At 38.8% G+C, this 144,179-nt stretch overlaps 1 protein-coding gene across 2 annotated transcripts; it reads left to right on the top strand.

The window, feature by feature from the left end:
• The first annotated feature begins 58,960 nt into the window (after window positions 1-58,960).
• On the top strand, window positions 58,961-131,673 carry LOC149226994 (nucleoporin protein Ndc1-Nup protein). Of its 2 annotated transcripts, XM_089377663.1 has the most exons (5): window positions 58,961-59,809; window positions 60,850-61,068; window positions 61,279-61,665; window positions 99,086-99,269; window positions 130,820-130,995. In XM_089377663.1, the coding sequence occupies exons 1-5, from the start codon at window positions 59,249-59,251 to the stop codon at window positions 130,873-130,875; spliced, it is 1,407 nt and encodes a 468-aa protein (XP_089233789.1). In that variant the 5' UTR covers window positions 58,961-59,248; the 3' UTR covers window positions 130,876-130,995. The 2 variants fall into 2 exon arrangements, with proteins under 2 accessions (XP_089233789.1, XP_089233788.1); XM_089377662.1 differs by lacking the exon at window positions 99,086-99,269 and having other exon boundaries at window positions 58,970-59,809; window positions 130,820-131,673.
• The last annotated feature ends 12,506 nt before the right edge of the window (window positions 131,674-144,179 follow it).

Raw genomic sequence — 144,179 nt, 5'->3', positions numbered from 1 at the left:
TGCTTTCAGCTCTTTTCTGACCGTTTAAAGATGAAAAGATTGCCGAGTCCCCCTCTCGACTCGTTAAAGAAATGAGAGGCGGTCGTTTTTAAGCTCTTTTTCCGACCGTTAAACCAAAAAGATCGCCGGGTGTTTGTCGTTTCGCACTCGATATTGGCTCTAAAACGACGTGTCTTCGACCACTTTTTTACTTTTCCGGTCGGCGACACTATTTATGAAAAGTACTCCTCGGTTGTAATGACCGGGCGGTTCTTTCGAGCACAGTTTTATACTTTTTCGGGCTCGAGAGACACAACTGTACGAAAAAGGACCCCCCTGGAGTCTCCTTTTCCGCATTCTTTTCAGACTCTCGAAACAAGAAAAGAAGCCGAGTTTTTCCTTTGTCAGGCTCGTTAAACACTCAATGACATCGGATATGGTCAACATGACACACACCAAGCATATGTTACCCCCGTCAAGCTTGTCGTCCAAAAATAATCGGGGTACCTGCCTGCAAAAGTGGGGAAAATGGAACTTTGATTACAGTCGTCTCGGCAGTACGTCGCTCTTGAACATGGCACTCCGCTGTTTCGTGTCTGGGTGGGGTCATCTCATCTCGTTTTCACTAGCCTCCATGGGTTTGGGACATCCTATTTGACCTCTCATCTGTTCATTGCCGTCATCATCCTACCCGCTGCTCATTTGATGTCAAGTACTGCCAAATCCGTTACAGTGCCGTTATGTGTTCAAGAGAAGTTGTCCTCTGCCACAAAGCAACCTCGTTCGCTATCTCATCACAAATTATTATACCTCTGTCTCGTGTCGCTGATGTGGGAATCATTATGGCCCACCTTCGATCAAGGCCACTTCTCGTCGACTTCAACTCATTATCCGAGAAAGTGACTTAGAGACTCCTTCCAGGTGCCTTGGAGCCTGCATGCCTCAATGGCAGGTTCCTCGTGTTCGACGCAAGGTTTACATCATTGACCTACGATCGAATGATTCCGTGGGTGTTCGACACCAACTCATTGATTCACACGCCACGGATTGTACCTATAGTACCTTGAGGGCCATTGTCATTATTGGTGGTACCTCTCGCGTCTGTTAACGGTTCTCATCATTGACCGGTAATCAGGCGATGTTCATACATGTTCGACTCCAACCCCTGTATTCACATGTGTGGACCTGTACTCTGTTCGGGTCGAGATGGAGCGCAAGACCCTGGATCCTTGCTCACTGTGGTCCAGGCTGCGATTTTGTGGATAATCATTACATGACTCATCGATGGATGGCTGCGCCCATACCTGAGTCTTCATGGATGGCTGCGACCATACCTTGTCTTTATTATGGTCTCTTTAGCTGGGTGGCTGCGTCCATACCATAGACCAGTCTTGCATGTCTTTTGGATGGCTGCGCCCATACCTAGACTGCGTGTACATGATTGTCAGAGATTTTTCGGTACTTCCTGGTGGTGTTCCAGTTCGGCGTGTGTTGTAAAGCATTTCACCCCTCCCACTCTCTCGGTCTTCATGCTTTAGGGGGCATCTGTTACACAGTAATTTATCACTGCCTTCCTGTCAGTCACCCTGCTGTGTCCAAGAAGTCACAATCACTAAATGTTTGCTCCCTGAACTGGCTAAAAACCCATTTTTCCAAAGTTTTGTGCATCAGCGCGTCTGTTCCTAAAATAACCGCGATGACCAGCGCCCCACAGTCTATTTCGTGCGCTGCCATCGCGGAAGAACATCACTTTTCCGCGATGACGCACAGCGCGGCTTTCACGTGTCCTTCCGCGCTGACATGGCTTGTTCAGTTGTTGTCATGTGCTGACAGCGCGGCAGTCTCCATATAATCCGCGCTGATCCAGTTTGGGCGAATTTGTTCAAACAACCAGCCTTCCAGATCTCTCCAGGCTTGGTTGTTAGCTTTGTGAACGTCGACTCCCTTCTATGGCATGTCTGTTCGACCCTTTGCAACTACTCCCCTTGAAGATAAGCTCATCCTTCCACCTTTTTAGGAGACTCCTTCTCCTATATAAACTTCCACCATTACCATGAGCAGTGGTTAGAAAATAGCTAGACTTAGCTTGGATTATACAAGAGCTTGTAGTGCTCAGATTGCTGCTATAGGTGTGGTGTGTTAGGAGTGGAAGTGATTGATTGCTTTGGGAAGTTTGTTTGTGACATTTGTGTGAGAGAGAGAGACTAGTTTGTCTTGGGAGAACCATCCTCAAAGGTGAATGCTTGAGATACATGCTGACTGATCCCTCCTGAGAAGTTTATCGACGTCAGAACATTTGGTTGTACTCTTCTCTATTCTGATTAATAATAGATGACTGCTATTATTGTTCCATTCTCGTTTGTTTATGCAATGGATAAATGTGAATTATGTCTTTTCTGACTGGCATATAGTTACTTTTACTAGATTTCACGCTTGCGTTTGCTTTCCCTTCGTGTGTGCAGGTGTCCGTTCGCGGGGATCGCGGAAGACTATGACCAGCTGAAGCGAAGGAGCAAGGGAAACATCCCCTCGTCAAACGACAGCGCAGAAATCCAAGTAGGTGCTCTTTACTTCTTGTCTAATCGTAACTAGGAACATGCGTGGCAGCATTGTGTGATTGTTGCTAGACCCCTGTTGGGCTAGTAGGGATCGCCTCTATCCGTAGAGGGGATTTACCTTCTCAACAATTTGGCGACTCCGCTGGGGATCAGCCTTTTTGTCTTTTGAGTCCACTTTTGTGTTTGGCTTTGATTGATCTCTTTGTGGGTTTTTGGGATTGTCTTTTGTGGCTTATGAACTTTCTGGGTGTTTCTGGAAAGCGTCTTTATTATTAAAAAGCTCCTGCCTTTGGTTTGGGAAGTTTTTGTTTTGGCTTTCCTTGTTTTTTACTCCCAGCGCGTTTTATTTCGGAACAGTCGCGCTGACATCGCGGCCCTGTTCTTTTGGTTTTCTCTTCATCGCGCCTGTACGTCTAACAGTCGCGCTGACCTCGTTTTCAAGGGCAGCGCGCTTTATTCGTGTTCTTCCGCGCTGACATCGCGCCCCCTCTTCTTTGCGATTTCGGTCATCGCGTCTGTGTGTCTTATATCCGCGCTGACCTCGTTTGTCCTAGGGCAGCGCGCTTTTTCCCTGACTTTCCGCGCTGACGTCGCAAAGTTGCTGAAGGCCTCCCCCTGTCAGCGCAAAGTTGCTGAAGGCTACCCGCGCTGAGCCTGAAAAACTTTTTTTTGTCCAAATCGACCTCCTGAACCTCTTGCTGTGACTTTCCCTTCTTCTCCCCGCTTGTCTGATGACTTGTTTTTCACTCTCTGAGCTTTGAACTGTTTGATTACGGAGCTCAACTCCATAGGGTTTCGTTTTGCTTGGTTTTAAGTTTGCAAACAACTTCCCTTCTAGCTGCTTGGTTCACGTTTTCATCCTTACTTTTGCGATTACTGGATTATGTTTGGGTCTCTAATTGACTGGTTGCGACTCTGGTCCGTCGGATGTTTGCTTTTCTCTATTTGATTTCACGCTCTGAACCCTAGGACATCTAGCGGCCGTGTGTGTGTCAAGCCTCCCGCAAGGATCCCTGTTTGCTTGATTGACCAGCTCGTTCTAGACTCGCTTTTCGCATTTTTTCAGTGATTGTTAGAGTGTATTGGTTTGTGCTTCCAAGTGATCTTTTCCGCTTCCTCCTTGCTTGCAATCCTTGCTTGTTTTGCAGAGCTTAGATCACATAGCTCGTGCATTGCCTTGTTTCCCTTTGATTTCGAGACTTTGGTTGAGTGTTTTGGGAACTTCGTGTGCTCTCATTAAGTAGTTTACTTGGTGTTCAAGTTCCTCCAAATTCCTTTAGGTGTGTTATGTCACTAAAAGAAAATGAATTAGTAGCTTATTTTAAAATTCGAGAAGGAAAAGAACATTTCATTGATTTCCATTTTCAAAAGAAAAGTTTCCTTTCCTCGCTTTAGTTGCATTTAGCTACTTGTTTGTTTGTTTTCGTTTTGTTTAAAAAATTCTTTGCCCTCTCATAGCTAGAATTCATCGAATGAAACGAAATTCTTTTGCATATAGATTGCATCTAAGTAATTGTGAGCGAACATACGATAGAGCTTGAAATCGAAACTTAATCTCAAGATCAACTATAAAATGAACCGAATGAATCTAAAAACGCATTGGAACTAAACGCAAATATCTAGAGGTCTAGGTTAGAGACGTGTTCCGGCGTCTTTAAACATAGTCACTGTTGTTTCACATTAGGTTGGGTGATTCCTCCTTCTGTGACTCGATAGTGGTCTAACACGGACTGCGCTCCCACGTACCGTCGAGTATATAGGGAGACCCCACTAGGCTTTTATCCTTTATCCATAGGAAGCCGAGTCTGCCGCCTTACGATTCGCAATGCAGTGAACACAGCATTCACGAAGATTGACCACCCGTACCCTAAAAAGTATTCTGTGGTTTTGCGAAGAGTTTGGCACACCCTCTACCTAGAGTTCCAGAGCAGTCGCTTTTGATCCTTTTCGGACTCCCTAAACGAAAAGGTGCCTGTGAGCGTCTTGTCACTTCGTGCTCATTAAACATTCGAAGGAGACTGGAGTCATCTTTGTCCTTTTCTCGACTCCTGAAATATGAAAAGGTCAAGTTTGGTCCTTGCGTCTTAAAAATTAATTTGGCCACGATAACATTACCCAGTTAGATCTTGTGTGCGTTAGCTTGAGTAGGTTTCGTTTTCGTCTGCTATGGCAACTTTTCCAGGATTCACCAACCTAGGGTCCCCCTCTGATGGGAACCCAGGACAATTCCCTCCTCTTGGGAATGTTGGTGCCCCGTATATGGCGACGTTGTCCCTACCAGGGTTAACTGTCGGGTTGCCTGTGTGGTTGTTTTCAACCTCTTTGGTCCCTACCGTATCGGCTGTTAGTCCGTCAGTCCCTCCACCTGAACGACATCATGTTGATCCAAAGGTGGATCTCTCCCCTTCGACGCCTACTTCTACGTCGTCCTCTTCCACTTCGCCTGGTGAAAGTCTCGATTCGCATAACCAGGTGGCTAAGAAGAAGAAGAGGAAGTCCAAGAAGAAGAAGTCTCCTAAGGGAGAGTCTACACACACAGTCCCCCTCTCAAGTCCAGCTATCCACTCCAGTACACCTGAAGTCGGGTCACCTTCTGCCCCTCCGCGGAAGGTCAAGTTTCCTTGTCGATTATGCAAGGAGGACCATCTCCTTCGTGATTGTCCTGGCATTCCCAGGGTATTAGAGGTTTGGTCTCACGATCCGGCCCGCCCTTCATCGTCCACTGATGATCATGGCGATGCTACCTCATCAGTTGGGAATGGTAAGGAGAAAGGGAAGTTTCGAATCCCCTGTCGACTTTGTGAAGGCAAACATCCCCTTCACCTTTGTCCACTCATGGATAAAGCCTCTGTTGTGTTGGAAAGTCTTGCTGCTCCTCCGAATCCATTCCCCGCTGGTTATCAGCGTCTTTCTACAGCTGTAGATCGCGCCCCTGTTCACAAAGAGATCGCTTCAGATTCTCCTATTGTCCAGGCCCCTCTTCCCGAACCTGGCTGTTCCCAGCCTGTTCCAGACCCGCCGTTGGTCGGAAAGGGTGTTGACTCGAGTTCACCTCCTCTCAAGCACTCTGTTTCGGAAGAGCAAAATTCTCATGTTCTTCTCGTCTCCTCAGATTCTCCTGAGCTTGATAAAGGTTCTCCTGAAACCTCTCCGGAGAATTTAGATTCGGTTCTTTCCGAGCAGGGGGGCAACCATATGGTTCCCCCACCAAGTAGTTCGGTCATCTCCTTTGATTGGAGTCGTTTGACTACCCCTCCCCTTCCATCCCACGTGCCTTTCTGGGTCACCGCCTATGCTTGCAATAAGGCGCTGCCTGGCACTGTGTTAGACGAAGGAGCATCGGTTAGTCTTATGCCCGTTACTACTTGGCGAGCTTTGGGTTCCCCATCGCTTGTACCTGTCGCACCGCATCTCACCGCGTTTGACGGAGGAACGAGTCAGCCATTAGGGATCCTTCCAAAGTTTCCTATTACTTTGGGGGGCAAGACTGTCTATATAGACATCTCAGTTACCCAAGGTTCTTTAGACTTCAGTCTTCTCCTTGGTCGTGATTATGTGTATGCCATGGGAGCCCTTGTTTCTTCACTTTTCCGTGTGGTTTGTTTTCCACACGATGGAAGAATCGTGACGTTCGATCAATTATCGTTCGTTCGTCCACAAGCCCCTCCGGCGCACTCGTCCTTCCCTCCTGGTTTTCATCCACAAGTTGCATCTGCCTCGCCGCAAATCAACTACGTGGCCACCCACCCCGTGCCCGTACCCAGTGATGACACCATCGTGCATAGTGTCTGGGGGCATTAGGTCCTGATTTCCAAGATGTCGGCCTTCCCTCCGGAGCCACTTTCTTGGGGGCCTCCACTTCCCGTTCATTATGATGAAGTCTAGTTGGAGCATAGTTCCTTTCCGGTGTCAAGCTCCTTAAAAAATGAAACTAGGTGTCGGAGCATAGTTCCTGATCTTGTGTCAAGCTCGTTAAAAAATGAAATAAGGGTTATGGAGCATAGTTCCTTTCCGGTGTCAAGCTCCTTAAAAAATGAAACTAGGTGTCGGAGCATAGTTCCTGATCTTGTGTCAAGCTCGTTAAAAAATGAAATAAGGGTTATGGAGCACGGTTCTTTGTCTTGTGTCAAGCTCCCTAAAAAATGAAACAAGACGTTCCGAGGATAGTTTTGATCTGGTGGCGACCTCGTTAAAAAACGAAACAAGGTGACGGAGCATAGTTCCTGATCTTGTGTCAAGCTCGTTAAAATATGAAACAAGGGTTATGAGGATAGTTCTTTTACTGTGTCAACCTCATTAAAAAATGAAACACCTCCCTTTTCAGATCGAGTCTTTGATTAAAATCTCGTAAAATCCCAGTCGAGTCTTTCCAAGATCTCGAAAGTGAACCTTCATTCCATCCACTTTGTCGAATGCAATGAAGCTTGGGGGGCATGTACCTCAATTTGCGTCATTATGCTGGGGGCATGCAAACTTATAACAAGCATAGTTTTTCGTTTCAAGCTTGTGTAAACATGAAACCGAATCCAAGCAAAGTTCTCCATGGTTCAAGCTTGTGTAAAAATGAACCCATACCCGATTTACATCTCGTGATTGCCATTTTTATTCGCTGAATTCTGCTAGATGAGCCTTGGTTGTTTCATTCCATTGCTACCATCTCTTTGGCCGATCATATGCTCTCACTTGGTTGTTTATCCTTTCCTGAGGAACCGCAGCGATGAGTGGTTTTGATTAGCCAGCCTCTTGACCATTACATGTTTTGAGCAGTTCCACCATTACCGGAACCAGTTGCTACCCTTTATACCACTCGTTCCTCTAGGACGAGTCGCCTTTAAGCTCTTTTCTGACTCGTAAAATATGAAAAGATTGCCGAGTATTTTTCCCTTTTTGACTCGTTAAAGAGAATAAAAATGGAGGTCTGCTTTCAGCTCTTTTCTGACCGTTTAAAGATGAAAAGATTGCCGAGTCCCCCTCTCGACTCGTTAAAGAAATGAGAGGCGGTCGTTTTTGAGCTCTTTTTCCGACCGTTAAACCAAAAAGATCGCCGGGTGTTTGTCGTTTCGCACTCGATATTGGCTCTAAAACGACGTGTCTTCGACCACTTTTTTTTACTTTTTCCGGTCGGCGACACTATTCATGAAAAGTACTCCTCGGTCGTAATGACCGGGCGGTTCTTTCGAGCACAGTTTTATACTTTTTCGGGCTCGAGAGACACAACTGTACGAAAAAGGACCCCCCTGGAGTCTCCTTTTCCGCATTCTTTTCAGACTCTCGAAACAAGAAAAGAAGCCGAGTTTTCCCTTTGTCAGGCTCGTTAAACACTCAATGACATCGGATATGGTCAACATGACACACACCAAGCATATGTTACCCCCGTCAAGCTTGTCGTCCAAAAATAATCGGGGTACCTGCCTGCAAAGGTGGGGAAAATGGAACTTTGATTACAGTCGTCTCGGCAGTACGTCGCTCTTGAACATGGCACTCCGCTGTTTCGTGTCTGGGTGGGGTCATCTCATCTCGTTTTCACTAGCCTCCATGGGTTTGGGACATCCTATTTGACCTCTCATCTGTTCATTGCCGTCATCATCCTACCCGCTGCTCATTTGATGTCAAGTACTGCCAAATCCGTTACAGTGCCGTTATGTGTTCAAGAGAAGTTGTCCTCTGCCACAAAGCAACCTCGTTCGCTATCTCATCACAAATTATTATACCTCTGTCTCGTGTCGCTGATGTGGGAATCATTATGGCCCACCTTCGATCAAGGCCACTTCTCGTCGACTTCAACTCATTATCCGAGAAAGTGACTTAGAGACTCCTTCCAGGTGCCTTGGAGCCTGCATGCCTCAATGGCAGGTTCCTCGTGTTCGACGCAAGGTTTACATCATTGACCTACGATCGAATGATTCCGTGGGTGTTCGACACCAACTCATTGATTCACACGCCACGGATTGTACCTATAGTACCTTGAGGGCCATTGTCATTATTGGTGGTACCTCTCGCGTCTGTTAACGGTTCTCATCATTGACCGGTAATCAGGCGATGTTCATACATGTTCGACTCCAACCCCTGTATTCACATGTGTGGACCTGTACTCTGTTCGGGTCGAGATGGAGCGCAAGACCCTGGATCCTTGCTCACTGTGGTCCAGGCTGCGATTTTGTGGATAATCATTACATGACTCATCGATGGATGGCTGCGCCCATACCTGAGTCTTCATGGATGGCTGCGACCATACCTTGTCTTTATTATGGTCTCTTTAGCTGGGTGGCTGCGTCCATACCATAGACCAGTCTTGCATGTCTTTTGGATGGCTGCGCCCATACCTAGACTGCGTGTACATGATTGTCAGAGATTTTTCGGTACTTCCTGGTGGTGTTCCAGTTCGGCGTGTGTTGTAAAGCATTTCACCCCTCCCACTCTCTCGGTCTTCATGCTTTAGGGGGCATCTGTTACACAGTAATTTATCACTGCCTTCCTGTCAGTCACCCTGCTGTGTCCAAGAAGTCACAATCACTAAATGTTTGCTCCCTGAACTGGCTAAAAACCCATTTTTCCAAAGTTTTGTGCATCAGCGCGTCTGTTCCTAAAATAACCGCGATGACCAGCGCCCCACAGTCTATTTCGTGCGCTGCCATCGCGGAAGAACATCACTTTTCCGCGATGACGCACAGCGCGGCTTTCACGTGTCCTTCCGCGCTGACATGGCTTGTTCAGTTGTTGTCATGTGCTGACAGCGCGGCAGTCTCCATATAATCCGCGCTGATCCAGTTTGGGCGAATTTGTTCAAACAACCAGCCTTCCAGATCTCTCCAGGCTTGGTTGTTAGCTTTGTGAATGTCGACTCCCTTCTATGGCATGTCTGTTCGACCCTTTGCAACTACTCCCCTTGAAGATAAGCTCATCCTTCCACCTTTTTAGGAGACTCCTTCTCCTATATAAACTTCCACCATTACCATGAGCAGTGGTTAGAAAATAGCTAGACTTAGCTTGGATTATACAAGAGCTTGTAGTGCTCAGATTGCTGCTATAGGTGTGGTGTGTTAGGAGTGGAAGTGATTGATTGCTTTGGGAAGTTTGTTTGTGACATTTGTGTGAGAGAGAGAGACTAGTTTGTCTTGGGAGAACCATCCTCAAAGGTGAATGCTTGAGATACATGCTGACTGATCCCTCCTGAGAAGTTTATCGACGTCAGAACATTTGGTTGTACTCTTCTCTATTCTGATTAATAATAGATGACTGCTATTATTGTTCCATTCTCGTTTGTTTATGCAATGGATAAATGTGAATTATGTCTTTTCTGACTGGCATATAGTTACTTTTACTAGATTTCACGCTTGCGTTTGCTTTCCCTTCGTGTGTGCAGGTGTCCGTTCGCGGGGATCGCGGAAGACTATGACCAGCTGAAGCGAAGGAGCAAGGGAAACATCCCTCGTCAAACGACAGCGCAGAAATCCAAGTAGGTGCTCTTTACTTCTTGTCTAATCGTAACTAGGAACATGCGTGGCAGCATTGTGTGATTGTTGCTAGACCCCTGTTGGGCTAGTAGGGATCGCCTCTATCCGTAGAGGGGATTTACCTTCTCAACAATTTGGCGACTCCGCTGGGGATCAGCCTTTTTGTCTTTTGAGTCCACTTTTGTGTTTGGCTTTGATTGATCTCTTTGTGGGTTTTTGGGATTGTCTTTTGTGGCTTATGAACTTTCTGGGTGTTTCTGGAAAGCGTCTTTATTATTAAAAAGCTCCTGCCTTTGGTTTGGGAAGTTTTTGTTTTGGCTTTCCTTGTTTTTTACTCCCAGCGCGTTTTATTTCGGAACAGTCGCGCTGACATCGCGGCCCTGTTCTTTTGGTTTTCTCTTCATCGCGCCTGTACGTCTAACAGTCGCGCTGACCTCGTTTTCAAGGGCAGCGCGCTTTATTCGTGTTCTTCCGCGCTGACATCGCGCCCCCTCTTCTTTGCGATTTCGGTCATCGCGTCTGTGTGTCTTATATCCGCGCTGACCTCGTTTGTCCTAGGGCAGCGCGCTTTTTCCCTGACTTTCCGCGCTGACGTCGCAAAGTTGCTGAAGGCCTCCCCCTGTCAGCGCAAAGTTGCTGAAGGCTACCCGCGCTGAGCCTGAAAAACTTTTTTTTGTCCAAATCGACCTCCTGAACCTCTTGCTGTGACTTTCCCTTCTTCTCCCCGCTTGTCTGATGACTTGTTTTTCACTCTCTGAGCTTTGAACTGTTTGATTACGGAGCTCAACTCCATAGGGTTTCGTTTTGCTTGGTTTTAAGTTTGCAAACAACTTCCCTTCTAGCTGCTTGGTTCACGTTTTCATCCTTACTTTTGCGATTACTGGATTATGTTTGGGTCTCTAATTGACTGGTTGCGACTCTGGTCCGTCGGATGTTTGCTTTTCTCTATTTGATTTCACGCTCTGAACCCTAGGACATCTAGCGGCCGTGTGTGTGTCAAGCCTCCCGCAAGGATCCCTGTTTGCTTGATTGACCAGCTCGTTCTAGACTCGCTTTTCGCATTTTTTCAGTGATTGTTAGAGTGTATTGGTTTGTGCTTCCAAGTGATCTTTTCCGCTTCCTCCTTGCTTGCAATCCTTGCTTGTTTTGCAGAGCTTAGATCACATAGCTCGTGCATTGCCTTGTTTCCCTTTGATTTCGAGACTTTGGTTGAGTGTTTTGGGAACTTCGTGTGCTCTCATTAAGTAGTTTACTTGGTGTTCAAGTTCCTCCAAATTCCTTTAGGTGTGTTATGTCACTAAAAGAAAATGAATTAGTAGCTTATTTTAAAATTCGAGAAGGAAAAGAACATTTCATTGATTTCCATTTTCAAAAGAAAAGTTTCCTTTCCTCGCTTTAGTTGCATTTAGCTACTTGTTTGTTTGTTTTCGTTTTGTTTAAAAAATTCTTTGCCCTCTCATAGCTAGAATTCATCGAATGAAACGAAATTCTTTTGCATATAGATTGCATCTAAGTAATTGTGAGCGAACATACGATAGAGCTTGAAATCGAAACTTAATCTCAAGATCAACTATAAAATGAACCGAATGAATCTAAAAACGCATTGGAACTAAACGCAAATATCTAGAGGTCTAGGTTAGAGACGTGTTCCGGCGTCTTTAAACATAGTCACTGTTGTTTCACATTAGGTTGGGTGATTCCTCCTTCTGTGACTCGATAGTGGTCTAACACGGACTGCGCTCCCACGTACCGTCGCGTATATAGGGAGACCCCACTAGGCTTTTATCCTTTATCCATAGGAAGCCGAGTCTGCCGCCTTACAATTCGCAATGCAGTGAACACAGCATTCACGAAGATTGACCACCCGTACCCTAAAAAGTATTCTGTGGTTTTGCGAAGAGTTTGGCACACCCTCTACCTAGAGTTCCAGAGCAGTCGCTTTTGATCCTTTTCGGACTCCCTAAACGAAAAGGTGCCTGTGAGCGTCTTGTCACTTCGTGCTCATTAAACATTCGAAGGAGACTGGAGTCATCTTTGTCCTTTTCTCGACTCCTGAAATATGAAAAGGTCAAGTTTGGTCCTTGCGTCTTAAAAATTAATTTGGCCACGATAACATTACCCAGTTAGATCTTGTGAAGCGTTAGCTTGAGTAGGTTTCGTTTTCGTCTGCTATGGCAACTTTTCCAGGATTCACCAACCTAGGGTCCCCCTCTGATGGGAACCCAGGACAATTCCCTCCTCTTGGGAATGTTGGTGCCCCGTATATGGCGACGTTGTCCCTACCAGGGTTAACTGTCGGGTTGCCTGTGTGGTTGTTTTCAACCTCTTTGGTCCCTACCGTATCGGCTGTTAGTCCGTCAGTCCCTCCACCTGAACGACATCATGTTGATCCAAAGGTGGATCTCTCCCCTTCGACGCCTACTTCTACGTCGTCCTCTTCCACTTCGCCTGGTGAAAGTCTCGATTCGCATAACCAGGTGGCTAAGAAGAAGAAGAGGAAGTCCAAGAAGAAGAAGTCTCCTAAGGGAGAGTCTACACACACAGTCCCCCTCTCAAGTCCAGCTATCCACTCCAGTACACCTGAAGTCGGGTCACCTTCTGCCCCTCCGCGGAAGGTCAAGTTTCCTTGTCGATTATGCAAGGAGGACCATCTCCTTCGTGATTGTCCTGGCATTCCCAGGGTATTAGAGGTTTGGTCTCACGATCCGGCCCGCCCTTCATCGTCCACTGATGATCATGGCGATGCTACCTCATCAGTTGGGAATGGTAAGGAGAAAGGGAAGTTTCGAATCCCCTGTCGACTTTGTGAAGGCAAACATCCCCTTCACCTTTGTCCACTCATGGATAAAGCCTCTGTTGTGTTGGAAAGTCTTGCTGCTCCTCCGAATCCATTCCCCGCTGGTTATCAGCGTCTTTCTACAGCTGTAGATCGCGCCCCTGTTCACAAAGAGATCGCTTCAGATTCTCCTATTGTCCAGGCCCCTCTTCCCGAACCTGGCTGTTCCCAGCCTGTTCCAGACCCGCCGTTGGTCGGAAAGGGTGTTGACTCGAGTTCACCTCCTCTCAAGCACTTTGTTTCGGAAGAGCAAAATTCTCATGTTCTTCTCGTCTCCTCAGATTCTCCTGAGCTTGATAAAGGTTCTCCTGAAACCTCTCCGGAGAATTTAGATTCGGTTCTTTCCGAGCAGGGGGGCAACCATATGGTTCCCCCACCAAGTAGTTCGGTCATCTCCTTTGATTGGAGTCGTTTGACTACCCCTCCCCTTCCATCCCACGTGCCTTTCTGGGTCACCGCCTATGCTTGCAATAAGGCGCTGCCTGCCACTGTGTTAGACGAAGGAGCATCGGTTAGTCTTATGCCCGTTACTACTTGGCGAGCTTTGGGTTCCCCATCGCTTGTACCTGTCGCACCGCATCTCACCGCGTTTGACGGAGGAACGAGTCAGCCATTAGGGATCCTTCCAAAGTTTCCTATTACTTTGGGGGGCAAGACTGTCTATATAGACATCTCAGTTACCCAAGGTTCTTTAGACTTCAGTCTTCTCCTTGGTCGTGATTATGTGTATGCCATGGGAGCCCTTGTTTCTTCACTTTTCCGTGTGGTTTGTTTTCCACACGATGGAAGAATCGTGACGTTCGATCAATTATCGTTCGTTCGTCCACAAGCCCCTCCGGCGCACTCGTCCTTCCCTCCTGGTTTTCATCCACAAGTTGCATCTGCCTCGCCGCAAATCAACTACGTGGCCACCCACCCCGTGCCCGTACCTAGTGATGACACCATCGTGCATAGTGTCTTGGGGGCATTAGGTCCTGATTTCCAAGATGTCGGCCTTCCCTCCGGAGCCACTTTCTTGGGGGCCTCCACTTCCCGTTCATTATGATGAAGTCTAGTTGGAGCATAGTTCCTTTCCGGTGTCAAGCTCCTTAAAAAATGAAACTAGGTGTCGGAGCATAGTTCCTGATCTTGTGTCAAGCTCGTTAAAAAATGAAATAAGGGTTATGGAGCATAGTTCCTTTCCGGTGTCAAGCTCCTTAAAAAATGAAACTAGGTGTCGGAGCATAGTTCCTGATCTTGTGTCAAGCTCGTTAAAAAATGAAATAAGGGTTATGGAGCACGGTTCTTTGTCTTGTGTCAAGCTCCCTAAAAAATGAAACAAGACGTTCCGAGGATAGTTTTGATCTGGTGGCGACCTCGTTAAAAAAAGAAACAAGGTGACGGAGCATAGTTCCTGATCTTGTGTCAAGCTCGTTAAAATATGAAACAAGGGTTATGAGGATAGTTCTTTTACTGTGTCAACCTCATTAAAAAATGAAACACCTCCCTTTTCAGATCGAGTCTTTGATTAAAATCTCGTAAAATCCCAGTCGAGTCTTTCCAAGATCTCGAAAGTGAACCTTCATTCCATCCACTTTGTCGAATGTAATGAAGCTTGGGGGGCATGTACCTCAATTTGCGTCATTATGCTGGGGGCATGCAAATTTATAACAAGCATAGTTTTTCGTTTCAAGCTTGTGTAAACATGAAACCGAATCCAAGCACAGTTCTCCATGGTTCAAGCTTGTGTAAAAATGAACCCATACCCGATTTACATCTCGTGATTGCCATTTTTATTCGCTGAATTCTGCTAGATGAGCCTTGGTTGTTTCATTCCATTGCTACCATCTCTTTGGCCGATCATATGCTCTCACTTGGTTGTTTATCCTTTCCTGAGGAACCGCAGCGATGAGTGGTTTTGATTAGCCAGCCTCTTGACCATTACATGTTTTGAGCAGTTCCACCATTACCGGAACCAGTCGCTACCCTTTATACCACTCGTTCCTCTAGGACGAGTCGCCTTTAAGCTCTTTTCTGACTCGTAAAATATGAAAAGATTGCCGAGTATTTTTCCCTTTTTGACTCGTTAAAGAGAATAAAAATGGAGGTCTGCTTTCAGCTCTTTTCTGACCGTTTAAAGATGAAAAGATTGCCGAGTCCCCCTCTCGACTCGTTAAAGAAATGAGAGGCGGTCGTTTTTGAGCTCTTTTTCCGACCGTTAAACCAAAAAGATCGCCGGGTGTTTGTCGTTTCGCACTCGATATTGGCTCTAAAACGACGTGTCTTCGACCACTTTTTTTTACTTTTTCCGGTCGGCGACACTATTCATGAAAAGTACTCCTCGGTCGTAATGACCGGGCGGTTCTTTCGAGCACAGTTTTATACTTTTTCGGGCTCGAGAGACACAACTGTACGAAAAAGGACCCCCCTGGAGTCTCCTTTTCCGCATTCTTTTCAGACTCTCGAAACAAGAAAAGAAGCCGAGTTTTTCCTTTGTCAGGCTCGTTAAACACTCAATGACATCGGATATTGTCAACATGACACACACCAAGCATATGTTACCCCCGTCAAGCTTGTCGTCCAAAAATAATCGGGGTACCTGCCTGCAAAAGTGGGGAAAATGGAACTTTGATTACAGTCGTCTCGGCAGTACGTCGCTCTTGAACATGGCACTCCGCTGTTTCGTGTCTGGGTGGGGTCATCTCATCTCGTTTTCACTAGCCTCCATGGGTTTGGGACATCCTATTTGACCTCTCATCTGTTCATTGCCGTCATCATCCTACCCGCTGCTCATTTGATGTCAAGTACTGCCAAATCCGTTACAGTGCCGTTATGTGTTCAAGAGAAGTTGTCCTCTGCCACAAAGCAACCTCGTTCGCTATCTCATCACAAATTATTATACCTCTGTCTCGTGTCGCTGATGTGGGAATCATTATGGCCCACCTTCGATCAAGGCCACTTCTCGTCGACTTCAACTCATTATCCGAGAAAGTGACTTAGAGACTCCTTCCAGGTGCCTTGGAGCCTGCATGCCTCAATGGCAGGTTCCTCGTGTTCGACGCAAGGTTTACATCATTGACCTACGATCGAATGATTCCGTGGGTGTTCGACACCAACTCATTGATTCACACGCCACGGATTGTACCTATAGTACCTTGAGGGCCATTGTCATTATTGGTGGTACCTCTCGCGTCTGTTAACGGTTCTCATCATTGACCGGTAATCAGGCGATGTTCATACATGTTCGACTCCAACCCCTGTATTCACATGTGTGGACCTGTACTCTGTTCGGGTCGAGATGGAGCGCAAGACCCTGGATCCTTGCTCACTGTGGTCCAGGCTGCGATTTTGTGGATAATCATTACATGACTCATCGATGGATGGCTGCGCCCATACCTGAGTCTTCATGGATGGCTGCGACCATACCTTGTCTTTATTATGGTCTCTTTAGCTGGGTGGCTGCGTCCATACCATAGACCAGTCTTGCATGTCTTTTGGATGGCTGCGCCCATACCTAGACTGCGTGTACATGATTGTCAGAGATTTTTCGGTACTTCCTGGTGGTGTTCCAGTTCGGCGTGTGTTGTAAAGCATTTCACCCCTCCCACTCTCTCGGTCTTCATGCTTTAGGGGGCATCTGTTACACAGTAATTTATCACTGCCTTCCTGTCAGTCACCCTGCTGTGTCCAAGAAGTCACAATCACTAAATGTTTGCTCCCTGAACTGGCTAAAAACCCATTTTTCCAAAGTTTTGTGCATCAGCGCGTCTGTTCCTAAAATAACCGCGATGACCAGCGCCCCACAGTCTATTTCGTGCGCTGCCATCGCGGAAGAACATCACTTTTCCGCGATGACGCACAGCGCGGCTTTCACGTGTCCTTCCGCGCTGACATGGCTTGTTCAGTTGTTGTCATGTGCTGACAGCGCGGCAGTCTCCATATAATCCGCGCTGATCCAGTTTGGGCGAATTTGTTCAAACAACCAGCCTTCCAGATCTCTCCAGGCTTGGTTGTTAGCTTTGTGAACGTCGACTCCCTTCTATGGCATGTCTGTTCGACCCTTTGCAACTACTCCCCTTGAAGATAAGCTCATCCTTCCACCTTTTTAGGAGACTCCTTCTCCTATATAAACTTCCACCATTACCATGAGCAGGTGGTTAGAAAATAGCTAGACTTAGCTTGGATTATACAAGAGCTTGTAGTGCTCAGATTGCTGCTATAGGTGTGGTGTGTTAGGAGTGGAAGTGATTGATTGCTTTGGGAAGTTTGTTTGTGACATTTGTGTGAGAGAGAGAGACTAGTTTGTCTTGGGAGAACCATCCTCAAAGGTGAATGCTTGAGATACATGCTGACTGATCCCTCCTGAGAAGTTTATCGACGTCAGAACATTTGGTTGTACTCTTCTCTATTCTGATTAATAATAGATGACTGCTATTATTGTTCCATTCTCGTTTGTTTATGCAATGGATAAATGTGAATTATGTCTTTTCTGACTGGCATATAGTTACTTTTACTAGATTTCACGCTTGCGTTTGCTTTCCCTTCGTGTGTGCAGGTGTCCGTTCGCGGGGATCGCGGAAGACTATGACCAGCTGAAGCGAAGGAGCAAGGGAAACATCCCCTCGTCAAACGACAGCGCAGAAATCCAAGTAGGTGCTCTTTACTTCTTGTCTAATCGTAACTAGGAACATGCGTGGCAGCATTGCGTGATTGTTGCTAGACCCCTGTTGGGCTAGTAGGGATCGCCTCTATCCGTAGAGGGGATTTACTTCTCAACAATTTGGCGACTCCGCTGGGGATCAGCCTTTTTGTCTTTTGAGTCCACTTTTTGTGTTGGCTTTGATTGCTCTCTTTTTGGTTTTTGGATTGTCTTTTGTGCTTATGAACTTTCTGGGTGTTTCTGGAAAGCGTCTTTATTATTAAAAAGCTCCTGCCTTTGGTTTGGGAAGTTTTTGTTTTGGCTTTCCTTGTTTTTTACTCCCAGCGCGTTTTATTTCTACAGTCGCGCTGACATCGCTGCTCTGTTCTTTGGTTTTCTCTTCATCGCGCCTGTACGTCTAACAGTCCGCTGACCTGGTTTTCAAGGGCAGCGCGCTTTATTCGTGTTCTTCCGCGCTGACATCGCGCCCCCTCTTCTTTGCGATCTTCGGTCATCGCGTCTGTGTGTCTTATATCCGCGCTGACCTCGTTTGCCTAGGGCAGCGCGCTTTTTCCCTGACTTTCCGCGCTGACGTCGCAAAGTTGCTGAAGGCCTCCCTGTCAGCGCAAAGTTGCTGCAAAGGCTACCGCGCTGAGCCTGAAAAACTTTTTTTTGTCCAAATCGACCTCCTGAACCTCTTGCTGTGACTTTCCCTTCTTCTCCCCCTTGTCTGATGACTTGTTTTTCACTCTCTGAGGCTTTGAACTGTCGAACACGAGGAACCTGATTACGGGCTCAAGGCATAGGTCTTTCTTTTGCTTGGTTTCGACGAGAAGTTTGCAAACAACTTCCCCTTCTAGCTGTTGGTTCAGGTTGTACTTTCATCCTTACTTTTGCGATTACTGGATTGGCAGTATTTGTTTGGGTCTCTGAGCAATTGACAGGTTGCGACTCTGGTCCGTGCGGATGTTTGCTGTTGGGCTTTCTCTATTGATTTCACGCTCTGAACCCTAGGACATCTAATAGACATGCCGTGTGTGTGTCAAGCCTACCATAACCAAGGACCTCCCTGTTTGCTTGATTGACTGCAACACACATCAAGCTCCCCACGTTTGGAATTTATGTCAACCCTTGCTGAAGAAATCATTTTCGCATTTTTTCAGTGATTGTTAGAGTGTTATATACTCCTCTACATGCAAGGTTTGTGCTTCCAAGTGTGATGTTTTGAACGCTTCCTCCTTGCTTGCAATCCTTGCTTGTCACTCCTTGCAGAGCTTAGATCACATAGCTCGTGCATTGCATAGCAGCGATAGCAAATCATTTCCCATAATTGAATCGAGACTTTGGTTGAGTGTTTTGGGAACTTCCACAATGTGTGCTCTCATTAAGTAGTCATTTACTTGATGATAGGTCACAACAGTAAGACCAACCATACTCAATCGAATGTATTAATCTCCATGGATGAATATGTACTGATTTAAATAGTTGCCAATGCCTCCTTGCCACATGCAAGAGGCTAGTCTACATGGACCAATGACTATGATTCAATGATATGGAACAAAGTACAGGGCTTCATAGGCCTATTACATGGCTTTAAAAATGATAGTACATGATTGTACAAATACATCAATAAACCCATATATGGCCGAACTATGACTCACATGACTCTCTCTCAATGCATGCATGAATCTAGATGGCCTCTCCATGACAAGTATGAGAGTATACATGAATAATACATGAAGTACATTGGTGCAACAACACTACTAACAATGCATACAAAACTGAACTAAATCTCATGGCTTATCATACAATATATGCCAACATGACTCTCAATATTATGCATGTCTAATGCAATGTCACAATGTGAGTACATAGAGCATATGATCAACCACATGTCTTCTTTATGGCATCAAGATAATGTCAATACAAATCACATAAAAGACATGTATCAGCCTCTCCAAACCATCAACCACAAATCATGATCTCAATAATAGTAATCATCAACACATAATAATACATAATGGCCCAAACAATAGTATGCATCAACAGCATCATGGACTAACAATATATATTAACATCATGAATAAAAAAAAATATCAGTCAGCTCAATATATTATCCCTTTGTAGTTATGCATGGTAACAACAATAACCATCATATGAAGCATGAACCTCTATAGGATACTCAATAACTACTAGCAACAAATAGACATATAATGATGTAATTACAACAACAACATCATATCAGCAATAAACATCATCTATCATCATAGAAATCATCAACATCACCATATGTAGCAACAACAACAATATGAAAAACATCCATCATAAATATAAACATCATGCACCAACGTCGTATTAATCTCCATGGGACCAACACATGCATAAAATCATCAACACACAATGCATAATACATGCCAACTACATGTCAACTCATACGAGTAGCAAATAATCCATGCATAATCAAAATATAAACATCTGCAATGAATGAGAACATAACATGAGATGCATAACCAACTCCTCCAAGGAACCATAATTCCATCAAAACATTGGAAGCATAAAAAGTGCCCCCCTGAAAATGTGCCATCTCTCCTCGTGATCACATCTTAACAAGACAACATCAATAGCAAAAATCCATCATCAAGAAATCATAATAAAAAAGATAAGCATCAAAATCACCACAAACTAACTGCATGCAAAAACAAGATGTGCCAAATACTCCCCCTAAGCCTATGAAGTCCTCACATCCATTTGCAGTCTAAAAGATCTATCATGCAAGAGTGGAATGCAATATGTGTTGATCTCTTCTACTCAGAATCTAATGATGAAGAGTACTCTCTTGATCTCTTCTTACTTTTCACTCTTCCCTTCAACACACACACGTTTTGAGGGGTTTTGACTCCTCTAGCTATCACCCTCTTTGATCCTTTCTTTCAAATGAAACAACCCTTGGAGTTGAAGAACACTTCCTCTCCTCCATCAACCATTTGGCTCACACTTAAAATATTGTGCTTTAAACCCTCTACGAGCCACACATTTTCTACATTGGTCCTCTTCTCACTAAGATTGGCTTTACTGCTTCTCAACACTCTTACTGGATCACTCCCTTCAAAAACAACATGACCATTATTGATTCTCTTCAGGAAGTGAAATTTTATCCTATATCCTGACATATGATGTGAGCGTTAATTATCAATATATCATTTATCATCCTCATCATGAGAACAAAGATAAATATCGTTGGGTGTGGAGCCTAATTATCTTCTGTATTCAAAGGTATCATTGCATTGAACCCCAATTCGTAATGGCCCGTAAAATATACACTGCAGGGGGGAGTCCAGGGGGGGTGGTTATGACCTTTGGGAGCCTCCCCTGGCGGGGGGATCAGGGGCAGCGCCCCCGAAGCTAAAAATAGATGTAAAATTGCCTTGTAAAATTGTTGTAGTTTTGTAGTCAATCTGGGCCATTCATTAGGCAGAGATCTGACGGTAGATGTTATGTTTAATTTAGGTTTTTTTTGCCCTAGAAGGTACCCCCTCACTATATATAAGGGAATTGTATTGCGTCTATGTGTATATGTATTCTGAGTGAGAAAGAGAGAGGAGATTGTGTGAGAGCAAAGAGGGAATTACAACGGATTTGTTGTAGGTTGTATCTCTTCAGTTTACTAGATAATATAAAAGGAAGGACTGGTTGTTTCTCTGTGGACGTAACCCAAATTGGGTGAACCACGTATATCTGTGTCTCTCTTGTTTTATGTGTTTGTATTTCTGCAATATATGATTATGTGTTTCGTTGCTCTGTAATATATAATTTTCTAACAAATACCACATTTTCCTAATTGTTCTTCCTTTTTCTTCCACAAAGCTCTAGCTTGGTTCCTTTGTTGCGCATGCTTCTTTAGGTGTTTCTTTTGTACTAAAGGTCTCATGGATCTAGAAATCCTTGGCCATGTGTCCAAAGTTGTGACATATATAACATTCTACATGACTAAGATAAGACGCCAAAGGATCTCATCTTTTGTTGTTCATGCCAGATCTCTATTTTCTCACACAAGATCCGCAATCAACAACTTTATGGCCAAGAAGGTTACAAGCATAACATAAACCATTAAATGAACTTGTATACCTCAAAGAGGATCCTATTATTTGTTTTCCAAATTGCTGCATAGATGTGTCCAGTTTGCTCCTACAAAAAACTACCACATGGCCAAGCTGGTGACAATTGAAACACTCAATCTTGCTCATCAACAAAGAAAATGAATTTTTATTTCTCCTTTGAATTATGTTACTATCAACTTTAGGATTGAATGATTTTCTTGGCATAGAGACTCCTTTCGAATCTCTTCTCTATTGCTGATGAATTTGTTGCCTCTTATCTTCAACATTTTCATGGATGCTCACAAATTTCGTTGTAGGCTTCTTTGAATCCATTATGATAACCTTTCCTAAATTCAAATATGCATCTCCTCTTTGAAAATTAGAGTTCGATTTGTTCACTGCAATGTTTCTCTTAATTATTTTAAGATGCTTACCTTTTTCTTCTATTTGATTCCTCAATTTCTCTACTACATTTTTGAGTGCTTCAACATAATATTTCTTTTCTTTTTGTTTGTTACACATTACTTCTTCATTTCTTTTTGAATCCTCCAAGTGGGTTCTCAAGGTAGTGAGCTACTCCTTGATATTTTTCTCCTCCTCAACATAAATATGCAGTAATTCTTATGATCTCTACATGCAATTGTTAGTTTATCTACTTGAGCAGATAATTATTTGATCACAACCATTGTTGATCCATATTCATCCTTAATGAAAACAATATCCTTCTCATCATTACTATCAAACTGAAAAGAATCATCAGAATTATAATTCAAAATTTCCTTCAAAATATTACTTCGTGAGATATCAGATTTGCCTAAAATTTAAGAATTTGTAGCTTCTATTGCAATGGATTGATTTTCTTCCTTCTTCAAATTCTTTGCATTTTGAGACATCCTCCTCTTGCTTTTGTTCATGATCCATGATATATTCTCCAAATGGTCAATCTTTGCTGAAGAGCACCAACTCTGATACCAATTTTTGCAAACTATATCACTATTAAGATGGGGGGGGGGGGGGGGGTGAATCAGTAGTGTGAGAGCTTGACAAGCCTTTGTAGGACCTTTGGAATTCACTAGAACCTCTGCAACACTTCACCAAATCACTGTAACATCATCAATATCATCACAAGTCAAACTAGGTTGACTATGATGCCAACCAATAACCATAATAAACATTTGATCCATCAAACTACTCCTCAACATCTCTGCCATTAGTATGCAACTCCAAAACACATCAGACATCCTCCAAAACATGTACGACCATCTCAAGCCTCTACTGACACATTTAGATCCTCTCTAAGCCCAATGTATAATATCATCAACATGAGAGACCTAACCAAGAGACGAAGACCTAATAGTAAGGCTCCTCAACTCTACTCCTGTATGTTGGGTTGTGTTATATTCTTTCCACGACTAGCCCACGTAGTTAACCAAGGAGTTAAAGGGGGGGGGGGGGGGCGGAGCCTCCCTTCATTGCGTCGATTGTGTAGCGGGGAGGGGTCACAAGGGGTTTGAGGCGTACCCATAAGCCCACTTTATGGGGTCCGGGGCAGTGCCCCGGAAAATTTTGATTTTGGACCCTATGTTAGGATGGGCGGACCCACCTATGGTTTTGTGCATGATTTTCGCACATGTTTTTGGACGCGATGGGTTTCGGGCCATGGTATTGGACGTGATGGTTTTCCGTCCATGGTATTGGATGCTTCAGCATGTATAAATATGTATTATAACATTGAAAGGAAAAAAATGAAAAATCAAGCTGGTAGTCCCGGTTTTGGGATCCAGGGGAAAATGTCTGTGTATATGTGTTTTATGTGTTATGCTCTCGCATTGTTTATTTCTGTGTTTTAGAATTGGTATGCAGGTAATTTCTGTACGGGGTTAAAACCTACATTTGGTATCAGAGCAGTTTTGGCTTCAAGGGGACGCCTTTGTTGCTGAGGGGTTTCGCTCAGGCCTGTGGTAGACCCTGTTCAGTGGGAGATCTGCGAGATCGATTCTGGTGGTGAAAGAAGATGGCAGGCAGTGGAAAGATAGAGATCAAGAAATTTAATGGTTAGAGTTTTGAGTTGTGGAAACTCAAGATGGAGGATTTGTTGGTGGATAAAGATCAGTGGATCGCGGTAGATCCAGGTACTAGACCAACAGGAATGTCCGATGAAGAATGGAAGAAGTTGGATCGGAAGGCAAAGAGCATAATACGATTATGTGTCTCAGATTCAGTATTCTTGAATGTATCAGGGGAAGCTATGACGAAGGCTTTATGGGACAAGTTAGGGACTTTGTACCAATCTAAGTCTCTGGCGAATAAACTGTTCATGCGGAAAAAGCTATATAACCTGAGGATGAAAGATGGAGACTCGGTGACAGAGCATCTGAATGCATTTAATACTATGGTAAGTAAGTTAGCATCTGTTGATATTAAAATTTCAGATGAAAATAAGTGCATCAGTTTGTTGTGTTCTCTACCAGATTCCTGGGATAGTTTGGTTATTGCAATAGGTAGTAATGCAACTGCCTTGCAGTTTGATGAAATAGTCTCATCCTTGTTGATAGAGGAGATGAGACGGAAAAATATGGAGAGCCAGAATGGTGATGCCTTGTCTGTACGAGGACGGTCCTAGAACAGAAACAAAAATACGTCATCAAGTGGGACATCTAAATCTAAAGGGAGATCTAAATCTCGAGGAAAGCCTACAAAGGTGGTGTGCTGGAAATGCAGAAAGGAAGGGCACTACAAAAGGGACTGTAAATCTAAAGCTCCTGATAAAGGAAAGGGATCTGATGATGCTCCTTCTGCAAAGGAAAAAACCACCTCAGATGAAGGTGGGGATGTGCATTTAGCTTCTTCAAGTACACATGTAGATTATGAGGCATGGTTGATTGACTCAGGTGCACCCTTTCACTTCACTCCCCATAAAGAGTGGTTATACGAGTATGAGAAATACAATGGTGGTGATGTCTTCTTAGGGGATGATAGGAAAGCTAGAATCATCGGTCGCGGAAAAATAAACTTGAAGTTGCAAGGTGGAAGGGTTAGAACACCTCCGTGTGTTCTGCATATTCCTGCATTGGCCAAAAATATGTTGTAAGCAAGCTGGATGATGTAGGTGTAAAAATAGTGTTCGAGAAGGATACCTGCAAAATGGTTCGGGGAGCACTAGTATTGATGCGGAGAGTTCGAATTGGAACTCTGTACAAGCTGCAAGGTAGCACTGTTATTGATGGGTGCAACAGTTATGTGGTTCCTGAAAGTGGAGCATAAAATCTAGTGGTCTCTGGAGAAAAGATCATGTTGTGGCATCAAAGGCTTGGACATATTGGAGAGAAGGGCCTTCAAATACTTCATGGTAAAGGTATGAGTAATAGCTCTCTGGATTTTGATTTCTGTGAAAGTTGTGTATATGGGAAGCAGAATCGGGTGAGTTTCCCCTCTGGTAGTAAGAGGGTGAAACAGATATTAGAACTTGTGCACAGTGATGTGTTTGGACCTGTGAAGGTTCCATCACTGGGTAAGTCTATGTACTATGTACCATTTATAGATGACTTCTCAAGGAATACATGGATATATTTCCTTAAGAAGGAATCTGAAGCCTTTGACAGGTTTAAAGAATTTAAGGCTCTCGTGGAAAATCAGACAGAGAAGAAGATAAAGGTGCTGAGGACAGATAATGGTGGAGAGTTTTGCAGCAAGGAATTTGAAGAATTATGTAAGAGGTGTGGTATAGCACGACAGAAGACTACTCCATATACACCTCAGCAAAATGGAGTTGCAAAAAGAATGAATAAGACGTTGATGGAAAAGGCAAGAAGCATGCTCAGTGCTGTCGGGTTAGAACATGAATTCTGGGTAGAGGCGGTGGATACTGCATGTTACCTGGTCAACAGGTCACCTTCATCAGCGTTGGAGGATAAGACTTCACAAGAGGTATGGACTGGTAAGAAACCCTCTCTTTGACATCTGAGGGTATTTGGATGTGATGCATATGTACATGTTCTAAAGGAGAAACGAACCAAGTTGGATAGTAAATCTGAAAAGTGCATCTTTATTGGGTATAAGGATGGTTTAAAGGGTTATAAGCTTTGGAACCCAATCACACGGAAGGTTGTGTATAGCTGAGATGTGGTGTTCAGAGAGGTAAAAAGATGTTATTAAACATGAAGTCCAACCAAAGGAATCTGAGAAGATAGAGTTTGAGCTTAAGGAGGAAGAATCAGACTCTACAGCAGAGGAGGAATCAGAAGATGAAGAGCCACAAACTCTGGGTGTGAGAAGATCAGTTCGAGAAAGAAGGCAGCCAAAAAGGTATAGTCTATCTGCTTTCTATTCAAATTTTGCTTTATCTATTATTGACGATGATCCCAGAATTGTGAAGGAAGCAATAGATTCAGAGGATGGCAAACTTTGGAAAGAGGCCATGGTTGATGAAATGACATCTTTGCACAAAAATGAGGCTTGGGATCTGGTGGAGTTACCGGCTGGAAGGAAACTCATTGGCAACAAATGGGCGTTCAAGAAGAAGACAAATGCAGAAGGAAAGGTGCAGAAATACAAAGCTCGGTTGGTAGCAAAAGGTTATTCCCAGGCGCCAGGAATTGATTTTGGTGATATTTTTTCTCCTATTGCCAAGGTAACTTCTATTAGATTATAGAGCTGAGGCTTCTGTGATCCATAACAAGTTTGCGAAAAAAAATTCGGCAAAAATCACATGAGAAACCATTTGTCGACGCGTTTCGAACCAACCAGTATGGTTCATCGTCAGGACAAGTTGAAGAAACAGATCCAGCTTAGCAAGTTAAATAGACAGAGCGGAGCCTCCAACGGCTAAAAAGACCAACAGCTACTTTTGACTAGGTACCGGGAATAACACCCTTTTTAATAATTTAAGGGAAAAAAATTACCCTAGGGGACCAATCCCTTAAAATAAAAATAATAATAATTTTATGATAATAGTTAGTTAAAAATATTAATGAATAATTAAAATATTATGTAAAAATTAATTCATGATAATAGTTAGTTAAAAATAAATAATTAAAATTATATTTAAGGGAAAAAATTACCCTAGGGGGACCAATATCTTAAAATAAATTAAATAAAAATAATTTTATGCCAAAAGTTAGTAAAAAATTATTAATAAATAATTTTATGATAATAGTTAGTTAAAAATATTAATAAATAATTGAAATGTTATGTTAAATTAGTAATTAAAATAATTCATGATAATAGTTAGTTAAAAATAAATAATCAAAAAATTATATTTAAGGGAAGAAAAAAAAAAAAAAATATATATATATATATATATATATATATATTAATAATTTTTAACTAAATATTATCATTATATTATTTTTATTTATTTTAAGGGATTGGTCCCCCTAGGGTAATTTTTTTTTTTAAATAAATAATTAAAAATAGTAAGTTAAATTAGATTAGAGGAATTAAAAACGGGACTATTTTTATATGAATGAATATAAAAGAAAGAGAAGTTATGAATGAAAAATTAATATAAGTCAATTTAAAAAAAAAAAAAAAAATATTAAAAATAAAATAAAATAAAAATAAATAAATAAATAGGAATAAATAAATAAAAAACCAAAATCAAAATCAAATAAACTAAACTAAAATAATAATAATAAATAAATAAATCAAAATCAAATAAACTAAAAAAAAAAATACGACTAGGACGAGAGTGCTGGGACCCAACACCGACTGATTTTCTAGCCATCATCTCTATTGAAATTACTCGGCCTCTTTTCAATCTCAAGCGCCTCCCTAAATTTCCGATGATGGAAGTGCAAAACCTTAGCAATAACACTAGCTTCCTCAATACACACATGATGATTGGTTTTCTCAGCATGCTCATCTAAAGCGAAAGACTTAGTTCGCCTATGCTTAAGGTTTTTTTTTTTTTTTTTTTTCCTTAAATATAATTTTTTAATTATTTATTTTTAACTAACTATTATCATAAATTATTTTAATTACTAATTTAACATAACATTTCAATTATTTATTAATATTTTTAACTAACTATTATCATAAAATTATTTATTAATAATTTTTTACTAACTTTTAGCATAAAATTATTTTTATTTAATTTATTTTAAGGGATTGGTCCACCTAGGGTAATTTTTTCCCTCAAATATAATTTTTAATTATTTATTTTTAACTAACTATTATCATGAATTAATTTTTACATAATATTTTAATTATTTATTAATATTTTTAACTAACTATTATCATAAAATTATTATTATTTTTATTTTAAGGGATTGGTCCCCTAGGGTAATTTTTTTCCCGTAAATTATTAGAAAGGGTTTTATTCCCGGTACCTAGTCAAAAGTAGTTGTTGGTCTTTTTAGCCATTGGAGGCTCCGCTCTGTCTATTTAACTTGCTAAGCTGGATCTGTTTCTTCAACTTGTCCTGACGATGAACCACACTGGTTGGTTCGAAACGCGTCGACAAATGGTTTCTCATGTGATTTTCGCCGGAAAATTCTATTAGATTACTTTTATCTGTTGTTGTTGCTTTTGATTTTAAGGTAGAACATATGGAAGTGAAGACAACATTTCTTCACGAGGATCTGGAAAAGGAAATATACATGAAGCAACCTGAAGGCTTTGCGGTGAAGGGTAAGAAAGAACTAGTATGCAAGTTAAAGAAGTCTCTGTATGGGTTAAAACGGTCACCAAGGATGTGGTATCAGAAATTTGATACATTTATACAGGGACTTGGCTCCACCAGAAGCAAAGCAGATCACTATGTGTATTTTAAATTAATTGGTGACCGTGTTATTTATCTGGTCTTGTATGTGAATGATATGTTGCTGGTAAGAAATGACAAAGAAAATATCCAGGATTTGAAAACCCAATTGTCCTCCAAATTCGACATGAAAGATCTTGGTTTTGCAAACTATATTTTGGGCATGGAAATTAAAAGAGATCGGGTAAAGAGGAAGCTTTGGTTAAACCAGAGGAAGTATGTCGAGACAATACTGCAGAGGGTTAATATGCGGGATAGTAAACCGGTGAAGGTTCCTATTTCTGTACGTGTGAGGTTATCTACTGAACAGTGTCCCAAGACACAAGAAGAGGAAGAGGACATGTCCCGTGTTCCATATGCAAGTGCAATTGGTAGCCTGATGTATGCAATGGTCTATACTAGACCAGACATTGCACATGTAATGGGAGTATTGAGCAGGTTTATGTCAAAACCAAGGAAGGAGCATTGGACAGCAGTGAAGCGGGTTTTCAGGTATTTGCGTGGCACTAGTGATTATGGTTTGTGCTACCAAGGAAGATCAGGATTGGACAAAATGTTGGATATTCGTGGCTTTGTTGATGCAAACTTGGCTAGAGATCTCGATCAGAGAAGATCTACAAGTGGGTATGTGTTTAACCTATTTGGAGGTGCAGTCAGTTGGATGAGTAAGAAACAATTTGCAGTGGCACTATCAACTACAGAGGCAAAATACATGGCAGCCACTCATGCAAGCAAGGAAGCATTTTGGTTGTAGAGATTGTGTTCAAGTATGGGGTTAGTACAGGGAGCTATAAGGATAGACTGTGACAGCCAAAGTGCAATTTTCTTGGCAAAGAAACCCGCATATCATTCAAAGACAAAGCACATTGATGTTCAGTATCACTTTGTGAGGGATATGATAGAAGACAAAAAGGTGTCGCTGGTAAATGTGGACACTTTGAAGAATACTGCAGATGCATTGACAAAATATGTGAGCTCTAAGAAGTTCTCTAGGTGTAGAGAGACAATGGGTGTTTCAGGGCTAGAAAAATGACTAAGCTCTCTTGTGGCCCCCTATGGAAAGAAAACAACAAGTGGGAGAATGTTGGGTTGTGTTATATTCTTTCCATGACTAGCCCACGTAGTTAACCGGGGAGTTAGAGGGGGGGGGGGGGCAGAGCCCCCATCATTGTGCCAATAGTGTAGCGGGGGGGTCACAGGAGGTTTGAGGCGTACCCAAAAATTTTGGTTTTGGACCCTATGTTAGGATGTGCGGACCCACCTATGGTTTTGTGCATGATTTTCGCACATGTTTTTGGACGCGATGGTTTTCGGTCCATGGTATTGGATGCTTCAGCATGTACAAATATGTATTATAACATTGAAAGGAAAAAAATGAAAAATCAAGCTGGTAGTCTCGGTTTTGGGATCCAGGGGAAATCTCTGTGTATATGTGTTTTATGTGTTATGTTCTCGCATTGTTTATTTTTTGTGTTTTAGAATTCGTATGCAGGTAATTTCTATACGGGGTTAAAACCTACATTGTAACAACCAAAATATCTTAATGCAGTTGTTGAAAATAGCAACAAGAAATGAAAAAAATAGAATCCAGTATATTCCAATTTCAATTTGTCCTTGAATTAAAATTGTGAATTAAAATTCGAATTTAGTCTCACTAGCTGCTTGGAATTAATTAATTCATTCATTAAGGATTAATTAGTTGGAGAAATTCAAGTTAGAAGTCTTTATGCAATCATGCAAGAGTTATCCCTTAAATTAAGGAGATTGTCCCTTAATTGAGGAGATAAGATTGAGTTATATTTGAGTTGTAATTAGTTAGCTCAATTTATTGAGTTAAGTCCAGTTAAATTAGTTCCAAACTGTTTGAGGAACTAATTGTGAGTTATCAGTTAGTTGATGCATGCATGCACTCAACCAGTGTACTCCAAACAACTGAAGATTCCCTCATCAGAAATTCATGCATGTCTATTCTGAGAAAGACCCAGTTGAGCTAAATGTCAAGGAAAAGTTACTATCAGTTGCATCTGTTTTCCTATAAAGGAAACTCATTCATGCAGTCAAGGAAAGGTTCCTTGAGGATTGCGCAGTTTTATAGGGTGTGAGATCAGTGTGAGAGATGAGTGTTACACTTGGTAACAGGAGGATCACCTAGGAGAAACTACACAAGGAAATAGAAGGCTTGGAGGGCAGAGGAGAAGGTTTGTGAGAAGCTTTGTTTCCTTGTGAGCATCCAAGAGGATTGTACTGAGAGCTGGCTAGTTGTGAGAGCTAAGGCTTTGTATAATTCTGATGTTTTTCCACCTTTTATGATAATACAGATAGTGGGGTTTTTAGCTAAGGCTTTCCCCGAAGTATTTTCATGTGTATTGTGCGATTGATTCTTCTTCTTCTGGTTACATGTGTTCAGCTCGATCTTTAAGCTTCCGCAAAGCAAACTTTGATAGCAGAAGTAGGTTATAGTATTTTTCTTTAGTTATATTGCATTATCAGGTTAATCTACAGTCACATTTTTCTACATGGTCTTAGAGCGAGATTTGTATAGAATTTGCAGAATTTCTACATGGTATCAAAGTTGAGTTTATAGGAGCAGTGAAAAGTATATGGAGAAGAGAATTCGAAGTTTGAAGTTCGGGGTTGCAGGTGCAAATTGAATTCATCTCATACTTCAAGGTTGGTTAATGGTGTTCTATAGCTTGAGACTCGAGTATGCCTCGGAATGCAGCTCGAATTACATAGCATGGAAAGATCACATGGAGGCTATATTAGAAGACAACGGCTTGAAGGATTTCATTGATCTAGCAATCCAAAAGCCAACTTCAACTAATGCACAAGAGTTGGCTGAATGGAAGAAGTGTGTGGCGAGGGCGAGACGGATCATCCTTGAGGGAGTTTGAGACCATATTGTCTCGAGTATCCATGGGAAGGATACTCCATATTCGATGTGAAAGACATTGAAGGACCTCTACCAGAACAATAGTGATCAAAGGAAATTGGCGCTGAAGGATAAGCTTTGAAGAATCAAGATGGAGAACTGTGATACTATTTCCACATATCTGAACAAGCTCACCACTTGCAAAGATGAGCTTAGCAGTGTGGGAATAACTACTATTGATGATGATAGGGTGAACCTCACTCTCCTTGGCCTTCCAAAGAGTTGGAATAGCTACCAGGACTCTATGAATGGAAGGGAGAAATTGCTGAATTGGGAACGACCGTGGTCGGATCTCATGGAGGAGGAGATCAGGAGGAGCACACGAGATGGTTCTTCATCCAAGGATGATGATGAAGAAAATCTGGCCTTATCAAGTAAGGCAAGGAAAGGGAAGGGGAAGGCATCCCATTCCGAATTACATTCTTCTCATGGAGGGAAGAAGGTTGACAAGTCTAAAGTGAGATGCTTTAGTTGTCCTGAGATGGGACATTATGCGACTAATTTCCCATCGAAGAAGTACAAAAAGGGATCCTCGGAAGGATCAGAAGGTGAGGCATTAGCCTCTTAGTTCGAAATGGAATTTACCCTTATCGCATGCATGGTGTCATCGATGATGGGTTGTGGTTGGTATCTTGACAGTGGAGCCTCATTCCACATGATCAGCGATAAAAGTTTATTCAGTGCCTTGGAGGAGAAAGACCTCAAGATGCACATAGAGATGGGTGACGATGAAAGGTTTAGTGTTTCCTGAGTGGGCACTGTTGCTTTTCAGAGGGAGCATGGAGCTTCTATCACCTTGACAGATGTGAAGTATGTTCCTGGATTGAAGAAGAACTTGGTATCAGTCGCAATGTTGAAGGATAAAGGCTACAATGTTGTTTTTAGTAAGGGAAATGTTTTCCTTAGATACATCACCACGAGATAGGTGAAGCAGATCGGTTCACGAGTCAAGAACCTATATGCTCTTAAGGTTCAAGATGCATGCAAAGCCTTGAGTAGCAAGGCAAATGTTAGAGACTTGGTGGTTAAGAGGGAGAGTAAATTACCTCTCAACATGCAGTCCCAGAATAAGTCTTAGAAAATTGTGGAGGAGCCACAATTCGAGTCAGCAGAGGGATCACATGCAGCCATACCTCAAGGTGTGAGGTGCGGCGATGTGAAGTGATAGTCCCAAGAAGGCTGAAATTGGGCAAGGTCCATTGAGAGGTTTTATCTCATGGATCGCACCTTGCTACGGGAGCCCAAAGTACATAGTAGCAGGAGGAATTAGTGGGATTGATGCAATCAGAGATCAAAGTGACTAAGGCTAGAGCAATCAGATACTGAAGAGAGCAGAGAAGAATTAACAACAGTGCAGAAAGGTTGAGTCAGTAGAAGCGCAAAGTTTTCAGTTGACAAAGGCAATAACAGTCAGAGACTTTGATGACAGATGCATCATATTGATTCAAGTTGGATGTTTTTTTTGTTTCTGGAGTCGCTGGAGCAACAACACTAGAGAGAAGTGTTGCATGCAGAACATTCCAAAGGTTCAGGATCAGGATCGAGTTGAATTCCTTTTTTGTTGAGAGGGAGGGTTGAAAATAGCAACAAGAAATGATAAAAATAGAATCCAATATATTCCAATTTTAATTTGTCCTTGAATTAAAATTGTGAATTAAAATTCGAATTTAGTCTCACCAACTACTTGGAATTAATTAATTAATTCATTATGGATTAATTAGTTGGAGAAATTCAAGTTAGAAGTCTTTCTGCAGTCATGCAAGAGTTATCCCTTAAATTAAGGAGATAAGATTGAGTTATATTTGAGTTGTAATTAGTTAGCTCAGTTTTCTGAGTTAAGTCCAGTTAAATTAGTTCCAAACTATTTGAGGAACTAATTGTGAGTTATTAGTCAGTTGATGCATGCATGCACTCAACTAGTGTACTCCATTAACTGAAGATTCCCTCATCAGAAACTCATGCATGTCTATTCTGAGAAAGACCCAGTTGAGTTAAATGTCAAGGACAGATTACTATCAGTTGCATGTGTTTTCCTATAAAGGAAACTCATCCATGCAGTCAAGGGAAGGTTCCTTGAGGATTGTGCAGTTTTACAGGGTGTGAGATCAGTGTGAGAGATGAGTGTTACACTTGGTAACAAGAGGATCACGTAGAAGAAACTGCACAAGGAAATAGGAGGCTTGGAGGGGAGAGGAGAAGGTTTGTGAGAAGCCTTGTTTGCCTGTGAGCATCTAGGAGGATTGTACTGAGAGCTGGCTAGCTGTGAGAGCTAAGGCTTTGTATAATTCTGATGTATTTCCACCTTGTATGATAATACATATAGTGGGGTTTTTAGCTAAGGCTTTCCCCGAAGTATTTTCATGTGTGTTGTGCAATTGATTCTTCTTCTTCTGGTTATATGTGTTCAGCTCGATTTTTAAGCTTCTGTAAGGCAAACTTTGATAGTAGAAGTAGGTTATAGTATTTTGCTTTAGTTATATTGCATTATCGGGTTAATCTACGGTCACATTTTTCTACATGGTCTTAGAGCGAGATTTGTAGAGAATTTGTAGAATTTCTACATGGTATCGGAGGTGAGTTTATCAGAGCAGTGAACAGTATACAGAGAAGAGAATTCGAAGTTTGAAGTTCGGGGTTGCAAGTGCAAATCGAATTCATCTCATACTTCAAGGTTGGTCAATGGTGTTCTATGGCTTGAGACTCAAGTATGCCTTGGAAGGCAGCTCGAATTACATAGCATTGAAAGATCGCATGGAGGCTGTATTGGAAGACAACGGCTTGAAGGATTTCCTTGATCAAGAAATCCAAAAGCCAGCTTCAACTAATGCAAAAGAGTTGGCTGAATGGAAGAAGAGTGTGGCGAGGACGAGATGGATCATCCTTAAGGGAGTTTGAGACCATATTGTCTCGATGATGATGATGATAATGGTGGTGGTTAACGTCCACTGAGACCAAATTGGTTTATCGGACCTATAATTTTCTTAGTTTCTAATTGTCTGGCTCCTCATCTTTCTTGGCGAGATTTGTGTTGTAGCTTTCTTTTTTTTCTCTACAATCTTCCAACTTTCTTTATCTTGCATCTCCTTCATCTCTTCTAGTTCTTGGGACATTGGTGTCTTAGCTTCGCTATCTATTGTGTTCGTCCTTATGAAGATAGTCGGAGAAGAAGTTTGGTCTAGGAGATCTGCTTTGTTGTTAAATGAAGATTTATTTTGTGTGGTATTCGAATCCTCATAACTGTTGATGCTTGAGGGGTTGTTGAGTTCACTCTTTTGTTGTTGGGCGAGGCCTTCCCCCTACTTGTCTTGACAATTGTTTCTTTCTTGCCCGATTTCTTGTGATTTAGAGTTTTCTCGAGAGTATTCTTCTTTGATGACAGTGTAGTGTTCTTTTTGTGCTCCTTCCCACCATGTAGATCTGTGGTGATTTTTTCTAAAAGAATTTTTCTGGGAGGCTTTTGGGCAATTTTTGGCTAGGTGGCCTGTCTCAAAGTAGGATCGACATCTGAAGAGGACACTTTCATAATCAAGTTTCTAGTTCCACACATAGTCTTTACTTGTTAGGTGTATTTCAGTTGGGAATCTGGCACTCAAGTCCATTTCCACACAGATGCATGCATAGGTGGTTCTGGCATATTCCTTTGTTTCTGGGCACCTGCAGTAAAATTTCCCAATTTCATTTCCAATGGCTTTTCGTGAAGAAAACTTTCAGAGATGCAAGGGTAGGTTTGGCAATCTCACCCAAACTGGTGCTGAGGTTATGACTGTTGTTGAGGGAGCGAATGATGAGTTCCATGGCCTCATGAATAGGCCTGATTTTTCCCAAAACCAAGGGCTGGAATCTAGAATACATTGTCTTCTTTCAGGGTTTTCAAAATCTACTATAAAGAAACCCATAGCACAGGGGTAGATATTAATTGCATCAGGCATTAGAGGCTTCTATACCTCCGAGATCCAACAATGGAGAGTTGTCATCCGCGGCCAAAAACCATTGAATCGGCAGATTAGGGCACTTTCAGAGAACTTTAAAGCCTCATCGAGTGAGGCCTGGACCACCTGGACAGAGGGAGCTAGGGCTTCACTGACGATATGGGCAGGAGCTTGCCCCGCAGAGGTGGACAGAACTGAGACAGCATCTATTTTCATGAAGCTGGGAGCCATCTGGAGAATGCTCTCCTGTTGAGTATAAAATATTGCTGAAGAGAAGGCCCCAGAAGATTGTCAAAGAGAAGTGAAAAGCCGCAGATCTATAAAGAAGAGTCGCAGATCTATAAACCACATAAGGCCCAATCAATGAGAAGAGAAGTGAAGAGCCGCAGATCTATATCACGACTTGGTTACAAAGAGAAGTGAAGAGTCACAGATCTACGACAGCCACAAGATCTACTATTCATATGACAGCCAGCAGGCTTGTCCTGAGTTTCTTCTCAATCACGCGCAGTTGATCGCAACCACTAATTTTCGTTTTGTCGTATTCTAGCAATGGCTGCCAGAAAAAGACCCCATCGATGAAGAGCCACATATCTGGATTTCTTCAAGAGGAAAACAACAGAGTTCTCGTGCAGAGATGGAAGACCGGACTCAACGACAGAGTTCTCATGCAGAAACAGAGGGAGGGTTGAAAATAGCAATAAGAAATGATAAAAATAGAATCTAGTATATTCCAATTTTAATTTTTCCTTGAATTAAAATTGTGAATTAAAATTCGAATTCAGTCTCACCAGTTGCTTGGAAATAATTAATTAATTCATTATGGATTAATTAGTTGGAGAAATTCAAGTTAGAAGTCTTTCTGCAGTCATGCAAAAGTTATCCCTTAAATTAAGGAGATTATCCCTTAATTAAGGAGATAAGATTGAGTTATATTTGAGTTGTAATTAGTTAGCTCAATTTACTGAGTTAAGTCCAGTTAAATTAGTTCCAAACTGTTTGAGGAACTAATTGTGAGTTATCAGTCAGTTGATGCATGCATGCACTCAACTAGTGTACTCCAGATAACTAAAGATTCCCTCATCAGAAACTCATGCATGTCTATTCTGAGAAAGACCCAGTTGAGCTAAATGTCAAGGACAAGTTACTATCAGTTGCATGTGTTTTCCTATAAAGGAAACTCATCCATGCAGTCAAGGGAAGGTTCCTTGAGGATTCTGCAGTTTTACAAGGTGTGATATCGGTGTGAGAGATCAATGTTACACTTGGTAACAAGAGGATCACCCAAGAGAAACTACGCAAGGAAATAAGAGGATTGGAGGGTAGAGGAGAAGGTTTGTGAGAAGCATTGTTTGCATGTGAGCATCTAGGAGGATTGTACTGAGAGCTGGCTAGCTGTGAGAGCTAAGGCTTTATATAATTCTAATGTATTTCCACCTTGTATGATAATACAAATAGTGGGGTTTTTAGTTGAGGCTTTCTGCGAAGTATTTTCATGTGTATTGTGTGATTGATTCTTCTTCTTCTGGTTATATGTGTTCAACTCGACCTTTAAGCTTTCGCAAAGCAAACTTTGATAGAGAAGTAGGTTATAGTATTTTGCTTTGGTTATATTGCATTATCGGGTTAATCTATAGTCACATTTTTCTACATGGTCTTAGAGCAAGATTTGTAGAGAATTTGTAGAATTTCTACATGGTATCGGAGTTGATTTTATCGGAGTAGTGAACAGTATACGAAGAAGAGAATTAGAAGTCTAAAGTTCAAGGTTACAGCTGAAAATCGATTTCATCTCATACTTCAAGGTTGGTCAATGGTGTTTTATGGCTTAAGACTTGAGTATGCCTTGTAAGGTAGCTTGAATTACATAGCATGGAATGATCACATGGAGGCTGTATTGGAAGACAACGACTTGAAGGATTTCATTGATCAAGAAATCCAAAAGCCAGCTTCAACTAATGCACAAGAGTTGGCTGAATGGAAGAAGTGTGTGGCAAGAGCGAGATGGATCATCCTTGAGGGAGTTCGAGACCATATTGTCTCGAGTATCCATGGGAAGGATACTCCATATTCAATGTGGAAGACATTGAAGGACCTCTACCAGAACAATAGCGATCAGAGGAAATTGGCGCTCAAGGATAAGCTTCGAAGAATCAAGATGGAGAACTGCGATACTATTTCCACATATCTGAACAAGCTCACCACTTGCAGAGATGAGCTTAGCAGTGTGGGAATAACTATTGTTGATGATGATATGGTGAGCCTCACTCTCCTTGGCCTTCCAAAGAGCTGGAATAGCTACCAGGACTCTTTGAATGGAAGGGAGAAACTGCCGGATTGGGAACGACTGTGGTCATATTCCATGGAGGAGGAGATCAGGAGGAGCACATGCGATGGTTCTTCATCCAAGGATGATGATGAAGAAAATATGGCCTTAGCAAGTAAGGCAAAGAGAGGGAAGGGGAAGGCGTCCCATTCCGAATCAAATTCTTCTCATGGAGGGAAAAAGGTTGACAAGTCTAAAGTGAGATGCTTTAATTGTCCTGAGATGGGACATTATGCGACTAATTGCCCAATGAAGAAGTACAAGAAGGGATCCTTGGAAGGATAGGAAGGTGAGGCATTAGCCTCTTAGTTCGAAATGGACTTTACCCTTATCGCATGCATGGTGTCATCGATGATGGGTTGTGATTGGTATCTTGACAGTGGAGCCTCATTCCACATGACCGAAGATAAAAATTTATTCAGTGCCTTGGAGGAGAAAGACCTCAAGATGCGCATAGAGATGGGTGGCGACGAAAGGTTTAGTGTTTCAAGAGTGGGCACTGTTGCTTTTCAGAGGGAGCATGGAGCTTCTATCACCTTGACAGATGTGAAGTATATTCCTGGATTGAAGAATAACTTGGTATCGGTCACGATGTTGGAGGACAAAGGCTACAATGTTGTTTTTAGTAAAGGAAAGGTTTTCCTTAGACACATCACCATGAGACAGGTGAAGCAGATCGGTTCACGAGTCAAGAAACTGTATGCTCTTGAGATTTAAGATGCATGCAAAGCCTTGAGGAGCAAGGCAAATGTTAGAGACTTGGTGGTTGAGAGGGAGAGTAAATTACCTCTCAACATGCAGTCCTAGAAGAAGTCTCAGACAATTGTGGAGGAGCCACAATTAGAGTTAGCAAAGGGATCACATGCAGCCATACCTCTAGGTGTGAGGTGGGGCAATGTGAAGTGATAGTCCCAAGAAGGCTGAAATTGGGCAGGGTCCATTGAGAGGTTTTATCTCATGGATCGTACCTTGCTACGGGAGCCCAAAGTACATAGTAGCGGGAGGAATCAGTGGGATTGATGCAGTCAGAGATCAAAGTGACAGAGGCTAGAGCAGTCAGATACTGAAGAGAGCAGAGAAGGATTAACAATAGTGTAGAAAGGCTGAGTCGGCAGAAGCGCAAAATTTTTAGTTGACAGAGGCAATAGCAGTCAGAGACTTTGATGACAGATGCATCATATTGATTCAGGTTGGATGTTTTTTTTTTTTTGTTTCTGGAGTTGTTGGAGCAACAACACTAGAGAGAAGTGTTGCATGCAGAACATTCCAAAGGTTCAGGATCGGGATCGATTTGAATCCCTTTCTTGTTGAGAGGGAGGGTTGAAAATAGCAACAAGAAATGATAAAAATAGAATCCAGTATATTCCAATTTTAATTTGTCCTTGAATTAAAATTGTGAATTTAGTCTCACCAGTTGCTTGGAATTAAATAATTAATTCATTGTGGATTAATTAGTTGGAGAAATTCAAGTTAGAAGCCTTTTTGCAGTCATGCAAGAGTTATCCCTTAAATTAAGGAGATTATCCCTTAATTAAGGAGATAAGATTGAGTTATATTTGAGTTGTAATTAGTTAGCTTAATTTACTGAGTTAAGTCTAGTTAAATTAGTTCCAAACTGTTTGAGGAACTAATTGTGAGTTATCAGTCAGTGGATGCATGCATGCACTCATTGACTAGTGTATTCCAGATAACTGAAGATTCCCTCATCAGAAACTCATGCATGTTTATTATGAGAAAGACCCAATTGAGCTAAATGCCATGGACAAGTTACTATCAATTGCATGCATTTTCCTATAAAGGAAACTCATCCATGCAGTCAAGGGAAGGTTCCTTCAGGATTGCGCAGTTTTACAAGGTGTGAGATCAGTGTTACACTTGGTAACAAGAGGATCACCCAGGAGAAACTGCGCAAGGAAATAAGAGGCTTGGAGGGCAGAGGAGAAGGTTTGTGAGAAGCCTTGTTTGCCTGTGAGCATCCAGGAGGATTATCATGAGAGGTGGCTAGTTGTGAGAGCTAAGGCTTTGTATAATTCTAATGTATTTCCACCTTATATGATAATACAGAAAGTGGGGTTTTTAGTTGAGGCTTTCCCTAAAGTATTTTCATGTGTATTGTGCGATTGATTCTTCTTCTTCTGGTTATATGTGTTCAGCTCGATCTTTAAGCTTCCACACAACAAACTTTGATAGTAGAAGTAGGTTATAGTATTTTGCTTTGGTTATATTGCATTATCGGGTTAATCTACAATCAGATTTTTCTACATGGTCTTAGAGCGAGATTTGTAGAGAATTTGCAGAATTTCTACAACAATAACATGATCAAGAAGACCATCATCATGGGAAGGCCTTCAAGCTAATGCAACAAACCATCATCCAATCCAATAAAAACATGATCATGAGGATCATGACATCCTCTGATCACACTCTATATGCAACACTTGCTCCATCCTCAAGCTCCATGCCAAAACTAATGCACCTCAACCATAAGCAAACCATCTGCAGCCACATATATGCGTGCATAACTAACTCACCTGCAACCCAAGCAACCATGTTGACATCAATTCCAGCCAACAACACATCTGTAACACTGCAACACACATCAATGCCAACATGGTCAACTACTGCCTCAACGTCTGTTGAACTTTGAAGTGGAGAAGGAGGTGGCTGGCTTGCTCTGTCAGGAGAAACATAAGGCACATCCTCTAGCTCTGACATCTAATCATCAGGAAAATGAGGAGGAGGTGTACTATCAAAAGGATCACTAACACCCTGACCATGATCTGATGGGGTAGTACTACTAGAAGCATCATTATCACCACCCTCATCATCATGATATGACATGGTAGCACTACGTGAAGTCTCATCTGACATATCTGTCGTTGCATGCCCTCCATCCCTCATCACTGCCAATAGACTACTATATTTGACGATATGCCGCATAACAAACATCATCTAATGTGGACAATCCCTATAGAGATCCACGAACCTAGGATTTGTGTTGATGTCTCGATCCATCGCAATGTTGACTCCCTGCTCAAGCAAAACTATGCACAATCTATCGTAGTAGTCCATCTGAAATATCAAACCATCCCTATGGGCTCGAATGCCCATTCCCCCTTGAGGATGTGCCTCACCCTCTTCAGCCTCGCCCATCTCCTATGTGCTCCCTCCGGTGGGGTCAAGTAGGCATGTCCCATTGGAATGTGTCGATGTTTACAAAATATATAGTACACAACAATAATTAGACAATTTCGTTAAACAATTTAATAAAACAAATTAAAGAACGTGTTAGAATAAATTTTATTCCAATTAATTAAAACAAGAAAATAAAACTAGACTAATTTAAAGAAAACATTAATATTACCTCTATCGTTTGTAAGCTCATCCGATGTGAAGAGGATGTTGGGATACTGTATCCAATCAATACCCGTGTACAGAAAGGGAAACGAGATAAATGCATAGTCATCCTCACTGGCTAGTAGCGTCAGTGCCTGGCTGGAAATCCTAGTCGGATACTCCGGCAGGCCCCTCTTGGGCATCATCTTCCCCCACATGCGCATTTGGATCTCAGTCGCCAACATAGGAGGGTGACGATCAAATGTAGGCCTCATCTATGGAAACTGTTAATGCCTAAATCTACCTCAGGCTGAGAAAGGTAGGATCTAGGATAACATCAAACCACGCTTAACTTGGTAGCTAGCCCTACCAGGTCAGGAGAGGGCTCTCTCCTTGTCAATCTCAGCAAAATATGATCAACGAGGCTTGAGATGACATATGTAAAGACTAATTTTAGGCTAGGTATGTGTTCAGAATATTTTGATTGAATTTGATGATGTTTTGCTGGCTCAAATGGAAAGACAGATTTGGGTTTGGGGAATGAGGCTCAGTTTTGCAGAGATCTCTATGGGGCAAGATAGGCAAATGATTTGGTACTTCAAATTGAGTGAGATGGAGAGATTTTAGACAGGTGAGGAGTTGAAGAGGGCAAGAAAACCTCAGGGATCCTCTTCAAACAACTGAAAACATAAATAATTAAGCAAACCTTAGGTAGAGCACTGCAATTTCAATGGATTCTACCTTTATCCTTGTTTGTTTAGTTAAGATGAAAGCAAGAGAGATAATGGCATACATAAAACACATGTAAACTTACAATTACAGAAGGAAACACAATACCAAAGCAAGATGCCACATGAATCCCATAAAGTGCTGCAAACCCTGGTCTATTCCTTAGCCAAACTGCTGAAATGAGTATATAATGAAGCTCCAAGCTTTCTCAAAAGTCCAACCATGCTAATGACTGGAAAATCACAAGATATAGGCAAACAACAACTCATCCTAGCCTCTAGGGGTCGAGCTCATGATATTAGGAGTTGCTCCAACAAATTCTAAACTGAGAACTAAAAAGTAGGCAGTCGAACAACTTGCCTCTAAAAACTAGGGCGCTGATTCATTTAGTTGCAAACTACCTTTTCATGGATGAATCTACCTCTATGAGTGAAAACTTAACATAATTACATCAATATCCATCAAACTACATTAAATTACATCATTAGTTTGACATTTAGAAGGAGAAAAGTCAAACTGTCAAGAAACTAGGCGAAAAACAAAGTATTTTTTGTCAAACTGAGCAAAATTTCCCCAATGCGCCGCACTGATTTCCCTATGCGTAGCGCCCTTTTGCAGATGCTTTTGGAGGCCTTCCTGATGTCCAAATTTTCTCCAAGTGTGCTTTTTGGAAATTTCTGCCTATCTACTTTCTAGAACAAGTGGAATTTTTGAATTTGGCCTCCATTTTCCCCTCCAAAACTGAGTTCTCCCAACACAGCTTCCTGTGTGTCAAAAAAGGGGCAAAGAGGTCATTTTTGGGGTGTTTTTGACCTTTCTGGGGGCTCAACACCTGTCAAAATTTCTTGGCCATTTGTGAGCATGAATATTTTTTCATGACAAATCCAAAATGTTGAGTTTTCATCAAAATGAGGTCTCCATCAAAAGCGAGCGCTAGGTGGCGCGACACATTGGGAAGAAAAACCTGTTTTTTGTGCCAAGTATTCCAAAATTGCAAAAAGTGTCCCAAATTTTTTGAAATTTGGGTTGAGTGTTCTCCATTAAGTGCTATGTTGGGCCAAGGAAGTGTCAGCGAAGCTCTGAAGTCTATCTTGCTCTTTTCGCTTCCTTGATGCCTTCTTCAACTTGGCCTTCAAGTTCCTAATTCTTGCCTTGCACACTTTTTTTTTCGCCAAGTAATGGTGGGCCATGTGGCTCAACATAGTTTTCTCCCTGTTAGCCTTCTCTAGCAACTTTTACAAGTGGATATTTTCTCTCTCAAGCCAAGACTCACGATCAACATTGATTTCTTGTTCAAGTGGGGTGAGCTTCACTTTCCTCCTTTTGGCAACTTGCCAGTTTTCTCGTATGTTTTGTAGCTCCATAATGGTTTGTTGATCCTCTAGTTGTTTGTTTCTTTGCTCCAGATATTTGATTATCCACTTGGCTCTTTCTAGGTTGAGGGACAAATCATTAATGTCCACTTGTTGCTCCTGAATGATCTCCTTGAGCTTTGAGCTTTGTGGGCCCAAATCGGTGTCATCATCCTGAATGAGAATGAAATCTGTATCCTGCTCTCCTGAAGGCCCCTCATCATGTAATGGCCGCTTGCCCTTGTTATGAACCTTCTCTGTGATGGAGGAAGCGAGAACCCTTCCACCCCGAGTGGAGATAATACTCGCTTTGCTACTACAAACAACCGTCTAGTGCCCTTTCGGTAGGTGACAAACACTGGCACACTAGCGGTCTATGTCTCATGAATCTCCTGCTGATGTGAAGGTCCACCTATCTCATGCAAAGCTGCTGGAGGTACTTGAGGACCTGTGAAGACCTCATGCGAAATGAAATCCTCCCATGAGATGTTCTGCAAACCAAGCTGATGCATGACCATAATTTTAATTAGTGCAAAATGATATATGCTGTTATACTGTTGCTGAGGAGTCTTCCTTTGCACTAAGGTGGTCATCTTCTCAATGTTCCGACAAATAAAGTAGGGGAGATTCATCATTAGATATCGTTTTTTTTTTGGGATTCAACTGCGTTAAGTAAGTCATTAACGTATGACCATTTCCATGAGAGGTAGGGTGAGATTCATCATTCTCACCCTGGTAAAGTGCATCAACAATCTGATGTGATAAGCATATAAGCAAGAAAACCAACCCTCACAGCTGAAATACTTAATTATGAGTTTCATCAAGGGAGCATATGAGTCTTTCAGATACCAGAAGGGAAAAACTCTGCTGAGATGTCTCTGATAACCAGCCTTGATGTAAGGCTCATAATGTTCTTTGTCAATCTGCTACCTTTTATTCCACTGCTCACCGACATTTGGAATGCCAGTTGCTAGAGAAATAGACTCCACTGTCAAGGTGAATGTCACACCTGCTAGAGTGACTTGGCCATTATGTAGATGGAGCACAAACAACCTGGCCAACTCATGATGGTACTAGACTCTCTCTACTATCTCATAGAACTGATAACAAGATTGGTGTTGAAAGCATGTGACAGCATGACGGCAGGCCTGCAACTTGGCAAGTGAAGTAGGCTCCTCTCGTATATTTTTACCACCCTTGTGAGGTCTCCTTGGTGCATGCATTTTTGTAGGAGAATCACTGTGTGTCTCCTCATCTCGGTCATAGGAAGGATCAGATTCCATGTTTGCCAAATGTTTGAGTTCTCTTAGATGAGTATGAAGAGATTTAAGGTGTCTTAAATTTCGCTGCCAAATGTATGAAAATGTATAAGGGACTGTGGAGGGAGAGGGTATGAGGGGTTTTGGGAATGTTTGTTAACAGGATTTGGGGAATAGGGGGTTTAGGGAATAGTATTTAGGCTCTTTGGGACAGCAATTAGGGTTTGGGATAATGAGAATTAGGAATATAGGGTTAATGAGAATTAGGGATATGGGGTTAGGGAATGGGTTTATAAAACTGGAAAATAAATCCAGGAGGGAGTGATGAAGTGGACTTGACAACAAAAACTCAAACTGCAAACCCTAAGCAATTGTTTTTGAGGAAAAATTGCAAGGAGGTAGGGTTTGAAAAATTTCTCACTAAATCACCATAAACATCTAGAGACACACATTCATTGGCATTGGAAGAACGTTTGACTTACTTGGAGAGGTGGAAATCAAGCAAATTTAGCAATTGGATGAATTTTGTGGGTGAAATTAGGCTTGCAGCTCTATGCGTCATGCCACAAACCCAACGTGCTACGCTTTCTCTATGCCCCGCGCCAGTGTATTTTCTGCACTGTGGAGGGTGGCCCAATGCGCTGCGCCAGTGTATTTTCTGCACTGTGGAGGGCGACCCAATGCGCCACGCCAACTCTATGCACTGCGCCCACGAAACTTGAACTGTTTGCTGCGATTTTCCCTCCACGACCTTGCTCTAAGTTCCTCTTTCTCTTTTAGATGCAAATGAGTTCTATAAACATAAGAAATGGTTTATATACAAAAGATTTTGATTTTTCACTCATAGAATCCACTTTTGTAATGTTTACAATTGACATTTGCTTTTCAAACTCTGTTTTTAGGAAGTTTTGCTTTATTTTTGCCTTTGATGAACTGAATGTTTTGATTTTTGTTTGCCTTGCAAGTGATGGAAATGCTAAAGCTTGGCAAGGTGACCAGGGTTGCACTGAAGCTATTACATAGGAAAAACTGAAATTATATCAAATTTTATACATGAAAACATAGAATACTTTGTTTTTCCTCAAAACAGGGTTTTAAGGAAAAATAAGTCTCTGAGCATGTGATTATGGAATTTATTGGTACTAAAACTTTATTCGACCTCCTCATGTCCCTGCTGACCGTTATTGAATATTTTGAAGACCTTTTTGACGAAACCCTAGACCTAATGGGACTGAAAACCCTAAAAATGACTTTTGCAGATTTAAAAACAAAAAATGATTGCAGATGATCTAAATGAATGGAAATGGGTCAGCAGGTAAAGGGCATGAGGGAAAATGTACAACAAGCCACTACCGTCAGATGATCCATGATCCTAATGGAATGCAGCTGACTTAGCGAGACACCTAACATGCAATGCAACAAGAGAATTTGATCACTGACGGAGGGATGAAGATACCGACACTAACAGAAACCTCTCAAACAATAAATAAAGAATCTCATAAGTGAAAGGGAAGTTCATCCTCCCATGTATCATCACACGACATCTATTTAAATCCATACAAAACTACCTTCAAAAAATGGCAGACCATCTAATACATAATGTCGCTTGAATAATAGAATCGACATAATACAAAAGAGGGCAACTAATGCACTGCCCAACACTAGTAAAGTGTGCAATGGTGGTGACTAATGATGAGAGGCATCTAACCTCCTGTGCAACAAAAGAAGAAATACATAACTGTCCACCACACACATGAAAATTTGTTGGTCGGACTACATGAGGCCTAACATATCTCTAAGAGTAGGCAAGTTGACTCTCTACTACAACCCCATGGGGGACATAAGGGAACTGGGGAAAATACTCCCCTCTACTTTATAGGTCAATAATAAAGTATATGTCATCCTTAAAGGGCCTATACTACACCTAGAGACCAACATGGAAACCCCGCTCCCAAACACTCCGCTGACAAAGCAAATGTCCCAATAATATAGAATGTGCCTTAAGGGATGTAACCTCCCCATAGTACTTGAGGAGGCCTACATTCCTCAAGAGCATTCAAGTTGTTGCGCTAATAGGGCGAGGGTATAAATCCCTCTCCCTCTCTTGGGCCTCCCATGTTTGGACCATATTATATTGGTCTGCCATTTGCTCCTACTCCTGTTGTTGCTCCCTCTGATGACATCTCTGCTACATGATTGACATATAAATTACATCAGCCCCATACATAAAACACAAATTGTTTTTATTAAATGAAAAATGTATTTATAAATGGAAACATAAATTTCAATTAAAAAGAAAAAAATCATCCCCGAAGAGGCCTTTTCAAATAAACCGGGGATAGGCTAATTCAATTGATGAAATGAATTTTTACAGATACAATGCATACACATGTATGACACACCGTTGTTGGTTCACATATTTAATTTTCATCACAATGCATCTCAAACTTTGCATTGGTGCACACGTATAACCATTTCGCACTGCTTCAAAACATTCAAGTTATCGAATGCACTAAGCTATATTTATTAATATTATTTTTGTAGTGTGTTTGGTAAATATAAATGCATCGGGCGTAACCTAAAGATGTACACACCGACATACAATTTATAGTTTTTCAGCTTGTTTTCATTTACAAAAGACACCGTAAAAATAACGGTTCATTAGGTTCACATACCGAACAACGGTGCACCTTGTAAATTTACTGGGTGCACCGCTATCTGTGTGAGCCAAAGTCGTTGAGCGCACCATGCAATTTTTTTTTCAAAAACAATGGATTTTTTGAGCTAATTTGCAATTCTAATCTGCTAAAAAATAAATTAGAGAGAAACATAGAAATTACGTGGACATTTGCTTGTCGGGGAGGCATTGTTGACACGTAATTGATAAAAACAAATTTCACCACCGTTTGAGAAAATTGGGAAGCTACGCAATGAGCACGGTACAAAAGGATGGTGAGCAAGAGAAGCACCGACATTAGGGTACTTGCATGAGGAAAGAGTGGCATCGCTGCTTCAGAGCGCTATAGCACTATAGATGGTAAAAATTAAATTTATAGTTGGGAGATTTTTTTTTATTTAACCCTCCTCTGGTGCATTATTATAACCGCATCAATGAGTCAGATATCCAAGAGCACTTTTTTTTTTAAACCTATAGCGGTGCTTTGTTGTACTATAGAACCACATTTTTTAAAAATTAAAAACCGCCTAGCGGTGCTCTTTAGAAGATGCACCGGGACATTTTAATACATTAACAACACCGGTGCTTCGTTGGAATATAACACCGCATTTTTTTAATTTAAAAATTATAGTGGTGCTCTTTTTAGGTTTGCACCAGAGCATTTTACTACAAGAAGTGCACCAGTGTTGTGCGTGTATATAGCACAGACAATTTTAAAATTTAACATTTTTTTGCTACTATCGTTTATTCAAGCACCGATGTGTTTTGTTATTTAGTGCACCGTGTTTTTATTTATTTTATAAAATAAATTTGTCACGGTGCACCATGTTCTATTCGACGCCAATGCTTATATCGATGGTAACACACTGTGCATTTGTATATTGTAGATGCACCGTCAAAAAAACATCTACCCGCCCACCTCCGCTAGTGCCCTCCGCTACAAATGGATTTTGGGCTATTTTTACAAGAGCTTCCACAAAAACCTCCACTAGAAGGTATTTTCCCTGTAGTGTGAAGAAAGTAGTTCCCTTCTTGTGAGATGATCAGGGTTAAATATCATTTGATGCCTTGAAAAAGGCTCTTACTTCATCCCCACAACTAAGTCCTTCTAACTATTCACGCGACTTCTTATTATATGTTGCAGCCTGACCATCCTCCATTGGCATGGTTCTCGTTCAGGAAGATGACGATCATAGTGAGCATGTGATCTATTACCTCTCAAAAGGTCTAACTGGACTTGCAAATAGGTTTTTTCATGTGGAGAAACTTTCATTGGCAGTCATTTTTGCTATCGACCACTTCTGACATTATATACTTTTGAATCAAACTATTGTCATTGCCTTGGAGAACACTATGAGACATATTTTGTCTCGTCAGATTATTGGAGGTAAGTATTCCAAGTGGATAGTTATCCTCCAACAATTTGATTTGGCCTTCACCACCGCTATATCAAATAAATCTTTAGTTTTCACTAAACTATTGTTGTACCTTCCCAAAGTCGACACGGATGAGGTAGCCCATGATCTTTGGCCAGATGAATCAATCTATCTCTTTGACTCTTGTAACCCATGATACAAAGATATCCCTTTGTATCTTCGAACCATACGATTCCACCCAGATCTATCGAAAGACGATTGTCATCGCATCTGCCACCAAGCCAAGCACTACTTAGTGCTAAACAATACCTTGTATTGTCATGAAATTGACTAATTTCTTCGACATTGTCTCACACATGACAAACAGGAACATGTTCTTAATGACTGCCATGTTAAGGCATGTGGTGTTCACCTTTCGGGCATGGCTACTGCCAAAAATATCTTGCGTGTGGGATACCAATGGTCGACTTTATTTATATATTGCATTACTACAGTCCAACAATGTCACCCTTGTCAAATTTATACAGAGAAAATGTGTGCGCCCCCTGCACCTTATAGTTGTTGTAAGTCCTTTTTCAAAATGGGGAATATACTTCATCACTTTTAATCCCACTTCAACTAATGGTCACGGTTATAATGTTGTCGTTGTCGACTACTTCACGAAATGGGTTGAAGCCACTCCTACTTATAAGGCTAATGGCGAGACTGTCGTTTTATTCCTATTTAGTTAGGTAATATGTCGCTTTGATGTGCCCCGCACAATTATTACATACCATGGATCACATTTCCAGAATCACATGATGGTTGACTTAACGTCTATGCTTGGTTTTCGCCAAGATCACTCATCTTCCTACTACCCATGGGTTAATGCCCAAGTTGAAGCTATCAGTGGCGTCCTCAAGACCATGATCCACCGACTAGTAGGAAATCACTAAAACAAATGGCATAGAATGTTATATTATGTGCTTTCGGCCTATTAGATGTCAATTAAAATTGCTACAAGCTTCACACCATTTCAGCTTGTTTATGGCCTGGAAGCAATCCTTCTAATTGAGTGTTTGATCCCATCACTAAAACTCATTGTTGAACTCCTACCTGACACTAGTTCCAAAGAGGAATGCTTGTTATCACTACATCATTTGGATGAGACTTGTCGAGATGCTGCACTAGCTCTTGAAGCACACAAACACAAAGTCAAGGCTCAATACAACAAACACGTTAAGTATCATTCTTACCAAGAGGGAGATCTTGTTTTTTGTTTACCTCCCACATTTACCCACTTACACTAGCCTACTCTAAAAAAATAAATAATAATAATAAATAAATAAATAAATAAAAATAAAAAATAAAATAAAAAATAAAAATAAAATAAAAAATAAAAATAAGAATAAAAATTAATAATAATAATAAAATTAATTAATTAATTAATTAATTAATAAAATTAATAATAATAATAAATAATAAATAAATAAAATATGCCTAGTTGTAAACACCTCCTCCCACATTTACCCACTTACACCAGCCTACTGGGGTAAAAAAAACAAAAATAATAATAATAAATAAATAAATAAAATATGCTTAGTTGTAAACACCTCCTCCCACATTTACCCACTTACACCAACCTACTGGAGTAAACATGAGTTGAGGGATACTATGACATGACTTAACCTCTTAGGTACAATTAAGGAAGTGGAATCGACAAATTGGAACGTTACTAACCTTCCTCAAGAGCTACAAGACACCTAGGAGCTAAAAAACCACTCCAGTTGCCCAAACCCTGAGCTAAATTATTGTTTTAGTAAGTTGGGCTCCCAACTGCATGGATGAAAAGGCCTCCAGGTGGTCGAGGGCCTCCAACCGCGTGCATAAGCCTACTAGGTAATAGTTGTGACCTAAAATATTTAGTTCAAAGGGTGTGGTCCCAGATTCTGAGCCTAAATTCCAGGTCAACCCCCATACCACTGCCCAGAACTTAGTGAGACTTTCTACAATGATAATTAAAATCAAGACACATCCATTCATACAAAACTTGATCAAAGACTAGACCTAACTAGGCCTAACCACAACAGTCATTTCATCAAAGATATTGAGAACATGTAATCTATAGGTCATGAATGCATATCTGAACATAGGGGCCTGATACTTATCTAAGAATAATCAAGAATCTCTAATTCCCTCTCATAATATATGCAATAACCTTTGTTAGCTCATACATTCAATAATCATTCAACAACTAATCAAAACATGTCAAGAGCCATAACTATATAATGCTATGAAACCATGCTTGTAACCAACATATAACCAGAATAATAACCGTGATAGAACAACCATAAAAGCCATAGAATAACAAGTACAAGTACTCATGAAATATAATAGGAAAAGAGCTCTTATTAACATATGCAAAAGCCAACCAAGTCAAGGAATTCAACGTACCACCCAACCATAGAACCAAATATTTCTTTAAGCCAATCACCCTCGTGCCATATTCCAAGCATGAATGTGGGACTCAAGAAAAAAACAACAAAGGCTTCCCAGAGATTAAACCATCTCCAACCTCATGTTCCCGTGATCCCTCCAAAACTGGTCAAGATATCACATAAGAAAACCAATACATAAACAACCAGGGCTTCCTAGAGATTAAACCACCTCCACCCTCAGGATTTATTGCAATCCCACCAAAATCGGTCAAGGGATTACTAGGCCCAAAACAAGCTTGGATGCCTCAGAATTTCTTCACCAATACATTAAGGATTTTTCTTGTCTCCACCCTCAGGTTTTACTGCAATCCCGTCAAAATTGGTCAAGGGATTCTTAGGTCCTATGGGAATTTTCTTGAGAGCACCTCACTCAGTTCCAAAACCACCCAATAATCCAAAGCTCGACCAAATAAAAGAAACCTGTCACACCATGACTATCTAAAACTAGCAAGGTAAGGCTAAAACCACTGTCACACCTGGAAAAACCCATGCCAACGATAACAAGAGAACCAAATACACACATGCATGTACCATGCATCCACAAACCAGCGAGGAAATCACACATGCAACCTATTACCTGCAATTCTTCCCACTAAAACTACTTGATCCAACTTTTCCTTGCTTGTCCTTTTCTTTCCTTGTCCTTCCTTTTCCTTCCTTTCTCCAATGCTATAGTGCTCCAAGAATGCTCTAAGTGTGCAATAGTATGAGAGAATAAAGAGAGTTGCAAAACTAAACTAACAAAAGGTTAACCAACAAAAGCTGTGAACTGATCCTCATAAGCCTTTTTATCATTGATGCCTCTAATTTCTTCAATTTCCTCTATTTTTCCTTCTATTTTCTTCTCATGCAAACCTGTGACTTCTCATCTCCCTTTTCTCTTAATTTCCTTTATTTTCATAAATAAAATACAAATTAATGCCTCTTTGCCTTTGCCAATTTCCTTAGCCATAATAAACCAAAAAGAACATCCATTAGGATGTTTTGTCCAACATTCAACTTGGAATATGTGTCCCATGACCCTGGTCTTATTTTTCCTTTATTAACTTTTATTACATGAAATTTTAACCCAGGGTTGTTACACTAGTGTTGCACTAAGCATATGCTTTGTAATTTTATGTATATAAGTTTTGCTTCTTTTTAATGTGCTTGATTGATTTTGGTTATATTTGGCTATTTGTCTCTTGCATGCTTTTCTTTTTTCACAAATGTCAACTTCACTCTTGTCGTACATCGAATATGTAGATGGTGCCAGTCGTCACACTTGACACATCATCAGTTGCTTGGGTACTTTATACACCTAAGTCAAACAACTTAGTTATGGAGGAGTCTTCCTTGGTCATGCTACCAACAATATTGTTGAGTATGTGTTTGTCATCTAACTCCTTATGGACGCTATCCCTTGGTATTTCAAATTTAGTTATTAGGTTAGACTCCCAGCTGGTTGTTATGCATTTGAACAATCATTATCATTTTCATAATCTATTTTTATTGCATCATTTTTTAAGAGTTAGGCTTTTGGAACATCATTTCAAGTATCTTACTTATGAACACATTCCAAGAGAATATAATGCATTAGCTCATTCATTAGCAAACTATGTATTATATTGGCATCTTTCACATTCTTTTTAGTTGCATGCATGTGTGTACATTTTCATTACAAAATTTACATATAAAATACATCAAATAACCCAAAAATGATATATATATAGATATTGTTTCGAGTCTTGTACATCCAAAAAATTCCCAAAACTTGGGTTTTTTTATACAAAATAGCTTCATTGAGCCTGGCACTGACACCCTATGGCTATCATCTATCCTCTACTACTGTTGAGCCTGCTGCTCATGGTAACAGATCAAAGCCCTAGCTAACCCACTATGTGCCGATGTAAGTGGATCAATATTTCTCTCATGGGAAGAGGCGACACACCCATGCTAAGACCTTTGAGGTTCCTGGCAAGCTCGTGAAGGCTTTGAGTGTCCTTTCCTTCTTCAGTGGCTGTTGTGGCCCCTATTACTACCCCAACCCTAGGTAGCTCATTGCACATTGCATGCCGAGTTATACCAGCAGGACGAATACGTGCCATGTTTGTGTCATGACAGGCCTCGCGTTAGATTGTTTCACCCAAACAAAAAAATTTGCATAAAATTCAAAAGTCAAGAAATACTTTTATCACTAATTTTCCTTCAGCCTATTGGTCCCCACTGTGTTCCGCGTGGAAAAATCAACTCTGGATCCCCTGAATTGTTCATCCTAGCATATGGGAAGTCCTCAATCATCAGAGTCTAGACTTATAGCCAACCAAAGAAGTCTTCATCAAAATAGTGTTTGATAGGTCCACCTCTTGTCTGAGGTACTAAGGCTACCCACCTATCTAGCATAGGCTCCCTTAGACCTACAATATCCAGATTCACCCTTGGCCTCAAAATGAGCACTCTCTCTAGCATGAAGGCTATTATCAGTGTACCATACCCAAACTCTCTTTGGGCCCGAGTCTTGCATGTTGTCAATTCTTCTTTCACTCGTCGAAGGACACCCTCACACCAATTAAATACCTATAGTTGCAAGCAATCCAAAGGCTGAAGCATCTGAGATTTCGTGGCCACATGTTGGCTCATAGCCCCTACCAATCGAACTATCATCCACATAATATACCTCAATGGTCTTTCTCTCACCCATTCCATTGGAAATTTGTTACTAACCATACAAGTACCTAGTGTGCAATGGTTGACGATCAAATTGTTTGTGATTCTCGGATTTGCTCTCCCTCTTGTTAAATTTACTCATGCACCTCTAAACGACAAGCCAACGAGGATGATCTGTAAAATTCCATGGATATTCCACTGGACAGCTCGTCACAATAGATCTGATAATATTATATTCAAAATTTGAGATTCTACGCTTTTACAGTTTCATTTAATTTTAGATCTATAAAATTAATTGTAATTAGTGCATGCATGTAAAAGTAAATCAAGCATAAAAGTAGAGAATGACAAAATAAGCTCACACACACATAATACAAAAGATATGCTCTCTGGGAAACCTTTCGAGAGAAAACCCAGCTGGAAGGTGAGGCCGCTTCGCTCCCTTTCTCTATCTAGAAATATGACTGCAGATACAAAGAAGTAACGTTTGTGGCCCATGGGCTATTACAGTGCACATATCCTCTCTGTGTGCTTTACCTCCTATCTCTCCTAACTATCTTTTCTCAACTATGGAACAAAATGCTCTCGAAGGAATGGAATGCCTCTTCCTCCCAGTGGCCTAGTTATAACACAACCTAATAGCCCACTAGTGGTTAAGTTTGACTACATCAACTCTTAACTAGAGTTCCAAAATAGACTCTTCTAGATTCTTTTACATTACAAACACGTGGCTAGCCCATTTTCCATGAATAATGAGGGTTGACGCGGCATCCTCTCAAACTATAAGTGTGAAACCAGGAATGTCAGCTTCTGGGTGGCATAACTTTTGCATACGAACTCCGATTGACATGATTTTTACGTCGCTGGAAAGCTCTGTGTGTGTAGAATATCATGACTAGGCGTTGCACTTAAGCAACAAATTTTTACCTCCCAAAAACGTTGTTTGATGCATCAAAACGCTCCTGGAAGGTTTCGAACCCTGTTTTACCAAAATGGGTCCCACCAATAAAAACAGTCGCGTGAGATGATTCCTCCACTTCTTCCACTCCAAAATGCATCGAGATGGATGACAAACAATATAATGGTCCAATTTGGATCAGAGGAAATATATGTCATCTCTCTCAGTCAAGAGCTCATGGTCCCCAATCCTGAACACACCTTGATGTTCATCCCATCGCTAGATTATCCATGCCAAGAGATTCTCTTGGGCCTTCATTAGATCAAGTTTGGCATACTTTAGCAAACCACATTGTCTTAGAGTGGCCAAGCATGTGAGGTCATTTAGCATTTGCAACTCCTCTAGGTCATCAACTCTTTCCCTCTAGAGGCTCATTTTGATCAACTGATTCCTACACAGTTCAACACCTTGATTACATTTTGTTGGTCGTATAACCCTGCAAATGGAGGAATTTATTTTCTTCCTTATGCCTGGTCAGCTAACACAAACACCTTTTACCCCATAGGGCGTGCTAACGTGACCTCCCCATTTAGGAAACGTGTGCGCACATGCCCCTTTGAGCTAGGCACTCGTGTTACCCGAACAAGACATCTAAGGTGAGACTAAAAATCCAAAAACACTAGTGAAAATCTAAAATTAAGGCACTAAATGAAAGAATATGGTCAATGCTCTTGCCTAGAATTGATGGGAAGTCGAATGGCTGCCTAGATCGCTCACAGTCACCTTCGAAAGCTTTGTCTGTATTGTCAATCCAAATGCTCTCGCCAACTCAACCAGGTGCAAATGAGGACTAAAATGCCTATTTATAAACTTTGGAGGTATAAATAAACTCATTTTTTGGTCATTTATAAGCAGATTTTCCTTGTTTTTGTTTCTAATGCTCTTGGTAACTACTTTGCAAATGTTTTTATATGATCTAATGTTGTTTTAAGTGATTTTATGCATAATTGACCAACATTGACTCAGATTGAGCATTCTTTTTAGGGACTTTTTCTCGTTCATTAAATGAAAAAACCTAGAGTTACCTATTTCAAGCTCGTAAAACTTCTACGAAACAAATTTGAGTGATTTTTATTTTTTTTTGTCTTTTTCTCGCTCTTTAAACTTAAAAAGATATTACAAGTTTTCTTCGTTTGACTCAATCAATTTTTTTATGAAGAATATCGATTTCACTTCGTCTCCTCATACTCGTAACAAAATGAGGAAGACGTGTATTGATCACAAGTTTCTCACTTTATCTAGACTCAATGGATTACTTACGGAAAAGGAAATATGTCGAATATACTGTTAACCCTTTGTCGCACCCGTTCATCAACCATGACAAAGGTACCCCCTTAGAGTTGTCTTTACGCTCTTTTCAGACTCTCCAAATATGAAAACGCCGCCTAGTTTACCCTTTCTGTGTTCGTTAAACCTAAACAGATTAGAGAAAATTTGATGGAACAAAGGTTACACTATCTATATATCAAAGGAATTTTTGGTAGCAATACCTTGTCAATCTCTTGAACATGGCACTTTCTCAACATATTCCTCTTTTTGTCAGCGTCTCCACGAACCCTACCATTTTATGAGTCTTTCCCTAACCCAGATGTCCCTGTATCTTTGTGTCTAACTCCTTTTGGTGTTTTTGACTCTAAGCTACTTGGTCTTCTTGGTGTCGTTCCTTCTATTGTTCAAGGTATAAGCCTACTCTCTTCTTCCTGTATCAACCATATGCTCATATGTAATATTTTTCCCTGAGTTAGTTCGTCCCATTGTTCTAAACTATCTCCAAAGTAATCACCTTGTCTCATTTCGCGTCAATTGATGTAGGACTCCTTATATTGGAAGTAGATCGAGAAACATTTCAGTACCCTAGAGTTTGCAGTCCTCAATGGCAGGTTTCAGTGCGCTTGATTGGGGGGTTTCATCATTGGCTCCCATTTGAACAATTCTACAAGTGTTTGGTGCCAAATCATTTTTATTCATATACTATGCATCTTCGAGACCATCATACCTATCGGTGGTCATCTTCGCTTTTATTGATGGTTTTCATCATTGGCCGGTAATCATATGATTTCTCACATGTTAAACTTCAACTCCTTTATTCACATGTGCAGAAATATGCTATTTTGGAAGTGACGACGAAGACCTTTGGTAAAAGCTTACATCACTGAACCTTGTTTATTCTCCCAAGATGTGAATCTTGTTTTCGAAGATATCTTATTAGATTGATCACATTATGACATCTATCCACATTTTTCCTATCGGTGGACATGACTGTTATACCTTCATCAGATATCACTCTGGTTTTGCTACTGAGCATGGGAATGCCTAACTTAGGACATGATTTTATATTCTGACATATGTTGTTGTTCACAAGTCTCCTTCAGCTTCGCTGCTCTGACAATCTCTCTCTTTAGTCACATTATATAAAGTATTTTGGCCATCGTCTTCTTCTCTGACCTCACACTTTAGGGGGCATCTGTTACACTGGAAAATACCTCCTCATCAGCTTAGAGGAGAAGACCAACTTGTACTAAAGTAAAACCCTAATTTATAGGCCTATTTTCCATAGCAATGTACCCCATAAATTGGCAAAATGTGTGCTAACACATCCCAGTGGACCAACATACCTTGTTAACCTAGAAAATCACACTATGTCTCTTCAACAAGCTCGCATTACCTGATTTTCATGAGTTCGTGAAGGAAAATCATGGGTTAACTCACTGTAACTCTGTCATTTACTCAAAGTTTACTCTAAAAAGCTGGAAAGGACCACCTCAAACTCATCCATAGAAGTTGCCTATCCTAATAGAGGCTAATATGCAGGAAAAGAGTAATAAAGCAAATGAAAGTTTTGGCTTTTGCCCAAAGTGAACTGGTGAATAAAATGGAAAAAGCAGAGCCTCCCATCGCATATATATTGCAGGCTAGGCCAATATAGTCAGGATCAGAATTCGTGCATTTTTATGCTGCTAAGATACTGTTGAGAGAGAGAGAGAGAGGAGCTAGGAGCTAAAGGAAGGCTTGTTGTGACACTATGGTTGTAATCTTCCTTCTTTACTTTAGTAATATAAATATGTTGTTGCTATGTCTACATCATGGTCTAATGATTGCATTTTACATGTTATGCTTCTATGATTTAGAATAATGCTTTGATACTGATGCATTCAATTTCTATATGTTGTTATATGTTAGTATGTTGAATTGTTGAGGTTTATATATGTTGTGAAGATCACTTGTTGTTTGCCCTGTGTGCAGGTCTCATTCTTGGAGTTGGATGAGGATTCCTTCTCTGCCACACTGACTTCTCCAGCATAGTTTTGCAAAGGATAAACATGTCTCCACTCATCCTTACTTTGTCAATTATTTTCTAACATTATTATGATTCAATGTTTCTTGCTCGAACAACTTCAAATCCCTTGATCTGTTTGCCTTAGGTTCTAGGAAACCTGAGAAGGTTTATGTCCATCTACCTGTGCATTAATCACTAGACCAAGGATTTAGGTCATAATCACATGGAAGGAGGCTTGTGCGTGTGGTTTGAGACATATCACTGCACTCTTGCCTTATCGTGCGTGCAGTTAGGATGCTAGGTAAGACAAAAATGGTTCCAACTGAGGGATTGATCACCTGGGGTGATTGTTTAGCTCCTGAGTGATATGCAGTCCCTGTAGGATGTTTGCAAGTGTTGACGTGTCGGTCCCACTTCCATAACTGAAACTTGGAGGTTGGGTTATTGCATAGTGACACTCGTCTCATGTTTACCCCGACGAGGTTGTGAATTTGGCTAAATGTGGGAGGGACATTACATGTTGCTTGAGTGCTTGAGCCATAGAGTCACAAAGGGAAACTAGCACAAGTTAGGAGGACCACTGTGAGCAGCCAAGGCTAAACTTCATGTGTTTTCGCTATCTCCATCATTGCAATTAGCAAGAGTACCATTAGTGAGCTATAACCATATCATAGATATTTCAATACTAATTATATGAATATTTTAATCACAAATCTTTTAATCCTTTCCATATATGTACATTATTAAAAGTTGTTAATGTACATTGATTGACGCCGTTCTCCACTTGCTGTAGTCTAACGAGACTGCTTTTATGACTTGAAAATCATGGAAATTTCGGTCATATTGTGATAAAATCCGGTAGGATCTTATCAAAATCCTAGTTATAGCTGTTAATCTTCAATATTTTGGGTGCCCTAGAGGTTCTTGATGGTGCTGAATCCATTTCCACCATCAAATACATGATTCAAACACTGCAAATGCATAATTTTTTGAATTTTTTTGTTCAGATTCCAGCCATTTTTGACCGTCCAGACAATTCCTTCGTCTCCATAGACAACTCCTCCTCCACCTTATTAAATTAATAATATTGATTAATGTATATCAACTACCGTGAAGCCAATAAGTATAAATCAAGCACATTTAATGATATAGTTGTGCTAATAAATTTTAGACCAACACCAATATTATAACATGTTACACTTCAAAAGCAATACCACTATCAAAATAAAATACACAATGTTTCCCTTGAGACCGAATAGCGTTGGGCTGTGTTATACCGCGGTCATCATCCGCGTAACGTTATCTAACAAATAGACAGCCACCGCCTTTGATAGCTCTGTAAATACAATGCATTTTCAACAACTGAAGTAATGTCAAGGACATGTTTCCGCGATGCCCAACTTTTTCAAAATGTTTTGAATAAGTCCACTAATATTTAAAAAGTTGCCAGGTGGCTTTAAAAAATTAATGGGGATGAGAAGTAGCAGCTACAGGAACGTATTTATGTATGTCGGAGGGTAGACAAAACACGTTGCACAGTAGCACTCGTAACTGTTCTTATTTTGTTCGCTCGGAAGAAATAAATACGCTGGAAATCCCGCCTTTTGGCCTTTTCTTGGGTTCGTTTCTTTCTGGTAACAGGGGGCTGTGTCTTATGTATAAAATCTAATCCATGGAGGAAACTAAGAATTTGAACATGGAGGAAGTTAAGAAGCGGTGGATAAGGTGCCTGGTGTGGCAGCAAGTTGTGGGTACGGTCCTATGGATTTCATGGGACATGGTCATGTCCTTAGCGGCCTCTTGTCTGGGCTGGATGCCCTTATCCCAGGGGGCATTGCCCTCTCTGTGGGGTTTTTTCAGGTTCTTGGTGTTCCAGATTTCCCTGGCGATGCTCCTGGTCGCTCACTGCATCGTCACTTCGCCGGAGGAGAAGGCGGCAGCGTCGGTCTGGGAGATGACTGGCGGTCTCATTGGGGCGGTTCTCGGAGGAGGGGGCCGGGGGCGCCGGGGTGCCCTTCGCCGGAAGGTTCAAACTGCCGGTGACTGGTTGCTCTTCGTGCTGATAACCATGCTCGGGGGTTTCTTGGCCGTCTTCTCAGTAACCGGAGGGCTTGTGCAGATGGACGTGTTTGCGCCCTTCCACATGGCCCTGCGAGGAGCGGCTCTTGGCTTCATTTACGGAGCTCATTACGTTTTCAAGAAGCGCTGGGTTCTATCGTTTCCCATTATCCAGGTCGGTTTCTTGCTCCCCTGAATGAAATTTAAAGTTAATTTGTTTTCATTGCTTCCACTTTTGTGGATTACATTGGATACGAAGGAGTAGGATACAGAAGAGAGCAGTGGTGGTATTGATGTTGTTGAGCAATAGACATAGCCTATAGTCTGCTGGCAGCAGCCTATGAGATTCCGAGTTCTAGTGTCTTCCCTGTTTTGTATTTGCTATTTGCCATTGGCATTCCTAGTCAAGATTCCTCAGGACTTAGAACCTATGTAATACATTTTGATTTTGATGACTTAATAAATCAAAATGACTTAATGGGAAAAGTCTGCTGCAGCAGCCTAGATTCCGAGTTCTAGTGTCTTCCCTGTTTTGTATTTGCTATTTGCCACTGGCATTCGTAGTCAAGATTCCTCAGGACTTAGAACCTATGTAATACATTTTGATTTTGATGACTTAATGGGAAAATTACAGTTTATGGTTAATCTCTTGTGTTTGTGCAATAATGCAATTTATTGTATTCATCATTGATGTAGTAGTAATTGCTAATTGTAAACTTGTTTCATTGATGAATCATGATTGCATGCATAATGTTACTTCTCCAGTAGACCCTTCTCCATTAGACCCCTAATTGGACCAGACATGCAATCTAAATGTTCTAAATGCTGGTTTAACCTTTTAGCCATTGATATGTTCCAGATGTCAGATTTATCTCCTGTGTCTTGTACTACTCACTAAAGGATATCTTGTATGAAGCTTTATGATAATGTCCCATGATCCTTTATGAAGTCTATCTTCTTGTCTCCATTGCTATGTCCTTCATTGCTTCTCCTATCTGACATAATATTAAAATCTGCATTAGACGTTCATGAAAGCAAGCCTTTTGATTTTAGAATGCAATCCTATCATTTTTCAAGGACATGCCCTTGACATTGCTGTCAGTACTGTTTCTTAAACTTGTATCAATGACTTTGTATACTTTTTTGACAGTTTTTGTATACTAGCTCTTGGGTTTTATGGTTTTATTAATTTGGGAAATTTTGATGATTTTGCAGCGCCCCCTCTTTTTCAGTCTGAAGATGGGCATCCCCTTAGCAGCAAAAAGAGCTCTGAAGCTATCTGTTTTAGCACTCCCTTGCTCTATCTTAATGTTTTTCCTGCATAGCAATCTCTACGGTAATGGAATAGGAACTTTCTTGAAGCAGCATGTTGTTTTCTTACTTGGAGCATATTTCATTTCGTTTTGCTGGGAGCTCATACATCACCTAATTCAGGTATTCATTTTTTCAACTTACATCATGGTTTTTGTTAATAATTAATGTTGTCTCTTTTTGATAGTTGCTAATCTTTGAAATCTGGGAGTGATATCTATATCAGGTTACTCATGTTATTTTTGAGTATGCTGGTAAAAATTCAAGTGATTAGAGTTAAAGAAACTGATCATGAGGCTTCTTTTTCTCTCTCAATTTTCTCATTCTCTCTAGGTAGTGCACACTCGAAGGTGTGTCTTTGCCCCGCCTCAAGGCTCAGCTGCTGCAGAAACAAATCCAACTGATCCACTGCTTGTGGCGTTGGAAGAGAGTAGTCGCAGATCTTTGGCTCAATATCTTGCTTATCTTGATCTGTGTATGGTCTCTGAAAATAATGTGGACAGCTGGCGCCGGGCTGCCTTCTTTGAAGAGACTGGAGAAACCTACAAGAGAATTATATCAGCTTGTTTAAGGCCTTTAGAACATATGGCAACAAAGCTTCTCGAGGGCCTGGACAGTTCATCTGTAGATAAGACAGCAGATATTTTGTCTCAGCAGATGCGTTCACCAACAGATCGCCCACTGTATGAGAATGTAAAAGAAGTTCTAAATGATTTCCAGGTATTTGGTATTTTTTTGTAGAATATTGATGCTTTTGTTGGTTGGTTTGCTTCATGAAGAGCGAAAACTGCTTAAAATAGTCTGGGAATCTAGAGTATTGGAGTGGTGTAGAAAATCCTGATATGTTCTATCAATCATTACATTAAGAATTCTGCAGTTCTTGCCCCTTTTTTGCTGCTCATTCTCAATAATTAATACGCCCTATTGTTGATATCTTCTAATCCTTTCCACTTTGAAATCAACATCCACGTATATGATTATATCTTCAGGTGTAAACTTTATATTTATTATATTCAATCACCTTCTAATCCTTTCCACTTTGAAATCAACATCCACTTATATGATTATATCTTCAGGTGTAAACTTTATATTTATTATATTCAATCACCTTCTAATCCTTTCCACTTTGAAATCAACATCCACTTATATGATTATATCTTCAGGTGTAAACTTTATATTTATTATATTCAATCACCTGGTTTGTGATTGTATTCAAGTTTGACAATCTTGAAACTCAAAAAAAATACAGTAGCAAAAAATAGTGGATAAAATTCGCAATTAAATTCGACAAGTGTAAATATTTAACACGTATATATTCTAACCAACTATATATAAAAATAAAAAGTTAAATATTTAACACATATATAGTCTAACCAATTACATATAAAAATTAAAATATGGAGTTGTCTTTAGTGCGTTTTTTGGACTTTCCGGTGCCGGAATCCGGTGGAAAAATTTGAGGTGAAATCTTGATTTGCGTTATTTAAACTAGTTTTTTGATTGTATATATGGATTCAGCACCCTGGAAAACCCTAGGGAACTTCGATTGTACAGGATTACCCATCAAGCTTGTGATTTCAATAAATTCCGGCCGGATTTTAGAGAAATTAGGCTGGAAAAACCCATCATAAAAACTTTCAACAAGTCGCACTAAAGACAACTCCTAAAAATATTATACTCATTTAAAAAAATGAAAATAAAATTACTTCTTCCTATTCTTAAACAGAACGACCCTTACATTAGCTTTCAGGGCTGAAAAGGGGGGCACTCAACTCATTTAAAAAAATGAAAATAAAATTATTTCTTCCTATTACATTAGCTTTCAGGGCTGAAAAAGGGGGACACTCAACTCATTTAAAAAAAATGAAAATAAAATTACTTCTTCCTATTCTTAAACAGAACGACCGTTACATTAGCTTTCTGGGCTGAAAAGAGGGGGCACTCGTACCCTGAAGTGCAAGTGGAGAAGCAATTGATTGTCCTAAGTTGCGGGGCTCCTGAACCTGGGTGTCAACAGAGGTCCTTCTGTTTTTGTCTGCGTGGGTCTGACCCCAGCACTTTGAAAAACTGAGGGTTTCAGAAAAGTCTGTGATCACCCACAAATTCATGGTTATCGTTAATGCGGGGTTTTATCACTTTAAAAGCCTTCCACTCGCACCACTGAACGGTGAAAGGGAAAGTTGGGGCTGCTGAAAATGATGGGTTTAGTCGGGGGTCTTCACTGTGTTTTTATTGCCTCTAGTATTCCATTCTTTCCTCAAGTAAAAGATGTTCAGTTGGGCGGTGAATTTAATGGCCAAACATCATTTAATTTATGCAGTCTGTCTTGGCAATGATGTAGGTTATATGCCTTTATACAATCAGCATAATTCTGTTCTCTTTTCTTTAATTGACTATATTTATAGCACTTCCCAAGACCTGGTGTGTCTTGGTGAGTGAACTTGGCTTGGTCCATATACCTGTAGTTGGCCAAATTCCTAAGTCAATATGAAGACTTGGTGAATCCAATTCCCAATTGTTGAATACGGGGAACGTGGCAAAAATTCAAGGTATCATGGCATGTTAGTATACCGAGTTATCGTATTTTTTTATATTTACTGAATTACTGCAGAGTTTTCCAAGCCTTTTAATAATATTTTATTTAACCCAAGGAACTCTCGTGGGCACACCCAAGGGATTTGTTCCACATTTGTGGATGGTATCCCTATTAAACCCGTTGGCATAGATGTTCGCAACATTGATTATAACATTGCATGCACTATAATCATTGCATTAACACACTGAGGGATATCTTCTATTAATTGGTGAAATAGTCTCTTCCTTTTATCAACCTGCAAAGGTGCTGGGGAGAAATTAGTGCCAGTGATTGGCTAGCCGTGATTTTTTATTTTTATATTTTTTGAGTCCATATAGTAATCACTACATCCCTACCTTGCAATTTGATTTCTACCACTCTTGTATTGTAATATTGAATGTATTGGAATCATTGGATGACTATGGGGTGTCTTATATTAAATGTTGAAAATTAAAATCTACTCTGCCTATTGTAAACCTGCAAAAATGAGTGCTGATGATTTGCTAGCCTTGAATCCTTTTGTAAATCCATATATCATCATATCAATTAATTCATTTCAAATCCTTACATAACTAACTCATTAGCATATACTGACACTGAGCTATATTTACCCCTTTTCTAAATTACTGTCATTTTCCTTAATTAGCTACTTGCTTGCTAATGCTTCTGACTGGATAATTCCTCGTGGATGCAAAATTCACAATGATGCAAAATTGTGAAGTTCTATGTTTTTGTACTCTGCCCTTAAGGCAAATTTTGCTGTAGACTACTAAGGGAAATCTAATGCGATCTGTAACTTTATAAAGCAACAAGCAATATTTCATGGCATTGCTCAACCTCTTCCTCTGTTTCTCTGGACGAAGAGATTTCTAGAGGGAAGGGGTTAATCACATGGAAGGTAGAACTCTTCCACTTATTGTGTTGTCAGTTTACAACCCTTGTATGAGGAAGTGCAGTAGAAAATGTCTAATCTTAAGGACAAAAGCATATTTGTTCCTATGTCTCAAGTCTACTGGTACATGAATTAAAATAATATAGGGGTTAAGGGATAAGATTGGCGTGAAAAGTATATTTACAAGCAGTCTCGGGGAGCAGTAGAAAACAAACTACTGAAGGTGGGAAGTGAAATCATAGAGGTCGTCAATGCACTGCTCTGCTTGGTCAGAACAAGGTTGCAAGGAGGCTGGAAAATGTTCAGAATGCAATGCTGGAAAAATTCCTATGTCACTAGGTTCCCCTTTCCACTCTTTTTGGATCCTTAGAGATCTGTATCCCATAAAGAAATGGTGCACATACACATCTTTACAGAATATAGACTGGATTTCTGCTCCCAGATGACAGATTTGTTGAAAAGTGTAAATAGGTTTGGTCTCCATAATGACATGTGTAATTGTGATTTTTGTAAATGATGTAAAGACGAAAATAAAATTATTATTGCCTTGCTTCATGGGTTTCATGAGCAAGAGATATTATTTTTAGATGGCTTCCATTGAAAGCCTTTAGGATTTGTCATTAAAGTCAAAAGAGTCAATGTCATGTATGAAGAACCCTTCTTGGGGATATTACAAATGTATATGAGTCTATAGAATTGTCTAGAAGCCCTCCCAAGACAAGCACAAGTTCTCCTCTTCAAGTCGGCCTCAAGACAAAGAAAAGAACTCATGTCGGCTCACCTTATGGGACACACCTATTCAGATAGCTCAGGTCGGCTTATTTATATGAGACAACAACTATATATATGAGCGTAGGATCTTTGCATTAGAGGCAGTAATCAAGTTCAGATATCTTTGAATTCGGGTGGCTTGGTGCAGAGATAAATTCGAATATCTCTGTGATTCGTATAGGAGATTACAGTGACAAGAAAAGAAGACAAATTCGGATGTCAAGTTGCAGAAGGAACTCAAGGGACAGTGGAGATCTTTCTGGGCTAAACAGAAGTGCGGATTCCTGAGAAAAGGTCTCGGTGCTACAACAATTCGAACAAGGATATATATACTACAATTCAGTGCTAGAGAAGACTACAGTTCGGTGATCCAAGAAGGCTACAATTTGGTGTATTTTGCAGAGGTCACAGTTTGGTTTGGAGCAGAGAAGAGAGACAAGGTTTCGGTGATACCACAATGACATCCACTCACTGCCTCGGTGCTATATCACAGTAAGGACCTTGGTGTAAATCTCTGTCTTATAGCAAAGAGAATTCAGTGCTACTTCAACAAAGAGAATTTGGTGCTAACACTGGAAGAAGGTCACAAGTGTGTGACAAGGTCTCAATACTATTACATGAAGAAGGTCTCGAAGCGAAGAAGGTCGAAATGGAAGAGGAGTCAAGAAGAAGGTTGACTATCAAGAGAACTTATGTCTTGGTCTTAGAATGACAAATAGGTCAAGGGTCTTGGTCTTGGTATTTATCAATTGGAATCTCTATAAGAAGAATTTGTGTGGGTTTTCCTCTCAAAGAGTGAGAGGTTTTGGCCCTGGCTGATAGTCTACATTCTGTGTCACTTGTCCATTTATGTTCATGCATTGGTAGCCCTTTGATGAAGAAGAACACTCATAATCTAAGTAGAAGAAGATCCTAATCTAAAGTTCTTAAAAACATTCACAAGCAGTTACTAATCAAGAGAAATCACCTAACTATTGATGCCCTAGATTTCTTAACAATACCAATTAAAAAAGGTCAAAGAGATGAAAGAAAAGACAAACATCTAAAAATAAAGAGGACACAATCCCTGAAATTACAACTAGGGCTAAATGTGTCAAATCTCCAAAAGTTTATAGAGATCCTTACTAGTATTTGTTTCTACTATAGATATAGATGGTATCAATACAATCTCGGACAGTCAATTGTTTGAAAGGATGAATAGGACACTAACTTTTTCAATTGTTAATTGCCACACTCTATCTTTTGGTTCTTTTTGATTTGGTATCAATAATAAAATTGTCTCATCTCTCTATATTTTCATGTTTATTGTATCTCATTTTGGACTCTTAGAGCTTTCCAGATAGGCTAAGTTTTTGTGATTTTTATTGAAATATGTAACTAGGTTTGGTCTTCATAATGACACATGTAATCATGATTTTATGTATTTAATGTAAAAATACATTTATTATTGTTGTTCTTGAGGCATCAGTTTCATACTCAAGGAAATTTATTTTATAGGTCAAGCACTCATTGAGTGCTTCTAGGTTTGTCATAAAGTCAATTGAGTCATTGTCATGTATTGAAGACCCATTTGGGCATGTTACATATTGTAAAGAAAATTATTTGAGTCAAATTTAGAGTCAAAAGACCCTCCAAGACCTCATCATAGTGCAAAGATCGAGCCGACCTACATGAAAGGACAAGTTGGCCTAAAGATAAGAATTTGTACCCCTCACAAGCCTATAAATAAGAAGGAATTCGACCTCATTTGTACACTCAAGCAAGTTCGATCTTCTCAAGATAGAAGCTGGAAAAGGATGAAGAAGAACAAGAAGATCAAGATCGAAGTTTTTGGGCCTCTCTCTCTTTCATTAGGGTTTCTACAGTTACTGGGACAGACAAAATTTTCAAGTTGTGGAGCTGCTAGGTCGGAGCTGTGAAAGGTCAAAGCTGTGAATCTACTAGAGAGGGCGAAGTTGCAAAAGAATTTGCTGTAGGTCTAAGTTGCAGAAGAATCTGTTGGGTAGGTCGAAGTTGCAAAAGGATTTGCTGGGCGGGTCGAAGTTGTAGAAGAAGCTGCTAGAAGTCAAGATTGTAGAAGTTGCTGGAAGCAAGGTGTGACTTGCTCTTGGAGGGTGTTGGTCAAGGGTCAAAGGTCTTGGAATTTATCAATTGAAGATCTATAAGAAGAGAGAATTTTGTTGGGTTTTCCTCTCAGTTGGAGAGGTTTTGGCCTTGGCTAATCGCCTATATCATATGTCACAAGCAGTTATCAAAGTTCGAGAAATCGCTTATCTTTAGTTGCCCCCTAGATTTCTCAACATGGTATCAGAGCTAAGGTGACTACATCAAGGAAGGGCAACACAAAGAAGGATACTTGAGGGTTGAAGTATAAAGAGATCATCTTGGAAACATTAAGAGAAGGACTAACCCTCTCATCATTTTGAAGAGAATAATTAAGAGTATCAAAGAAGACCTCAAAACCCTAGCTCATCCAAAGAAGCATTCCACACTTTATGTGTTCTTAGGCAACTCGCACATTCTACAATCATTATCAAGGAACGGAGAGCGCAACACTTTTGGATTTGTTTTCTGGGCTATATTTTCCACATGTACAAAGTATTAGGACATCCTTTTGCAGCAACAAGTATTGAATTGCAATCATCATTAAGGGTTAAGTTTTGTGCCAAGAAAGGTCTCCTTTGCAAGCCGAAATAACAAGGAAAAGAAGTCAAGTCAAGCGAAGTAGAAAGGAGGCAAATTTGTCCATCTTCTAGACACACGTGTCAACTAGGGTTACTGCAGAAAAGGCCGAAATTGTAGAATTGCTACAACAAGCTGAAATTCTAAAGAAGGGCCAGAATTTGAGGTTGTGAAACAAGTTTAACTAGCGTTGACTTGAAGGAAGAAAATCATGAAAAAGCGTTGTCATCATAATCAAGGAATCAATGTGATCTCCCTTTCAGCCAAGGATCACTTTTGAAGGAAGACATCTTCACCAAGAAGACATCTTCTATCTACATCATCATCAAAATCAAGAAGGCATCAAGTTGAAGATCTCATCATCTTGGAGTATCTTCACTTGACAAGTAAGTATCTTTGTATCTATATTTGAATATGTCAAAATGACTTCATTTCGAAAGGAAAGGAAGAAATTGGTTCGGTCGTCAAACTTTCTTGCATGGAAGAAGAGGATAGATTTGATCTTCTTAGAAAATGAAGTCATTGAGCATGTTAAGGGTTGTGTCACTAAACCTGCAAAGGAAGAAGCTCAAGCTCTAGCTGAATACATGAAAAGGGATATAAGGGGTCAAAGGATTCTTATAGAATCCATCAAGGATCCCCTCATTCTCTATGTAAATTTAGAGACATCAAAAGAAATCTACGAGAAATTAGTGGAATTGTTCTTCGTAGGCACCACTGGAGAAGTCATATCTTTAAGAATCGAGCTATATAAAATGAAAGCATTTATGGAAAGAAGGAAGCAACCCCATTCAGTGAACTCTGGTCATTGTATAAAATTGAAGAAACCAGGTTAAAAGCAAAAAATGACGTGGGACCAAGCAATCAAGTTCAAGCATTTGCTACCATGGCTAAGACAAAAGGAAAGTTTGGAAAATTTGGTCCTCAAAAAAAAGAAGAAGATCAATGTGTCAAAGATTCAATACTATCGTTGTCAGGAATATGGGCATTACAAAAGAGATTGTTCGAAATTAAAAAAGGATTACAAGAGGAAAGAAAGAAATGTAGCTCATATCATCGAAGAAGCGAAAGAACCTAATGAGAAGAAATCTAAAGGGATAGATCTTCACTATTAGGGTTTCTCCAATGCATGGCAAGGAGAAGTGGTAGGTGAGAAGACCTCTACCATGGCAGTCAAGATAAGGAGCATTATGACAAGATGCATCTTAGTAGAAAACGACATCATACTAGAAGCATATGATTAAAGCAAGAGCTTATGTCATCATTATAAAAGCTTCAAAGGATAGTTGAAGTAGAATTCTACATGGTTGTAGCAAGGAAAGGAAGTAGCTCTTGGTAACCTCATTAAAAGCATAAGTAGAAAGAAAGTCATCTAGCATGACAGAAGGAATTCATCATACATCATCTTTATGAGAAAGTAGCAATTGCTGAATGAGAATAATCAAGATCCTCGGTTGGAATCTTCATTAGAGGGTTCACCTCGCTTGGGAAAAGCAAGTGTCTCTGAAAATTCCATCTTGTATGGGATTGGTGGTTTAAGAAAAATGATGGTATGATGACAAGAGAAAGCAGCATAGTTAAAGAAATTTCAAGCAAGGAACAAAAGTTGCCAAAGGAAGTTTACATGACCAACAAAAGAAAAAATGTATGTATGCATTTGTTGTAAAGTCATGTCATCATATAGTTGCAGATAACATGGATAAATGCTCTACCTCATGAGCATGATCGAATAAAGGGGATCTCTTACATTGGAAAAGATGCATGAAGGCATGGTTCACATATTGACGAGATGAAATCAACATAATATGTCCTCACATGGAATATGAGGTGGTTGACAAAGATAAAGGAACTATCGATGGAAGTTCCTAGGAAGCAATATGTGAAGAAAGGAGAAGAGATCGTGAAAGATGCAACTATGGTCACATAAGAAAAGGAATCAACATTTGATGACTAGAAGGAACTAGTATGACATCTCCATGAAGAAGGTATGAAGACCCTAATAAGGTTTATAAAGAAAGGAGACCCTTGACATATGATGTCTTGGAGATGTGTTTATGAATATGCAAGATGTTGATGTTATGAGCAAGCAGATGTCATGTTGAAAGGCCATCACAAAAGGTAATTTTGATTTGATGTTCATCTTTTATTTTGAACATCTGGATGGGTTGATGTATGTTTACCGAAAAAGAGTTGTAGATGTCACTTATGTGGTGTGATGGAAGATCTTGAAGGAAACATAACGTGGAAGAGGTATGAAGGAAAGCTAGATGTGGACTAGAAGATCACTTTCCAATGAAGAGAAGGATGCCATTACTGACTTGATTTGTAAAGGAAAGTGATGGATGGCCAATGCCTTACAAGATGAAGGCTAGATAAAGATGAAATACATGACATCGAGTGGAGGAGCTCTACCAACAGTGGAAGGTCCCATGATCTCCACCAAAGAAGAGATATAGTTGTTGCTGTAAACTAGTCCCTGGCTAAAAGAGAGCTTGGAAATAAGTCCATGGTTAAAAAGGGAGCTTGAAAGCAAGTCCCTAGTTAAGAGGAAGCTTGGACAAGTCCTTGAATAAGAGGGAGCTTGGGTACATTTATTTTAATAGGAATGGGTACATTCCTTTATAGGAATGGGTATATCCTTCAAAGTTCAGAGGGAGAGATAGACACATCATTCTTGTCTTCAATTTGAGAAGAAAGAATGGAGGATTGGGTAAGCATTTGGCATCCGATACTCTTTGAGGATGTGGTAGGGCATCCAAGATAAGAGTAGTTGTAGGGGACCGATATTCTTTGAGGACTGAGAATCCAAGATAAGAATAGTCCTGGAAAGACACACCTCATGAACACTTGAGTGGGGTATGTTCCTTGAGAGACAATGATGATGGTGTCTATAAATCATTGGTCTTGCTAACATTGTGCTCTGATCTTGTGGAGAGATAGAGCTCTTAGTCAAGGCCTTGCTATGTGACAATGCTGGTTGATATGATGCTAAACAGATGGGTTACCAATGCGACTCTTCTTATGAGAAATCTTCAAATTTAAGTGTCCAAGTACCTTGTATGGATTATGAATACCTCCCTAGTTAAGAGGTAGTGTTGAAATATGTAACTAGGTTCAGTTGTTATAATGACATATGTAATCATGATTTTATGTATTTAATGTAAAAATAAAATAAATTTATTATCGTTGTTCTTGAGGCATGGGTTTCATGCTCAAGGAAATTTATTTTTTAGGTCAAGCACCCATTGAGTGCTTCTAGGTCTGTCATAAAGTCAATTGAGTCATTGTCATGTATTGAAGACCCACTTGGGCATGTTACATATTGTAAAGAAAATTATTTGAGTCAAATTTAGAGTCAAAAGACCCTCCAAGACCTCGTCATGCAAAGATCAAGTCAGCCTACATGAAGGGACAAGTCGGCCTAAAGATAGAAATTCATACTCGTTTGATGCCTATAAATAAGAAGGAATTCGACCTCATTTGTACACTCTCTCAAGCAAGTTCGATCTTCTCAAGATAGAAGTTGGAAAAGGACGACGAAGAAGAAGAAGATCAAGATCAAAGTTTTTGGGCCTCTCTCTTTCTTTCATTAGCGTTTTTACAACCACTGGGCTAGATGAAATTCCAAAGCTGTGGAGCTGCATAGAAGCTGTGGAGCTGCACAAGCAGTTATCAAAGTTCAAAAAATCACCTATCTTTAGCTGCCCCCTAGATTTTTCAACAATTTTGTCATTTATCATTTGACATTTACTTTATGAAGAATTTGGTATTTATATATTAATCTTCATAGTGCTAAGAGTCTATGAATTATTGAATTTGAAACATGTTGTAATTTCAGAGTTCTCCATTTTGATTTTCAAATTTTGTGAAAATAGAAATTAAAATCTGAAAACTGAATTTTTGTTTACTTGTAATCTAGTTTGCTTTTAAATAGTTAATATGAGTTTTGCATATGAATTATTGTTGTGAGTAATGAATCTAGAATCCAAAATTAGAATTTAGGTATATTGTATGATGTATGAATGATGATGAAATCTAAATTTATTCCATAAAAATTGCCTATCTTTTAATATAAATATACATTTAATATTTATAAAAATTTAGAGTGTAGATTTGGTGATTCTAATTTCAGGGTGGTTGTTGTTCCCTCACTAGAATCTTCTGCCATTTCATGACATATTGGGATGCAAGTATGGTTCCCCAACTTTTAGAAGTTGGAGTTTGGCAAATTGTTGATACATAACTTGTGCTTGTTGGTGGGTAGTGATAAAAATATGAATTTATTAACCATCTTCATGTATATTTTTTAATCCATTGTCTTAAGAAAAAAATATGTTTTTAAACAAGATCTAAATTAAGAACCACATAGGGTTCCAAAAAACATGGTTGCACTTGCCCTCAATAATGGCACTGTCTGCTTTGCAGGAATGTGAATTCTTCTTTGTGATTATCTCCACAATGTTTAAACTTTAAAGGGCATAAGATCATTCAACAACCCTTTCAGCAGTCTTCTCCTCCCTTGAAGCATCTATTTCCCTCAAGAAGTATAGCCTGGAACCCCACCCCACCCCGGAAATATATATTTCCCTCAAAAGTATATCTTGAAAGAAACATTACTATAATATTGACCAAGGGCTTGTTGGCCTGAGGCATGCATTGGATCAGGCTTGGAGAAAAAAGAGGTTAAACCTTTTGAATTTGCTCTCCATACCTCCCCCATGAACCCTCTTGCATAGCCTTTTGGGCTTCTAGGGGTCCTTATCTTTCCTCAACCCTTGTGTGGCCTTTTCTTATAGACTTCGTAGCTTGGTATTGTGGTTTGCTGCTCATATGGTCGCCCTTGACCCCAACTTGAGTTCTTGCGTGCAACTCTACTCCCCACGAGACCACCTTTGACTTGCCCCTCAGATTCTCCATGCATCCATCCCCTCACTTCTCCATTGTGCATCCATCCCCTCAGTCACCGCCCTCCTCCTTGGCTTGCTTCATGTCATCCTTCCCAATCCTCTCCTCCTTTGATTTACCCTACTCCCTTGCAACCTTCATCCCTCGCTCATCAACATCTCTTATCTATCCCCTCTCCTCCCTCTCGACAACCTGCCTTGGCTCTCCTATTCCCTTTACATACCTCTCATCCATTACTCCCCCTTTGCACACACATGCTCACACCCCCTTCTTGTACTCCATTAGTTGATAACATTAAGGTTGCACACTATTCCTCTGTTAAAATTTGGGTACCAGAGGACAAGTGGTTCCCTAAGGCTTTGATTTTTGTTCTATGGAAAAGTGTCCAAATTTATTTGTACTTTTCTCCTAAAGTGACTTTATAAGTGGTAAAGTCAATTTAATTTAAAAGTGATTTTATAAGTGGTAAATTTATATTCTAATTTAAAAGTGACTTTATAAGTGGTAAAGTTACATTTTAATTTAAAGGCGACTTTATTAAAGTCAATGAAGTGTCTAAATTTATTTGTACTTTTCTCCTAAAGTGACTTTATAAGTGGTAAAGTCAATTTCATTTAAAAGTGATTTTATAAGTGGTAAAATTACATTCTAATTTTAAAGTTACTCTATAAGTGGTAAAGTTACATTCTAATTTAAAGGTGACTTTATTAAAGTCAATGAAGAATTAGAAAGTGAAAAAGTGACTATGGAAATAAAAGGCTAAGTGGGTCTTTATTTAAGTGGGTGAGTTAAAAAATAGAAAGTGAGAATTAAATGCACATTTATTCTCATCCTTAGATCTAAATGAATCTCAACCATTAGATCTTAGGGTAACCCAAGAGGTCATTAGAGAATAAAAGGAGAAGAGAAGAGGAAAAGATCATTTATTTTTTCATCAGCATTTGAGAGAAAGAGAAGAGAGAGCAAGGAGAAAATTTCTGAGCAGTGAGGAAGTGAAGGAGAGCAGCAAGAAGACATTTCAGCAAATCTGGGTAGCAACATTTATTGGCATGCATCCCAAGGCAAAATCGTACAGCAGGAGAAAGGCATAGATATCGAGGAAGAGGGACAACACAGAAATCGAGGAAGAGGGACAACAACAAGGGAACAAATTTTGAGGTAGTCGTACTGCTGAAATCCGTATGGTCCATACAACAAGTATTGGGCACGTTTTTCGAGGCTGGCCGAACATCATTTAATGTTGTTTTATTGCTGGAAAAATTTCTATTTTGGCTGTTTGCTGATTGGCACGATTTTTGAGGTGGAGTGCAAGCACATAAATCGAGATAAGTTGTAATTTGTGGTTGTTGCAATTTTTACTGTTTATTTCAATTTCTTTGTAAAGAAATAAAGAATAGTTCTCAAACTGGTTTTCCCCAAGAGTTGTAGGGGGGTTTTGCAGGGTCACATTGACCAAAAATCACTGTGTTATTTTCTTTGTGTGGCTGTCATAATTTTGTTGTGTTTTATTTCTGCAATTTCAGCAGTTGCGAAATCTCTAAATTTGTGTTTTCAGAAAAATATTGTCATTTTTAGATTTTAGAATTTTTGTCATGCTTGGATTTAAAATTAAATGCATGGAGTGATAAGGAAAATTGATAACTGGAGTGGGGGTTGAAATTTCTTCATCTTCATTAACCACAAGTTACACATTAATGGAGCACAAAAAAGTGTCAACTAACAATAGAACAATAGACAAGCCTACAATTTGGGAACACAGTGAGGTCGTTGTCAAAGTCAACAATTAACTTTTGTAAATTAATAGAGGATGACACACAAAAACAACCAACATTATCCTAACTTTGACAATAGGGTAATTGTCTCAATAAATTTGGTTTTTATTAGTTTCCCAATTTCATAGTTTTCATAGTTTTGTAATGTTATTGGAACAGGTAAAATAGGAAATGATAATTCTCTCCAACATAGTTTTCGAGGTGAAATCAGGGAATCAATCACTCTTCAACCCCCAAACGAGTCCTTGCATGTATATATTGTTGACATTAAAAACAAATAGGTTGAGATTAGAACCCAATAAGCCACCTTTAAAACAAGAAACAAAACACACGTCACCTCATGGTCACTTGTGGTCTTTGAAAAGGATAGAACTTTGTGCTTCCTCTTGCAGCAATTGAAGAATTAGTTCAAGCAAAGTTCGTTGAAGAGTGCATTAGGCAAGCAAAGGAATTGAACCTTATGAGGAAGGGGTCCCCTTTATCCCATTCATGTTCGAACCCCATGGATGTTGGGGCATGTTTCTTTTGGATACCCTCTGTCTTTGTGAGGTGTTCTTTAGCAAGGCTTGGCATGGATTCAACTCTGTCCTTTCCTACAATTTCAGAATGTGGCTAATTGACATTGGGCCCTTAGATATAAGGCAAAAATTGTTCTCCCTTTGCAATATTTATTTCTTGATGAAGATCTCACCAAATCATAGGTTGTGGAGCTAAAATGCTCTAGGGAAATAGTTAGTGGAGCATAAGAGGCAAGGAAGAGAGTAGTCATTAGGAATCTTAGAGCGATCCTCTCAGACTCCTTCCACTTGGTTGGGAACTCAATTAATGGCTTCCAAATGATGGGCCTAGTGGGAGAGGTGACAAGGTGCAAGCATCTCTATTAGCTGTTGGAATGATAGTGGATTGTTTTTGGTCATTGTTGAGTACGATGTATGGCGTTCTTTGGTCATTGGACATCCTCTTCGTTTTTGAGACTCATGCAAGCCTTGATTGATTCCTCTTGGACATTGCAAGTTGCTACTGGTTTTTGACTTGTAGATAGGAGATGAGGGGTGCATAAGTGGTGTCAGAGGTTCAAATGGAGTAGCTTCTCTAGATGCTTCTTTTCGGATCCCAATTCTCATCTCTCCACTTTGCATTTGGAAAATACAAATGTTTTTCTTGTGTCATTTGAGAAGCAACCTTCAAAATTTATCCCCTTGGTCCACTTCCCAGTTTGTAAGTAGCTCATTCCCCACGAGTCGATGGTATGATGCAAAATGCAAAGTTCTCTATAACTAGCTTTGACACGAATTTTCTCAAGATTTCCTTATCTTAGCCTTAAAACTTCCCATCGCCATTTCTTTTGCTACGAAAAACAACTCTTCATATTATAGAGGAGACATGATTAAGGTGCTTTCCTTATAGCTTTTGCTGAACCATATTCCCCCATAATTCTTCTCCCTTATCTTTGGATCTTATCTAGGAAATTTGACTTGAATCCTCCCCCATAATTCCCTCTTCTTTTGGATCTTGTGGAGGAGATCTAATTTGCGTGCTTCCCTTACCCATTACCCAAAAAGTTGTTGCCGAGCTATTTTCCCTTATCATCCCTCGCCTTGTACCTTGTTGGATCGAGACCCTTGTTCCATGTTTTCTGATACCCACCCTATACGATGCCCTTAGGCAAACTCCTAATCCAAGTCATCTCCTCCCACCATCTTGACTACCTCTTGCTACCTATTTTCATACCAAGACATCTAGAGGGTAGTTTGGGTGATGAGTAACAATGAAGTTGCCAATGAGGATGGGTTATAGGCATATTTCTTCATGCATGATCTTTAGGTCTTGAATGATCACTCGGTCGACTTGTTTAACCATATTCATATAGTTTTTTTCACAGACTTGGTCACATCATACTATTCACTCAATCATAAGTTGAGCTTTGCAATAGATCCAAACAACTATAGAGCGACCATGGTGGGCCACACATTTTGAAAGCTTTATGCTTCAATCCTTCATATGGAGCTTTCAAGGGATCTTAAAGGGAAACACCTTTGAGCTAGGGGACAAATGGGGTTTTGACTTCCACATTAGATTATTGATTATGTTCTTACACTCTAGGCCATCATTGAGGAGGCATGACATTGCTCTTCGAAGGCCTCCTATTGTTGCTTTGTAGCCTTTTCGAAAAGCTTTTGACTTTGTTCCCTATGATGCCCTATTCTAGGGGCTTAGAGACATCAACATTTTTGAGACACCGTTGGTTCTTATCATGTAGATTGATGTTATTGCACTTGGTATTTGACTCTACGAGAACAATGCTCCACTTCCCTAGCCTTTGGATTGAGATTTGTAACATTTGTTTGTTCTTAGAGACATCGACATTCTCGAGACGTTGTTGATTGTTATCATGTAGATTGAGTAGATTGTTATTATTGGCTCTATGGGAACAATGTTCACTCTTTTGGCCCTTGGATTGAGGAGATTTGGTTGTTTGCACATGGATTACTGTCATTGGTATGCATATTGAGGTTGCTCTACCATTGAAGATGCTGTTGTAACAACCTAAGGTTATTTATTGCACTCTTATCCATGTTAGAGAGTTTGTTTGGTGTGTTGAGGGAAGTGCCCTAGCTCTTTGGTGTATTCTTGGCATGATTGTATAATTTCTAGATGGTTGACTCCTTGATCTAGTGGAGTGCTCCTTTAAATCTCGCATATTTATTGATGAGGCCATAACTACCATTGCCATTAAGGGTGCCTTATTTGAAGATTATTTCATTGTTTGGTGGTCCAAGATCCATCGAAAGCAATAACTATTCATTGGCACACTTCACTAGGGTGTGGTTTTCATGGACCTTTTTATATTATTCAGCTTGGCCAATTTGGTCCCATAGCCACTTTCTTGCTTGCACCTCAAGTGCACACGTCCTCTAGAGGTATTCTAGCTTATTTTGGTTGATCAAGGGTTATTGGGGGAAGCGTCCTACCTCTTTGGGATATTCTTCTCGTGATTGTATTATATCTAGATGGTTGACTCCTTGATCTAGGGAGTGCTCTCTTAAAATCCTGCATATTTATTGGTGAGGGCAGAACTACTACTACCCTCATGGGTGCCCTATTTTGAGGATTATTTTATTCTTTTGTGGCCCAAGATCCTATGAAAGCAATGCTACCACAAAATATAGCAGGCCTTGGAGAGGGAAACCATACAAGCCAAAGATCTAGACAAAGCCTTGAAAATGGGGTAGAGGGCCAATGTCACTTGAACCAAAACGCCCCCTGCTCTTTATGGACTTTCACCGATGGGAGGAGCCCCAACAGGAGGGAGATCACTTAAAATATATATGCTAGGTATAAGGCACAAAGTGATCAAGCTAGAGTTCATTCAAGAGAGGCTAAATAATGGTTCAAAGCTTCAAGGAAACAAAACACTCTTTAAGAAAAGCCCTATAAATCAAGGTTCAAGACCTAGGGTTTTGAGGTTTTTCGATGGTGATATGTATTGACAAGGTCAATAACAAAGAAAAAGGGTTGCTTGAAAAGATAATAAGGTATTCGAAGGCTCATGAAACCCTCACAAAAGTCCTCAAGTTGAGGGAGAAGAAACCAAGGTTTCCCTCTTAGGGCAAGACCTAGAGCTAGAGATTTTATGGATGGAATTTGAGTGGATCCTCCAAGCCCTAGCTTTTCTATCCTTAGGACTAAATTTAAGGGAAGTAATTTAGGGAGAAAATTTTGTGATGATCACCAAAGACTTGGGCTAGTACATTGTACTTTAGGCATATGTAGTCAAGGATGTGATAAATAAGCCAAATTTGTTGCTACAGAGGCCGAAATTTGATGCCCTAGGTATCAAAATTCCAGCATTTACCCACTCAATGATAAATGGAGTTTGATGGAGAGTTTTAAGAATTCTTCCACTAGGAACATTCATTCCATGTTATAATACAATGAGTAATATATTCAATTCTCAACTGGATAACTTTTAAAATTCATTTTCAACAAATTAGGGTACAATCAACCATAATCTAGAAGTAGTAATTCCATACATCAGAAAAATTCAAAATGATAATCTTCAATAATAGGCACTTACAAGATAACATGTAGTATATCCATCCATTCACCAAAGAAATAACTCCAAAGACCATCCCAAATAACTTCCAAATATAAAAATGCATTCCAAAGATCTCCAATAGCCAAGAAGGGGAACAAGTGTAGAATTCTCTAAGGAGGTTGAATGATCCAAGTGATTATGATGAGAGTGAAATAACCTTTCTGTTATTTATACATGTGTAATGAGCTCTAATTTAGCGGAAAAGCTCCTCCAAGTTGTAAAATGATGGGCAAAATTAAGTGAGGTTACAAGCTAACCTCATAGCCAATGTAATACATAAGAAATAACCCACAAAAGAGGTCAGAATATTGTCATCATGCATGCATAGGCCCTTCTAGGGCATGCGTTGGGCTCCTCTAGTGCCAAGTCAGTGAAGAGGGCTGCAAAAATCATGATATAGGGTTTAGCCCCTAAATCTCCATGCAAATCATCATCTTGTTTGTATTTGGGGCACAAAATGGGTCTCTTGGTGATAAAATAGGCTAGTTTTTGCTCCAACGTCGAGGGCTCAAAAGATGGTGCTATCCCTCCCATCAACTGCCAAAAACCATATATACTATTAAGCTAGTTGGGGGCATGTTGGTCCAAGTGCATCATCTCATGAATATTGTGGGGCAAAGCACAAAATGATGGGGTTCTGTAGGTGCCCATGCTATGGAATGACGCTATACAAGTGATAGGAGTCCCATGGCTCTCAACGCTTCACTTCTAGGGTTCATAATGCTCCTCTAGTGGTCCTAGCCCCCAATAGAGTTGCCCAACCCATGATGCAAACCACCTGCCAATCACACTTAATGTCCAATGCTGCCATAGGCCAATAAGGGAGATCCCATGGGACTAGGATTGAAGATTAACCACTCGTTTAATGTGAGGGAGCAAAACCATGGTCAAAACCCTTCCTTCTTCCAAGTCACCCGATAATCCATGCAAAAATGCGCAAATGAAAAATAAGCATAAGCACGTGATTGCACAATGAAAAACATTCATTTTGGCTCAGATTGTGTTCAATTTGTAACTCTGATTGGTCTTCATAATTTACATTTGGTCACATGATGTAATTGTATTTATCATTGTAAATCATATTTATAAATGCTGGAGTCAAAGGAAAATTTATTCTGACTTAAATTCCCATTACGACTTTTTAAAGATGAAAATTTGAATTTTTTTGAAATGTAAATTTTGGCTCTAAAAGTGACAAGTCAATGTCCCTCCAAGTCAAGTTGACCCTGGCCAAGAGATACGTCCATTCACCCTAGAAAGACTACTATATAAAGGTAGGTCGACCTCCTCCATTTGGGCATTCACATTCTAGCACACGAGACAGTTTGTGGGAAAGCAAGCGAAGGACAAGAAGGACAAAGGAAGAGGCTGAAATCTCTAGTTTTTCTCTCTCTCTCTTTTGCAACTTGCACGTGTGGATTAGTCTCTCTCCCTCTCTCCCTATGTTTCACATTTTTTTGGGGCAACTGTTGCAGGGCTGAAATTTCTGGGGCAACTGGCTATTGTAGGAGGGTTGAAATTCTGGGTTAGACAGGTAGAGCGAATTGCAGGATCAGATTGGGTGACTTGACTTGGAGGAGAAGACCAGGTTTGACCATCGGTCTAGGTGTCTCGCTCATTAAACAAGAAGAATTTCTCTATTGAAAAAGGTTGTTTGGTTTTCCCCTTTTGTGGGTTTTCCCAGGGTAAGTCTTGTCGTCTTTTGTGTATTGCGATCTCTACTGTTCCACTATTCTTTATGGTTGATTCTTTGAAGTATAATTGCTAAATGCTATATTGGAATAAGTTAAAAGATCTACATCAAAAGTAATTATCAAAATTTCAGAAATATTGTGCTAACCCTAATTGCACTAAGAAAATCAACATGGTATTAGAGCTTTGGTGAAGGAAGAAGGGAACATTGAGATCACCTTGACAAAACCCTAGAGAGCATTTTATTCAAGTTCTTCTTGCATATTGGTTTCTATGGCTTCTTGTATGAAATCTAAAAAGAAGCTAGAGGGAGCATCTAATTTCAGAGCTTGGAAAGTTAGAATATATATTCTTCTTGCCAAGGACAAGGTTTTGGACATTGTGAAAGAAAAGATTGTTGAACTAGAAGATGATGCAAGAAAATCAAAGCTCAAGGAGGATGACTTTAATGCTGTGAGCATTATAGTGGACTCCCTTAGGGATCGTTTAGTTCCCTACATTACAAAATTTGATACTTTAAAGATGTACAATGCCCTAATGAATCTCTACATTATCAAGAATGTTGGTCAATCAATGAGCTTGAAGAAGGAAATTCGAATCATTGCCCTAATGAATCTCTCCTCTCTTAGCAATCTCTATACTTATGAGTTGTGCTTAATGGAAATTGCATTTTGTATCTAATAGTGCAATTACATATTGTCTCTAATTGGAATATATTGCTCTCTTTCTTGTCTAAATTTATTTCTCCAAGGGAATCTAATAAGCTATTTAAGTAATCGAAATTGCTAATTGTGTTTCATTGGAATTGTTTATCTTGCTTCACTTGAGACAATGATTCAATTACGTACTAAGTGCTTCATCTAATTTCTCTTACATTGAATATCACTATAAGTGTTTGGATCTCAAATAAATTGTCTTGTTGAAGTACTTGATTCACTTAACATTCTCACTGAAGCAATCACTCATATCCTACATCTTCATTCTAGGACTAGAAATGCATTTAAAATTTACCTCAAAGCATAAGCTTGGTTGTAAGAAGTATAGGGTAACCTCTCCCACACAATTTGTGAAGTCTAGACCCTCATCCGCAAATAACATTGCTGACCTTGTAGTTCTCTTCTGGGCAATCCCTTGTAGGAACAGAGGCACCTAGGTGGTTAGAATTCCATGGGAGGTATCATTAATGAGGCCTTAGTTTCCTTCGTTTGGACTTCTTTCTACAGCTTGCATATGAGACTAGCTTCAAAAGAATTGAGGGAGAGGATAAATCTAGATCTGGTTACTTGGTAAGCTAATTCATATTATGCAAGTAATTAATCTCAAAGGCACTAGTCTCTAACTTATAAATCTTAATAAATCCAACCAAGTGGTGCTTAATAATCATACTTACCTCTTAAATCCAAACCAAGTTGCTACAACGTTCAGTTGTGTCTCCTTGTTGATTATCCACAGGGACTAACCCCCCTTAGCCTGCAGTTAGGAGACAAATTAAACAGAGAGGGTAGGGGTTAGAGTGACAACCCCTGCCTTGAGCGTTGTTGAATTCATGTATACAATTTGAGTGACAACAACTCTTATATTTGAACAACTATGGACATCATGTGCTCAAGAAGAAGGAAGACTGATGATTAGAGATCGTCAATATGAAGAAGTTCAAGCCCTTGCAACTCGTCGCAAGAACAAGGGAAAGAAGTTTGGACATCAACACAAGAAGTGAGAAAGGGATCTTTTTCCTCTAAGAAGAAGAAAGACTTATCAAAGTTTCAATGTTATGGTTATTAGGAATATGGACATTTTGAGAGAGATTGTCCTAACATGGCCAATAACATGAAGAGAATAGGGAAGCAACATGCTTCCGCAACAGATGTTGAAGATGAAAAACCAAAGAAGGCCAAAGGTGATAAGGATTTCTGTACTGTTCCCTTCCAGATGATGATGACATGTGGCTAGTAGATAGTGGAGCATCAAGACACATGACTGATGAATGTGGGAATATTTCAAGCATGACAAAAAAGACGCTGTCTCAAAAGGGTTGAAATGGGAGACAATAATGACTATGCAGTCAAAGGAGTTGGAAAGACATCCATAGAGTTGGAATTTGGTAACAATGTACATCTCAATAATGTTCGATATGTATCAAGTTTGAAAAATAATCTTGTCTTTGTTTCTTGTTTAGAAGATAAAGGAGACAGAGTTGCCTTTGTGGATGGAAAAGTACTCGATTAGTCCAAGGGCTCTAATATAGATGATCCTAGGGTTATTGGGATTCATGATGGAAGGCTATATAGACTTGTAAGTCAACTAGATCAAGCACTAGTACATGATGAAATAAATCCAAGTGAGTTATGGCATAGAAAGTATGAACATCTTCATTTTAGAGCATTGCCTGAGTTGAGTCAAATAGTGTTTGGGGTTCTTGAGCTACAAATAAAGAACGATGGTATATGCAAAGGCTGTGTTCTTGGGAAGAACATCAAGTCAACATTTCCAAACAGTGACAATAGATCTAAGGAAGCTTTCGACTTGATTCATTTTGATGTATGTGGTCTAATGCCTATGAAATTGCTTGGTGGTTTGTTGTACTATGCGACATTTGTTGATGACTTCTCCTATAAGACATGGATATTTCTCTTGAAGACTAAGGATGAGGTATCTAACAAGTTCCAGGAATTCAACGCTGAAGCAAAAAACTTGACAGGCAGAAAGATCAAGATACTAAGATGTGACAATGGAGGAGAATACACCTCGAAGGAGCTTGTGGCTTTTTGCAAGCAGAATGAGATTAAGAGGGAGCTAATTGTCCCTTACAAATCCATAATAGAATGGTGTAGCAGAACGAAAAAACATGTGCATTGAAGAATCTGTCAAGGCCAGCGTGCATGATTTGGACTTGCGTTCTTATGGGGGGAAGCATCATAGATAGTTGTGTACATTCAAAATAAAAGTCCTCATAATGTTTGGGAAGGTATGACTCTTGAAGAAGCTTTCTCTAAAGGAAGGCCAGAGGTTGGTCACATGAGAATCTTTGGTTGTCCTGTATATATTCATATTCCCAAGGATAAGAGAAACAAGCTTGAGCCTTCAGGAAAGAAAGGAATATTTGTTGGATACAATGAATCATTGAATGCTTACAAAGTATACATTCTAGAGCAATGTCGGATTGAGGCCAACTGAGATGTCATCTTCGATTAGAAAGTGGCATATTTGAAGCGTAAGGAAGTCTCCGTAGATTCCTTTGATGAAGTGAAGCAGGAGGCCTCAAGGGAGGAGCATTTGAGTTCTACAGAATGTATCGGAGGGACAAAAGATCCAATAGATGCAACCATAGTTCCAGAGACCATGAAGAGACCAACATCGCTTAAATCCACATTAGAAGAGGCAGAAGGACATGCAGCTCCAGATGGCACATCTAGAGAGGTGAAGAAACCTAAGAGGTTCTCAAGCTATGCAACTCTCATGATAAAACTCATTGATGAAGAACCTTCCACATATGAAGAAGCAACTAGCCAACAGGTATGGAAGGAAGTGATGAATGAAGAGTACCAATCGATCATGAAGAAAGATGTCTAGGAGATTGTGCTGAGGCTTGAAGGCAAGTCAGTGGTGACTTCCAAGTGGATATACAAGATTACACATGTTACAAATGGTAGTATTGATAAATACACGGCGTGGTTCATGGCTAGAGGATTCTCCCAAAAAGAGAGAGAAGACTATGATGAGACTTTTGCTCCAGTTGCCAGGTACACCTCCATTAGATCCATCATTTCTCATGCTGCTTCATTGGCATGGGAATTGCACTAGATGGATGTGAAAACTGCTTTCCTCAATGGTGTGATTGAGGAAGAGGTGTATGTAGGGCAACCTCAAGGCTTTGAGGTATTTGGAAAGGAATTTAATGTTTGCAGGTTGAAGAAGGCCTTGCATGGACTCAAGCAAGCTCCAAGAGCTTGGTATGCTCGTATCAACAATTATTTGACGAGACTGGGATTTACCAAGAGTGAAGTCGATCCAAACCTTTACTTTAAGGTTGTGAAGAATGCACCTATGATCTTATTATTATATGTTGATGACTTGTTTTTGACAGGTGTCGAGCCTCTTATCATTTAGTGCAAGAAGTAGTTGGCTTCTGAGTTCCATGTGAAGGATCTTGGGGTGGTGCATTACTACTTGTGATTAGAGGTATGGTAGCAACTTCGTGAAGTCTTCCTTAGTCAAGGAGAATATGTGTTAGAGATCCTTCAAAGATTTGGTATGATGGATTACAAATCCATGGTGACTAACTCGAAGAAGTTAAGGGGCTCTACTCCAGATTGGTAGATCCATCCATGTACCAACAATTGATTGGTTCGTTGATGTATTTGGTTAACACTAGGCTAGTGATATGCTTTACTGTGAAGGCATTGAACTAGTTCTAGGTTGAACCAAGACATGAGCATTGGATTGCAACAAAGCATATTTTGAGATATTTGTGTGGTACAGTGAATTATGTCTTGAGATTTGTTGCAAACAAGAACGTACAACTTTAGGGATATAGATGCTGATTGGGCAAGAAGTGCTAAAGATATGAATAGTACCTCGAGAGTACGCTTGGGTTTGGGATCCACCGATATCGTGGATGAGCAGGAAGTAGAGGTCAATTGCACTCAGCACTGCTGAAGCAGAGTATGTTACATTTAATGAGGCTTGTATTGAATCCATATGGTTTGGAAAGATGTTTGTAAGATTGTTTGGCCAAGAGTTGGAACCGATGGTGATACACTGCAATAATCAAAGCTATGTGAAGCTTTTAGGGAATCTCGTGTTCCATAACATGTAAATCATATTGAGATCAAGTACCACTACATTTGTGGCATATTGCATAGGAGAGCAATAAGGCTTGAGTACATCTCCATTGATGACCAGAAAACTGATGTTTCGGCGAAGCCGTTGCTGCGAGACAAGTTCGTGTACTTTAGAGAGAAGCTGGGGCTCGTGGAGATTACCCCTCTCATTGAGAGGGAGTGCTAATATGTTTGCAACATGGATGGACATTCTCCCGAAAGGGAGAATGGGTCCAAGAGACCCAAAGGTCTCAACAGACAGGGTTGAATTAGTGTCTCTTGGAGGAGCACCCTGATCACACCCCGAGAATGGTGGAGTGAGACCCTTCAACATCTGGACCTTGATCACGCATCGGGAAGGGTGGAGTGAGGTCCTGGACCTTGATCACACATCGAATAGGGTGGAGTGAGTTCCTTTTGACATCTAGACCCGATCACCAACTAGGGAGGGGTTGAGTGAGGTCTTGGTACAGGGTGTGCACCAGGAAGGGTGAGTGAGTGATTGCTAGTTGAGGGTCTCAGCATTTTGGACTAGGTAGAGGCCATGGGATTCGAGGACAATCACTCTGGAGGAGTGAGTCTTGATATGCTGATGACATTGCCATGGGTTTGGTACTGCCCCGCATATGGCCACTAGCAGAGATGCTGACCTGGTAATCATGGATAGCCTTTTTCCTTAGAGAAATTTGTTCAATTTGAGAACTACTATGACAGTTATTATGATTACCTCCCTAGTTAAGAGGGAGGGTTGAATTTGTAACTGTGGTTGGGCTTCATATAATTTACATTTGATCACTTGATGTAATTGTATTTATCATTGTAAAGCATTTTTTTAACAATAATGAGTACATTCCACTAGGCACAATTGGTAACTTTGTAGAAACCATTGCCACTATTCCACTTGGTGATCCGATAATGAAAAAGGTATTATAGACTATGTGTGAAATCGCTTATGTTACTTAGTGCAATAGATCGAAAAGATTGCGAATAACATAAACACATAAACAATTTGAAAACACATTCAAACACATCAACACAACCAAATTTAATAAAGGAGTTCACCCAACTTTTTGGCTACGTTTCCTGGTCCTTTCGCTTCTAGTGCTGACCTCTTTATTTTGTCTTCAATTTGCTGTTACAGGTATGAGCTCGAAAACAGAGTCTCAAATAAGAAAATGGATATCACCACTGCGTTCAACTCGAAATTTCGAGTCAAACGAGCATAAACTTGACCATATTTGGCCACTGTGACCTCCAGACCCTTGGAATGGTCCAAAATCACCTCTGTCCTTGCAAAACCACCCTCCGTTTGGCAAAAACCACTCTGGCCTGCAAAAAACCACCTCGAATTGCGCGCCGATGGTAAGGTGAGTTCGACACCTACACTGTTTAATAAAAAATGGGTTCGGCTTTTTATCAAACCCGAATTGTTGACATGATGGTTAATGGAGGTATGCGAAGTCATAGCATATATATAATTTTGGAAGGGTCGAGGGTTTGAAACCCCCGCCTGACCATTCTGCCATTGGTTACGTTATACATTGGATATGATATGCATTGGCTCCACCATTCGTTGGTTTAATATGGATTGTATGTTATTGATGTACCATAGGTGTTTGCAATGTGCGGTGAATGTGGATATATGATAACATTAAGTCAAAGGACTGACGGTCGTGGGGTTGACCCTGACCGTCTGGCCTTTTTCCAGCGGAGATCCCGACACCAAAATAAATACAAGTTTATCATATCCATTACCAAGTCTGACGGTAGCCCAACCGATGAGCTAATTCCTCCGAAGTCATTGCCACTCCGGGAGGTTAGGGGTTCGATCCTCCCTAACCCCAAAATTTTTGGGATTTCATGCCAACATTGGGAAAATCTGGGTTGCCACGTGTCAACACCGGATTGGCCTGTGTTAACCAATTATAAATTGCCACTTCACCTTCTTGGCTGACATCATCCAGAACTCGTGGCTCATTCCTCGGTTGCCACGTGTCTTGCTGACATAGGCATTTACTATTGACCGTTGACCGTTGACTTGGTTGACCTTTGAATTTTGACTTTTTGCCCTAGTTTTCCACAAACTTTGACTGGCTCTAACTTCTCCATCCGGACTCGGATTCACGTGCCATTTGAACCGTTAGAATCGTATCGACGAGCACTTTGACTTGATCCCATTTTCATTTGCATTTGAAGACTTTCATCCGGAGGCAAAACTGAATCCATTTTGGATCACTCCTCACTGGAAGCTTTTGGACCACAAAAAGTTGGTTTTAGTTGTCGAGTAAGTGAGGATAAAGTTCCCTCACTTTTCCAATCTCTATCCATCGTGCTTTACTCGGATTTGTACCTTTGAGTCCAACTCGAAGATTCTCAACATTTCCCCGTCGTGAAGTCCTTATCCTCCTGTCAAGAACCGTGTCCTCTTGTAGCTCATTGAGATACTCTGGCAAAATATCTTCAACAGAAGGTAGCTGACTTTGCTCTTCAGGATCTTCAATCAATGAAGGTTCATACAATCACAAGTTTTCAACATTTACGACAGAATAGATCTACATTTAAGCTGATAGATCTAGGCGGAAAGCATTTTCACCAATTTTGTCAAGTATTTTGAAAGGACCATATCTAATTGGTTTCAACTTTTTACCTTCCCCCCTGCAGTCTTTCTTTGCTGATGTGCAACCAAACTTGATCACCAACTTGAAAACTATGCTCAACTCGATGCTTGTCATGTCACACCTTATACTTTGCTTGGCTTCTTTCCAGCTGTTCCTGTACTGCCTAGTGAATTTCCTGGATTTGTTCAATGAACTTGGTCGCTTTGTCCACATCACGGTGTCCATCAACTGCTATGTCTTTACCAAAGACAAAATTCAAGGGAGACTTTGGTTTAAAACCAAAACAAGTCTCAAAAGGAGATCTCTGAGTAGAAGAAAGTTTTGCATGGTTGTAAGTATGTTGCACATAACACAAATGTTCATCCCAAAGTTTGGGATGCTTGCTACAATATCCTTGAAGCAATTGTATCACTGTCTTGCTGACCACTTCTGTCTGACCATCTGTTTGCGGATGAAACGCTGTGCTCTTCTTTAACTTTGTGTCCATTAACTCCCATAGACTTGACCAAAATTTCTTGACAAATCGAGAATCTCAATCGGATACAATAGAAGTGGGTAACCCAAAATGAACCCATACATTTTGAAAGAACAACTTTGCAGTTTGTTCAGCTGTGCCCTGTTTATTACATGGTGTCAAAATACACATTTTACTGAACATATCCACAACTACATACAAATAATCATGACTCTTTCTAGACTTTGGCAATCCCCCACCCCAAGGACAAGAAGGAATTGGAAGTGGAGTATACAAGCCTAAGTTTCTATTACTTGGATTGCTTGTAGCACACATAGTACATCCTTTAATATATCTAGAAATTGTCCCATTCATTCGTGGCCAATAGCAGAATCTTTATAATTGTGCAATTGTTTTACTTACCCCAAAATGACCTGATATGAGAGAAGTATGTGCTTCTCGAATTATATCAACTCTTTCAGTTTGTGGAATGCATAATTTTCCGAAATGATATAAGAGTTTATCCTTTATGTAATAATCCAATTTTTCTACCTGCTTGCCATGACTTAAAGTTGCATATACATCCTTAAAATCTGTCTTGAGCATATTGTTCAATGTAACTTTCATGAATTACTAAATTATGCTCAAGTATTGTGGATGCATTTATAATTGGTCTTGATAACATGTTTGCAACCTTATTATGTATGCCCTTCTTATATTTGATAACAAGATGAAATTGCTGTAGAAAACCCATCCACTTGTAATGTCGTGACTGTTGCAATTTAGTTTGTGAGTGTCAATATTGAAGTGGTTGATGATGTGTGTGTATGATTGTTTCTTTACCCATTATGTAATGTTTCCACTTTTTAACACTCTGAATTAATGCATATAATTCCTTATCATATGTAGGATAGTTAGCTACTGCTGATGTGAATGTCTCGGAATGAAAGCATATAAGCTTTCTGTGCTGCATCAACACTGCCACCATGGCATATTCACTTGCATCTGTCTTGATCTCAAATGGATGTTGAAGATCTGGCAGTGCTAGTACTGACGTTGTATTGATCCTTTCTTTCAATGTGTCGAAGGCTTTCTGCTGTTTGCCTCCCCACTAAAACCCCTGTTTCACACTTGTCAAAGCATGTAAAGGAGCTGCAATCAAAGAAAAGTTAGCAATAAACTTTCTCCAATATTGCGCTGCCCCTAAGAAACTTCTAACTTTTGTAGCAGTATTAGGCTTAGGCCAATTTACAATGACTTAGACCTTAGAGGGATCCATCTTTAATTCACCACCCCTAACAATATAACCCAAATAATTCAAAGATGTTCTGCCAAATTCACATTTTGACAATTTTACATAGAGATTTTCTCTTTTCAAAACATCTAAAATCTGCTTTACATGCTTTACATGTTCATCCCATGTTCTACTGAAAACAAGAATATCATCTAAATAGACTATTACGAAATCATCAATGAATGGTCTAAATACATCATTCATGACTCGATTAAATGTAGCTGGAGCCTTAGTTAAAGCCAAAAGGCATAACCATCCATTCATAGAGTCCTTGCTTCATTTTGAAAGCAGTCTTCCATACATCCTGTTCTGCAACTCTGATATGATGGTAGCCGCTTTGCACGTCTAATTTAGAGAAGTAAACTGCATCTTTTAACTGATCTAACAAATCATCAATATGAGGAATAGGATAACGATTCTTTATTGTGATTTTATTTAATGCTCTAAAATCAATGCACATTTTCCACGAGGTGTCTTTCTTTCGCACTAACACAATAGGTGATCCGCATGGTGATGTGCTTGGTTGAATAAACCCTTGATCGAGCAACTCCTGTACCTGCTTCTTTATCTCTGCATTCTCTAGAGCTGATAACTTGTACATTCCAATGTTAGGTAGTGGAGCATCTTGCTGCAAATAAATCTCATGTTCTATCTCTCGCTTGGGTGGAAGCCCTTTAGGCTCTTGAAACAGAATATCATAATTGGAAACAACTTTAACTAGATCTGCTTTCTGTTTAGGATTACAACCTTGGAAAGCATCGGATTTATCAATATCTTTTGCTTTTACAATCATAAGTAAAAATTGTTTACTTGAATTTACAATTCTTTTCATTTGTCCTGAATTTATGAGAGAGAAACTATCTTTGAGTTTATGAGCCCTTACAATATATTCCGTTCCATCATACTTATTTTCAGTTCGATAGAAGATAACATTTCTATTGTACAAGTATGGACTTCCTAATACAATTCCACATATGTCCAATGGGACTATGTCTAACTCAACCTCATCTACGAACATTGACCCATTAGCAAAATGAAGTTTACATTTGTTTCGTAACTTGTAGCCTAGTTTTATCACACCCAACCTAATGGATATGGCTTTTTATGAGGTTTTGTTTCTAGACCCAACTTCTTTACAATTGATTCAAAAATCAAATTAACTTGTGACCCACTATCAAATAAAGTATCAATTTTAGTATGCTTGGAAATGACTCTAATATGAAATAGCTCATTTCTTTTCGTCTCATCATTATCATTATCAACAGAATGCAAAGAAGTGCTTGTAGATGCTTTAAAATCTTTACCTTTTATACCTGTAGCTGTAACTGTTGTCTCGTCACTTGAATCTGATCCCAAGTCCTTTTGAATAACAACAACATTCTTTCACTCTTTACTCCCAAACTTCTTAGGCTTCAATTCCGGATGCAATGACCAGTAGTGTGCCTCATCGTGACCTTCCTTCTTACAATGAGTGCATGAAGGTTTATCTTTCTTCACAATGTTTGTTTTCTTCTCCTTCCATTTAAGTTTCTTCTTGCCTTTATTCTTGCTTTTAGTAGATTTGGATGATTTTCCAACATCTTGGGTTACATTTTTGCCTCTAGCTTCTAGATGACTTGCTTGAACCGATACATCATCTAAGCTAGTTGGATTAAACATAAGTATGGTACGCCTCAAATAACTATGAACAATGTCTTTGGTGAGTCCAATGATATGCCTCGTGTTAAAGCTTTCTTACAGAATTCCTGAGTATAACTTTGAATACTTTGACCTTTTAATTGATGTAGTGTTTGCCAACTCATCATTACTTGTTGCATATAAGCCAAAGGACAAAATTGCTTTTTAATGGTAGAAACAAATTCATTCTAAGTTGAAATGATTTTACCATGCTTTTGGAGATCTGCTTGTGTCTTGCCTTCCCACCATACACGTGCGGTTCCTCCAAGTCGAAGGCTAGCAAGTTAAATCTTCGTTCTTTAAAAAACAACTTTCTACACCTTGCAATACACTTCAATTTGTCTTATCCAATTATCAAGCTTTTCAGCGTTAAGTTCTCCATCATAAATTGGCAAATCAAATTTTACATCTAATTTGATCAAAGAGGATTTCTTTTTCTTTTTCTTAGAAGGACTGGATTTATGAGAAGAGGAGGATGATGACGATGATGGTGATGATGGAGGAGATGGTGGAGGAAGCATTCCTTCCTTTCTCTTATCTTCTTGATCTCTAGGTGATGAAGCGTCTTCATCTTTGTTTTTCTTAAACTTGTGATACATCTCTTCCACCATGGCACGTATCGTCATGAAACTATCCAAGAATTGAGATTCTGACCCAAGTGGAGTTTCATCTGTTATCCTTCTTTGTGAAAGACCCTTCCAATCTCTGGATTCGCCTCAACAAGTTCACCTTCACCTTGTCCGAGCCTCAACCTAGTAAGCATTCAAATCTTCACACAAACTTGTCAAACCTTAAAAACCTTGCTACTCTGATACCACTTGATCCGATAATGAAAAAGGTATTATAGACTATGTGTGAAATCGCTTATGTTACTTAGTGCAACGGATCGAAAAGATTGCGAATAACATAAACACAAACAATTTGAAAACACATTCAAACACATCAACATAGCCAAATTTAATAAAGGAGTTCACCAGACTTTCTGGCTACGTTTCCTGTTCCTTTCGCTTCTAGTGTTGACCTCTTTATTTTGTCTTCAATTTGCTGTTATAGGTATGAGCTTGAAAACAGAGTCTCAAATAAGAAAATGGACATCACCACTGTGTTTAGCTTGAAATTTTGAGTCAAACGAGTATAAGCTTGACCATATTTGGCCACTGTGACCTCCAGACCCCCTGGAATGGTCCAAAACCACCTCTGTCCCTGCGAAACCACCCTCTGTTTGGCAAAAACCACTCTGGCCTACAAAATACCACCTTAGACTGCGCGCTGGTGGTAAGGCGGGTTCGACACTTGCACTGTTTAATAAAAAAATGGGTTCAGCATTTTATCAAGCCCGAACTGCTGACATGATGGTTAGCAGAGGTATGCGAAGTCATAGCATATATATAATTTTGGAAGGGTCAAGGGTTCAAAACCCCTGCCCGACCATTCCGCCGTTGGTTACTTTATACATTGGATATGATATGCATTGGCTCCGCAGTTCGTTGGTTTAATATGGATTGTATGTTATTGATATACCATAGGTGTTTGCAATGCGCGATGAATGTGGGATATATGATAACATTAAATCAAAGGATTGGCGGTCATGGGGTTGACCCCGACTGTCCGACCTTTTTCCAGTGGAGATCCCAACACCAAAATAAATACAAGTTTATCATATCCATTACCAAGTCTGACGGTAGCCCAACCGGTGAGCTAATTCCGCCGAAGTTGTTGCCACTCCGGGAGGTCAAGGGTTCGATCCTCCCTGACCCCAAAATTTTGGGATTTCATGCCAACATTGGGCTAATCCGGGGTTGCCACGTGTCAACACCGAATTGGCCCGTGTGAACCAATCATAAACTGCCACCTCACTTTCTTTGTTGACATCATTTAGAACCCGTGGCTCATTCTTGGGTTGCCACTTGTCCTGCTAACATAGGCATTGACTGCTGACATTGGGCTAATCCGGGGCTGCCACGTGTCAGCACCGAATTGGCCCGTGTGAACCAATCATAAACTGCCATGTCACCTTCTTTGTTGACATCATCCAGAACCCGTGGCTCATTCTCGGGTTGCCACGTGTCCTGTTGACGTAGGCATTGATTGTTGACCGTTGACTTGGTTGACCTTTGACTTTTGACTCTTTGCCCGAGTTTTCCACAAACTTTGACTGGCTCTAACTTCTCCATCTGAATTCGGATTCATGCGCCGTTCGCACCATTGGAATCGTATCGATGAGCACTTCGACTTGATCCCATTTTCATTTGCATTTGAAAACTTTGATCCGGAGGCAAAATTGAATCCATTTTGGATCACTTGGTAGAACCAATATTTCGTGAATGCCACAAGGGCTAACATGTTTTCAGAGACTTGAACCCATGCTACTTGGGACACAAATCATGATTCATACCACTTGAGCTAAGTTCCTTTGACATCATTGTAAAGCAAATTTATAAATGCTTTAGTCAAAGTCCCATTGCTACTTTTTAAAGACGAAAATTTGAATTTTTGTGATGTAAATTTTGCCTCCAAAAGTGACAAGTTGGCTTCCCTCAAAGTCAAGTCAGCCTTAGCCAAGAGACACATCCATTCACCCTAGACAAACTTCTATATAAAGGTAGCTCAACCTCCTCCATTTGGGCATTTGCATTCTCTCACACAAGATAGTTTCTGAGCAAAGCAAGCGAAGGACAAGGAGAAAGTATGATGGAGGAGGCCGAAATCTCTCTTTCCTCTCTTTCTTGCAACTCGCATGTGTGGATTAGTCTCTCTCTTTCTCTCTCTCTGTGGTTCACATTTTTTTGTGGCAACTGTTGAACAAGGCCAAAATTTTTGGGTTATTGGGGCAAGTGTTGTAGGGCCAAAATTTTTGGGGCAACTCGCTATTATAGGAGGGCCTAAATTTAGGGTGAGACAGGCAGAGGAAATTGCAGGAGCAACTCGGATAGACCACGATTTTCATGCTGTCAGTATCCTTGAAATTCATGCTTGGCATCCTCGATTTCCGTGCTGCTTTTGACAACAATTAGTGCTTGCCAATCCCTTGAATTTTGGCCCACCTCAAAAGTCACGTTGTTCTTGAGGAAGACTGTGAAGAAAGTGCCTTGGTTTTTATGCCCTGCTTAGCCTTGAAAACTCTACCCTTCTGTCCTTGAAATTTAACCTTGCTTGTTCTTGCTGTTGTACTCCTTTTTCTTCTTTTGTACTTTCTCTCTCAACCCTCTTCTCGTCTTCTCTAAAGTTCATGAAGAATGAATGCAAATGCGCCTTTTCCTCCCTTGAGTTTCCTTTTTTGTTCCCTCATAATGAAGAGAGACTTAACCCTCGGTGGTGGGGATTTAATCTTTCATTGACCCATAAGTCCCTTTATCCTGCAAGTCACATTTGCAATAATTATCCCAAAAAGTTACTTTATGACTTTATGAGATATAAAGTCATGTTAACTTTATTTCTCATAAAGTTATGTCACGAGGTCATGTTCGACACCTTTTCCTAGGCAAGACACCAAGTCTTAGGAAACACTTGTTCTTGGTACACTTTTTTCTAATATCTACTGGATCCTTTAACTATTGATCTATCAGGGGTTTCTTCCCTTTAATCCTGGGTTATTAGAGAGATAACATTATGGGATGTTGATGTCCCCTAGGAAAGACGCCTACCCATGGAGATTCATTTCAATTTTTCTTCCTTTTTTGCAATATTTGCATGTAGTTCGATTATTGCTCTATTTCCTTGATCCATGATTTTAGGTTTTAGAGTTTTGTTCTTTATATATATAGAATATACTTGATTTGAGCAGGATTTCTCTAGGAGTGGCTTTTTGTGCTCCCAATTTGTATTTTTTGTTTGACGTACGTAGTAGTGCCAATGACATATTTATGGTCATTTGTTGGACGTCCATAAAATTATCTTTATCTTATTTGCCACAGATTGGATAGACACTAGTCGTAGTCCTACCCATCCATCTCTTTTTAAAGTTTACCATACACCTCCTTATAATACCTCGCTTGTGTTGAAGTCAGGTTGACCTAGGGCAAGAGAGAGTGTTGTTGTAGCAACAATGGACATTCCCTCTTAGTTCCCTTAAGGTTTACTTATATTTTAGGTTTTTACCACTTAATGTGTAGGTTTGGTTGGTAACCCTTAGGTGGTTCGTTAACTACCACATGTCTTGTTGATATGGTCACTGCATGATTGAAGGGTGTTCCGCATGCAAATATGGCCTGAGCAAGTATGTTATCTATTACATTCCCCTTCTCCTAATGTCAACCATTCTTGCCAAGGGTTTGATGATAATAATCTTGCAAACTTCTTCAACAGTTATTGGACTTCTTGTCCCTTTTTTGAGGCTGTGTTCTTTCTACCCCTCCTTTCCAACTTGGCTAATTGTGTTTCATCATTTTCACTCAAGAATTTCCTACTGAGGCATAGATTCACAAAACTAAACTCATTCATTTGGAATTTTGTATTTTGAAGAATGAGCTCTTTAGCCTTTAACCCCTAGTGTTGGATCTGGATAAGTTTCCTTGCATTTGTTGCAATTCCACAAATAGATTTCACTGGATTTGTTTTCATTCTTCCCTATATTTCTTACAATTTTTCATAGATGAGAACCGATTGGATATAACTACTGATTTTCTTCACCATCCCCCCTTTATTCATCACCAAAAATACCATGTCTAGCTGATAAACCCTATGCATTTGCAAAAAGGGAGAATGAAAGTAAAAGGGATGACTAATAGAATGAGGAAAAATAGGAGCCTTTTCTGCTTGAAATGGAAGATTTCAACAATGATTGCACTCCAAAATTGCTAAATCCACTCTTCAAATGCCTGCTGTTGGTGCTTTCAAGTTCTCACCATTTGCCAATGAGTCAACGAGAAATGAAACCATAGTTTGCATTAGAGTTTTTAGGATTGTTGTTTGCTTTATTAGGTTGTGGGCCCCTCCACCATCTTATTTCTTGTTTGTGAACCATCCACATTTTGAGATGCGTCTTGATTCTTTATTTGGGTTGCATGTTTTTTTGGAAGAGGAAATGGATCGTGATATTTGGGATCCGTTTCCTCTACTATTGGATCCATTTCCTATAAACTGAAATATTTTCAATGTAAAAAACCCAAAAATTGGCAAAATCAGATATGTTTTTGCGATTCCAAGGTTTTGGTATTGTTTGGGAGTGGAAGTGGGACCCTATATATATGCAATTCTTGTAACATAACCATAAAAGCTTAAAAAATATTCTAATTCGTGTATGTTTGTAAAATTTGTAAACACTAATAGTCTAATAGTGAATCTTGATTAACCCTTGAATCCTAACTTTTTCTACTTTTGCATCTGATTTGCCTCCCATATCCGTGCTCACACTCGTGGTCATTGGCACTATGGGGTATAAAGGTAAGAAAATGGTAAGAGCTACCGTAGATAAGATAAGAAAAATAGTTTTATTAAGGCCTAGTGAATGACCGCAAAAGTAGGTCAATGGGACTAAGAGTACAATTAATTTAATGCATGGTGGGAGTGCAAAAGTAGTGGCTATGGCAACACTAATAACATGAAAAGATAAGATTCACAAACAAAGTTACAAAGACTAGCTCAAAGAAAGAAAGCTACAAAGACTAAAATGAGTGTAGATGTGAAATTATATCATGAACATGTCAAATGGTATTGTAGCTAGAAGTTGGTGCTGTAAAGGAGTGGATAGAAGTCGGGTCCTCATCTTAGTCATCAGTCATCATGAAGGGCCCAATATGCAGTTCCTAAGGCTAAGAGGCCCCATTGGTGGGAGCCCTAGATTGAGGAGGCCTGTCACTAGTGTTACAAAGGGTGGGGTTTGTGTCCCCTTGCTTAAGAAGCCATCTCATCTTAGTTGTCAGTCACCATAAAGGTCCCAATGCACTGTTTGAGAAGGTTGTTTGTAGAGTTCCTAAGACCAAGGGTCCCCAACTTGGGGAAGCCCAAAATGAGGAGGCCCGTCACTAGTGTTGCACATGGGGGTGGGTTTGTCACCTCGCTTCCCAAGCTTTGAGGGTGGAGGTTGCCTTTGGAAATGTTTCCCCATGCCCCCATTTTGGAAAACATGGGAAAACTCATTGAGAAATGTTTCCCCCAGTGTGAGGAGTGTGTTCCCAAAAAATAGGGTGTATAGGTGACGCTCCCCAACCTTGATTTTTTGTCCACGTAAGGCTAAGAAATGGCAAAAAGCACAAAAAAAGCCAGAAATCTTATTATAAAGTAAATCTACTCCATCTCACTAATTCACTTACCCATTTCATGTTTTTAACGTTCTTTGAGCTGACATGGCTACCCATGTGGCAATTTGAAGGAGGCTCCATTTCCAGATTCTCTTAATTTGAGCAGTGAAATTTCAGATTTGAGTGATTTGGAGGATTGATTTTGCTTTTTGATTCTCTTGAACTGAATTTTCTGATTTGGTAAGAAGACATAAAGCACTTACTATTGACAGTGATGATTTTCAAGGAAAAATTGTTAAGGTAGCATGCAAAAGTGACTTTATAATCAGAATATTTGATAAGCAACCTGATCCCATTGAGGAATCCATTGACAAATTGTCAAAGATAAACAAGATTGTCAGGCATGCACAACTACATGGGATTGAAGAATTGAAAGAAATAACTGAGAAGCCAAAAAAAGACCGCACTTCAGAATATCCAGATGTTTTTTGGTCTCAAGAATAATATTTTGTAGATCTTCCTTATAAAGAAGGATTTAGTGGACGACCTAAAAAAACATCAACAAATTCAATGTCACCGTAGGAGGCGCATTTGTGCAAACAAGAGATCGAAGAATTACTGCAACGCAAGCCAATAGAGCCAAGCAGAAGCCCCTGGGTTTGCCCAACATTTTATGGAAATAAACACTCTGAACATAAAAGAGAAAAGAAAAGGCTTGTGTTGAATTACGAAGCCTTAAATGAAGCATTATTTCCTATCAGGTATGCCCTTCCTACCAAAGAAATTTTGTTTGCAAAAATAGGCCAGAATAATATTTTTAGTAAGTTTGATTTAAAAAGTGGATTTTGGCAAATAGGAATAGTTCCTCAAGATTGGTTCAAAACTAGTTTTGTAGTCCCCCTTTGGACAATACCAGTGGTGTGTCATGCCTTTTTGGCTTGAAGAATGCACCTTCTGAATTCCAAAAGAGGATGGAAGATATCTTTTGAGATCTTGAATTTGTTATTTTTTATATTGATGTCTTACTTGTCTGTTCAAAAGATGTCAGAGAACGCAAACATCATTTGAACATTGTCCATAAAATGCTCTATGATCATGGTTTAGTCTTGTCCAACTCTCCCTCTAAATTTGTGATTGGGCAAACCAAGATTGAATATCTTGGCCTGATTCTTACCCAAGGCAGAGTTGAGCTACAAGAACATGTTTTGAAAGCTCTTCAAGAATTTCCAGATGAAATAATGGACAAAAAGCAACTACAAAGATTTTTGGGTTGCCTAAATTATATTAGGTAGTTCTATGAAAAACAAGCTGCAGATGTCAGGTGTCTTCAACGAAGATCAAAGCCAATACATTGGATTGATTAGATGAAAAAGGCTAGCCAGATTCCATACCATAAAATAAAAGGTTCAGAATCTCCCAAGCTTGCATCTACCTGATATTGATTTACCATTTATATTAGAATCTGATGCATCTGATGAAACTTGGACCGAAGTTCTTTTACAAAAACATTTAAAAATAGAAGAAATTTGGATGTATGCATTATGAACATTCAAAAATGCAGAAATGAACTACCCTTCCTCCCACAAGGAACTCCTTGTTGTAAAGAATGGGTAGAGTTTCAAATTGTTTCTTAAACCAATTCATTTTACAGTGAGGACAAACTTGAAGCATATGAAAGGCATGTTAACCAATAAAAGATTGCTTGAATAGGGAAATCACAGAGTTCTCAGATGGAGCCTTTGGCTAGATGGATATGAATTTACTATTGAATATAAAGTTGGGCGAGAAAATTGTGTTGCTGATTTACTGACAAGGGAAGGAAGAAAGTTCTCAGATATTAAAGTTTTGTCTCGAGAAGATTGGGTCGCACATCCTCCTCCTCCTACTCCATCTGGTTGGTGCTGGATCTTAATATGTCAATCATGTAAATATTGTATGTGTTGGTCATGTTTTGGTCAGGCATTGTATTGTTTACCAGCTTTAGTGCTCCATAAAATTTTAACGTTTTGGGTCAATAAGAGTTTGAATGATCCCTACTATAGATCAATAAGATTAATTTGTAGTCATACACATGACCCTTGTACCAGATATGTATTTGTTTTTGATCCATATATCAGTTATATGGATTATTGCACTTTGTTCAGATATGTAAAAAAGTATAGGTATGTCACTTTGTATATGTCATGTGGAGAAATATCAAGTCCCTTCTCCCTTTGGAGTCCTTGGTTTCAAATAATAATGTACAAATATTATCCTAGGGATGAGTCAGTTCTATCTTTAACTCCACCATAATTCATATATTTGCTGCACCAAGATATGGAAGAAGCTGCAAAATCAGAAGCATGGTTCCAGTTCCAAATCAAATATGAAGGATCAAAACTTGAATTAACCCATGAAGAACCACCTAGATATCCTGAAGTAATTTCTTTGGTGAAATTGCAGTCCCATATGATGTTTCAAGCATGTACATGTAACCATTTTTTAGAAATTTCAACTTGTATGCTCCTCACTGGATAAATGACATCAATGATCCAAGAGACTTTCTCCTAACTTCATCTGATGATGATGACTAAGGAAGCATGGTGGGACCACTTATCCACTATAACAAAGAGTGTTGTATCGGCTCTGTGGGTCCTAAACTCCACTGTGTTATATCTTTTTCAGTACAAGATTCGGTTATGTGGGTTGTCCTCATCCACACTATGTAATATCATTTTAGATCTATAGTACAAGATTTGGTTCTGTGGGTTGTCCTAAACTCCACTATGTAATATCATTTTAGATCTATAATACAAGATTTGGTTTTGTGGGTTGTCCTAAACTCCATTGTGTAAAATCTCTATAGATTTATAGTACGATTTGCTATTACTATGCAAATTTACTTTCAGTAGATTCCAATCTATAACTAACTAAGCAAGATTGCTCTTCTCAACCTCCAAGATTGTATAAATAAGGGATGAGCCTCATCGTTCAGGCATCACACCCTAGAGAGTCTTCAAGAGTCTATGTGCTTTCAGTGTCCAAGCTTGGTAAAAGTTGTGTCCTAAGAGTATTGCATATTCAGAGGTGTATGCTCTACTCCTGCCTCATCTGAGGATCCTGTGGAGCAAAAGCTTTTTGAAAATTTGAAGTTGTATACTGCTGCATGTTACTGCTCAAACTAGTAGGGGTCCTAGGAGGGGATCTAATAGGGCAACTACTAGGTCAAGGGCAACAATGGAGCGATAACCCACTGTTACCTCAGTTAGGGCTCCCAACTCTTTACGAACTTTCATCGATTGGAGACCCGGTATAATGAGAATCACAATAATGAGTATGTTAATGAGAGGACTAAAAGGTGATTCTAATGGCCTATTCACAAAAGGGGCTTAAATGCATGGCTTTCTTGCTTGAGAAGCAAGGTGCAAGGCACTCTAGGAAGGGCCAAGCGGATTTTAAGGGTTAGGATTTTAGGATAAGACGTGTAAAGGAGATACCTAGTCCTAGAAATCCTTGTGAAAACTTGGTTTCCAAGTGGTCTTTGTGAAATTGGCGTCAATAAGTTGCAGGACCACACAAGACCAAGTGGGCCTAAAAATAGGTTCAGGGTATGGAGTTGATCACCTAATGAGGGGCTTGACCTAGTTAGGGAGGAGAAGAGGATCAAAGGACAAATTTTCGTTGAGGTTTGAATTCAATGATCCTAATGAGAACACTAGCCAAGGGAAAACTAGGGCAAAAGATGGTCCTCGAACTAGGGTTTGCTATATCTCGAGATTCCACCGTCGATTTTGTTTCAAATTTGGAGGGCCTCTAGAGAAAACTTCAACGTAGTTGTGGACCAAAAATCAAAGTGTTTGGATGCTAGATTATGAGATAATTGATCCACTAGGTGACCTATATAGGATAGGCCTAAAAAAAGAGGGAGGTGAAAAGAACAAGCATTGAAAACGATCGCCAATTGAGGATTAATGCCTTGTCCTTTGGGAGAGATGGAGTCAAGGAGAAGTTATGGTTTAGGAGGAATCACTCAATCAAGGAGGCCTTCAACAACTTAGCATAACATTTAGAGCATGAGAACAACAACTGCAAGGACTTTATACTTAGGTTTGCAATAAATGATGACTTTCTGAGATGTATTTAACATAAATTATATTTGGGAACATTCACCCATTCATACATGGCCCATGACATGATGCAACACTATAAAATATCAAATTTCCACAATTTCGCATGAGAAAAGCAATAAGTTTCAGCCTAGTATAGCGAAAATCCTAGCAACATGCATGTGACAAAGGTAAATAACAAGAATAACATTAAAAGAGCACTTACATGTAAGAAAGAGTATATCCAATCATCAACATATGCAAATAGTGAAGTTCCAAGACAAAATGAAAGAGATCCAGACATCAAAATTCATCCATTCATCAAAACTCGTCCCCTAAGAAGGACAACAAAAATCTCGCAAGAGAAGATAACCCAATCCAGGTGATGATGATCTAAATGAATCATCTCACTTCTATTTATACACCCTCTAATGAATTTGATTGGCCTAAATGAGCCCCTAAAATAAAATAATGTGCGTAATAACAAAACTTTTGGTGACAAGCTCACCAAATAGCTCAATAATGTAAAGATAAGCCTCTCAAAATGGCAAACTGGTGAACATATTGAGTTGTTGGGCCTTTGAGGAGGCTGATGGAAGTCCAAAGGGTGCCATGATATATAATTGGACTCCCAACATAGTGGACAAGGGGTTGGCCCTTTGTTTTTCAAGCAAGAACCTGTGGTGCTCCCAAATGGGTGTGGGGGCAAAAGGACATCCTCATGGGTCTCTCAGTAGATTGAAAATGCTTGTAGACCATCTGTAAGGGCTAGGATTGTGATGTAAGCCCTCCCTCTGTAACGAGAGACTTTCTCTAGACCTTGAAACATCTGCCAAGTGTATGGTGCAAGTGTGGAGCTGACGGGGCATGGTGAACCAAATGCGTCATCCTCATCTAAAAGTTGGAACACGAGCAATCAATGATCACTGTTGGGGATCAATGAAGTAATCTTTGATATGGTGGGGGCCCATGGCTGTCAACACTCATCCTACAAGTGCCAATGTGGCCCTCTGGAGGGCTAGGACCTCGTGTAGGGAGACCAAGCCCCAAATGAAGACTCACCTGCAATCCTGCATGTGATCCAATGTGTCTCTTTGCCCTCCAATACAACAAATGATTATAATAATCAAGTAATAAAGTTCACAAGTCATGGGATCAATGGGGCACTTCATGGTGGCATGCCCTTACATAGTGGGCTTTGGCATGTACTAGTCTCCAAGCTCAATAGGGGGTCAACCAAAGACCCTATTAGGTGGTTTCAACCTCTAAAGTGGGTGACATGTCCATGGTACATCCCTTAACTGGTAGGTGGCAAATGATATAATAATGGGATGGAGTGGGAATCAGGGGAATCATCCTGACCACATGTTAGGGTGTAAGGGTAGCTATAATAAGGGAAGCCCTCACTTGGGTATATGAATGTAGGAGGGAGAAAATCGTGGTACATGAGTTAAAATGATATAATAATGGGATGGAGTGGGAATCAGGGGAATCATCCTGACCACATGTTAGGGTGTAAGGGTAGCTATAATAAGGGAAGCCCTCACTTGGGTATATGAATGTAGGAGGGAGAAAATCGTGGTACATGAGTTACCCAATGTTATCGGAACCAAACCGGTCATTGAACCGAAAAACCTTGTGGATCGGAAATCGGTCGGAACCAGACCGAAACCGGGAAAAAACTGGAAAAACTGATTTACCCAAAACACATAAAATATTCATATTTTAAAGAAAAAACATATATATTCATGTATATCCATATGAATCCAAACCATTTATACACAAATATGCAAAAGTTCTCATTTATATAACAAGTAATAGTGCATATAACCAAAATAACACTTAGTACAAAACATCGTTGGACGAAAAATGTTACAAACATCAAGAAGTAGGCTCTAAAAGGCCTTTATAGTCCAAAATAACATGCTAGATCATAGTATTATACTACATCCTACATTGCTACAAGCTACAACTATAGCAAATTAATGATCAAATCATCAATCATCATCAGAATCATCATCCTCCTCATCCTGCTCATCCTCATTTGAAGAATGAGTAACATCTAAGTCTGCAATGGGATTATGACTTGATTCCCCTGGCCCTGAAGCTGCTACTAGTGCTTCTGATATATCTTCCTCTGTATCCTGTGGAGTTGGATCCAAGTCCAACCAAGAAAGGTCTTCATTGTCAAAAGCTGTTGGTTGACTCTCCACAACCCATTCTGATGTTGGATCAAAGTCACCCAAGACAATGTTGCTTGTTTTAGGGGTTTTATTTAGCAATTGATTGCGCCTCAACCTAAGGTTGTATTGAACAAAAACCATGTCATTCAATCGCTTTTGCTCCAAATGGTTCCTCTTCTTAGTGTGTATATGCTCAAACACACTCCAATTCCACTCACACCCTAAAGCACTACATGTCTGACTCAAAATTCTAATTGCAAATTTTTGCAATTGAGGGCATTCACTACCAAATTGTTGCCACCAATAGGTTGCAAAAAGAGTGGAAGGAAAAAAAGTATTAGCAAATGAATTTGAAAGTTGAAATCAAATGAGTAAATTATTAATATAAGAATTTGCAAATTTTAACAGGTTTTACCTGGGGACTCTTTGCTCTATTTCTTATAGCCATTGAAATTCCAAAGGTACCAAGACTCACAAAATTTGAAGGGCTTGTTATGAATTTGATCTTGAGTCTTGGAATCTGGGGCCATGCGCTCAATGCATTTATACAACCCCCAAAAACCTCCCCATCAGCCTCAAAATTTTTAGTGTAATGGTACTTTCAAAATTCAAAAAACAAAAACATATTCATCAAGTCGACAAAACTAAAAGCTAAAAGCAAAAGTTAAAACTTATAAGCAATGAGAATTCAAATGAAAAATTACATACGTTGGATTTAAGTAGTAGCCAACTACATGTAAATGTCTATGGAGTTGTTTATTGCATCTTTCATGAATGATTCTCCATAGAGGAATGTACTTTTGTTTTTTATCTCCATATGTTGCCTTTATTTGTTCTTTGGCTCGATCCATGGTCTCATAAACAAAACCCTTAGTAGATTTATCACTATCCACCATCCGTAGAACTCTAATAAGAGGCTCATTAAATAGCACAATCTTCTCTGCCTTTGACCAAAATCTTTTGTCAAATACTTGGTCAACCATCTGTTTTCCTTTTGCCTTTTTGATATACTGAAATGAATTCCATTCATCACATGAAAACATCTTCCTCAAGTTTGCTTTTTGTTGAACACGGGATTGCAATGAAAGGAAGTTGGTTGCAAATCATGTGATTACTGATCAAACAAGCTCTTTACCCCCTGTGTGCTTTCTCATAAGGGTCAAAACCCATGAATGGTTGTAGATGTACCTAGTTATGGATTTTGCATCTTCCACACACTCTTTCACCCACTTAATTTTGCCGATATCGCAAGCATGATGTCTAAACAATGGGCTGCACATGGAGACCACCAAATGGTGGGGTTTTTTCCTCAAACATAGTCCCTGTTGCAACATAGTTAGAGGCATTATCTGTGATAACTTGTACAACATTTTCAACCTCTATTTCCATAACTACTTCATCCAAAAGATGAAATAGCAATTGTGCATCCTTCACCTGATTAGATGCATCAACAGATTTGAGAAACATAGTACCTTTTGGACAAGCAATTAAGAAATTTAGCATGTGCGAGGTCTACCATCAATCCATTCATCAAACCATCAGACATAATTGTGCATTTTGTTTTGGTCCATGATTGCTTGAACTCTGTAAGATACTCTTCTATTCTTTGGACCACATTTTGTAAAAGTGGTCCCCTTGATATCATGAAAGCTAGGGTCTTTGAAGCTTGCTCCACATGAAGCTATAGCATCAATCATGCGTTGATAATATGCAAAATTAATAGCATTAAAATGTATGTTTGCATCATACCACCATCTAGCAATGCATTCATATGCAACTTCCTTCTCTAATTTCTTCCATTTAACATCAAGGGTTGGTTGAGAACCAAGGGTGGTGCGGGGTACAAAGGAGGAGTCAATCCCTTTACAGGTTGTTGGCCTTTTCAAGTTTAAACCACTTGAACTACCCTCTCTAACTTTAGAAGGGAAACTAGAATATTCTTCAAAACTGGGCACATATGTTTCAAAATCAGGGTCACTAAATATGGCATCATCCTTTTAACTTTTGGCTATACCTTTTTAAAGTCTTTTGTTTTTCCCCTTCTCTTCATTGTAGGATTCAATTAAACTTTGCATCTCTGCTTTGAGATCATTAGAAACATTTTCACAAGGTTTTACTTGCCCTCTCCGATGTGCTAGGTGTTTTTTGATTCTATGGATTCCTTCACCCATAACTTTTTTCCCACAATAGTTGCAAACTTTTACCTCTTGTTCATTTAAATGACAATGAATCCAAGCTGGATCATTCTTGTTTATGGGGAAAAATCTGCATTTAAAACCTTATGGTTTTTAGAATTTTATGACATTTTTTTAGAGAAAAATATAAGAGGAGTAGAAACAATGAAATACCTGGAGAAGATCTGTAAATTTTGAGAAGAGAAGAAGCTCCAACCAAGCTGAAAATAAACTCTTCAATCAACTCCAAAATCTTCTTCAAAAATTTGCCAATGAAATCTCTCAAAATAACCCTGCAAATTACAATAATTTTTGAGAAAAAAATAGAAGAAATCTGAAATTCTGAATTCTGCATAAAAAACTGGGGTTTTAAAATTTTAAGAGAAGAAAAAAATAGTTTTTTGAAGAAAAATAGAACATTAATGGTTGAAAAAAATACCTTGTATTTCCCTCTTAATTTGCTAAAGAAAATCAACTCCAAACTCCTCCAAAATCAGCTCTAGAGCAGCCCCTACAAATCTGCATAAAAACACTGGGGTTTTTAATTTTTATGAGAAAAAAATAGCTGATTTTTAGAGAAAAATAGAAGAAAAAAAGGGCAGAAATTTCCTTGATTTACCCTCTAAATATTTTGGAGAAAATTAGCTCCAAAATCAGCGATGTAGCAGCGCCAACAAAATAAAAGAAATTTCTTCCACGAGCTGCAAAAACCATTGAAGAAAACCCAAAAATCTCTAGGAAAAAATAAATCTTTGAAGTAGCTCAAAAATCTTCCAACCCAATAGCTCTCCAAGACTCCAATCAACTCTTCAAATCTGCAAAAAATCTCCCTCAGAACAACCTTGCAAAAAGCTCTCCAAATTCTCTTCGCAGAGCTTAGCATAAGAAATGCAAGAGACTCGAATGAATATTGTGAGTAGAATAGAGGGGGTGGGGGTGTTTAAATAGCGTTATGTGGGGGGGGTAGATTAGGTTTAGAAATTAGGAAAACTATTAAAGAAACCATTTTTTCTTTCTTCGACTGTTTGCTGTGAGGAAGTGGGATCTGCGGGCTGGCAGAACTAGTCATTTTCGGTTCAGAAGGCTAGTTTTGGTCTTTTTTGTCTCCAAATCGGTCGGACCGACTGGTTTTGCCAGAACTGGTTCGATTTCGATAACACTAGAGTTATTGCCTTTGATTGATTTTTCTTCGTAACTGCTTGGGGCTTCAGGGGATGGAGAGCATTATGTGTAATATGTAGTAGTGGATACCCCCTTGAGGTGGGGTGGTTCATTGCCCACTAGGGGTTGGGACAATAATGGGTTCCTTAATGATGGCCATGGATTAGGGGAGATTTCATGTTTGGCTTTTGCCCACGTGCTAAATTTGTGTGTCCCGACCATCTTTTGCATTTTGTGGTACGTATTTTATTGAGAGTGGCCAAATCATGCTTTTTCTTTTCTCTTTAGTTGCATCAACCTTTGGGGCATCGTTCCAGGCCCGACCCAAGGTGTGAACAAGGGTAGGGGGAGGCCTAACCCTATGTGGACCCATTGTACACGTGGCCCTGGATGGGAAAATAGATGAATGGGGCTAAAATGAGTGGAAAGGGAGTGATGTAGGTGGTATTAGGAAGTGGGACCACACAAACAAAATCGGGAATTCCCATGTAGTACCAACCCTACAGCTAATGGCCAATAAAGGAGATCCCACAGGACTAGGATACAAGGGTAACCACGAAATCGGGTAGTGGAGACAAGAGTATAAACCTAACCCACTCTTTCTTCCGAATCGCCTCACCAATCCATGCCCAAAGTGCCCATTACAAGTAAGAAAAATTACTCAGCTTTACCAATGAAAAGCCATACCTTTGGGGTCGGGCCTACCTTCAATCATATATTCATAACAGATGGGTGAGGGACCACATGGCTGCTCAATTGTGAGAAAATGGCACATCGAGCTATCTGGGGGCTGCTGCCAGTTGAGGACCATCTAGGAGAAATTTTTCCTCTTATGCATACTACCCACAGGTGGTGGGTAACACTGCATATATATTAATGGAATATCTTTGATTATGTCCCATAAACATATTTGCTTTGTCTGCTCTATCTTTTATATATCGCCGTGTTCTATTATAAAAATCGTGCGACTCAGTGATATGATTCAAAGAAAGCTCCTTTTGATACTTTGAATATAGAAAATTATCCCTGGTTGGAACAAAGAAAACCAAGATGTTGCTTGAATGATTAATCTAAATTGCAAATCAATGGATGAGGTTCTTATGATTATTCAAAAATTGAATGCATGGGCTTTGACACAGAAGGCTCAATACAAAAATCTTGTTTCTTGGGAAGAACTGGCCTTAAGAATCACATGTGGTTTTTAGGAGCTGTCAAAATGTGGTGGGATAAATTAAAACATGATGATAAAGTTGGTATAATGGAATTCGAGAGGCTTATAGAAGAACTATCTAAAGCCTTATCCAAAGAATTTTGTGGTTTGATCTTCTACCAACCGATCATTTTGCTCAACTATATATGTCTCAACGATTGTGCAACATAGAACAACTTCTAGAATTTTATTGCACAATGCAGAATCTTTTGTATCAGACCCCTAACCCAGACAATGTTGCATATGTAAGGCACTATCTTGCATCTATGCCTAGAAGAATCCCAGATCTTGTTCGTGAATATCTTGATTTGAATAAACTACAGATTGAAAATTTGTCTAGCGAGTTTGCTTGACATTATCCTACAAACCCTCCAAAAAGCCTATTTATCCCAAAAAATTCAGAAAAATGTTATGAAGCAACTAGGGCTTAATCCAAAAATTTGTGACATCTATGTAGAAATGGATCATTTTTGCTGCAAAAAGAAACAAAAGAAGAATATAGTCTGGCTTAGTCAACATTGTTCATGCCGTACTCCAAAGTATTATAAAAAATCCCATAGATTCTAGAAGCAACGAGGGCAAGAACAATCCACTAGGCCAAATGCCTTATTTAGATGAAGGAAGATTCGTTCAAATAATTCTGTCTCTTACATATGTAAGAAGAAAGGTCATTGGGCTACAAATTGCCCACAAAATCCAAAATCCGAATATCAATAGAAGCTCGTGGATATCTTCACTAATACATATGACCCTGGTGAATGGGAAGAAGTTTCCCAATATGGATCTAAAGGAGAATATTTTTCCATAACTGATCTCTCTAAAAATGAATTAGAGGAACTTCAACAACAATTAGCCCAAGCTACATTATCTGCTTCATCTACTGATACTGAAGAATCTTATCTTTCAGATTGTTTTATGTTTTCTAATATTACTTCTATTCAACAGTCTCTTGCTCATTTATATCTGGGATTGACTCCTTGATGCTCATTTTATTTTCAGTGTTGGTTGTTCATTGTCTCAGTTTTAACTTTTGAGTCTAGACTCTAGATATTGATGTCTTTAGATTAAGCCTTTGACTTGTCACTCTTTACTATTTTTGAATTTGAGTAATTTCAATTTATATTGCAAACTTCAATATCTACTATTTTGCTTGGTACTAATTAGATTCTAGAATGATGGATGATGAATTTGAATCAATGTATGCAATATTTCACTTAGGAATTGATGCATTTTATTTTTGAATCAGAATTTGAATTGTGTTTTATTCTTTACAAGTATTGTACTGTTTACTATTTTAGTATTTAGTATTTATATCACATAATGATGAATTTGAATGGAATGAATTATTATTATTGTTGGGATATTATTATTATTAATAATAATATAATTATTATTTTAGAGATGGGGACCCTGATGTCCCCTTGTTTGTCATGAATTTCCCTAAAATTTGTGGGTGGCTCTAGGATTCGTTGGCTCCCGCACTCCCTTGACCTAGAAACTTGGTGGAACATTGCAATTTCTACATCCTCGACTTCTAAGCTATTTGGGTCTAACATGTTAGATTACAAAGATTTTAATAACATGCAATCCTCTATTACTACTTAGCGAGGATCCAAAATTGTTCATTAAGAAAACAATTGAGGAGGAATAGAAAAGTGCAAAAAATATCAGCATAAGAAATGCATATAAAAATGCTAATTTCCCTTGGGGAAACTAAATTGATGTTCTTCATCATTGAGACCAAATCGACAAGCCAACAAATGAAAAATGAGGCCAAATTTCTATCTCTATAGTGCAAATAGTGTAGTCTTTGCGAACAACTCGAGAAGTTTGGTTGAGTATTTATCAAAATTACAAAAAAGACTAGCTTTTCTAGTGAGAACTTGGCTGCAAGTTGATTAGGGAAAAGCTCAGTGGCTTGCAGATTTCCCAACAAGTTTTGCAACATTGAGGGTGTCTTAAGCCATCAATAAATTTGTGTTTGTGTGTGAATCTTATGAAAGGGAATTGTTGAAGTTTGAAATAGAGAAATGCCATGGAAAATCTCACAAGGGGACTAGAACAATTTTCTTCCTGATAATTACTTCCAATGATACAATTTTAACTTCTTAAAGCATTCAAATCATCAAGCAGCGACACTTAAGAAAATTTCAACCATTAAAATTAGGAGAGTAGTAGCGATAAACCCCACAAGAGGGAAAACTCGATAATCTTTCATTATGAGAGAATGTCCAAATCCAAATCATCAAGCAGTTACACTTAAGAAAATTTCAACCATTAAAATTAGGAGAGTAGTAGCGATAAACTCCACAAGAGGGAAAACTCGATAATCATTTATGAGAGAATGTCCAAATCAACCAATTTGTACATCAGAGCATTCTAGTCAGAGGGTCAACCATTGACCTTAATAAATGCCAAGTCAAATCAAGTCAAAGGAGAGAGAGAGTTAACATTCTGGTCATAGGTCAAGTTTGGTCATGGGGTTGAATTTTGGGCTGTAGCTCTTGGTCAAAGGCCGAAATTTAGTCTTGTAACTCCACAAAAAACTCGGTCAAACCTCAAACTTTGACTTGTGGTCAAAGCTTGGTCAACGCCAAAAACTTCATAAATTCAGTCAACAGATGGTCAATAATTCCAAAATAATTTGGCCTCCAACCTTAATCAAGAATTCAGTCAAACAACATAAAGATCGAATCAGCATTGGTCAATGTAGAGAACAGAGAAGTCAACTTACTGGTCAAATAGATCTTCACACATGTTAGCAGATTCTCCTTGTGGAACAGGTCTATATTGTTGTGTGTGTGATGCCCAACGAGTCGAATTGCCAAAACAAGTGGGTTTTGACCTTGGTTCAAACCCCTTCAAGAGGTGGGGTTGACTTGGACAACGAGAAATCAATTTAATTCTCCTTTGATTTTGTTGATGAAAATACCAACCACAACTATAATTTTCCATCACTTCCTTTTATCTAGGGAGATACTTTTTATTCTCTCAATCAGATGTGCAAATCTCATCATAAGGAAAGGTTGGTAGCATCAATCTCATTTCACAAGCTAGAACCAATGGTTCAAGGTTAGAACCCAACTGACCATGGGATCAATCAATATAGTTCATGAGACTGAACTCTCCAACGAAATGAAATGGTTTCCTAGTCAAGCACATTGACCCAAGAGAGTAATCAAAGTCAATCTCTCTGACCATCCCACTAGTCTCAGTCAAACATAATGACTCAAAGGAGTAACCGGGGTCAAACTCTCTATCCATACCAATGGTCTCCCGATCAATCCCAATGACCTAAGAGAGTCCCTAGGGTCCATCTCACCAACCATAAGCAAGGTCTCTCGGTCCATGATCTAAGAGAGGAATCCTTATCTCGATATAAAACTCTTCGACTATATAGTCTCTTAGTCCATGACCCGAGGGAGGGATCTTGATATCAATGTCAAAAGAGCCAATTTCCTTGACCACATGGTCTCTTAGTAAGATATAATGACCCAAGGGAGGGATCCTGATCTCAATGTCAAAAGAGCTAATTTCCTCGACCACATTTTCTCTCAGTCAAATATAATGACCCAAGGGAGAGTACTCAAAATTAGTGCTCTCGACCAAACCTATTGGTCTCGGTCAAACAAAATGACCTAAAGGAGCATTACAAGCCTCAAAACCAACCTCCCAACCATAATGGTTTCTCTGTCAAACTCAATGACCCAAGTGACTAATTAGAACAACCTTCCCAAAAACAAATCATGGTTTCTTAGCCAAGCCCAAGGAAGATTGTAATTCTGATGATGCTATACAATTAATGCTCTCTCTCTCTCTAGGAGGAATTCTCAATCACTCCTAGCTTCTCACAAAAGCAAGCAAACTTCATCTAGGATAGTGGCTTTGTCAGAACATCAACAACCTGCTCAACAATGGAAATGTATATGAGTCCGATAGCTCTTCTTTGGACAACATCCTAGATATAATGAAACTTGATCTCAATGTGCTCCAACTTGTCATGGAAGACCGGATTCTCAGAAAGCTTCAAACAACTTTGGTTGTCACAATATATTGTGGTCGATTCCAACACTTGATCACACAATCCAACAAACAACTTTTGAAGCCAAACTGCTTCACAACAGGTTGAAAAATCAACTATATACTTAGCTTTAGTTGTGCTAAGTGTAGCAAAGCTCTGCACCGTACTCGTCCATGATATCTAGGCTAAAACAACATGCAAAAGTGCTCTTCCTGTCTTTAGAACATCTAGCTCAATTAGAATATGAAAAGCCATGCAACAAGTAGTTCAATGAGCCAATTAGTGAGATCAACCAAGTTAGCAACAAAATCTCGCAACTTATTCAATTTTGTCATCATGGAGGTGTCTATGGACTTGCAGTCCATCATGTCAAATTTTTGAAGGATCTCAACAAAGATTTCAGCAAGCTCAAGTCACACTTTCAATCCCAGGTAGTAATGCATTAGACTAAGATCCGTCAATCAACTCCCTCTTACTCTTGTGAGAAACATATCATCAACATTTAGTAGTCAAATCAAGGGCTCATCTTCAACAAATTTGGATCAGCATTGCTCTTTGAGAAACGGGGTCTCAGCAACAACCTAGACCGAGGTGCCTAACAGCGGGAGCAAATGGCTCTTCATATTCTTCTCCCTCATACTAGGGTAATCCTTTGCTTTATACTTCTATCTCCATCATGGAAGTCACAACTGAGTTCATTTCAACATAGATCAAGGCATACTTCAATTTGGATGATTTGTCTGCTCTCTCGGAGTCCAAAGCTCATCCAATACAATATCTCTCAACATGAGTCTTCTTGCCACAAGCTTTACTTTGTTCTTTGAATCTTTTCATCTATTGCCACAACCTTGGCAACCTTCATTATGTTGCAATCCTTACCAGGAAGCCATGGAAGAAAAAATACAATCAAGCAAGATCTGTAAAGACAATAGACTAATAGTAAAAATAACAGTAATAGTAATAATGACGAACGGGAGATATAAAATACTTATCTTTTGAGAACATGTCGACAACCTCTTGATCTTAGCCTTGCGGATACTTGCAAATCAACCTTGTCCACATCATCATCATCATGATGTCATTCCTCCTTTGCAGGAGCTAGGGTTTCTTCTTTCAACAGAAGCAATCAACCCTAGGGTTTTGTCCATAAACCCTAGGGTTTTACTTGTCCAAACCTTGTTGCTTGCTAGGGGTTTGAAATCTATGAACGCAAGGTCTTCCACAACAACATTTGCTTCATAAAAACTTGCAATAATATTCATCATCTAGGTCTTAGCCTTATACTCAAACATTCATGCAAACACTTAACATGTCTTCAATCATTTATGACTTTATTAAGAGAGACTTTGGTCTTGAAGGCTTGAAAAGGGACTTAGACAAGTGAATTCTTCAGATTTAGTAGGCTTTTCAAAGAAGGTAATTAAGATGACTTTGCTTTCAATGATATATTATGATCTTAAAGGACAACTCGACATCTTGTTGTTGGAAATTGTAACTAGTTTCGGTTCCATAATTGTCATTTGTGTCATGTCATAATGTATTGTCAAAAGAAAAGAAAAAGGATTTTTATTGTAAAAGAAAATTGACTTATTAAAGCATGGATTTCATGCTTGGGTCATTGTTCTATAGGTCAAAGCACCCAATGAGCACTCTAGGGATTTTATTTTGAGTCAAAGTCAAAGTCATGACGTGTAAGACCCTATGGGCACATGTAATCAAGAAAGAAAAAATATTTTATGAAAAGAAGTGTCTAAGAGTCCACTACCCTTCAAGTTGGCTTAGAAGAGGCCTTTCTAGTCCACAAGAAGCCTAATATATGAAGGAATTCAACTTCCATTAGATACACATCGAAGTGCATACATCTGATTTGAGGCAAGAAAAGAAGTGCAAAAAGCCTGAAAAAAGTCAAGAAGTCCAACAAAGAAGTGGGAGGATGTCATTAAGCTTGGATATGCTTTGTTGTGTGATTTTTTTGTGATATTAGGGTTTCCACATGATCGAATTGTGTAGAAGCTAGCAACAAACTTTGTTGGAGAAGCAAATCTCTTGGTTGGGTGGCTGGGTTGGTCTTGAGTATATGGTCTTGAAAGTCTCATTTGAAGTTCTTGCGGGTTTTCCCCTGTTGGCGGGGTTTTGCTCTGGCACGATGCCTACATCTTGTGTTCTTGTGATCTCTGTTTGTTTGGTATTTATTTGATGATAAAAGAATACACACATACATAATAAAGAGCATAATCACAAATAACTGTCATGTATGGAAAACACAATTTAATAAGTTGCCCAAACCAGTTTTCCAACATGGTATCAAAGCTAAGGACAATGGTCTAAAGGCAACTAGAGGAGGATCACATCTTGAAAAATAAAGAGTCTACTTGTATCATTCCTCAAGGTTGAGTTTCTAGAGAAAAATCCGAGCTCCAAAAGAACACTTTTTTGAGCATACCTTCAAGCCTTTACCTCTGTGATAAGGCTGCAGGCCTGAGCAAAGATAACAAAGAAATTTGAGGAATATAGAAGCAATGTTTTTAAGGACAAAGAAGTTAGATTAATAGCCCTTTCAAGACCGAGTCCCTTGATGAAAGGATCAAAGTCCCAGGCATAAATATTATGATCTGAAATCTCTACAGAAGTTCAAAATTCTCTTTTATCTCAAAGATCCGAAATCCATGTATCTTTGTGGGTAATCACATCAAGGAATAAAGTATGATTTGAGGACTAGACAACTAGCAAGAAAAGGACATAGGCCAAGTTGTTTAGAAGCATTGATGGCCTATTTTGATAGACCTATTATAAAGTTACAACAACCGAAAATAATTGAAGATTTCTTGTAAAAGTGATTGCAAACCTGCACTGATATATATAGGGAGACCAAACCTTAATTACTGAGAAGCCGACCCAAAAAGGATTAAAGAATTTTGTTTTGGAAAGCATATTAAAGGTTTATACTCAGAAATATATATACATTAATTAATGACGAGGATAGAAGCAATACTAATGTTCCACGGGTACGCGTCCCCCAGGGTCGGAGACGTGCCCCTGTGCTCCCCCACGCTTTGGGGATGGGGAATGTTCCATCTAAATTCATTGTTTGGTATGATGCAAGGAACATCTAAATTAAATTCATCATTTGACAATTGAAATTATGCAATGCACATTGAAAATAATAAATAAATAAATTCATCATATGACAATGGAAATGACATTATGTTAACTAAAACTAAACATAGAAAGCAATGAGAAGTGAAATACTAGTAAATTTCTTAAAAAGTATTATATTCTGTGTTTTAACTTTTAAGTTTTAATATAATATAATTTTTTATTTTTATTTTTGTTCTTGTTTTTTTATTTTTTTTAAGCTTTTCTAAAAAAGTACTATATTTTGTGTTTTAACTTTTAACTTTTAATATAATTTATATATATATTTTTTATTTTTTTTATTTTTAAGTTTTAATATAGTTTCATTTTATATATATATATTTAAATTTGTATTTTTTTAATTTTTAAGTTTATAAAAATGATTGGACAAAAAAATGGGGGCTGCATATGCGTCCCCCTCGTCCCCCTACAAAGGAGTTGTGCTTCGTCTCCACAAAAACGTCCCCCTAAAGTTTCCCTTAGTTTCCCCAAAAAGGGGATGTGGGGGAAACATTTCCAAGGAGTTTTGATGAAAGGATCAAAGTCTTGGGCATAAATATTATGATCTGAAATCTCTACAGAGGTTCAAAATTCTCTTTTATCTCAAAGATCCAAAGTCTATGTATCTTTGTGAGTAATCACATCAAGGAATAAAGTATGATTTGAGGACTAGACAACTAGCAAGAAAGGGACATAAGCCAAGTTGTTTAGAAGCATTGATGGCCTATTTGAAAGACCTGTTATAAAGTTATAACAACTGAAAATAATTGAAGATTTCTTGTAAAAGTGATTGCAAACTTGTACTTATATATATAGGGAGACCAAACCTTAATTATTGAGGCCGACCCAAAAGGGATTAAAGAATTTTTGTTTTGGAAAGCATATTAAAGGTCTATACTCAGAAATATATATACATTAATTTATGACAAGGATAGAAGCAGTACCAGTGTTCCACGGGTATGCATCCCCCAAGGTTGGGGACGTGCCCCCATGCTCCCCCATGCTCTGGGGATGGGGAAATTCCTTGGAAATATTTCCCCCACATCCCCTTTTTGGGGAAACTCGCGGAAACTTCCGGGGGGACGTTTTTCTGGAGAGGAAGCACAACTCCTTTGCAGGGGGACGGGGGGACGCATATGCAACCCCCCTTTTTTTTGTCCAATAATTTTTATAAACTTAAAAAATTAAAAAAATACAAATATATATATATATATATACTCATATATAAAATGAAACTATATTAAAACTTAAAAAAAAAGAAAAAAGAAAAAAAATAAAAAAATAAATTATATTAAAACGTGAAAGTTAAAACACAAAATATAGTACTTTTTGAGAAATTTACTAGTATTTCACTTCTCATTGCTTTCTATGTTTAGTTTTAGTTTAGTATTCGATGGTTATTTTAGAGTTCAACATAATGTCATTGGCATTGTCATATGATGAATTTATTTATTTTTTATCATTTTCGATGTGCATTGCATAATTTCAATTGTCAAATGATGAATTTAGTTTAGATGTTCATTGCATTGTGCCAAACGATGAATTTAGATGGAACATTGCTTAATGTCAAATGATGGATTCAATTTAGTAATTTACTTTTAGATTTACAATGCAAAAATGTCAAATGATAATAGTCTAATACAAAATGATGATCATATTTAGTATTTAGATGTACATTTCATAATTATTAATATTTTCTATTTAGTTATTGACCTATTTTTGGGATTTTATTTTTTATTTATTAATTTATTTAATAATTTTTATTTTTTATTTTTTTATGACTTTGACATCCCCTTGTTTCCTCAAAATTTCCCTAAATTTTGGAGTTGCTTATATATGTCCCCCTTGTGCGCATCCTTGCTCCTACGCTTCCTTGTCCCGGAAACTCGGAGGAACATTGAGCAATACATCACAGTAAGAGATGCTTATTCATCTCTAACTATAACCGTGAAGGAAGGAGCCTATTTGAGAACCCATAACAAAATCTATATCCTACCCTAACCTGTTATTGAGATGAATAGTGGTATCATCTCTTAGTATCAATGTTTAGCTAGTTGGAAGCATCTAGCTTCTTGGGACTTGCTTGAAGCAAGCCTGGAAGACCTTATAGGTCTATTCTACAAAGATATATTGTGAAAATAAAAAGCCCTAACCAGAGGGAAGAATACCTATATTAACACTCATGTAAGATTGAAGTATGTTGGAAGGTTATCTTGTGTTGATCACCTTGAAGAGCATCCTGGTTTGGTGATTGCCCTTGTAGAGGATCATGATATCATTGGAGATTGGAACACCCTTGAAAGGCAACTTTTGGCTTTGGCATCTTGGAATCAGTAGGAAGATTGTGGCAGTTGTGGAAGTGAAATTACCTTGGACAATGTAATCAAGGAGAAGGCCTTGCAACAACTTCAAGCAATATTGGTTGACTAAGGTATGTAGTCATAAGGTATGTGCATTTGCATAATTGAATAAAAGGTTTGTTTTTGATTTTGTTGGGATTTTCTATGTATATCTTGATCATAGGGTTTGTAGACTTCATCATTGAAATCTAGGGATTACAAAACCCTAGATGATGCTTGAAGTAGAAAACCCTTGTCAAGTGAGAAAAACCCTAATCCTAATTTGATAGAAACCCTATCTCTTGACTTATAGGGTTTGTAGTCTTCATCTTGATGAAGGTCATTAATTTTGTAAAAATCCTTGGTGATACTTAGAAACCCTAGTCAAGAGAGGAACCCTAACTGTAATATGTTTGTTCCCTCAGAAACCCTAGCATTTGATTTTTAGGGTTTGTAGGTAGTCTAGGGCAAATGGTAAATCTTGGTAAGGGTAGAATTGGATTTGAGACTCAAACCCTAGGATTGATGTTTCAAAAGGAAGTATCAAGAGATTTAGGGTTTGGATCTAAAAATCCTAGGAGTTCTCCCTCTCTAAGATTCCATGGAAACCCTCGAGTGACAAATCTATTATCATGCCCTTGTACTTGTATATTTTGCTTGGTTGTACTTGCTATCAAAGAATTGGAGGTAAAAGTAAGTTGAGGAGGAAGAAGCAAAGCACCTATTGTGCTTGATGTTGACTCCTTGAAAATAATGAGCATGATGGAGGAAGGGAATTTAAAAGACCCTGAAGTAACTAATAAAAGAACTTTCTTGCTAGAATATATATCTACTAATGATCAACATCAAGTACGATCTTCGGAAGCAAATAAAAACTTGGTAACTAAGTTTGATTCTTGGGCGGCACACTGATGTAAGAAGGAAAATTCATGTGGAGATGGACCATGAAGATGTTGAGAATGAGAAAGACTGTCATGGTGAGGTACGTCTGATATTTGTTATTGGTTATGTTGTTAACATGTTGTTTGTGTTACCTAGAAAGATGTTGCAGGTGTACATAATGATAGTTGAGGCAAGTTCAACTGTATGGATGGTGAGGGAAGACTCAACCTCTGGTAACCAACATCTATAAAGATCAAGATGTGTTCATCTTGGATTTGGAAGGTAGCAATATGAAGATACCATGAAGGTCTTGAAGGGAGATCACTTTCATGAGGAAGCTGTGAGCAACTTGAAGATTGAGAAGGTTCAATAGAAAAGCCTTCATTAATGAAGACAAGATGAAAGTGATGGATGGATGACCTGGAACCTATTGTGATAAGATGGCTCCATGATCTGTGATACTAGAAGAATGTTTCGAGATTCAGAAGAAAGAGGGAGCCATACAAGTAATGAAAGACAAGTAAGAGGACTTGTGGTTGTGACTTCTCTAAAGAAGTTGGAATCTCCTCTAGGTTTGAGAGGGAGTAAAGGAGTCTCCTTCAATAGGAGCAGGATTTGTTCTCTGATTAAAAGGAGAATAAGGATGACTTCCCTGTTTGTGAGGGATTATGGTTGGACACTGGTTCTCCTTGTGTCATGTTCTAGACCATGACTAATAATCGTAAGTCTAGTGCGTGCATCATGGGTAGAGAGAATGATAACTTGTTTGGTTCTCCTTGTGTTAGGAACCTTGATGGATTAGGACCGATGTCTTAAGTCAAGTACATAGACATGGATAAGGAGAATGTTGGATTGGATAAGCATCTTGGACAAACATTCTTAGTGTCATGTAATGTGATGAATTAGGATGAATATCCTAAGTCACATGTTCAATGGTAGGATTACTTCGAGTATCCTAGGTGGAGTATGTACCATGATAAGGCGATATAGTGTCCAATGGAATGCCTCACAACATTGTGCTCTGATCTTGTGAGAGATAGAGTGTACTCGTTAAGGCCTTGGGTAATGTGACAATGCTGGCTATAATGAATGATGCTTGTTAATTTGGTTCTCTTCCTATAAGAACTTTTTAATTGGATTACTAACTTTGTATCGGTTGGACAATTATGAATACCCTCCCTAGTTAAGAGGGAGTGTTGGAAATTATAACTAGTTTTGGTTTTCATAATTGTCATTTGTGTTATGTCATAATCTATTGTCAAAAGAAAAGAAGAAAGGATTTTTATTGTAAAATAAAATTGACTTATTAAAGCATGCATTTCATGCTTGGTCATTGGTCTATAGGTCAAAGCACCCATTAAGTGCTCTAGGGATTTTATTTTGAGTCAAAGTCAAAGTCATGATGTATAAGACCCTTTGGGCACACGCTATGAAACTGGATTTGTTCCTCAACCCTCACGTGTCTCGAACCCGGTGAATCAAACACGATTTGGTGGGACACGTGTGCTCGTGTCTCGATTCCAAGACACATGTCCCACTTTTTTGACCTTCGCGCGGCCATAAAAGGCCGATTTTGGCCATTCTAACATCACAATACTTATTCTCTCTTGCTGTGGGTGTGTGAGAGCAAAGAGCAAAGGTCACGAGAGCAAAGAGCAAAGGGCGTGGGAGCATTTTGGAGGTGATTCAAACAACGAACAAGTGTGCATTCTCTCTATTTTTTTGTGTTTTTATTACAGTAGTTTGCATGTGCATTTGTTTTACAAATTTGTGTATTTTTTCTTTATTTTTTTACAACATTCATGGCTCAATCAAGGGCAACAAGGAAGGGGCAAAGGGAGGGGAAGAATGTCTCCATTGGAGATGCCCCTCCTCTTCCAATTTCATCAATGTCTCCAAGTGTTCTCTCTATTGGAAGTGGGGCTACAACAACAACTTGAAATGTCGAGGGAAGACATTAGCCTCAAGATAACAAATATCCCTTGTGGAAATATGTCACAAGAGAACAAGGGCCAACTAACAAGATGAAAGGAGGAGACAATGTTGCTTGGAAATGCAACTATTGCAACAATAATTTCATGAGCACATACTACCGTGTGAAAGCTCATTTGTTGGCTTTACCAAATTGTGGAATTGCAACATGTACACAGGTGCCTTTAGCTAAGAGGAAGGAAATGGAAAAATAGGCCAACCTTGGTATGACAAAGGTGGTTGCAACATCTAAAAAATCAAGAACGAAGACCCCCTTCCATTCTTGAGGAAAAGTAGTAGCAAATTTACATTTGAGAATTTTGGTGGGGGACAGTCAACAAAAAGAAAGGCAATGGCACTTGGTCTAGTGGACAAGATTTTTCAAAAAGAGAAACGGGAAGAGCTTGATCTCAACATTGCATTTTTTTTTTCTTTTTCTTTCTATTAGAACTTCATATCCTTTAATGTTGCATGCTCACCTTTATTTATTGAGATGTATCGAGCTCTAACTCAAGGGGCTGGGTCAGAGAAGCTTAGAGCCATATTGTTGACAAAGGCAAAGAAAGGGTGGACAAAATGCTTGAGCCTATTAAATCAAGATGGCCAAAATCTGGGGTTAGCATTGTTTATGATGGATGGATAGATCCAGCACGACACCCACTCATCAACTTCATGGTGTCTTCCTTGAATGGTCCAATTTTCTTGAAATCAGTGGATGCACTTGGACAATACAAGGATGCACAATATATGGGTGAGTTGTTTATTAAATTTATTGAAGATGTAGGTGTTGATTCTTGTGTGCAAATCATTACAGATAATGCACTTGTTTGCAAGGCTGTTGGCATGATTGTGGAAGTTAAATATCCACAAGTATTTTGGACACCTTGCATTGCCCATTCTTTGAATTTAGCACTTAAATCTATTGCTTCTGATGTGCTTTGGATTGGAAGCATTATTGAGGATGCACGACATATTCGCAACTTTGTACAAAATCATACAAATGTCCTCACTATCTACAAGGAGTACACCATTCTATCATTCATCACATTGAAGAGGTTGAGGGAGGTCAGGAACGCTCTTGGGGCCATGGTTATTTCAAAGTTTTGGTCTTTTTGGAGAAAGACAGATCAAACAACCTCAAAAAGGGTGAAGGACACAGTGTTAGATGATGCTTGGTGGGAGAGGCTAGATCTACTTATTCAAATCATGAACCCTATCATTTCTTTGCTTCGATTTATAGATACAGACCAACCCATCCTAAGAGAGGTTTATGAGGGATGGGCTTCCATGATTGAGTTTGTGAGGAGCATTATTTTATAGAGTGAGTGCCCCGAGTATGAGACATCATCAAAGGCCTTCTTCACCACCATACATGATATTCTTATCAGCGCATTGGACAAGAATTGCACACCTTTACATTGTTTGGCTCACTCATTGAACCCAAAATACTACAACCATGAGTCGCTGAATGGTGGACCTTCCTGCAGATTCCATCCTCACATGGATGGGGAAATTTCACAAGGGAGGAAAGATGCATTGAAGCAGATTTTCCAGGATAGAGCATCCCTTGATGAGGTGGAGGATGGCTTTGCAGAGTTTTCCATTGGCACTGGTCGATTTGCAAGATACAATGTTATTAGAGATAAGGGGGCGAAGAAGCCCTATTCTTGGTGGGCAACTCATGGGGCAACAAGCCCTCCTCTACAACAGTTAGCCATGAGGCTCCTCCCTCAGGTGACTTCATCCTCTTGTTGCAAGAGGAATTGGAGCACATATGGGAATTTTTATAGTTTCAAGAAGAGCAGGCTTGAATAGTCTAGGGCAAAGATAATGGTGTATGTGCAGAGGGATGAGTGGTTGAAGGGAAAGACAAAGATGTGGGATGTCTTTCCTTATGATATGGGTTTGGAGAACAGTTTTGAGTTGGCATTGGCCAACTTGGATCTTAATTAGAGCCTGCCACTTTTGATGATGGTGCTATTATAGAGGGGTCATCTTCCACACCAACAGATGCAGAGATGCCATTAGATACAGAGGAGGAGGATGCAGCAGAGGAGAGCAATGGTGACCATGATGATGAGTACAGTGTTGCCGATTTTGATGACTCATGAGCTACCTACTGCCTTGAGGCTTGTAGTTGTTTTGTATTTGCTATTTCTATCTGCCATTGGCATTGCTACTACCTATGTAACATATTTTGATTTTTATGACATAATGAGGAAACTACAGTTTCTTGTCTTTCTCCTATTGGATCATTGATGAATATGTACTATGTCACAATTGTATTTATATTCATAATTTTACTTTGTAAAACTTACATCTAGATGAAGATCTATGTTAGAATCAATGAATTTGTATCATGAATGAGAATTTGTGTAAGAAATATATATATATATATATATATATATATATATATATATATATATATATATATATAACATGTCCTAACATGTCCTGTTTCGGGGGGTCAACGTGTCTATGTTTGACACTCGAATCCTCGTGTCCTTTGTGCCCCGTGTCCTCATGTCAAGTGACTTAGGGCACATGTAATCAAGAAAGAAAAAAATATTTTATGAAAAGAAGTGTCTAAGAGTCCACCAATTATCAGGTCGGACAGCCCTTCAAGTTGGCCTAGAAGAGGCCCTTCTAGTCCACAAGAAGCCTCTATATATGAAGGAATTTGACCTCCATTAGATACACATCGAAGTGCATACATCTGATCTGATCTGAGGCAAGAAAAGAAGTGTGAAAAGATTGAGAAAAAAGGCAGGAAGTCCAGCGAAGAAGTGGGAGGATTTCATTCACCTTGGATATTCTTTGTTGTGTGAATTTTTTGTGATATTAGGGTTTCCACAGGACATAATTGTGTAGTAGCTAGCAGTGGACTTTGTTGGAGAAGCAGATCTCTTGGTTGGGTGGCTGGCCTGGTCTTGGTGTGTTGGTCTTCAGTCTATGGTCTTGGAAGTCTCATTTGAAGTTGATATTAAGAGAAGTTCTTGCAGGTTTTCTCCTGTTGGAGGGGTTTTGCCCTGGCATGATGCCTATATATTGTGTTCTTGTGATCTCTGTTTGTTTGGTATTTATTTGATGATAAAAGAATACACACACAATAAAGAGCATAATCACAAATAACTGTCATGTATGGAAAACACAATTTAGTAATCTGCCCTAACCAGTTTTCCAAGACATCCAGGCCTTGTTTAATATTTGTGACTTCAAAGTAATGTCCTGCCTTTATACAACCCTTCAACACATGCACAAGAGTCACACGATTCCTTTCATTTTAGCAATAATGTATTCTAGTTTAGGCATAATCTAGTCCTTCAATCTAAGTAGTCTCTACTCCAACAAGTTAGGCACTCGACCTCCTTTTTTGTTATAGTCTTTTCCTAACTCATTCCAGCAAGGTATATGCAATAACAAAAGGCATTTTGCAATCTTTGTAACTTCAACAGAATGTTCAATGCTGCGTGTCTTTGACCAACAATATGATTTGAGATGGTTACACATCTTCCTATGGAGTAATACAAGACATAGCAGACTTTGCATCTTCAGCATTTTATACACAGGCTTATTGAAATCAGCCCACATCATTATACAACTCATCATTAGATGTATGCACAACTGTCCTTGGTTTGTCATAGTACTAGGTCTTCTTTCCTCCTTTCGAGGCTGAGCATCCATGGATTATAAAATATATGCCATTCTTCAAATGCTTTATCAACTGTGATATGCAGTACAGGGTTCATGGCATATCTTGCTTATGTAATGCAACATGGATTATAAAATATATACCATTCTTCAAATGCTTTATCAACTGTGATATGCAGTACAGGGTTCATGGCATATCTTGCTTATGTAATGCAACATTTTCAAAGAAGAGCATAAATATATCATACTTGATGCTTTCAATATGACGGTTACATGATTCCCTTATATGGCTATGTCACGAGTAGAGTCAAAATCTGTTAATTTATGGTATGTTCTATGCTTAGTGCAGTTTATTAGCCACTGTTTAGCAATCACATAAACGTAAAGTAAAATGCAGATAGAACATTAATAGATCGACAGAAAACAAGCCAAGGCAATAGACACCAGATGTGGTGGCTAGCCAGGGACAAACCCCAATGTGGGGAACCCTTTAATCAATTCTTCTTTAATCTTGAATAGTTCAGCAGAGAGAAATAGTACAAATACATAAATCTGTAATTTTATGACAGCAGCAGCAAACCCAAATCAGCAAAGTCAAATCTGGTCAAACAAGATGAAATTGACATTCAATATGCTTGGTCAATTTCCGGTCATCTAGGCCTCCAACAGCAAGAGGAGGCAGCCCATAAACAGACTGAAAAACCCAGTCAAACTGCAGTCAACTGAAGTCAACCTGCTGCCACAAACTAGGGTAGTCAATGTTGGTCAAACCAGAGGACAGAGTGCCTAGGTTTTTGTGCCAGAATTTGCGGCCTGCCTAGGAGAGGCAGCCACACCAAAACCACAGCCCTGAAATGCCCACACAGCCACACCAAAACCGCAGCCCTGAAATGCCCACGCTGGTCAACGCTGGTCAAAGAGATGACCTGCAGCTTCTGCGTCCTCCAAACTGCGTCTTTCTGTGTCCTCCTTCCTTGCCCTTCAGTGTCCTTCCTTCCACGTGTGAGCTGCTCCTCCTTGTGTGTAAACCCAATGCTAAGGAGAGAGAGAGAGAAGAATGAGTGAGATGAGATGGTGAAATAGTGTCTCCACCTACCTTGTATTTATATGAGACGTTGAACATATGTGCCACACATTTAGCTGCTTGCCGACCTTGACAATTTGTCAATTAATTACAAATAAATTCATATCTCCATAAATACTTGTTGGAATCGGATGGCCGTTAGATCAATCCTACACTTATCGATGAGAGGAATTCAAAAAAAATATCAGCTGCCATAAATAAGATGACCCACATGGAGTTTGGCCCTGGTTGCCAATTTTAACCAAATTAGTCATTTCTTCTTGTCATATCAATTTATCATACCAGTCCTTGATGGGTTCCTTCAAAATATAGCTTAGGGTCCCATGAGTAATATATAATGAATCTTCAAATTCAAAAAAAAATATACTGAGATCAATAGATTCGAGTTCTTTTACAGAGCTATACTTCGTCCTTAGACATAGCCTTCAAGAATGTGTCAAAGAGAACCACTGATAGCAATTTTAGTGATTTTTACATACCTTTTATACCTTTGATGTAGATCATATTTGTTGTAGATCAACCCTTCTCCTTAGATGATGCATATTGCAGTCATTAGTCCAAATTCTTCTTTTATGTATGATGCCTTCCAGAATTCACAAAGAATGACTTGCTTGTATTTCTTCAGGCAGAAAACATCTTTTGGATATTTTCTTCAGGGTGATGCCATCTCAATTCCTTACATCGATTATTGTAACAAATGATTTCTTTAAAAGCTCGCCCAGGGATGACATCCAAGCAGTGTAATAATTCAGGGAACCTTGCAAGACTCCTCTGCCTTCAATCAATAAGAGATAGTATGGCTTAATTCTTGAAATATCAAGCTTGTAACGTCCTGCTTCTAAGCATCAGACTTAAACAGAGATCTATTAAGTCTAATAGCTATCAAGATTTGAGGTTGAGATCATATGTGACATCAGTCCTTGATAATTTCTTCAAGAATTTGTGTAATCGGATTAAGGAGCAGATCAAGATTTGACCAAAGCATGTGGTCATTTCCTCAAACTGAGATCAAAATGGAAACTCTTTGACTTCAAGATGTCAGTGAGTCATACCTGTCATGCATCTTTACTTTGGTGATTGAACCTTTTATTCCACAGGTTACTGGCATCAGTCCTCCCATTGTCACCAATTCATTCCTTCTCATGATTATATCCAAGCATCTTTGGCTTAGTGAGAATCACTTCAACAACAAATCAAGGTCATATATACGCTGACCAACATGATGACAGCAAGTACCAAGTCAGCCCTTCACAAGGTGTCCACAAATTGTCTTTTTAACAGTCCACGATGAACTCAGTCAAAGTCTTGACTTAGGTCTGTACTAGGGGCAAATTTAGGCCTTCTCTACTGTCCCAAAAAGTTCGGTCTTCACCACAGAATGGGCTCGGATATTATCACAGACAAGGCTTCAGACTTCACTTCCGATCCTTGCACTTTTCCACAGAGATTCGGACCTCAGACTTTATCATAGACTTCGGTCCTGTTCTCAGATTACTCAAGACTGTATTCATCTTATTGTAGTCATTTGAGAGAGGGAGGGAGTGTCTTCTTATCTTTGTTTAGGCCTCCTTGCCTTCTTGTCCACCTCCGCTTGAGAGAACAGAACTGATCTTTTGTGTGCTTCAAACTTTGATATTTGACCCTTCTACAGAGGTTTAGGTCTTCTGGTATCTCAGATTAGGGCTTCATTTTCTTCATTTGATCTTACACCTTCAAGACTACTCATCAACTATAGCTCTGATTCCATGTTGATTTTTTAGTTGCAAGGAGACTAGAACAATTTTCTTTCAGGTAACTACTTCCAATGACACAATTTTAACTTAGAGCATTCAAATCATCAAGCAGTTACACTTAAATTTAAACCATTAAGGTTAATAGAGCAGTAGAGATTACCATGAAATGATGATAAGAGGGACACCAAAATTTTCTTGGGACAAAATCCCACAAGGGGGAAAACCTGGTAATCTTTCCTTATGAGAGAATGTACAATAAACCAATTTGTACACCAGAGAACTCCAGTCAAAAGGTCAACTATTGACCTCATTAAATACGAAGTCAAATCAAGTTAAAGGAGAGAGAGAGAGTCAACATTCTGCTCATAGGTCAAGTCGGGTCAAGGGGCTGAATTTCGGCCTGTATCCCCTGGTCAAAGGCTGAAATTTGGTTTTGTAATTCCACAAAAGAAACTCTGTCAAACCTCAGACTTTGACCTGTGTTCAAAGCTCAGTCAACGCCCATAGCAGCTTCATAAATTCTGTCAGTAGATGGTCAATAATGCCAGAATAATTTGGCCTCCAACCTGAATCAGGAATTTGGTCAAACAGCAGCAGAAATATCAAGTCAACGCTGCTCAACACAGAGCAGAGAAGTCAACTCACTTGTCAAACTGATCTTCTTCGCATGTGTGAGCAGATTCTCCTTGTGGAACAGGTCTGAATTGTTGTGTGTTATGCCCAAATGAGTGAGTCGAATTGCCAATATATAGTTGACCAAACAAGTGGGTTTTACCTTGGGTCAAACCTCTTCAAGAGGTGCTGACTTGTCAGGCTGGGCAAACTTGGACAGCTAGAAATCAATTTAATTCTCCTTTGAATTTGGTGATGAAAATACCGATTACAGCTACAATTTTCCAACAATCCACAACAAAGGAGTTCGCTAGAAAAGTTATACTGGGGCAGTTTTATTCTGTTGATCACAGAGTATTTTCTGAACCTTCAAGTAGAGAGTTTACTGCTTGAAGGTGTGTAACCTTGACTTTTGGTTACACATCAATCGATCCTGTCAATCTTGGCTGAATTGGTGTGTCAGGATTATTAGCGAATGTCATGCTTAAAATCCTTATAGAATGTCAATATTTATCATTATTTCTAGGAGATGCCACTGATTGTCGTGTAGTATTAAAGTTTTTTCCTCAAGGTGTTATATTCAACACTACTGAAATCTTAACCGGTGCAAACGTTGAGGTGTTTCTATGCATTGAAACCAAACCGGCCTTGCTTGTACTATTAATATCATGATATTGCATCTGAAACTCGACCTGCTAGCGCAAAACAACTCCTGCATAAGTTGAGGTGTTTTTATGCACTAAAACCAAGCTGTCCTTCCTTGTACTCTAAATATCTTGATATTGCATCTGAAACTCGACCTGCTAGCTCCTGAAAATTCCTGAGCTATCTGCGATGCATGAAATTTATCACGTTAACCAAGTAGCTGCACCAGCTAGAAGCCATTGCATGCAGACTTATGAGAATTGTCGGTCAATCTTAAGCTTAAGGTTCTTGTTATAGCAGCCAAACTCCATTAATGAAGTACTTGCTTATAAGTTATACCATGGCATTTACCTTCAAGGTCGTATTGCTGTCTTTCAAAGATGTTTATACAAAGGCAGCGGAGGCTGTCTCCTCCAGTGCTAGTTCAAAATTACTAGAGAACCCTCAAGCTAAACCAATTGAATATTTTTTTGTCATTCGATAGAAGAGAACCTGAATTGTGGGATCAAACTCACACCCTTAAGCTAAACCAATTGAGTATTTTTTTGTCATTTTATACAAGAGAATCTGAATTGTGGGATCAAACTCACAACCCTTGCCAAAAAGAAAATACTACCGCAGCCATATAAAATTAAATGGCTGATAATAGCCAATAGGCATCATAGGCATCAGTTTGTAGGCTCTGATAAAAAAAAAATTGAAATGCTATGGCCTTCCATCGCACAATATATATATATATATAGATATATTTTGTTTTTGTTTTGTTTTGTTTTTGTTTTTGTTTTTTGTTTTTTTTTTTTTAATTAATAAAAAAATAATAAATAGAAAAATCAATTTTTATTTAAATCTTTTCCATTTTTAATTTTTAATTTTTATTAATAAAAAATATAATTTGTAAAACAAATCAAAACCCTAAAATTTGATAAAATCTAAATTAAATTACAACTCAAAACTTTACATCACGGATTACACCCAAAAATTTTGTGCTGTCTTTCAAGATATTTTAATAAATAACTGTTGGCTTTATCCGAAAACTCTGGTTGCTTACTTTCCCGTCAATTGACGGAGGAAGAGGTCCAATGCTCAAACACTTCACACCGATGGCATACTTCCAGTCTTCGTCTTAATTTTCTCTGCATGGCCTGTTTCAGAAATCTATGGTTAGATGGTGATAATTCCATAGTACCTTCCCATTGTGACAAAAAAATGTCAGACAAAGCACAAACCTCGGTCCTCTGTGTTCCACATAAGTTGTTGATAACACGTTGGAGAGTTCTATAAAGAATGGCGACGACGACAATTGCATCATGTGCGACATTGCGTTTCCATCAAACCCACCTAACTTCTAAGTTTGAAGGCCAAGGGTGGCGGATTTGGAGTATTTTTAATCTGACTGCGAGTTTATCATTGGATGGTGAAGATATCATTGTATGGTGAGGATTAAAAGGGAGTACGATGACTGAACACATCCCCACTGTTCAATCTGGAAGCTTTCTTCCAATTCCAAAATATACACGCTTATCGGTGTAACAAGAAAGAGTTCATGGAATAGAATTCTTCGGTTGTAGTTGCTGAAAGAATACTGCAGAAGAAAACTTCAGCTATCATTGAAGAAGGTACATGTTAAGAGGATAAGACTTAAACAGCGGAAAACTTTTAATCTCCGGTTATAGGAACACACAAGTTAGTCAACAGATGCTTCATTGACGGGGAAAGTTTTAAGTCAATTTGGAGAGAATAGACTTAAAACAGAAGACTCCCATGCTCCCGTTAGAAGTCACAAACTATTCAATAGATGCCTTTATACATAATACCCCTGGATTGACAACTAAAAAATTTAAGCACCTCGTTTTGTGCATAGGTTAGTCGATGGTGCATAAAGCACAGAGTTTTCATTTGATTCAGCTAGAATTTATGGTGAACCAGAGGTAGGTATGACAGATTCCATATATATATATATATATATATATATATATTCCCTAGAGTTTGATTTAGTATGTCAATGGAGGTAGAGGTACAGATCCATCCAGGCATAATACCATATATAATGAGTCGATATTGTTCATGAACGTTATAGTCTCGAGAATTTCATTGCTTATAAAGAATGCTATCGTCACACTAATTGCATTGCTTATAAAGCTTAAAAGGGTGGTTGAAATTTCTCTCTTTAACGTTAACAATCATTGTGGAATTATGAACACATATTCATATTAGTCTAAAATTGGGGGGTGGGCATGCAAATATTTACAGACATTTAAGCGTGGGGCATTTTGCTTAAAACTTAATACATATATAATAGTTCATTGCGTGTAGGCTCGTATAGACACAGACTAACACATAAAAGCCAGTTCTCGTACTGATGCGCACACACATGTATATGCCGTTCATAGAGACCAATGATTTTCAGTTACTGTAAGTCCTAGTGGCAAACTGTCTAATGGTATGAAAACTGTCTAATCAATAGTGGCAATTACATTATGCAATAGAATTATGTCTTTGGAGCAGCAGTGTTTTCCTGCTAATGGCAACTTTGACTTAATAAATACGTGTGTTCGCAGCTTTGTTCATGGTGTGCAAGAACTGTGGCGTCCTTAACAGCCAGTTCACACAATGAAGACAGATTTGGGGTTGCTCAACTGAGTGGTTGCAATGGTGCAGTTGTTTCAACATTATTGTCTTGCTTGCTTATTGTTGAAGTGTACCTTGGTAAACGAAGCAACATCCAACCCATGCATTTGATGGGTCCGGCAAGCATCAAGTGGACAGTACCATCCAGAGGTGCGGTTATGGAAGTAGGGAAAAGGCACGGTGTGACCTTGAAGAAGACTTCTCTACATAAAAAAGCGTATGCAATGGCAGACGTGCTTCGCACATCAATTTATCAAATTGTTAGTGTGTTTCAAGATGAGATGCTTGTACGGGGATCTAGTTCTGGTGGTCTTTCAGTGGCGGAAAGAGATTGGTTAAGCAAAAGTAAACCAGTATATGGAACTCATGAGATGCTGCTTCAAAAGCTAGGTATGTTTTTAGAATTCCGTGCAAGCTAAGACTTTGTAAGAAGCGGCCAGAAAAGAACAATTGTAATGTTGCAGATTTGTTATCCAGTATCATTTACAGCCGAGTGTACAGAGTAAATGAAAGGCATCTTGAGCTATAATCCAATAGTTTGAAGGGGTTCGTTATTCTAGTGGGTGATTAGCGTGGAAGATTCTGTTTTCCTAGTTATGGAGTTATAAATACCAATTGATAATTAAATATGAGCATTTTGTTTTGCTGACTGAACCTGGAAGTGTAGAATCAGGGACCTCTATTTGAACGATGTTCCAGTTTTGGGGGCTGTTGGATGACAAGAAGTTTGCAGGGTGGCAGCTTTTATGGCAACTTGCTCTTTCATCTATCTCCTTTGAGTATATGTACTTGGGGGTCTTCGTGCTGCATCCAGAATAAGCGGCCAATTTCAGTGGTTTATAAAGAAATCAGAAACATCTTGGTACAATTTTACAATTTTCATTCCCCTTTGGTACAATTTTACAATTTTCTACCCCATTGTCAATTTCATGTATTACATCGAATTCACAGACCTGCTTATGGATGCTGAATAATAATAGAAATTGAGGATTATGAAAATCAGACCGTGCGAAAAGGACTACCACTTCCCCGTTTTAACTTTAACAGGAGTATGAAAATCATGTTCCATATTAGAAAAGAGTGTTGAAAGAACTACTGCATGCCCTTCCCGAACTTAACACTTACATCTACACAATTTTATATATCTTGATTTTGTTTTTATTGGAAAAATGCTAACCCTGGGACTAATGTAAGATGATGTATCATAAAGTGAGTTTTGATGCTCATTAAAATGTATGGAAAGCAGTTTTTTTGTTTTTTTATTGTAATGGTTTTAATTACATCAATTAAAAATATTTTTTAATTTGATTGATTAATTAAAAAAATATTTAAAAAAATATGATACAAATAAGTGTAATATAAAATAAGCTATGTTTTTGGCTTGTGGTATTGATAAATCATGGTATTGTAATAAAACATATTTATAATTTAAGAATTTCTATAAAGAAGAGGTGAAATTTCTATAGTTAAAAATGAAGTTAAAAATGAAGTTGTCTATGTTTTTTTTACTGTTTTAATTATATTCACTAATTTAAAAAATATGATACAAATAAGTGTAATATAAATGAGCTATGGTTTTTTGGCATGTGGTATTGATAAACCATGGTATTGTAATAAAAATATTTATAATTTAAGAATTTCTATAAAAAGCGGATGGAATTTCCATGGTTAAAAATGAAATTGTTTTTAGTGAGGGAAATTTTGATTTGTGTTATTTAAACTGATTTTTTTGCCCGAAAAATCCACCAGAAAAACTTTCAAGAATCAAATTTTGATTTGTGTTATTTAAACTGATTTTTTTGCCCAAAAATTCCACCAGAAAAAAATTCCACCAGAAAAACTTCCAGGAATCAAATTTTGATTTGTGTTATTTAAACTGATTTTTTTGCCGGAAAAGCCTACCAGAAAAACTTCCAATAATCAATCCCACCAAAAAATTTTAGGTGAAATTTTGGTTTGTGTTATTTAAACTAGTTTTTCAAGGAAAAACCCACTAAACAAACTAAAAAATGACATTAAAGATAGATAAAGAGTTTTGTTTATATATATATATATATATATATATATATATAAGTTTAATTTTTAATATTTATAATGTGAGATGTATAATTGATAAAAAACTATGAAATTAAAAATTATTATACACATAGTTGAAATTAAATGTATTTATAAAGAGATAGAAATTAAAAATAATAAAACAATAGTTTGAAGTTTAATATAATTTATAAAAATAAAATAAAAAACTATTTCGAATGTTTTCTAAAATTGAAAGTTTGAATATTTAAATTATTTTTTATGGAATATAATTTGAATTAAATTTAAATTTTATTATTTTTAAATTTTTATTTAATTATTATTATCTGAAGTTACTAATTTTAACGTAAAAATGCAATTATATTAAATATTAGATGTTTGAATAATTTTAATGATATTTTATGTTCAAGGAATGTAATTTGAAATAATTTTATTTTATTTTTTATTTTTTTGGTAAATTTTGGAGTTGTTTTTAAAGAGATTTTTTGGAAGTTCAGGTGGGTTTTTCTGGTCAAAATCTGGCAGCAATTTATTGAAATCGCAAGTTTGATAGCTAATTTCTGCACAATCAAAGCGTCTCAAGTGTTTTTCAGGTTGCTGAATCAAAATATGCATTTTTCAGATTGCTGAATTAAAAAACCATTTTAAATAATACAAATCAAGATTTAACCTCAATTTTTTCCGCTGATTCCGTCACCAGAATCTAAAGACAACTCAGTAAATTTTTAATTATTTAATAAATATTATTGAAAGTTATTATTTTTTAATGTGAAAAGTTATATATTTTCAGAGTTACTCTTCAATATAAAAAATAGTATTGTTATATTTTAATATTTAGTATTGTTATATTTTAATATTTAATATTTAGAATTTACAATTAATTAATGGTATTGCTATAGTTATAATATTTAATATTTAGAATTTAGAGTAATTATTATTTTAAAAAGATGTATTAATTTTTTTTATTATATATATAATTTAAAATAAAAAAAATTAATATAATATAATATAATGTAATGTTAATATTCTTTTAAGTTAAATTTTGATTTATTGTAAGAAATTACAAGTGTTTGAAAACTCTGTTTTGTTAGTGGCTTGCTACTTGGGAAAATAGATTATTGAAAAAACCAGTAAAACATTATTGCATACAATTTTAGAGTTATTAGGAATAGTTTCACAAATAAAGTTTCTTTTAGATTGACAAAGTGATATAAAAACTATTCACTATGAGGTACTTATAAATAGACAAAAATTAGAAATTGCAAACAAAAAATCATAAAGAACTAGTAGAACCAAAAATAGAGAAACATAGAGCAAATCATTATGAGAAAAAGCTAAGAGGTGGAAGCATCTACCTCATTGGGTTCAGATCCCCATGGTTGCAACAATTCGAACTAGCACCGAGAGCAACATCGACCTCGAGCCTCTTGATTCTCTTGCCCATATCATTATGCTAAATCACATCATTCAAAACCAACATAATTTCTTCCTTAGAAATATTTACAGCGATGGCCTCCAAGAGAGCAGGTTCAAAGGACACCGACGGAAGTGCAACTGCAGATGCAGTTGAGCAAGTGTTTATGAGTTCGCCGATTTACGAAGACACGAAGTTGCTCGTAGACAAAAAAATCAAGATGAAATGGTAGAACATCAATGATATATTCTCAGGCACATTTGGGGGAGATTTTGAAGATTGCAAGGTTTGTGTGAATATTCACAAGTTTGGGTTGCACTGGATTGCATGCAGGTGTCCCGAGTTTCCATGTGCGGACATGATACATTGGATCGTCTCGCATACTGATGCCGAGACGATGGTGTTAAGCAGTGTCAGTGGGACAGAGATTGCTACTTTCAGGGCACACGACTATAAGCATATGTACCACTTACCGCAACGAATGATCATTACGGAAGCACCCTTCAAAAGACCCAACAACAATGCAAACTCCATGGATATCTTGAAGAGATGGGTGAAGGAGCCAACCAAGTTTAGGATGACACCCAGTCCAGAAGAACTTGACCCATCAATGACTTCATCCTCTAGTGTAAGTCAATGGCAAGCGGATATTGGTTTTGCTTGTCATGGGCAAACCATTCCTTCACATCCACAATCACTTTGGAGTCTAACAAGCATTGTCTCTCTATAACAATGTCTTCTTCCAATTCACAAAGCTCCTCCTTTACCTTCGGGATTTGCTGCTCCTTGAACAACCTAGTTGAGGTTTTTGACTTATGTGGGCCTTGTAGCCTCCTTGTAACCCACCACTCTCACATCCTCTTCAACCATGCGCTCTTTGCCTAACCATGCTGGGGAAATAGGGGAAATAAAGAGAATAAACTTTGATGAAAGGGGATCCAAACACATACACATGTTTAAGTGTTGGGCTAAGATGTGGATGAAAAAATCCCATGGCCACTAGTAGTAAACATAGAAAGTCGAGAAAGGTATGAGCTAATGCAAGTGAAACAGAGGAAAGAACAACAAAGAGCCTGATAATTCCATGAGGTGGTTAGGACAATGGCATCGAATGCCATTGCAATGCATTGCCTTGAGAATGATGTAAAAAGGACCCAATTCATCACTATTCACCTAAAGTAGCATGTGAGGAAGGGGAACATGAATACAAACCACTAAGAACCATAACCACTACTCTAGTTGCAATAACTTGACCCCATTGTAACCTCCATGTCTCCACATGATGATATAGAAGGGGGGCACATTGATCTCACTTATTGAGTGAGGTGATGGTTCCATTGCCATATGCAGGACAAGGTGTGCTCCTCATCCCATCTGGGGGGGATAAATCATTTGTGGCTATTAGGGATGGAATTTGATGGGCATTTTTCCCGTATTTGACATTTAAATTTTTTAATGCTCATCTCCTGTGATGTAGTTTGGAAGTGTGCAAAACACATTATTTATGGTTTACTTTTTTGTTGTTGTTGAAAATTTCATTAATACCATATCTAGGAAAGCCAGGGAACTACAAGCATTTATATAGTCACAAAGAAAGTAAGGCGAGCTGCAGGCATCGACGAAGGGAATAGATAGTGCTCAATCATCTCATGAGTCAGGATTTTTCAATGATTTTCCTCACCTCAAATCATAAGCGGATTCTCCTTGGAAAGATCCTAGAATCCAGATCCAGTCAATTATGATGATCATTAGAGTATAAATACTATTGATTAGGGTGATGGAGGCCAATCCACGGTTTAACCATATGCATTAATTTTGTTGCACGCAACGCAACCAAAATTTGTTGGTGATGTAAATAATTTAATGTCCAACATACAAATTCCTGAATTGTTGGTGATTGCGAATTTAAGATCAATCATACAAATCAAAGAGTTTTCCTCGACAAATATGCAATCTCCAAAATGTCAAAATTCATATCATGTCAACATTCGAGGGTGATGCATTATGCATAGCAAATCAATGATAAATTATTTACACAATGATGAAGAGAATTATGCTAAATAATAATACACATTGAGCACATAAATCACTGTAACTCTAATTAATCGTCGTGACTTTAATGCTTTTAAATATTTGCAGCCATTGCTACAAGATGACCCTAAAATAGAGAGCCAAATTCCAATAATATTTATGAAAATAATGTTTATTTATTTAATTGCAATAAAACAATTTTGACATTTTTTAAAGTTGGACATTGGAAATCAGATAATTTTTTAAATCAAACATGTAACTAGAGTCCCTAGCCACGAAAAGGACTCCTCGAAATAAACTAGAACATCCCAATATTGTTTAGTGAAGATATTTATTTCCTCGAAAGCAAAGATTTATCATAAACTATTTGCAATCTTACATATAAATGTGTTAATAATGTTGAGAAACCAAGTGCGATGGAGACAAACACTTAATTTCTAGTTCTTAATAATTACTTGTGATTAAGTGTCTTCTTATATCTTCTTCATCAAGCAATTATACATTAGAATTCAACCAACAAGATCAAGAAGCCAAGATCACAAAACAGAAAGACAATGCACCGTTTTACCTTGGGAATGGGGGAAAAACCCAACAATCCTTTCCTTATACAATTAAGTCAAAATGAGAGATATCCAAGTCAAGAAGTAATGCCAAATTGCCACTAAGATACCAAGTCAAAACCCTCGTCCAAGTCTCCTTCAAAGTCAAAGTCAACACTGGTAAAACTTGCTTCAAATTTGGTCAAACCATAGAAGTTTGGATTTGCAACTAGGGCCGAATTTCGACCTGCAACTAACCTTAGAAAAATTCGGCCTCTTCCACAAAAAACAAACCTCCATATGTGCGAGCTGTAGCAATCAAAGATTTGGTCAGAGATGGAAGATTTCTCTCTCCCTTGACTCAACTTCTCTCTCCTTTGCTTGGTGCAAAAGATACTTGATGTGATGATGAATGAATGAGCCGACAAGTAGGTCAAATCGGTATATCATATATAGTTGTCCAAGAGAGTCAAATAGGTGCCACTTGGAGGGCTAGTCTGACTAGTTCAAGGAGGGTTGATTTGGTCATCTTTTGGGCTTATAAACTCAAAAATAAAATTCAATTTTCTCTCTTTAAAATATAATGTTTTTCCTTTTTTTTTGAGCATGAAATCCATGCTTTAAAAAAATTGTTTTTGACCCAAGCATGTAAAATATGCTTTAATAATAATTGAACATATGACATTATGAAGACTGATACTAGTTACAATTTTAACAGTCCCTCTTAAATAGGAGGTATTCATAATGACTCATCGTGATATTCTCAAGTTGAAGAATTCTCTAAGAAAATATCCAAATTGATGAGCTCATTAATAACATCATCATAGCCAACATTGTCAATTTACCAAACCCTTGTCAATAATCTCCATCTCTACACTAGATCAGAGCACAATGCTAGGAGGTATTCAACATGACAACACATAATCGCCTCTCCCAGGCATAAACTCCACCCAGGTTCCTCAGAGTATGTTGTCCACAAGACCATTTCATAATTTGGTGTCGCAATACTTGACTTAGGGATGCCAGTGCTAATTGGTCACATTACATGACACAAGGACATGTCGGTCCATCAGACCATTCTTCTTAAACTAGGTCAATGTACTTAGGGTGTTAATCCTATTTGACCACAATACATGACACAAGAATGTCAATGCATGATCCTTATCCAATCTACTATTTTCCCTATCTGGGTTCATGTACTTGAATTAGTGTGTTAATCCTAATCAGTGACAATACATGATTTAAGGAGAAAAATAAGTGTCCATCCTCACTCCCTCTCAATATGGGAGGAGTTATCCACAAGTCCAAGCTTGTCTTGAAAGCACTCATGCTTTCCTTACATTAAATACCTATTTATTTGTGGAGATCTATTGTAATTTCTAGGCACCCATCAACCCATATCTCAAATAGTGGTACTTAATCATAATGTGCTTTGACCTTCCATGAAAACCAGGTTCTCTGACAACTCTATACAACTTCAATTATCACGGTTTAATCCAACTCACCATCAAACAATCCATCAAACAATTTACGACGCAAACTCACTGCACAATTGTCATATATTCTTCCTTTGTAGTGTGTAGTGAAATATAATTTTGCTTCCTGCTCATATAAGAAAACATAGCGGAGCCCAAGAAGAAACACCACTAATAATACATTTTCCTTCATCAACATTTCTAGCCCAATCGAAAGCAATGTAGCATTGTGATTGAATCTCATTTCTTTGCCACATATCTCAAACAGTGATATATGGTACCACAAAGATATCTTGAGATGTCCTTTGTTGCCACCTAATGATCATATCTGGGTTCTATATGAAACTGGCTCAAATTATTCACAACAAAGCATATGTCATCCTTCATCACATACTTCCCTTGAAGTAGCGCATCAATCCAAGGTCCTTCTTGTAAAATTCCGCTGTCAACTCCCTCTGAAGGCAATACCTTTTCCCTTGACACGAGTCCTTTTGTCAGAGAGATATTCCTTGATTCATTCAACCAATCCCAAAGTATACAATATTCTTTAATCACAAGGCTTCTTTTTAGGTTCTTCAAGATTCTTAGGTAAATCTTCCAACTGAGGCAAAAATCCTTGTCATGATCCTCTTCCTCTTTCTGGGAGAACCTTCTCAAATATTGCTTCCATGATGCCATTTGGTGCATGATAGATTATGACTTCTCTAATGCATGCTCTTTTTGCATTCACATATTCTATAATTCAGGAAAGTCCTCACACTTTGTTACATTCTTCCATTTCTTTCATCTTGCTGCCAAATCTTAGGAAACCCTTGCCATTGACCTATAATCCTCATTAGGAGGCCATGGAAGAACAAATACAATTAAGCAAAGTATACAGACAAGAGATTATCCAAAGGTAATGACAATAACAATCGCAGTGATCAAAGAGAGCAGATATATAATACTTACCTTTTGAGAAAAGTCAACTCCCTCTTAATCTTGAACTTGTAATTTTCACCATCCTTGTCCTACATTAGCATGATGTCATTTCTATCTTTCCAGAGAGCTAGGGATTCTTCTTTAAGTGGAAATGATTAGTCCTAGGGTTTTGTCCCTAGGTTTTTATTGTTCAAACCTTTGCTAGGGTTTACAAACCAGAGATGCTTCAATATTTAAAATCCTCAAGACATACCATTTTTCAAATTTGTATGTTCTACAAGTATACTTATGTGCTTGCTGCAAACCCTAGAATTTCCATTATTCTTGAAATGGAGCTCATCAATGTTTCGTTGGCTGATTGTCTTAGGTTCAAATAACTTTGATTGTAGCACATAAACGTAGTCTCCATGTGCAAGGAAAGGATCTGAATTCTCATGTAGGTAACACCTATTATATTGATTATGTATTTTTCCTCAAGAGAGAGAAAGACAACCTCTTATACAATGTATTTTTACAGAACCTTTCATAATACAACAGATGTCAACAATATCTTTCAATGGAGCATAAGATTGTTATGCTATTTATTATCTTGTTTTGACAATACATAAATGTGATTCCTTCGTATTAAAGTAGATCTATGATTCCATGCAATGTGATTGATGTAGTCTTCTAAGAGCACACATACTTGAGATCATATTAGCTTTGATGAACTTAGGATTCATTGGTTCCAAGACAAGTTTGAAATGGACTTACAATTTAGATCTATGCTTGGTTTCTACTGACCTAGCTCTTGAGATATAAGAACAAAATATTATACGTACCTCATTATTTTAGTGACAGAGTTCATATTTGATCTTTCTTGTATTGTAGAGTGTAAGGAGTAATGTTTCAACCTTACTTGTCCTCCATTTCTACCTTTGAGCATAGTGCTAAATAACAATTTCTTCGAGTCACTTTAAAGATATATTAGGTCAGAACCTTGCAATTTATTTTGTCTTCATCTATTATGTAAGAATAGGGATCCTTTAGGCTAACTTTGACTTCTCTTATAACATAGTTTCGAAAAAGACCAGTATAGAATTTCGTTCTTTTATGGACTTGAGTCATAGATTTCAGGTACACTACTTGGTCTTCTTATTACAAAGATCATAGGGCTCAAAACTTGTGACATTTCTCAGAAATATAGAGGTTCAAACTAGTCTTCTTCCACACAAATGTACTAACTCAGATTTGTTGCAAACTTGTTATTGTTGAAATGACAAACCTGGTCTATAATCAACTCAAATTCAACTTTAGATTACGAAGGTTTTCATAGAGATTTATTTGATCTTCTTACAAAAATTGAAGGCCTTGAACTAGGTTGCCTTATTTAGAGGGAGTAAGGTCGGATTGGTCACAAAGATATCCAGATGAAGGAGGAGGCTCAAAATATCTTAAGAGGGGCTTCTTATTACCACATCTAGACTGTACCACAATCTCTTTGCCACTTGGCTCATCATTAAGGAGCTCAGATAGAACTTATATCGAGGATCTAGGCTCATTATTATGCACTTGATAAAAACCATAAAGATGTAGCAATATCACAGAGATGTAACTCAGATCAACATTATGAAAGTGCTAAGTCAACCCTCAAGACAAGCTTCTTCAAGTCTCCAAGAGGGCCTCTCCACATCCTCAAAATTTTTGCATAGGATTTACAGGATTGAGAGAAAGAGAGATGCTACCAAGTTTTCTCCCAACAAGGTGTGATCTTAAACATTCCTTTCTTCACCAAAGCTCTGATACCATGTTGAGAAACCAAGCGCAATGGAGACAAGCACTTAATTTCTAGTTCTTGATAATTACTTGTGAAAATTAAGTGTCTTCTTATATCTTCTTCATCAAGAAATTATACATTCGAATTTAACTATACAAGATCAAGAAGCCAAGGTCACAAAACAAAAGAGACAATGGACGTTTTTACCCCGGGAAAACCCACAATGGGGGAAAAACCCAACAATCCTTTCCTTATAGAATCAAGTCAAAATGAAAGATATCCAAGTCAAGAACCAATACCAAACTTCCACTAAGATACCAAGTCAAAACCATCCTCCAAGTCTCCTTCAAATACAAAGTAAACACTGGTCAAACCTGCTTCAAATCTAGTCAAACCACAAAAGTTTGAATCTGCAACTAGGGCTGAATTTCAACCCGCAACTAACCTCAAAAAATTTCAGCCTCTTCCATTGAAAACAATCCTCTGCACGTGTGAGCCGTAGCAGTCAAGGATTCGTTCAGAGATGGAAGTTTTTTCTTGAGTTTGACTTGCCTTTCTCTTTGGCTTTGACTCGGCTTCTCTCTCGTTTGCTAGGTGAAAAAAATACTTGATGTGATGATGAATGAATGAGCTCACAAGCAAGTCAAATACGTCCCTTATATAGTTTTCCAAGATAGTCAAATAGGTGCCACTTGGAGGGATCAGATGACTTGTTTATGGAGGGTTGACTTGGTTGTCTTGTGGACTTATAGACTCAAAAAATAAAATTCAATTTTCTTTTTTTTTTCAAATATAATATTTTAACTTTTTCTTGAGCATGAAACCCATGCTTTAAACAATTTGTTTTTGAACCAAGCATATAAAATATGATTTAATAATAATTGAACATATGACATTATGAATATCGATACTAGTTACAATTTCAGCAAACAACATTGAATAAGATGCTCTTTTCTTCCAACAAAAAAATGAAGATCGAATAAAATAACCATATGTGGATCAAATTGTAGACGGGTCATGACAAAGTACCACGAATTAATGAAATCAGGTGATTAAGTGAATATTGACAAAAAATAGATTGGATTATGGCTGTTATAGGAGGATTTAAAGGAAATGCATGTCGGATCATACATGGATCTTCATGCTATAAACCAAAGGTTTGGTTGATTCAACATAAAAGAAGTATTAATTTTCGTAGAATTTTGATCTCTCGATGTTTACAATAATAAATTCCAATAAAATCTAGATGAAATCTCGATACTCAAAACCATAAGTGAACCCTTAGTTTTTCAGATTACATTGTGAATGTACTGTACTAGTATTGAGTCACTGATATTTTAATTCTCTCGAAATTCCTATTGAAATTTCGACTCTATATTATAGAATTGTAAATCTACAAGGTATAACATCGCTGCATCAACATTGAATTAGAAAGTTTCCATGATCATATCAAATTGAAAAGCTACAATAAATCGAAGTGACAATTTCCTCTTCACTTCCGAGAACTTTACACTACTAAATTTGGTGTATTGCTGTAAAGGGAACTCTTTTTAGGTACACATAAGCTCTCTTCGAAAGATTTTATCATTTTACGTATGCTACTTTCTTCCAAAACGAACTAGATAAATTTAAGAATGAACCATAATTCAACTACTGTGGTAGATTTGAGTTAAGAATGAATGAAAATATAATAATAGGTTTTAATAGTCCTTAGACTGAGCTTTAGTTACATATTTTCATATTTTCTTTAGTGTGTCTTTACAGACCATAATATTTAGTAAAGTATTCAAAATTCCACATCTTACGACTATAAGTACATGCCAAACTATATAAATATGAAACATTAAAAATTGTGTTACGTATATAAATGTACTTACACCATCCCAAGCTTGTTATTTTTTCTATATCTGCAAAATACATTTCATTAATATCAATTTTTTTGCAGCTAAACCTACAACTATAACCTTGCACCTTCTACTCTTCAACTATAACTCTTATTTGGGAAATGAAATTCAAATCTCCTAGCAGCGACCCATCAATGGTGGTGAGATGATTTTCCTTTTGGGCTTGTTGTATCCAATGAGTACGTAGAACATTAGGGTGATGCAGGTCTTGATGGTCGAATCAATATGTAGAACGTTAGGGTGACACGTGACTCAGTGGATATGTTTGTGAATCGTGGGTGATATTCTTGAAGTTCTCTTTTATTGAACTAAAGAAACATAATTTTCAATTGATTTTGGCCATGTGAAAAATGCTTTGGATGGTTTTTATCATTGCAAATGCAGAAAATAGTTGATGCAAATGGGATCATAAGCAAACGTTTTGTACGCTAATTATAATGGATCCAATTGCATTCACGATCGTAACAATGTATTTAATAATGGAAAAGGATCCCACTGTCATTACATATAAAACGATTAAAGTAAAACATGTATGAGTCATTTAAAATGGTAGTTTCACCTATTTTGATTTCAGGAGAGGTAGGTCGTCTGTTCACAAAGCTAGCTTGAATATCATTTGATATTGAGCATATGTTTGTTCAAGCAAGCCCTGACATGTAAGTACACGTAGGTGGTGATCTATCCAAACTAATGGTAATTGTTAGGGAGACCTTATTTCCTTGTATCACAAAGGAATAATTGCATCAACAATATGATCACTAATCCACCATGGATTACAACAGTCAATTCAATTGATGCCATAAAACATATTATAAATACATGTCAACAACCCATGTCTGACTACTAAAGTGATGAATTGCATGACTTACTTAATCAACCCATGTCTGACTACTAAAGTGATGAATTGCATGACTTACTTAATCAAGAGGGACAATCTGCCTTTGATAGCGAGAGGTTCTCTTATTTATACAACGCAAAAATACCCATGGTCTGGGTATCAAATATGCTAACTTTTTGCTGAAAATTTGCCAGGAGTATGTCCAGGTATTAAATATGCTTTGGTTTTAAAAATGATTGAGTTGAATTTATGATCATTTTTATGTTGATGATGGATTTTTAAATTTGATAAACATGGTTTAAAATTTACAAGTTATACTTAGGCTCATGATTAATCCTACAAGAAAATTCTTAAATTTAGATTTCTTGGGCCACCAAT

This window comes from Pinus tabuliformis, chromosome J (genome assembly GCF_031772625.1).
Source record: "Pinus tabuliformis cultivar Carrire ecotype Pingquan chromosome J, CPIR1, whole genome shotgun sequence".
In the NCBI taxonomy this organism is placed as follows: domain Eukaryota; kingdom Viridiplantae; phylum Streptophyta; class Pinopsida; order Pinales; family Pinaceae; genus Pinus; species Pinus tabuliformis.
The sequence above is the reverse complement of the archived record's forward strand: the minus strand, read 5'-3'. Positions and strand labels throughout refer to the sequence as shown.

Excerpts from the sequence above, each read along its gene's own strand:
- LOC149226994 (XM_089377662.1), top strand. The coding sequence starts at position 59,249 with ATGGAGGAAACTAAGAATTTGAACATGGAGGAAGTTAAGAAGCGGTGG. Across the intron at positions 61,069-61,278 it reads TCATACATCACCTAATTCAG|GTAGTGCACACTCGAAGGTG; the intron begins GTATTCATTTTT and ends CATTCTCTCTAG. Across the intron at positions 61,666-130,819 it reads AAGTTCTAAATGATTTCCAG|CTTTGTTCATGGTGTGCAAG; the intron begins GTATTTGGTATT and ends GTGTGTTCGCAG.